Raw genomic sequence first — 144,179 nt, forward strand, 5'->3', positions numbered from 1 at the left:
TTTGGAATAGTGAAGTATATAACCTGTGATGTTGGAGGTATGTGATGTGTGTTTTGATTGTGACTTTATAGGGGATTACAGCTAAGCAATTGGATGAATCTCAGAAGAGACTTTGGATATTGGACTTTTAAACTTTGATGAGACTGTGATAGACTATGGGACTTTTGCAGTTGGACTAAATGTATTTTTCATTATACTATGTCTAGGAATGGTCCCCATAGACTTGCGTGTTTGAATAAGCCTGTGTGGGCTAGGGGGTAGAATGTGGTAATTTCAATATGCTTGGCCCAGGGAGTGGCACTATTAGGAGGTGCAGCCTTGATGGAGGAAGTATGTCAGTTTGAGGGTGGACTTTGAGGGCCTCCTCCTAGCTGCATGAAGCCTTAATGGATTGAAAAGTTGAACCTGTAAGCCAGCCCCAGTTAAATGCTGTCTTTTAGAAGAGTTGTCTTGGTCACGGTGTCTGTTCGCAGTAGTAAAACCCTAAGACACGCCACTATGCTTGCAGAGGGGAGCCTAGCATGACTGTCCTGTGAAACGTTCCACCCAACAGCTGACTAAAACAGATGCAGAGGTCCACAGTCAAACATTGGATGGAGCTCAGGGAGTCTTGTGGAAGAGTTGGGGGAATGATTGAGGGACTCAAAGGGGATAGAGACTCTACAGAAAGACTGCCAACCAGAGTCATCTAACATGGACCCTTGGAGCCTCTAAGAAACTGAACCACCAATCAAAGAACTAGCATGGGCTGGTCCTAGGACCCCCACACATATGTAGCATGTTTGCAGCTTGATCTTCATGTAGGTCCCCTAACAACTGAAGTGGGGTTGTCCCTGATTCTGTTGTCTGCCTATGGACACTGTTCCCCTAACTGAACAATGCTTTTTCTGGTCTCTGTCGGAGAGAATGTGCCTAGTTCTGCAGTGACTTGATGTGTCAGAGTATGTTGGTACCCAGAGGGAGTCTCTCCCCTCATCATAGGAGAAGATGAGGGGGATAGGAGGAAGGCTGTGTGAGGAAGGCATTGGGAGGACAGGAGGGAGGCTGTGTGAGGAAGGCATTGGGAGGACAGGAGGGAGGCTGCGCCTGATTGAGATGTAAAATGAATAAGTAAATTAGTGAAAAAAATTCATGTATACAGTCATCAGACATTAGATATCTAGAGTAACTTTCTCATCCCCCTTAATTGAAATTTTAACTCATTTCCTCCAACATTTCAGCTTCAGAAACCACCACTCCGACACCATTAAGAACCACTTAATTTTTTCCAACTTCACACAACCTAAAGTCACCTGGGGAAAGGGACTCTCAGTTGAAGAATTATCTCGATCAGGTTGGCCTGTGGACATGTCTGTGAGAGATTGTCTTGACTGATGATTGATGTGGGAGAGCCTGGCTCACTGAGAACAGTGCCATCCCTAGGGAGGAGGACTTGAGATATTTAGAGAGCTACCTGGGCATGAGCCAGTCAGTGATCGAGCTAGCAAACAGAATCCCTTCATGGTTTCTACCTCAAGCTCCTGCCCTGCGTAAGCCCTTGCTTTGGTATCCCTCAGTGTTGGACGATGACCTGGAAGATTAAAGACAACCTTCCCTCCCTTAAGTTTGCTGCTTTCAGTCACAGAGGATTAAACACAGCAATAAAATGAAATAGGCTAACATATATCGTCTCATGCAGTATGTGTCCTGTGCCTCAGTTATCTCCTTTAGAACTGTGTCTTCCAGTATGGCCTGTATTGTCACGGATGAGATTATTTTCCAAGGCTGAGTGACATTCTGCTGTGTATGAATTATACTGCATATACACACACTTCCTCTTCCTTTAATGTCAGTGGGCAAAGGTTGGTTTCTCTATCTTGGCTATTATCAGAGTACAGCTAGCTCCTCAACGCACACATTTCATTTCTTTAGGGTACACTCGCAGGAGTTCTATGGCTGGATCACACGGCAGCTCCTTTAACAGTCTTGAAACACTGCGCTACTCTTCATGATCGGTGTACCCATTTGTATCTGCCAACAACTGTACTGCTGTTCCTTGTCCCTTACCAACAAGTACCTTTAATAGTTTTAATAACAGGTTTGAGGGTGATATCTCATAGTGGTTTCCATTCTAATTTCCATAGTGATTCAAGTTGTTAGCAATTTATATATTAGCCACTTGTATTCTTCCTTTTCCTGTGTCTTCCCTTCTCTACCTTCTGCTTCATTGATTGGGACTCGAAAATGCAAACTATGTCCTCCACTGCTAAGACACATCCCTAGACATCCTTCTCTTCCTCCATCTCTTTTCCACCGTGTTTTTTTTTTAATGTCCACTTAAAGTTTTTATACAGTATGAGAAGAGTCCAATTTTGTTTTTCTACGTATGGATATCAAACTTCCCCAGTAAAATTTACTAAAGAAAATATCTCCCCACTAACCCTGATCAGTTGCTTACTTAAAATTTAGTTGACTATAGACCACATGTTAATTCCAGCACGTGGGAGGCAGAGGCAGGCAGATCCCTATGAATTTGAGGCGATCCTGATCTGCACAGTAAGTTCCAAGCCACCCAGGCCTACATAGTAAGACCTGGTTTGAAAAAAAGGAAGAAAACAAAGTTTAATAATGACTGCTTCAGGGGCTTGAGAGCTGGTTCAGTGGTTAAGAGCACTTATTGTTCTCACACAGGACCTAGGGTCAATTCCCAGCACACATATGGAGGCTCCCAGTCTCCTCAGGCAGCAGACATGCATGTGTACACAGGTATGCACTCAGGAAAAGCACTCATACACACGGGATAATGAAATAATAATTTCAAAAAATGATTTTGAATATGTGGATCCTTTTGGGTAGTATAGATTTATTCCGATTCCAACAGATTCATAAATGTTCATTTATGACTTCTTGAATGTCTGTCTTCGGGTTGTAAGTTTCCTATCTAGCTTTTTTCTGGGCTGGTGATATAGCCCACTTGTGTGGCAGAGCCCTGGTCTCTGTTGGATCAACCCCCAAACACTAGGAATGAAATTCTCTTTTGTTTTCTTGCTTAAATTGTTTCTAAGATGTTGCTTTTATGTATTATTGCGAATGGAACTTTTTCTTGATTTCTAATACTTCGTTGTTGTGCGAGGATTAAATTAATTTGAGGATGTTTATTTTGTTTGCTGTAACTGTAGAGAATTCAGTTGTTCACTCTAACAGGTTTGGGAAGAGCATGCTGCATGCAAAATCTTGTTGCCACCAATTACGGGCAGTGGCTCAGTGACAATGATGGAGTCCACGTGGTAGAATAGAGATACTTAAACAATTATTACAGTAACTTCAACCCAAAAATACCTTTCAAGAACAAAACCAAAATAAAAATATTTCTAGGCAAAGCCTGACAGTTTACTGGCAGATCCTCTGTGGACAAGTGTCTAAAGACAGAAAAAGGTATGAGTACAATTTGATTAAAAACTTAGTGGCACACACCTATAATCCCAGCATTTAGAAGGTAGAGGCAGGAGGACCTCTGTAAATTTGAGACCAGCACAGTTTACATAGTGAGTTCCGGGACAGCCAGGGCTATGTAGAAAGGGACCTCTGCCCCCTGTCCCAGAGAGAGAGAGAGAGAGAGAGAGAGAGAGAGAGAGAGAGAGAGAGAGAGAGAGAGAGAGAGAGAGAGAGAGAGAAGAAACTGGAATGGAAATACCAGAAAATACCATGGACAGAAAACAGAATCAAAAGAGTGTCAGTGTAGAGGTGGACTTTGAAACCCTCCTCCTGGCTGCCTGGAAGCCAGTTTTCTATTCACCCTTAGAACAAGATGTAGAACTCTCATCTCCTTCAACGTTGTGTCTGCCTGGATGCTGCCATGCTCCTGCCTTGATGATAATGGACTAAACCTCCAAACCTATAAGCCAGCCCCAGTTAAATGTTGTCCTTTGTAAGAGTTGCCTTGGTCATGGTGTCTCTTCCCAGCAATGGAAACACTAAGACATCTTCCCCCATTTATATTTATGTGATAAATTAAAGCTTTAATATGAAAGACAAAATTTTGAAACATTAAATAAGGATATTGTTCATAACTTTGAGGTTTAGGAAATGTTTTTCAAAATAAGACACAAAGACTGTGATGGACAAGTCACTTAGCCATACCTCTGAGGCATGGTATAGACTAAGGTTAGCCTATGAGAACACCTAAGAGGGGTTATCTTTGAGATCACTGATGTATGAAGATCCATCTTAACTTTGACTGGGACCATTCCTGGGAGAGAGCTTGTGTTGGTAGGTGGAGAAAATCAGATGAGAGCCAGTATGCATACACACTCATTGTCCTCTTCTGTCTAAGAGAGTGTGACCGATTTACCACCACCACCCACCATCCAGCTCTTGACACTCTTGACTTCCACACCACTGATCCCCTCCCTCCTGCCAGCTAACTCCTCTTCTAATCCTCCCTCCCTCCCTGTACTAGCTGGTTTTGTGTGTCAACTTGACACAAGCTGGAGTTATCACAGAGAAGGGAGCCTCCCTTGAGGAAATGCCTTAATGAGACACAGCTGTAAGGCATTTTCTCAATTAGTGATCAAGAGGGGAGGGCCCAGCCCATTGTGGGTGGTGCTGTCCCTAGCCTGGTGGTCCTGGGTTCTACGAGAGAGCAAGCTGAGCAAGCCAGGGGGAGCAAGCCAGTAAATAACATCCCTCCATCAGCTCCCACTTCTTGACCTGCTTGAGTTCTAGTTCTGACTTCCTTTGGTGATGAACAGCAATGGAGAAAGTGTAAGCTGAATAAACCTTTTCCTCCCCAGCTTGCTTCTTGGTCATGATGTTTTGTGCAGGAATAGAAACCCTGACTAAGACACTCCTTCCCTCCTTTCCTCTCTCCATCCCCACTCCCTCCCTCCCTGCCCTTCCTTTATGATCTACTGAGTATTGTCAATATTGTTTACATGAGCATAGATAAAAGGTTATTTCCTGCAGCATGGGTATCTCACCAGAAGCTACACCAATAAAGACTATTCTCTCCTTTCCCCAACCATTAGCTTCAGATCCTCAGAGAAGGGTGAGGCCTTATGTGCCCCTCCCAGGCAACTGCTAACTGCCTAATCATTAGGGAGAGGTGGGAACTCATCCCCTTGCTCCCTCCATGACAGAATGTAATAGACCCAGTCTCGTGCAGGTCTTCGACAGATGATCAACTGCTGTGAGTTCATGTGGACAGCAGCATGCTCTGCCAGATAGAGAGCACTCCACACACATACATGTACTGTGACGTACACATATATGTACACACACATAGTGAGATGTGTACATAAATATACATAAATGCTTTTTTACATTTTTACTAACAGTTTTTAAATCTAAAAATAGTACAAATGTTCTTCAATAGTAAAAATACAAATAATACTAAAGTATTCAAATGGTGCTATCCTATAACAATCTATCTGTACTCGTCAACACAATAAAATCTCATTAATCCTTTGTTCAGAAAAAAGCTGGTGCTAGAGTACACACAGTAATAGTATGTTCTGTTAAGTGAGCTAAAAATGTGTAGTTTGTGGGATGGTATGCAAATCTAGAGAAACATTTAGGGAGGCATGGAAAGGTTTGTCACACTAAGTTTAGAAGTGAATTTAACTGTGGAACACAAGCAAAGATATCAGTCACAAATGTGGCACATGGGAATTTTAAGATGCCAACATCCCTGTGTTTTTGACATGACTTTGTTACAATTTAGACCTCCAAATGCTCATGTGTTGAAACGTTGGCACCCTGTTTGTGGCGCTCTTGGGAGGGAGATGGCGGAAATTCTGGGAAGTAGGGCCTCCTGGGAGGAAATGCATCACATGGGGTATGCATGTAAAGGGATACTGGAGCCAGATACGATGTTCTATGAGACAACGGTCAGTAGCTCTAGCTGGGGTTGGACAATACTGGACAGATGTTGATGTTGCTGTTCCTTTCTGGGTCAGTGCATGGTCCACGGGCTAAGGTTGCCGTGGGACAGAGCAGAGGCACCTGCCTACCTCTGTGTTGTCTACTGGAATGTACCCTATGGTTCTTCCTACTCACAGATTTCGTAAGAGCTTCTGCCTTGTTAGGAGTTACTCTTGTTAGGGAAAGAGTGAGCAAATAAAGAAAATTCTTGGAAAGAGTTTATCCTCTACAAGATCGTCTCCTGAAGCACATACCACTGATAGCCCACAAAGCCCTTCCCAGCTTGTCTGGTCTTTTGTTGAGAATGCCCATGGTGCATGTATCAAGTGTGTCTGCCATCTACACACTATTTCACACTCTTTACAGGTAAAGTGCAAGTGGGTTTCACTGGATTTGTTGAACACACCTTGCATAGTCATTAATGGTGCCAAAACTCACATTTAACCCAGTATATTAAGCAGATCCCTCATTTAGGCTGTTTGGTGTTGATGATATTTATGATCTTTTAGTGTTTATGAAGATCTAGTAAGCCAAAAGTACAACCCATATGTTTCTCCACTTACTTCGCTGGGGCAAATTTCTAAAAGATAGTTTGCTGAGTTAAAGATGTGCATTTTTAAAACCTGCTGGTGTCTTTGCCAGTTGCCCAGCACAAGCTTCACTTTCCAGCCCGCTGCCTGCAAATGTGTTCACTCGGCTCTGACTTTAGCCATGTTGGGTGCTGCCTTTGTAGTTTTACCCTGCCTTCTGTTGATTTGCATGTCTTAACACTAGTGAGACAAAATACATTTTTAATTATTCTGATCTGAGTATTCAATATGGAAGAAGTGAAATCAGTAAACCCTGGTGAGTGGCAACGGGAGATAGAAAGGAAGAGGTTGGGTTTACAAGCTGGGGTGTGTAGGTCTCTGGTAATGGGCATCTATCTCAGGAGACAGTAATCAGCTATAATGGACTCTTAGACAGTAATCGGCTGGATATGGTGGCTTATACCTGTGTAACTGTGTCACGTTGGAGACTGTGGTTGGATTACCCTCTGCTCCTGGTCAGCCCGGGCTACAGTTTAAGACAGAGGTGTGCAGGAAAGAGTGAGGACAGGAGGGAATGAATTTAGTGATGGGAAATGCACACGAGGGTTATAGAGGAACTGGCAACAACACTCTGGGCAAGGTGAGCTTGGGGCACTCGGAGGGATATGGTGGGGATGATCAGGGAACAGTTTCATACCCAGGGCTGGGAAGTCAGCCAGGAGTGAATTCAGATCTGTAGGCAGATCTGTGTCAGTCAGTACATGGGCATTGTTAAAGAACCTGGTAAGGAGGACACTGAGGGGCCATGAGTGGAGGAGCAGTGGACCTCACAGTCCACAGAGTAGGAAGATTAGGAAGAAATTAGCCTTCAGAGCCAAATACCTACCGGCCATTAGAGTTGGCAGGATCAATCCTCTACCCTGAAGTACAAATAACGGTGGCTGGCTTCTCTGACTTAATTACTTTTGACTATGATGGATAAATTTAAGCACAAAAAATGAACTAAAACAAAAGATTTTGATGCTTTAAGTATGACTCAATTTCCTGAATGTCGCTGTCCCCATGGTACTGTCCTCAGTGATAAATGCCATCAGTAAGGATATGTGGGTCAAGGAACACAGCTGCCCTCAACAGCCTCGCTTGTGAGTCCACTCAATCTTAACTCAAGAGCTGACTTTCGCGTTTATTATGTGATAAGCTAGGGAAGCAGCTAAGGAAACTTACAAAGAACCGTGAGTAAGTGGCAGTCATTAGAAGAACATAAAGTGGATGCTACATTCCAAAGGAAGCTAATAAGCAAAATCTAATGAATAGGGAACTAGGTAAGCCCAGGAAATTGCTCTTACACTGCACCGAGCTATAAAACATGGGGTCGTGGGATTACCTGTGTTTCCTTCCCCTCCATAACTGTCTCTTTAGAAAATTTCCTTCCCGGAAAAGGAAAACAGGGTGGCCTAGTAGCACACACCTTTAATCTGCTTACTAGGAAGGCAGAGGCAAATGGATCTTTATGAGCTAGTCTACACGCTGAGTTCCAGGCCAGCCAAGGCCGCGTAGTGAGACCTGGCTCAAAACCAAAGAAATTCAAAAACCAAACCCGGAACACTGGTGTACTCTATCAAGTAGCTAGACTTCCAAAGCAATCTGCTGTTACAACCCAGGACATTTTAGCTCAGACATTTACTCCTGTTTAGTTCCATGGACTAGAAACCTGAGAACAAAATGTAAGCAAGTCTAGTCCGTCTCAGTCCTCTGTCCATTCTTGGCTCACAGGCAGCTACTAGACAACTTCTCTGTCCTTCCCTGGTCATCTGCCTGTGTAGACCTGTGTCCAACTCTCCTCATAGGAATGCAATCATACCAGATTAGGGCTCATCCACGGGACCTTATTTGGCCTTGCTCCTTTAGGGACATTTTGTCCAAATACAGTCACGTTCACGAGCTCAGAGGATCTCAACATATGAATTTGGGCAAGACATCATTCAGGCCCACCGTATGTGCTACAAATCCAAAGAAAACTTCTAAAATCAGTAACTATGAACTACACAAGTGTCCATTAGAGAGCTTGGTGGGAACCCTGGAATCAAAGGAGCTTGAATGGGTCAGGCTTCTTCTGTCGGAAAGGGCATGGATCAAAGAGGCAGAGATGTAACCCTTAAACAGTGAGATCAAAGCTCACAGAAGCCCACCCAAGGTGGAAGAGCGGCCAGAGAGAAGCCATTCCTAGCCTCAGTCTGACAGGAGCAGGGCAGCAGGCACTTGCCGTGCTGTACCTGCAGTTGAGGGTTAGTGACATAGATGTGGCGTGTGGAGTATGAGGCAGGACTACCAGCTCCTCTCCTCTGTGGGTGCCTTCCTGGAATAAGCCCTGCTGCTGCTACAAGACAGGAGAGCTACAGTAGACACAGTAGAGGTCAGGCTGGGTCCTGCAGGAGAGCAACGGTTAACATAGATTCTATTGGCCCCTGTTGCCCATGCAGTATAATTAAGGAGAGCTTCTGCGGGGTTGGGCCTCTCACCCTGTGCCATCAGATCTTGCCAGGAGCATCCCTAGAGGCAAAAGAAGAGCACTGGGGAAGTGGGTCTGTTTAGCCTTAGTGTGCAGGCTCATAAGAACAGTCGGGGGGGAGGGGGGCGTGATACTTCCTTTTTCAGTAAGGCACACAGAAAGTTGAAGATCAGATTTTCCCAGAAGCCTCGCCTGAAGCTTCTGTGGCTGTTCTATCAAAGTCATATGAACATAGCAGCAGCGATAACATACTCTATGTAGCCCTAGAGGCCTGAAGTTCACAGTTCAGGAACTGGTAGGGGGGTCACTGGCTGCCTCAGAAGGGCTCAGGGAACAGCTGTAATTTCAAATGGGTAAATCTCACTCTGCCTCTTGCTGTTTTGGTCATCAAGAGAATCTGAGAAACAGTGTCGTTCAAGTTACCAATCTCGGGTGGAGAGATGGCTCGGGGGTTAAGAGCACTGGCTGCTCTTCTGAAGGTCCTGAGTTCAATTCCCAACAACCACATGCTGGCTCACAGCCATCTGTAATAGGATCTAATGCCCTCTTCTGGTGTGTCTGAAGACAGTTACAGTGTACTCATAATCAATCAATCAACTAATAAATAAAGTTACCAATCTTAACTAATACCAGTCATGTGGCAATGAAGAATTTAACTAAGAAGTTGAAACTGCAAAAAGGTGCCTCATATTGTGCTACCTTTTCCTCTGGTTTTAGAAAACAAACTTGAAACATTAACAACTCAATGGGTTATTAACATATCTAAATAAGACACTGTCTCCATGGTGTTAAATATTAAACACACTATTTAGTTTAAGGGAAACTTGGTCCCAAGTTTCTTTTTTTTTCTCAGAACTTTCACCTATTTTAACTTCAAAAAATTGTTTTATATCCACTTTGTAGAAAAAAAAACAAACAATTACTATTACTATACTGAGACAGCCTTGTTATTTCCACTTGAAACTACTAGTCCAATTTCAGTATAGGAACTAGACAATATTTCAACTACAGGCAACTTTAAAGTCAATACCAGCAAGGAAAGAGGGTGCAACCAATTTATAGGAGGAAATTATTCCATTTTGAAATACAACAGAAATAATACCTAAATTCAATGACTATGAGAAATGCCAAGAGTGTGAACAATCCTTAAAGCCTAAAGGGTCGTAAACAGAGAAAATACATCTGAATACATTGTAAGGTTTTGATTGAACATCAATTGTCACATGACTTTCTGATGGAAAGAAAAGGGTAAGTATCTATCATACAACCCTGACCAGGTCGAATTGTATCAAAAGAGGAGTGGGAAGAGAGGTTTCTACCAACTACAGCAAGCTTTAAATTAGAAAAAGCCTTAACCAAGAGTAACTAAAACCTAAAACCAAACTACAAACACACCAAAAGGCTAACATGGGTAAAGCGACAGCTGGTCCTCCTCAGCTCTAGTTATGTTGACCTCGTGCAAAGTGGCAGGCAAAGTCATACTTGTTCTCACAGTTGAATCCACATATGTTACACTGGAAGGGATTGTCATACCCGTGGCATCCCATATGAATAGTGTAAAGGACATTGTCTGCAAAGTATGTGTCACAGTGCTGGCAGAAGTAAAGAAGCTGAGGGCCCTGCACCTTCAAGGTTGGGGCTGGACTGCTTGGCTGGCTGTTTCCAAGGATGGGAGTACTGGGGTAGCCACTTGGCTGCCTGCTGGGCCCTGCCAGTGGACTGCAGTCCCTCTGACTCAACGACGACGACGACGACGGTGGAGAAAGCCTGAAGAGTATGAGAGAGCTCTGAGGGACACTCCCTTGGGCAGAGGGCTGTTGCATCACGAAAGGCTTCCACTCTTCTAGGATGGAGTCTACATCAGCAGAGATGGAGTTTTGGTTTTCGGGTGGCAAGGTGGACCAGTGTCCTGCTAGGTCAGACAGCTGATTCAAAGGATCATCCACAAACAAGAGTCCTTGTGGGTCCCTCGGCAGTCTGCAAACTGAAGTTTGATCCGTACTGTCACAGAAGCCATTCTGAACATTTGGGATCGTGTGTGTGGAATCACTCAGGTGATCTGGTTTCTGAACCACAGAAGGCGGAGTTAAGGCGATGAGCACCCCTTGCTTGCCATCCTCCACGTTGCTCTTACTCTGTAAGGTGCCCCACATTTTCACGCTGCTTAAGGAGGCCCTGGGACCTGTCAGCGGTAACAAATTGTGCTTGCGCCTACGGTGGTGGGACAGGTTGCTTCCGTAATTGCAGCGATAGGCGCACAATTCACACTTGTATGGCTTTTCTCCGGTGTGGGAACGCATGTGGGCTTCGAGGTACCGCTCGTACGCCGAGGCAAAGGGGCACAGGCGACACCTGTGCGGCTTCTCGCCCGTGTGGATTCTCGTATGTTCCAGCAGCCGAGCTGTTCTCTGGCTGGAATAGCCACAGTATGAGCACTGCAGCTTCCCGTCCACGGTCCTTTCGAAGTCGTCCAGCATCAGCACCCGGCTCTTGTCCAGGGCATCCCCGGGGGCTCCGGGACCTTGGGCCTGAGTAAGGTCCCCAGCCAGCATGTTCTCTCTACAGTGGGTCTGCTGGCTCAGGAACTCCCTGAAGCTCTTCAGGAAGTCCTGTGGCTCCACCTTCTCCTCCATCTCCACCTTACACCCCTCCAGTCCTTAAGCCACTTACTCCCTGGCCTACTTCCGTCTCCCTGAGGCTGGCCCTACCGGAAGTCCTCCCGTCGCTCCGCCTTTCTTGACACCCCAGTGCTGATGAAGTCAGGAGCCTGGAAAATCTTTCTGAGACACACAGTCTAAAAACAAAGGCCCACAAGATCAGCCTTGTTCACCTCAGCCTTCAACCCGCCTTGCTTGTTGGCCATGTCTCTTCTTGTCTGAGGTTTACCCAAGACTCGCGAGAGTGAGGCTAGAGGGGCAGACCGAGACGAACGCTGCGGAGGAAGAGCCACGTGCAGCACACACCTACACATACCACAGGCCACGTGCAAGACGCATGCAGGGGCGACAGATGGCTCCATGGGAAAACGTTACAGATGGCAGACTACCTTTGGTTATACTTTAACTTTATCCATATTTCCATCCCAGAACACTTAACCTTCTCTCCTTCTACTGTTCCTGCTATCCCAGGGTCAGGATTCTTTGTTCCAAGCAAAGTATTACCCTAGTGGACATCTGTGGGGCTGGGCCAACTGGTCATTGATGGAGAGAGATGAAATCGAGGTGGAACATGCTGCACGCAAATGGTTACCCATTCCTACGGCCCATGCCTGTCTGCTGCCTTCTCCCATCCCTGAAGATCCACGGAACATTTTCTTGACTCTCCACCTAGAAATGTTCAGACTTCCGAGTCCCCTCTCTACCTTTCTAACTCAGCTTTCTAACTCCCGTTTCGCTTTCAGCCTCTAAGATTGCCCTGAATTTGTCTGATGTTGTCCCTTCCCCTGTTTTATTTTTCCCCCATGTTCTTTACACCACCTTTTGTCAAAATTGCTTTCCACCATTCCATCATTTTCTTGAGGGTTGTTAAGGGTATGGAAACTGTTAATTACGTGGTTGTGCCTTTTATGTTTAAATGGAAGTCCCTATAATAATATAATAGGCTTTAGTTGTGGGAGAATGGGGACGAGATCTGAAAAACAATAATGATTAAACCTTATTCCCTCTCATCTGAGAGAAAGGTTTGTTTTTAATCCAGTCATTAAGTTTTGCTAAATAAAAGTACTCAATCAAGAGCGTTCATGACCACAGTCAAAGCACATCCACCCACGTACATTCAGAGACTGCGAAACCCAGCATAAAATAAAATGAGCCCTGACTCCTAGCATCTGACGCCCAGTAGGGCATGTAGTCTGGTTAGGCACAAATGTTAACCACTTTAGACAGACGAAAACTGACAGGACAGATGTGTGACCCTCAGCTCCAACCCATCACTGGGAGCGTGACCACCTTTTTTGAAGCAAATTAAACAGTCAGATACTCTAAAATGCATCAAAGTCTCTATTCATCTAAGCAGATAAAACTGTAGGCTTGATTTTCTAGCTCTTGCCTGGTTTTCTTCAGGCCTCAGACAACATGCAAGTGAATCTCAGGATTATTGCCTAGTAGGCCAAGCATTCAGTGAATGAGAGGATCATCAGTTCTCAAAGGCTGGGCACCTGTTGCTGGGGTGGTGCTTTGGGCTCCATTCCTTACCTCCAGTTCTCCCTCACTGGGTTCTGCTGCAATGCCATTACCAGCTTATGGAGCAGAGAAATGTGTGTGAGCCCTTGTCTGCTTCTGCACAGCACCGACGTAAGTGTTTGAGGTGATTTGAACAAAATTGTTCCCCATAGGTTCATGGGGAGTGGCACCATAGGAGGTGTGGCCTTGTTGGAGTAGATGTGGCCTTGTTGGAGAATGTGTGTCACTAGGGGTGAGCTTTGAGGTTTCAAGAGCCCAATATATTTACAGTAATAGTCTCTCGTCCAGTGCAAGTTTCCCTGGAACACTAAGCTGGCCAAATGTTCTTTTCTCTCGAAACTGTGTGTGTGTGTGTGTGTGTGTGTGTGTGTGTGTGTGTGTGTGTGTGTGTTTATATACCCTATTTGTTCTTTTTCATTGTAGTCCCAGATATGAGTGACTACGAATAAACATGTGACAAAACCACTGTCAGGGCATCTGAAAATCTCTTCTGCCAGAGAACTTAGCCCATTGCTTTTAATTTTTAAGATATGTTTATTTTACTCTGTGTATATGGGTATTTTGTGCATGTTTATATGCACACCATGTATATGCCTGGTGCCAGTGGAGGTCAGAGGAGGACAGCTGAGACCCTTAGAACTGGAATTACAGATTGCCTCGAGCCACTATGTAGGTGCTGGGAACTAAATGCAGTTTCGAATCTCTGCAGGGACAAGTGCTATTAAGGGCTGGACCAATTCCTAATCCGTAGTACTTTATACTTAAATTTAGCCTCAGGCAAGATCTTAGGACATTAGTAGAAAAGCACCCACAATCTTTGTCAAAAAAATCATAGGAAGGGTCTCTAACCTGGGTGCTAATACTGTGCCTTTCTGAAACCTCTCGAGCTGAGTCGCCACAGTTTCAATTGTTCTGGGCAGTATCTCCCAGTCTTGCAGATGTCCCAGTAAGCCCTGTTTTTCTACTCTAGCTACCAAAACTCAGCCACATTCCTCAACCAAAATCAACACAGTTCGAACTGTAACGGCAATAGTACAATCCCCACTACCAACTTCTCTATTAGTTTCTTCCTGTTCCTACGATTAAAAACACCACGTCAACACATATAAGGAAGGAGTTATTTGGGATACAGCTGCAGAGGATTGGTGTCTATGATGTCGGGACAGGAAGTGTCATTGGAAGAGGAAGCTGAGGTCTCACACCTTGAACCACAGGCACAAAGCAGAGAGTGAACTGGGAAAGATAACAAGTCTTGAAACCCTCAAGGCCCATCTCCATTGATACAACACTTCCTCCCGCAAAGCCACACCTAAGACTTCCCAAGCAAGACGGCCAACTATGGACCAAGTGTTCACATGCACAAGACTATCTTATTTAAACTACCATGAGTCCTTAAACAGATTTTTAAAAAAATGTTCAACTTGACCCTCAGCAAGAAAATATATTAGCTAGGTTGAGATATAAGAGTGTCCCATTCATCTGCTACAAAATAAAAATCAAGTTGGACAGCCTTCTGCTGCTCAGATTAGTGGCAGGGAAGGTGGGTATGGTCTTGGGCTGGTCAGAGTATTCAACGGTGTTCCAGAGTAAAGTTACCATATTGTGCATCCACAAGATCTTCCACAGCTATGTGGTCTGGGAGGCACTGTCAACAGGTCCTAGCCACTCATGTGTTCTGCAAGAACTTCTGACAGGAAAGCAAGGGTGTTAACATTGGGAGATTCAGCAAAGGGAAGGGCAGGATTCCTAGCTTCTTTGAATTTCCGTAAATAACACAATGTTTTGGTGTAAATATGTCTCATAAATTGTATACGTGCAATACAGCATTTATGACACGCTTACTCAAGAAATAAATTATTGTTAGTCTGGAGTTGAAATTAACAGTGTTCTGTAGCTTACCTGCAAAGTTTGTAAATGTCCAGAATCGCCAAGAAGCATGAAGTCACGCAGCAGAGCATTCCCATCCCGGCAGCTTGCTGTCAGGAACCCATCGTTTAGCAACTGCATGCTTTTTGGTGTTTTTTTTTTAAATGGGACACTGTGCACTGCACTTGGAAAGCCCAGCTGTTAAATTGTAGATATGTTCCTTCCTGATAAGTGGGTGTGTCTGCACTCACAGGTTCTCAGATGGCTTGTCAGGTGACTTCCTTATAACCAAGTCTCGGGTCAGTGAAAGCCAGTGGAATAACAGACATTGTTTGCTCTGCCTGGTGAGATCCTTGCTCATTGTCACCTGGATCCAGAAAGAAAGAGCTTTGACGGAATCAAGAGCCCCGCCCCTTCCCTTCAGCTCCTTCCAAACCAATGGAGCAGGTTATGTTAAACCATGTGTTAAGAGGATGAACAGTGGTGGCTTTCAGCCAAAAGTAGGCTCTGCCTTTGTTGTTTTTGTGGTCCTCTTCATTTCCTTTGTCTATTCTGTCACATGTAGTCCTTGTGACTTGTCTCAGCCCTGGCTCATAGTCTCAGGAACTGTAGTGTACACTGAGCACAGCCTGTCTGTTCCGTGTTGGGTTCTAATATGTTATACATCTATTGAAAGGAAAAGAGTAAGGTGGGCATTCTCATAGCATTGTGATGGGTGTAGGGACTCCGGGTGGTGGGGTTTGCAACAAGGAGAGAGGTAGGGCTCAACTTCAAGGGCAGCAAGGAAAAGCAGGGGGCCTTGACTAAAGACGGTATGGTATGGGGGAGAATGTGGGAGACACTGTGGCAAAACTTTCTAATCATGGAGGGCAGTATGAGCAAGATACATCAGGGGCACCCCTTTGCCACATGAGGACACAGCCTGAAATCCACACTTTTGTTCGATGCACGGAGCATGTTCTCAACAAACACCGCACCTGCTGGCCTTTGACCTTGGACTTCCCAGCCACCAGGAACAGTGAAGCAAAACACTTAGAGCACCGATAATTCCTTTTTGAGGCAAGGTCTCACAGTGTAGCCCTGGCTAGCCTAGATCTCACTGTAGAGACCTCATCTGCCTCAAACTCCTAGAGATCTGTCTTCCTTCACCTCACAAGTTCCTGGAGTAAAGGTGTAGACCACCACACTTGGCAGATACATAAAGCTAAGGGACTTATAGCTAAGGAGCAGAGTAGAGGTCAGTAGGGAGAAATGATCAAGTGGAGGCTTGAGAGGCAGGGGGGGTGCAGCTATGTAACAGAGCTCTTCTTGCTGAACACAGGCTGATACTTCCTGGGCTACAGTCTACAGGAGGACTTTATCTCCTCAGATACTGTCTCAGTTAGGGTTTCTATTGCTGTGAAGAAACGCCATGACTATGGTAAGTCTTATGAAGAGAAACATTTAATCGGGCTGGCTACAGTTGAGAATGGTTTATTCCATGTTCTTCATGGCAGGTAACATGGAGGCAGGCAGGCAGGCAGAAATGGCGCTGGAGAGGTAGCTGAGAGTTCAACTGAATCCTCAGGCAGCAGGAAGAGAGAGTGACACTGATCCTAGTTTGAGCATCTGAAACTTCAAAGCCAGTCTTAATTGACAAACTTCCTCCAACAAGGCCACGCCCACTCCAACAAGGCCACGCCCACTCCAACAAGGTCATGCCCACTCCAATGAGGTTATCAGATAATGAAGGGTGGGGTTACTGGGACTCAGTTGTTTTGTCAACATTGGACAATGCAGAAAGTAACACAAAGGCCACCAAATCAAGTCCCCAGTGTGAAAGAAAGGAAGTTGGTTGAAGTTGTCTGTGACCAGGAAAGGATCTTCATTCACACATGGATCTGGTTAACAGTTGCGTACAAAGGCAGATCTTCCTTGTGTTTAGTGTTTGATTGCCTGAGACAGCAGCGCCTTAGGTAGCCCAGACTGGTTTCTGACTTGCCCTTCTCCCAACTCATGTGTGTCCATGTTGAGATTATGCCACCCACATCCGCTGCGTAGAGCACGTTTGAACTTAGTCACGAAGTGCATAAATACACAAAACAAGGCCAGAAGACTCGGCTTCAGCGGTAAGCTGTTTAGAAGTGTGGTAGGGAAATGGAACATGGAAATGGAAGAGAGAACAGACAGTAGAGGCAACTTCCCAAACCACTACCTCTGTGGGTGGCTGAGCCCTCATACAGCCAGAGAGACTGGGAAGTAAAAGCGCTTACTTGGGCATCGCCTCTCCTGGGCATCAAGGCTGGCGCTTACCATGCTTGTAGGACAGGGCTCTTCCTAAGGTAAGGAGGTCATTCTGGCAGGATAGTGGAGTGTGGACGGGAATGCAGATTTCAAACGTAGAGAACACAGGGCTCAGTGGAAAACCTCGGATTAAAAGAACGGGGCTGCCCTTTCCTGAGGGCTTCGTGAATAAGGGGAATAATGTCCTGAGTTGGATGGAAAGCAAGATCACGGGAGAGATATCAATAAGAAAAATCAGTTTGAAGAAGGCAAGTAGGCTGAAGGTCACCTGTGAGTACAGATTTTGCCTGAAAGTACGAAAGACGGCTCAAAACGTTTCATATTACGTGTGCGTGTGCACTCGCACTGGTAATCAGATCTCAGGGTTATCAGCACTTGTGTTCACACAGTGGTTGAACCAGTGGTTCAGCGATGCCTTCAGAGACACAGGGGCGGGGTGAGTGCGGGCAGGGGCAGGCCCATGGAACCCTGCGTCTACATGGCCAGCGCTTGTCTTAAAGCGCTTGTGCTCATCCAGGCCATGTGGCACACTCCTTTAATCACAGCATTCAGGAGGCAGAGTCAGGTGGATCCCGGTGAATTCAACATAGTGAATTCCAGGCCAGCCAAGGCTGCATAGTGTGTAGACTGTCTCAAGCAAACACACACACACACACACACACACACACACACACACACACACTGTATATATTCCCCTCCTGACAATGTTCTTTTCACTCAGGAAGGGGTGTGTTGTGGTATCAGTGAAGGGAGGCTCAAGACAGGGTTTCTCTGTGGAGCCCTGGCTTTTCTGGAATTTCTTTTGTAGAACATGCTGACCTTGGACTGGGATCCCACCCCTGCCTTCTGCAATTAAAGGCATGTGTCACCACGCTCTGGCACTGTCCTTAATCTGTGAATGTGTATCTTGTTAGGGAGGTATGATGACTTGGACCTCAGCTCCCAACAGAGCCACACCTTCAGCTACTCCCCTGACCCCCTCATTTTAGCAAAGCGTGTACCTACGGTAATAGTCAAGCCCCCTTCCAGACGCCTAGCTGGATCCCAGAGAGAAGCTACACCTAGATCACCTGCCTGACTGGGCCACCTCCTCTCTGCCAAGTTCAGAGTCCCAGGCAGGGAGTCCCTAGTACCTCAGAATGTCTGTGCTTGTCTGGGAGTACCTGCCTGCCAAAGGAAATGTCGTAGTATTGAAATCGGTCTAGGAGACTAGGCCTAAGAACTCGGAAAGTCCAGGCAAGTCAGTTAAAAAAAAAACCTTCAGGCAGCTAGTCAGAAACTAGAAAGTTCCCAGCCAGGTAGCCTGAAGCAAGGACAATGGGTCAGCAAGTTTCCATACCTCCTGGGTAACAGGTTCCGGCCCTCACACCCAGGTAATGAAACGTCCCTAGAGATGGAGTAAGATAGAGACCACCTACCCTGGACTTCCTCAGTAAGATTTCCGGCCTCCACGCCCTGGTAATGGAATGTCCTTAGAGATAAAGGTCACCTATCCTGGAATTCCCTAACCTGCTTTAAATCAGGCCTTCAAACTCATTGGGTTGTCTCTCTATCTTGGTAATGGGGAGACTCCAGCATGCTGGACTTCTGCAGAATAAGCACTCTGTGTTTTATACATACTTTACATACCATTTGAGTCTGGGGTTTCATCCACGAATCGTGGACGCTTTAAGCATTCAGTTAGCAAACCAACTCTGACTTCCGGCTAAGGGAGCGCCCGCTGAAGAAAGGAAAAGTTCTAAATGTTAGTGTCTCCAACAGGACTTCTGTTGTTGCAACAAGAGCCCCACATTTTCATTTCACAGTGGGCTCTGTACACAGTGTGGCTGGCCCAGGGCATCAGTGGTCACTAAAGCAGGGGGCAGTGTTACGATCAAAGATGGCACCAAGGCTTCTGTGCTGAATGGCTATAAAGAAAACATGAAAAACCTATGTGTTTATGGCCAGTGGATGGGTATGGGCTCAGGGGTCAGTGTCCTGGGTTCAAGCAGCAAATTCTGTGATTTAGCAGTGGACCATCCAAGACAAGAGGCGGAAAGTTACCAGCAGCCTGTCTTTGCCTTGTAAATTAAAGGAGACGAATAAGACAGTGCGTCTAACATATATGTCTAATATACATTAGATAGTTGCCATGAGGACTCAGGGGAAATGCTGAGTTTTGTTTCTAGCCGGTAGCAGATTAGTGGTGTCATGGGCCACACCAAGGATGTCATTGCAACTGGAGACAGAGCCTTTTCCTTCAAGGGTCCAAAGGAGCCTGGTTAGACCCTTCTGGATATATTCTTTACATAAAGGTCTAGACAAGACATGCCCACCCATCATGCCCAACCACATTCAGTTTGAACACCACTCCAATTTTGCTTTTTGAAAAAAGGTTGAAACAGGATCTCCTTATATAGTCAGATTGGCCTCTGTCTTAGGTAGGATTCCCATTCTGTGAACAGACACCATGACCAGGGCAATTCTTATAAAGGACGTTTAATTGGATCTGGCTTACAGGTTCAGAGGTTCAGTCCATTGTCATCAAGGTGCGAGTATGGCAGCATCCAGGCAGGCATGGTGCAGGAGGAGCTGAGAGTTCTACATCTTGTTCTGAGGGTAAACAGAAGACTGCTCCCACTTGGCTAGGAGGGCCTCAAAGCTCACCCCCACCCCCACAGTAACACACTTCCTCCAGCAAGATCACATCTACTCCAACAAGGCCATAACTCCTAACAGTGCCACTCCTTGTGCCAAGAACATTCAAACCGTCATAGCCTCCCAAGCGTTGGAACTGTAAGTGTGCATCCCATTGATGCCTGGGCCTGCTAACCACACCAACTTTGCTCCAGTGCCTTAAACCCTTGTATCCTGAGCCTTTCTCCTTTGCTCTGTGTTTGTTTGTTTTGAGACGAGATTTTATTATAGCTCAGGCTGGGCTTAAATACTTCGTCTTCTTAACTCAGCCTCCCAAATGTTAGGATTACATATAAGAACCATCATGCTTGATGCTATGGTGTTGTAGTGGGTACAGAAGGAGGCCTTTGTCACAGAGGGCTAAATGAACTGTCAATGTCTCTGTACTGACTGGTTTTGTATCAACTAGACGCAAGCTAAAGTCATCAGAGAGGAATGAGCCTCAGTTGAGAAAATGCCTTCATGAGATCCAGGTATAAGGCATTCTCTTAATTATTGATAAATGGGGGAGGACCCGGCCCATTGTGGGTGGTGCTGCCCCTGGGCTGGTGGTCCTGGGCTTTATAAGAAAGCAAGCTGAGCAAGCCAGGGGAAGCAAGCCAGTATGAAACACCCCTCTATGGCCTCTGCATCCCTCCCTGCCTCTAGGTTCTGACCTTGTTTGAGTTCTTGTCCTGACATCTTTCCATAAGGAACAGCAATATGGAAGTGTAAGCCAAATGAATCATTTTCTCCCCAACTTCCTTTTTGACTATGGTGTTTTGTCATAGCAATAAAAACCCTTACTAAGGGCTGTTCATGACCAGCCAGGATCACAATAGTAAGAGGTCAGAATACCACCGCCATGCAAGGTGAGCACTGTATGGACCGTCAAGGAGACCAAGAACAGCAGCAGTGCTCTGGTAAAAGACAGTTTCAGGGGTTGGGGATTAAGCTCAGTGGTAGAGCACTTGCCTAGCAAGCACAAGGCCCTGGGTTCAGTCCCCAGCTCTGAAAGAAAAGAAAAGAAAAAAAACTAGTTTCAATACTAATGAGATGGAATAGAATTGAAGGATCGAGGCAGCACGTGTGTCTACTTCACTCTGTCCTGATAGCTGTGTGTGCTGCAAAAAAAAAAAAAGTCTTCTCAGATAAAAGCCTGTTGTAAATTCAAATTCAGTCTGGAACCCCTCACGTTTTGATTCGCATGCTTGCAAACCAAACCACAGTTCTGGGAAAGACATGGGGATCCCACCCGGCACAAACCCTCATCTTGCAGTTGAGGAAATTAAGGGCTACAAGAGGTGTAACATCTCACTCAAAATCACAGAATGGACACCCCAGTGCTTGTCTGCCACCTTAACTAAAGTCCCTGCCTGCCACGTGCTGGGGAGGCAAATGCAGGGCAATCTCACTGTCTTAGTTAGGGTCTTACTGCTGTGATCAGACACCATGATCGATGCACGTTATATAAAGGACAGCATTTAATTGGGGCTAGCTTATGGATTCGGAGGCTCAGTCCATTATCACGAAGGCAGGAGCATGACAGAATCCAGGCAGGCTGGCGAAGGACGAGCTGAGTGTTCTACGTCTTCACCGGAAGGAAGCCAGGAACAGACTAGCATCCTCAGGCGGCTAGGAGGAGGGTCTCCAAGCCCACCCCCACCTCCAACAAGGCCACAACTCCTCATAGTGTCACTCCCTAGGCCAAGCATATGCAAACCATCACACTCACTTTTGAGGGCAGCCTACAAAGTAAGTTTGAGTCCAGTCTGGGTGCCATCCAGGGCTCCACAGTGACATCGTGTCTCAAAACCATAAGTAGATGGATGGATGGACGGATGGATGGATGGATGGATGGATGGATGGATGGGTGGATGGATGGGTGGATGGACAGACAGACAGATAGATGGTGGAGAGGCAGCTCAGCTGTTAAGAGCACTGGTTACTCCAGAACCCACATGGTACCTCACAACTCTTACTACGGTTCCAGGGGATCTGATACCTTTGTCTGGCCTCTCAGAGTACACACGTACAAACAAGGAGACACTCATACCCATCAATCAGTAAAAGCCACATGTAGGTACAGCTGGTAGACACAGCTAAGAGTGTAGACAGTGGACTGCCGGACATATGACTGAAGAACCGCTCAGCAAGCATCACCAGCTGACCGTGCAGGCACACTGCCTCTTCTGGCTTCTGCCATCTCCCCTCTGATCTTCTCAGCTGAACCCCCACACACTGCAGGGCAGAGGCCAGCCCCTTGAACTGTGACCTGTCTGCGTACCTGGTCCACTTCACGTGTAAGGAAATGGCTGCTCTCTGCCAGTCAGCTTCACGGTGACTTTCAGTTCAGAAGTTGGAACAGGAAGTGGTTTGTATTACTTCCTATTACAGACTTTTGGATGGTAAGCAAGGACGAGAAAAGAAAATCCACTCCCAGTCTATTTTATCCTCGCGCGAGGCTGAGGAGTGCCAAAGTACTCTGATTTAAAAAGAGGAATGAAATAAAACCTGGTTCTGAGTTTTAAATGGCTGCAGCGCAGACTTTTTTTGAGGGGTGATCACTTGGCGAGCTCAGGAGGATGTGTTACATGTCATACAATTTCAGAGGACGACATTGGGTAGTAATGAAGTTGCCCAATGAGAATCTAGATACTTGATCACGCCCATCTCTTCTTCCTGCCCCATGCACATTTTGTCATCAGGGGACGAACTTTTTTGTTGTTGTTGTTGTTGTTAAAAGCACAAATATGACAAGAAATGTTATGTATAAAAATTTGACTATTTTAAGGTGTTTCTTTTTAAATAAAAGTAAGTAAAGTGTTTCCCTGATCTAAAGACCAACACATCAGACTCACTTAGTGCAACACCCCTGCCTCATGGTATAGATGTAGAATGTCCTCTAAGGGTTCTTGGGCTGACGGCTTGCTCTCCAGGTTGATGCACCTGAACGATGGTGGAAGCATTGGGAGATGGGGAGAAGCCTTAAGACCATGGGGTGTACCTCAGGGTGAGGGAGGTTCCTGCACCCGCACTCCTCACCTTCACTTCATGGTCCTACGTTGAGCTGTTTCTCCATCATGTGCCCTGCATCTTATCCGAGCAAAGGGACTAATGAATCGTGGCTGCCACCGCTAACATAAACATTTTTCTCTGTAAATCGATTATCCCAGGTACTCGCTATAGTGATAAATAGCTCACTGTCCTAGTTAGGGTGACTACTGCTATGAAGAGACACTGTGGGGTTGGGGATTTAGCTCAGCGGTAGAGCGCTTGCCTAGCGAGCGCAAGGCCCTGGGTTCGGTCCCCAGCTCTGAAAAAAAAAAAAAAAAAAGAAAAGAAAAGAAAAGAGACACTGTGACCAAAAGCAACATTTTGGGGAGGAAAAGGTATACTTCTTTGTTTGTTTAAATGTGAAACAAACAATAAAACTCGCAGGGACCTTAGAATGGCTCTCCGCAACACGATAAGAACAGGCTGAAGAAATGGAAAATCAATGACTTTTCTTAGATCTGTCACAGGACCGTGGTCACTGGATAAACCAACACCTTGAAAATAGAAGAGACCCTTCAATATAACAGCCACTTCATATCTACAAGGACTCATGCACGCCCAATGCTCCAATGGATTCATGAAACCAGACAACAGCCCCCTATATGTGACAGGCTTTACTATGTACAAAGCACATACCTCTGAGAGGGTTTAACCAAGATGGCTACTTAGCAGTTAAGGGGAAGGCAGCTTATACTGTATGGATACACTGTGCATCCCAGGCAGGGTAAAGCACAACACTTTATCCTGCTACTCAGAGCCCTGTGCTGGTTAAAACCTGAGAACCGTTTGCTTCTGAATTTTCTGTGTAATGTGCTCAGACTAGGTAGGCCTTGAGATAACTGAAGCCATGGATGTTGGAGGAATTAGGTAGAGAATGCAGATTACTTTACTTGAGGCCAAAGCCAGGGGTAGGTTGGAAGACTTTGATGAGCCCTTCCAGTTAGGTGCAAACTAAATTGAGTTAAAAACTCCTGAGGACCTTGCTGGTAAGGAGAAGATTTGCCTGTCTTTCCTTCTGGGACTCCCACTGTTTCTCACTGTGAAGGCAGAAGAAAAGTCCTCTCACGGTTGTCTGGGCCTGAGAAACACTTGTGAAGGACTTAGCCCAGGGGTGCAGGCTCATGCAGACCTGACCACAGCACACACTTCCACATCACCCGGTGACATAATGGGACTACAGGAGAAAGACATGCCTAGGCCAGGAGCTACGGAAGGAGGAGTTTCCACAGAAACCGAGATCCCGAGAGAGACTAAAGCAGAGTCCAGAAGGAAGGCAGGATAGGAAGGAAAAATCAGTGGAGACTGTGAAGAAGCTTGGTTGAAGCTGAGAAAGTGAATTCTGGCAAGGGCCAGCCTAGCAGGACGGCTCAGTGGGCAAAGGTGCCACATAACCTGGGCTCTATTTCACACAGTGGATGAAGAGAAGTGACTCCCACAAGTTGTTCTCTGACTCCGATACATACACGTAGCATGGCACACATGAGTGTGTGTGCATGTGCATACACACCTGTACATGCCAAATAAAAATAATAAAAGAGAGGAGTTGGGTGAGTCAACTTTTTCATGAGGTCCAGCTACAAACCTATAGTTTCCTAGGAAGCTATGTACAGTAAGACACACTCGAAACTCTTCATTGTAGCTCTCCTTATATCTTACCAGATTGCAACCCCATCCAAGTTACTTCTGCAGCCACCCCATAGTCTCACTTACCAAAGAGAAGAGAGGGGGAAAGGCTTCTTAGCAACCCTTTGAAATGTAACTCAAGAGCCACCCGAAGAGTATAAATATATAGTATATACATATGTGTATATATTTATATATAAATATACATGATGAGCTGCTGGCATTAGGAGTATGTGTGTATATGTATACACATATACTTATATATATATGTCTATACTTACATATATACACAGATATATATACATATATTATACATATATATGTGTGTATACACACACACACACACACACACACACACACATATGGCTAATGCTAGGACAAGTAGCTGTGACTCTCCGTTATGACGCCCACACCTACATTTGAACATGCCTTATTCTTTCCCATAGCTTCTCTCCTTTATTTCCCTGAGCTTAAAAATCTATTGTCAATAATGTCTTTAAGTAAATGTTGATATTTACTGAAATGTTTAATGTAAACTTAATATGTCTTTAAGCAACTCTTCTTTGAGAAGCCCACATCTGTGCTCTGAAAATTTGCTTTATTCTTTCTAAGCACTGTTCTTTCTATTTTTTAATAGTAAAAACCCATCTTTACTTACCACTGCCTAGTTCTTAAACTACTCACTGCACAGAAGCTATAAGCCCTGATTTGGCCCTAGTCGAGTTTCCTAAAAGATCTAAAGGACCCCTCAGCCTGCCGTGAGCAGCGTGGTGTTGTGCCTCCATTCCTTCAAAGGGACATTGCAACTGCTGAGAACTGGGTACAGCCAGTTTTAGACGCAGCCTGACAGCTCCTTACTAAGCATGACACATTATGTCAAAGACTGAGCTTCTCAGCTCCTATTGCCAGATTCCTTACTTCTGTCTTTCAACAAGGAATTGTAAGCCATGTGATAGGACAAGAAGGAAACATCTAACGAGACAAAGCAAGGCTCAGAATCAGGCTCACTGGAACAGAGACTTTAGAGTTTCCAGTTCAGGAATTCCAAGTATCTATGATTCATATGTGCATGACTGAGAGGGAAAAGGTGAGCAGACAGACAGACAGAGAGACAGACAGACAGGACTTGAAAGCAGAGAAGAAACACTGCTAAGAAAAAATTCACAGGAAACTTTAGAATTTTTTTTTGTTTGTTTGTTTTTAAAGATGCAGGAGGAACGAGAAAGAAGTCTAGTGCAAGCTAGTCAGAATGGTGTGGGGACACACACCTTTAACTCTGGTTCTGAAGAGAGATGCAAATGGATCTCTGGGAGGAGTTCAAGATCTGACTGGGTTACAGCGTGAGACTTTATCTTAAAAAGAAAAATGAGAATTTTTTTTTTAAAGAACGGAAACATGAGGGTGGTATTTGCATCAGATTCCCCAGCACTGTGGGTAGCTGTCAATCACTTCAGTAATATCCCCCTCTCTTGCTGAGAACTTGACAGAGGGACAGCCCCGGTATCTGCCCTTTACTGGGAAACCCGTCAGACCTACTGCCTGGGACACTGGAAGCACTCATCTAACGTGAATCAGTGGGCATATTCTAAATTGCAGAACAGCAAAAAGAGACACTTGGAGGAGCTTAGGGTGGGGACACTTTGCCCATTGAGCAAGAAGACAAGGCCAGCACAGGGGACTGCTGGTCAGCCAGAAACCAAGACGGGTGGAGGGAAACATACAAAGTTTTGAAATGGGAAAACTCCATAATCGAGAATTTTGCATCCAGCCAGGTGACTGTCCACATGCACTGGAGAAATAAAGGCTCCCTTAGTAAAACCAACACAGGAGAGTTTCTAAGGAAGTGACTTGGCAAAGAATTGTGAAAGGAGGTTTCCAGAGGGAAGGAAAATATCTCTATAGAGAGGGCTAGAAAAGGGAGAAGTAAAGGCTATTGAGCTGTCTATCCTTCGAGAGCCTTTCTGTTAGCAGAGTGGACTTAGACTCAAACCAGGTGCCCCTGAGCCACAGGGGAGGGTCCAGAAATGTCCTATCTTTTGTGTTCAGGATATGGCTGCTTACAGAGACAACCCCTTCCTTATGTGCTTCAAATAAGGTTCTCTGAAGCACTCTTGACTCCTGTGATGAGACCACACATTGACCCTTTGTGGTCTTTTCCTTTCCTCATCCGTGAGCTGAGCTCCTTTGAATACAAGGAGGAGTGAGAATGTGTTTGCTCTCAGACTTTTCGTTAAGTTCACCTCTCTTCCTGGTGTCCGTAGCGCTGGCCAGCCTCCTACTCCAACCTTCTCATATTTGCTATCCCAACTCTCCTTCTTCTTGGCACCCAGGGCTTCAAGACATACTGTCTTGGGAAGGACCTCTTTTTCCCTAACTGGTGGAATTGGTGCATATGACCTGGCCAGGGCTTCTCAGTGCTGCAGTGGTCTTTCGTGTACCTTCACTCTACTCCCAGGTAGCTGCTGAAAACAATCCATTAAACAAACAAAAGCCCTCTCTTATTAAGTTTACATTTTCTGATGCTCTAGATTTGGCCTTGACTTTAGACAGGTTACTTGTCCCAGCTCTCAGAGATCAACCCATGCTACCATATTGTCACTGTCTTGTGATCCTGTGCAATTCAAACGAGCTTTTGGGAAGGAAGTCCTGTGCCTTTCAACCTGGTAGTGTCAACAGCTTTTACTGGCCTTTTTTCTCTGCCATTTGAACAGCATGGTCCCAGATCCCTGTGTCTCATACCTGTGTGTGCTTTTTGCCTTTTCCTTAGTAAAAGATTTTCTGTTAGTTTCTTCCTGCGGGCACAGGAGAGCTTTCTTTTGTCTTGAATAATTAACCTCGGATCATATTGGCCCCTCCCAACCTTAGTTTCAGACGAAGAATGATGGCCGTTTGTCTTTAAGGAAAGGCTGTTTGTATTGTTCAGAAAAGATCGGTTTTAGACTGAATCAAAAGGTAGTTTTTGGAAGTTAGAGTTCTCCAGATTCGATGGCCAGAGCTGTGATGAAAGTGGCTTACTCTGGGTTGAAAGTGTGCAAAGTTCTGTCATTTTAAATTTTCTAGAAAGCTGTTTTATGTTCCTATGGAGGCCAAACAAAATTGTTGTATTTATTTACTGACTCATGATGTTAGCCAAATGCTCCCCGAGTACCAGGTACTAGGCCTGACATGGGTTCACTAGCTGAAAGGCAGATCAGGAGGCTCTGCCTCTCTCAAGGAGCAATTTTTGGCAAGACAGAATATTACTAAGGTGACTGGCAGACTGCTAAGGTACTGCAAGTCTGATGGGGGATGGGGGTGTTACCCTCAAACTCCTATCTAGCTTGAAACACAGGATGGGATGTCTGCAGATGTCATGAAGACCAGGGCACACTGGAGCATGGAGGAAAACAATACCCGATTCTCATAAGAAGGTGTCCTGTGGCTGGGATGTAGTACAGAAGCAAGGCACTTGCCTACGGTGCTCAAGACCTTGGGTTATATCCCCAGCACTACACACACATAAAAAGAAAAAAAGAGGCTAGGGTGGTGAAGGTGCATGTCTTTAATCCCAGCATTTGGGAGGCAGAGGCAGGCAGATCTCTGAGTTCCAGGTCAGACTGGACTACAGAGCTAATTCCATGATAGCCACAGAGCTGTCCAGAGCTGCAGAGAGAACTGTTGTCTCAAAAAACAAAACAAAAACAACAACAAAAAACCTACACACACACACACACACACACACACACACACACACACACACAAGGCAGAGTGGAATCCATGCTGCTTCAGGCTGCCTTGGAACCTCCGGAAGAACCCTTCCTCCAAAATTCTTGAATTGGACCTAATATGCAATGTGTCAGCATTAAAAAAATGGGGCCCTTTGGGGGAGGAGAGTAAACCCTGGGGCTTTGGTTTAAAAAAAAAATGGGTCTAGTGTGTGTGTGTGTGTGTGATTTTTGTTTGGTTGGGGCTTTTTGGCCTAGTGTTCTTAAGATGTTTAAAAGGGAGCCCTTATGCATTCTTGTATTCTTTCTCCCCTCCTAAGGCCTCCTGCTACAAGCTCAGACAGAACCCTTAGCACAAACAGACCCCCCACTACTTAATAGATTTCTCAGCCCCCAGAACTGTGGGAAACAACTCTCTCTTGGGTATAAAATAATGAGTTATTAGTATTTTGTTATAGCAGCTCAAAAGCTAAAAGACTCAACGAGATAGGCCGTAACCCATTTTTCATTTCAATGTCTTTAAAGAGAGCCATTGCTCTCTGAGACTAGGCTCTGAGCTCATTGTGTAGCCCAGGCTGGCCTTGAATTTCTTGAAAATCCAAAATTATGGAAACTTTCAAACAAATCTTTATTAAAAGTATTTAACATTGGCTCTGTCATATACATTCCTAAGATAACTTGGGACTCCGCTGGGAATTGTTCTAATTTAGTGGTTGGTATGCGTGTTGGTGTGTATGTATGTATGTATGTATCTATGTATGTATCTATGTATGTATCTATGTATGTATCCCCATGTGGCCTCCAACTTACTAATAGCCAAGGCTGACCATGAACAACTGATCTTCCTGTCTCGGTCTTCTAAGAGCTAGGATTATGGGCATAGCCGGCTCACAATTGATATATTCTTAATGCTGGCTAAGTAAACAACACGACTTTACCAATTACTCGGACCGTATTGTCTTTCAGCCAAGGTTCATCATTAATATCTTCTAACTCCTAAGGTTTTTGTGGGTCTTGTGGGGGTAGTAGCGAAAGGCCAGGACTCTTGGCTTTAGTTTCCACGCGGTGGCGGAAAGAGCCGAGCGTGTTCGGTCACATTCGCCGACCCGCCTAGGCGACGTCGCCGGGGGCGGGGCTCGTGCCGGCACGCTCGGCGCGGGGCATTGTGGGAAGGGCGGCCGGTGCTGCCACAGCTGCCATCTTAGGGACTCCGGGCCAGGCCTGCTAGGCCTTCGCGGCGGAGGCGGCCGTGTGCGTGGCGGGTGCGCTTGGGGCGAGGCGGAGGGTCCGCGGGCTGGGGGCCGCGCTTCCCAGCGGCGAGGGGCGGCCTGCGGCGGGCAGCGGGCGACAGGCGGCGGGCGCCGCACGGCGCGAGGATGGGCCGGTCGCGGAGCCGGAGCTCGTCCCGCTCTAAGCACACCAAGAGCTCCAAGCACAACAAGAAGCGCAGCCGCTCGCGCTCGCGCTCGCGGGACAAGGAGCGGGTGCGGAAGCGCTCCAAGTCCCGGGAGAGCAAACGGAACCGGCGGCGGGAGTCGCGCTCCCGCTCGCGCTCCACCAACGCGGCGGCATCCCGGCGCGAGCGGGAGCGCGCCTCGTCCCCGCCCGACCGCATCGACATCTTCGGGCGCACGGTGAGCAAGCGCAGCAGCCTGGACGAGAAGCAGAAACGGGAGGAGGAGGAGAAGAAGGCGGAGTTCGAGCGACAGCGAAAAATGTGAGGGGCGCGCGACTGGAGGCGCGAGGGTGCGCTTGGGGCTGGTGGGGCGGGAGCGCCGGCCCGGAAGTCGGAGTTGAGGGCGCGAGGCGGGAGGTTGGCGGGGCTGCGCATCTCTGGGCCTGGGGCGTTGGAGTGGAGGGTACCTGTGAGGGTGTCCGCAGGGTTGTGCGCCTTGCTTCAGTGTGGGCTCTTCCTGAACCTCCTTTTATTCAGTCGTACAAAGACAGATGCACAACTTCCAGTGGACACCTGGGGTGCCTTCGACCCCGCTTTTTGTCTTAGCCTCAGTCTCGGTAGTGAGCATACTTGATCCTGCTGTTGCCTGCATAAATGCTTCTAGTTTCGGAGTACCCAAAACCGAAATTTTCACATTGGGCAAAACCAGTTACCGTCAGGGGACTTAACTTGAAATTTGGGTAAAGATCACGTGGTTTTGACTGAGGAGTCTTTCCATGTAAAAGTAGGTGTTGATGACCCAACCAGAGTCAACTTGTACGTTGTGAAGTACCTTTTCCTTTTAGATGTGCTCATTGCCCCCGCCACGTGGAGCAATAATACTAAACATGTGTTCCCTGTTAAGCCAGCCATCTTTTCCGGAGTTCTCAACTGACTTGAGTAAGTGGTTATGAAGCAGGAACTGGGTAGTCCGGGTATATGACTTGTGTAGGGGGTTTCTATTTTCTGTAAAAAGTAGATGGCAGATTTTGTGGTAGGCAGGTTTTCCAGAAGTCCCTAGGAGTAAGGGATTGAGCACAGCTAATTCTGTAAGTAGAACTGGAGCTTTGACTTGTACCGTTACCAGATTATTTCTCAGTACACCTTGGCCACACAGAATCCTGTTAGGGTCTGGAACAAGTCTGTAGTCTGGTAGAACATAGAAAAAGATGTGGGTGACAGTTGAGACAATTCTCCACGTGGAAACAAAGGAAACTTGATGTACTCATTAGAATCATCACGCTGCACATGGGCAGCATAGGATGAAATGATGCCACTAGGGAAAGGAAATTCTGGCAGCAATGTTAGTACTAGATTCTGAGTGCCCATTAGACACTGCTCCAATGTGGTGTTAGTACTAGATTCTGCGTGTCCATTAGACACTGCTCCAATGTGGTCTGATGTCCTGCAGAGAATACACTGAGAACACAATGATCTTGGAGCCTTGGGAATGAGGGCAAGTAGTTTGTCTGTTTACAGATACTTGTTGGCTTGTTCGTTCAGCTAGTTGCTAGTATTTACTGAGCCTTTAATAAGTTCCAGGAGCTATAGTAGGTGTAGTTGATAGATGATTGATTTGCTCCTTCTGACATTGTGGTCTAGTTCAGTCATTTGATAGGTAATAATACAGTAGTAAATTTAGTTGTGAGGAACTTGCCAAGAATGAAGGGTAGGAGATGGTGAGGCTGTCAGACCTGTAGTGTATATGTGGACCAAAGGAGTAAGCTGTCTTCCTGAGTCTCTCAGAGAACAGAATGGAAGGAAGGTAAGTAGAGGGAATGGTCAAGAGCAGTTGTTGGAATGGAAAAGGAGCTGACTGAAAAAGTATTTGGGGTCCATACAGTTGAGTGTAGGTCACAGGCAAAGCATCGGAGTTAGCTGTCATGTTTGTAGTGTTGTTGCTGCAACTTACCATTCTTTGCTTTCTGTTGCCTAAAATGAGGCCAGCCTGCCAAGCAGTGTAGTTGAGAGGGAAAAGCAGAGTCTGCCCTTGGCACACCTAGGTTCTGGTTCTGTATATAAAAACGTTGAGCTGACTGAGGTGGTGACAGGGCTTTACTTGGATGATGTACCTGGGGAATAGATAGAAGCTGTGGGGACTATGTAAAGAGGGAAGAGCAGGTGGTTCCAGGACTGAACCTGGGGAATGTGTGTTTGCAGTGAAAAGCCCAGGGTGGAACATGGCAACACTAATGGCATATGTATATGAGTGCCTGGGACGGTTTCATGGAGTCTGGGGCTAGATTGAAGACAAAGTAAAACAAGAATCATCTGTTGGGTTGAACTAGTTAATTGCCTTGATAATTGGAGACTAGTATAATCCCGAGGCCTTAAGTAAATCATCTGAGTTTGTCTGAAATGGAGTCCCATTTTATCATGAAGATTGGAGATGCTATCAAGTACTTAGTGCTTGGCGTGAGAGTGGGTCAGTCAGTGTTACTGAGTATAACTGACCATGCTTGCAGGCATAGCCTGCTGAATAATTCAAGAAGGAATCCAGTAATTATAATCTTAGTTCATTAAAGTAATTCAATAACATAATTAAAAGGCAGACCTTTACATTTATTCACATTTTTGAGCTAATTCGCATGGCTTAAAATTGAATCAGATCTTCCTCTTGTCCTAGGGTCTTGGCCAAGTGTCGTGATCCCTCATCCAAGTACTATACCAATATTAACATTTCTTAGGTATTCTTTTAAGTCGTATTAATTGCTGGAAAAAATAGGTAGCAAACAACCTGTTCAAAACATACCATTGGCCTAGGAATTTCCTCCAGTTAGTGGCGTGTGAGTTTTCAATTCTTAATGTTATCTCAATTACAAATCAGGAGCCTGAGTGAGTATCCCAGATGAACTGGAACTCATGATTCTTAGGAAAATAAGCAGAGCTCGTTTTACTCTATGAATCTGTATTTTTGGAACTTAGAGCTTTTAAGACAATGATGGAGCAAGCACAAAGACCTCTTTCACTCACTGTGGTATTGGTTCTCTTTCCATCCTTGCCTCATCTTTGTCCTGGAAGAAACTGCTGGGCAGCAAAAGATTGAAGCCCATTGGCTTTAGGGTCTGTTAAGGTTCATTATGTCACCGCAACATTCATCTTGTTCATTAAAGTGACTAACTTACCTCAGAATCAGGAGTTTTAAATAATGGGATGCTACATGAACACCAGGTAGGCCCAGTGTTTAGTACCTTGTTAGGTATGAAGTAATTAGTGTTTACTAGTAATTACTGCAAGTCTTGGATGTTCCAAGAGCTGAGTTCCCTTGTTTTAAGGATGCCTTAAAATACAGCATCAGTTCTGCATAGCAAGCCATGGCCTCACTTAGCATTACCAAAGAACTGTGCCATCCCTGGTTTGGTTTATTTAATCAGTTACCATCTTTGAAATACGTGAGGAAATGAGGACCTGGTGCCACTTGATAAAACCTTGATCTTGATTCAGTAACTTGTCCTAGGAGATTCTCAGCAAAGCTCTGTGCTCATCAGATGAGTCGAGACAAAGATTAGAGAAAGGCAAGGAAGAGCAACCTCCCCTCCCCTTTCCCAAGGAACCAGTGAACAGGGCATCCTGGCACTGAGAGCAGCAGCTCCTGAGGATAGGCTTCAGAGAATCCTTGTGAATCTTTCTGTAAGGTCACGACCAGAATTGCTTTGGCTCCCTTTTGGAGAAAGATTGTTGGTTTAATGGAAGGGTTGGCCTGATGGTGGTGGTATTGTTAGTTTCCCGTTAACTTTGGCCAGCAGTGAAGATGCACTAGTACTTAAATTGATAGTCTATGTGCCTGCTTGTTTTCTGAACTTTATGTAGAAAGGGAATAAGATAATATGGACTTTACCTTTTTTTTTTTTTTTGCCACAGATTCTTGAAAGAGATTCAGTATTTATCTCTGGATCCTGAAGATGCTTTTTTAATCTTATTGAGAATAACAATCAAAGTTATGTTCTGTGAGGCTTGTAGCAGTGCTGAGAAGCCCTGACCTTTCCCACTCCTCATTTAGGGTGCATAAATGAGGCTATCAGAGGCATGCTGGGGTGCCTTGCAATTCCCCCAGGAACAAAGGGAGACCAGCAGCCCTATTGAAAAAGGGGGCTGCCAGTTCCTATCCTGCACTGCTGTAGACTAAAGTCTCTGAGCTGCAGTTAGATAACCTTGACACCTTCGTTCAGAAACTCATGCCAGTCATCTGCCCTCTGGTTGGTGTGATCACTGGGAATGAAGACTGCCAGAGCTGACAGTTAAAGCTGCTTTGGCTCTTGCTGTATTGCTTAGGGATGGCTTGACTGCCCCAAGAAGGAGTGAGTCTTTTGCACTTTCACCAATTCTTGTTAAAGTGAGTGAGAGCTTTGTGTCTTGCTGATGAGCTCTCCTAGGGCTTTTATTTGCTCCCTGGCTCCCTCTTCTAGCCTCTCTCTCACCTGAATCTTGATGGAAGCTGCATTATTCCCTCTGTACTTTGCACTCTGCTCCACCTCACCCTGATGAGTTGAGTTTTTGAAGATATGAAGCTGAGTTCCTTAGGCTTTACTACATTTAACTGATGTTATAGAAGTAACTGAAAGTTTGTGTGTACGCAGTGGTGTGTCTTTGTTACTATCCTTGTGTAGCCCATAGTGCAGTCTAAGGTCTCATTTCATCTTCTTTTTCCCTTTCGGTAGACAGAACTATTCTGTATTGATTGCCACTGAGTAGAGATCTCTAGTCACTGTCCTTTAGAGGATATCTGCTGATTCTTACCACGTGGCTATTGACAAAAGGCTTATGCTAATTAGTTCTTTATCCCATAGGAAGTGGGGGGGGGTTAAACCTTAGGTTTTCATATTCTGTTGGAAAATTGTAGTTGGGAAGGAAATATTAAAGATACAAATAAGTCCTCACAGTGTTGGAAATAACTAGGACCTTGAGGAAAACCAGACTTAGATGTTCTGTCTTTTTTTTCTCTCTGGTAAAGAGAGAGAGGAAAGTGTAGAGACTGAAATGATGGGTTGAGCTGAAAGCCCTTGGGTAGGAATTGAGTCACAATGTATCAGAGTGCTTAAGGGTCACAAAGTTGAATGATTCTCCTACATATTTATGTCAGATAGATTCTAAAGGTGAAAGTTGTAAGTTATTTTTGTTTTGTTAATTTGATAGTTTGGGGGGAAGTGTTAGTAAATTGGCCTCTTTTGGTTTTAGATGTATCGTTAAGAACCTTTAAATTTGTTCATTCTGTACAAAATACTGGTTAGCCCAGTGCTAGGTAGAAACATGATATGATCAAAATGGTATCTTAATATTTGCTAGTAGCTATATTTAAAAGATCAGTGTAGCATTAACATGCTTCCAGTTATATAGTATCCAAAATACTATCATTTAACATCTAACCAAATAAAAATGGAAAATCATTTCAGGTTTTTCCTCTTACCAACCTCAAAATAGATGTATGGGACCAAATCAAAATGTGCAATTTTTCCATGATAGTCTTTTGATAGATGTTTTTAGAGAAAATTTTATTTCCAGTCTATAAGCACACTATTTGAGTGGGATTAAAATAATGAGAATAGTAATATACTTTATTTAGCTTTGATAATATATTTTTACCTTTCTATTCTGGCCTCTAGAACAACTTAAAAAACATGTTCAAGGAGGTAAAGGCCACAGTGCTGTTGACTGGGTAGTCTCTCTGTTGTCTGCCCTTTATGTAAGGAGTAGGGAAAGTGAATGCGTCTTTCTACAGCTCAACCTTGGATAGAGTGACTTAAGATCATCATTGACTCTAGCAGAAGCTGATTGCTGTTTCAGGTTTATGGTTCCTAAATCTAATAATTCAGGTTCTTGTTTTGTGCTAACTACGCTATTTAGAATGTCTGGATCCCACCCCCAAGATTTTTATCTTCATTTGAATTTCTGTATTATCCTGGCTTCTGTTTTTTTTTTTTTTTTTAATGTGATGTGAAAATAAGCTGTATAATTATTAAGGATATAAGAAATGAGACACTTTGATTTAGTAGGCTTAAAGTTAGTTTTAATTCTTATGTTCTTTAAAATATTAAGTTGTCTTTTCTACTTTTATTTGCTAGTCGGCAGCAGGAAATAGAAGAAAAACTCATTGAGGAAGAAACAGCACGAAGAGTAGAAGAATTGGTAGCAAAAAGGGTAGAAGAAGAATTGGAGAAAAGGAAGGATGAAATTGAGCGAGAAGTTCTCCGAAGGGTTGAAGAAGCCAAACGCATCATGGAAAAGCAGTTGCTCGAAGAACTCGAGCGACAGAGACAAGCTGAGCTTGCAGCACAAAAAGCTAGAGAGGTAACGCTCGGTCGTTTGGAAAGTAGAGACAGTCCATGGCAAAACTTTCAGTGTAGCTGCGCCCTGCTCAGTGCAGAGCGAGATGGAATGCAACTACCTAATTCCTTTCTCACCTAAACTTACGTGGCTGCTGCGAAAGATAATTTTAGCCAGAAGTGCTGACTGGTACTTAAAAGTTACTCTCTTAAAACTTATTCAAGGATATTTTTGATCAATGGAACTGGCTTACGTATTTGAGAAGTGTTTGAAACTTTTGCCATGGCTGCAGGACTACATTCTTTTTTGGGAGGGTGGGGGACCAGGGCGTGGTAAAGGGAAAAGGCTACAGATCCTCCTGCGGTTGCACTTTCTTCTCTGTTATCACTGCTACCTAGACTGTGAGAGGCTTTTGCCCTCAGTCAGATTACAGAGAGCAGGGCCCGACACTGAGTGACAGCACCTGCTTTTGTACGTAGGTTTTCTCACTATTCCTTTCCTTCTGTTATCCTTCATCCCCTCCCTTGATCCTTTCAACACAGTGGACTAATTCTAGCATTCTGATTATAAGGCCCTCCATTCTCCTAATGTGTTTCAAGGAATCTTTTAAGGAAAAATGTCCAGATTGTTCATCTTTTTTTATTTATTTTTATTTTTTTAAAGTACCTACTAACAACTCCTTTTTTTCTCTAGAGAGTTTTGAAGGAACAGGTTGTCCTTGTCTGGAGTCAAGCTAAACACATGATTTGTTTTATCAGCAGCTGGAGCAGAAGTTGAAAATGTCTTTCTGTGAGACAGTAATTTGCTACTGAAGCTTTATGGCTTGTTTGCACTGATTACTCCAGGATCGTAAAGTGTGGCGAAAGTCACAGAAGCATTCAGGGCTGATCGCTTCCCAGCCCTGAGTGTCCATTCACAGTTTGTTAATAAATACACAGATCCCATTTGTGTGACACAGGGAATCTGTAGTTAATGTTTTCTTGGACATAAATTTGTAAATATTCGGCTTAAACACATGACTTACTGTCATTTTTCATCCTGGCGTTACTGTGGACAAGTTGACATTGTGTTAAGTCTCTGCTTTCTAGTAAGCTTTGCTTGTACAGTGCATTTCCCTTGTCCTGTCTTAACTACATAGACCTGTCTGTAGTTGGTTTCACAGACTAAAATTCAGTGTATGGTATTTTTATTTATATCAATGCCCTTAATAATGGAGATATTTTTGGAGTAATTGTGCTATCTTGTAGCGAGTTATTAATCATAGCAAGATTTTTTTCTCTTCATTTGCTTTTTGTTTCATATTAACATTTTTTTTAACACGGACACAATCCTCTGATAAGTCTTTCCAAATACTAAAATCATTTGAGTATGTCTGCTGTGATCTGAACACTGCCCAAACCATCAAGCAATCTTCATATAGCTTGCATTATAAAACTTCATTAAATTCTCCAAGAAAAGAAATGACAGAGTTTTATTTCCTGACTGTGCATCCCCCGGATTCCTGAATTTCAGTGCAGATTGTAGATGAACAGTATAAGCTGCCTTTAGTGATTGTCAACATCTGATGTTCAGTCCATGCCCCATGGAAGCAGTCCTTAGTACGGATTACCATTTGTATTTTCCACTAACAGTAAATGTATTTTTCTTATTAATTGTTTGCCTTAGGAATGATGAATTACATTTTTTGTTCCTTCTTACCATAAACCTCTGCATTCCTCAGCTCAGCCTTCCTTGTATGTTGTTTCTTTATAAATGGTTGAGCTGCGGATGCAGGTATTGCCAAGCTAACAGTACAAATCATTTAAAGAGGAAGCTGGCGCGTATGGCAGCCGAGGAGCACACTCTGCAGGACACTGGACAAGACAGTAAATACTCAACTTTTAATGCTGATTAAAGGAGTATAGGTAAAGAATACGTAGGTATCCATAATTGGTGAGACAAATATTCACTTTATTTATATTTTATATATATTTTTAATTTGGTAAATACTATCCAGTTTTGTAGTTGTCCTTGTTGATTTGTGTGATATTAAAGTATTAGTAATAATTGCCCGGAGACTACTAGGGAGGGTTTAGTCGGTTGCTGTTTTGGACTGGGAGGGATGATTTAAATCTAGTGTTAGAAACCAACTGTTTAGTGGCTGCACAGTTTATCATTTGTCAGACAGAAAGGTAGCTGTAAAGCTACCCTGTAAGTCAGATCAACAGAATTGAGAGGAGGATTAGTAAATATTTGCTGTAGAGGGAAACACTTTATTTTTCTAACATTGTAACATGTCCTCCCCTTTAGGAGGAAGAGAGAGCAAAGCGTGAGGAACTGGAGCGGATATTAGAAGAAAATAACCGGAAAATCGCAGAAGCACAGGCCAAACTGGTGAGTCCTGTGCTTTTGGGAGGTGTCATGTGGGGTCTTCCAGACTGATTGGATTTGTACTGAGTCATCAGGCAAACTTGAGGAGGCTACTTTAAGGACTTTGAGGTTGAGTTTTGGAGAGAGTTATGACATTTTCAGTGCTTTAAAACATTTCCTGGAGGGAGATATACTACTCTGTTCCTAGTATCTCACTCAGTCTTAACCTTATTAACCTTTCTTAGGCCTGGAAACCATCAGGGGGAAAAAAGCAAAACACCCAGGTTCTTTTGATAGCTGACACAGAAGCACTCCATCATTAGACAGAAGGAAGACTGTACATTTGATCAAAGAACAGTCCATCATCCCCCACCCCACCCCCCGCCCCCAACCTTAGGTCTTATATATCTTGGGCTGACCTTGAATTCCTGATCCTTCTGCTCTACTTCCTATGTGCTAGAATTCCAGGTATGCTAATACCAACTCACATATTTTACTTCTTCTGAATTTATAATCTAAACAGAAGTACAGAGAATAATTTACTATTTCATAGTGTAAAATGTAGATCAATTAAAAACTAAAACCGGCCAATACAAGGAGAGCCTGAATGTAAGTAGTTCAAAACCCCAAGAAAGATAACAAGCCTGTGAGTGTACGAACAACCCAAGAGAGATTCTAGAGAAGTCTGAATTGAATGCAGTAGAAATAACAAGATCAAGAGACATATTTGCTGCTGAGACATACGTTTAGGGGGAAGAGCAGGTTGATTCTCCGTAAACACTGACTGTTCAGAAGGGTATTTAGTACTAGAGCATGCATGGAGTGTCCTACTGCAGGTGGAAGAAAGGGGACATTTTATTTCAGATTTGGGAGGTTGAACTTTGAAAGGGTAAATAAGTCTGGTTTGTGACGAAAAGACATTTCAGAAAAGAAATATGATTGTGAACTATTTCTATGAGGACTGCTTTAGGTTCGGCTTGTGAATGGGTTTAGATAGTCTCACCTTGGTGTGGGTCTACCCTTGTTAGTCATCCATATGAGGAATATGTTTCCTCTAGTTTCTTTGTTGTCGGTAGTGGGGGTAGGGTGGGGAGAGGGGGTGTGTGTGAGAGAGTTTTCATTTTTTAAGTCTGTTCATGAAGTCAGGTTTCTGTAGACCTTCTAATGCCTTGTTTTCTCTTTGTGGGTCGATGTGCAGTTATAGATGTCTGCTCATAGACTGTAGGGAGTGACATCATTCTTATGACATGATGACAGTAAAGTCAGTGGAAGAATACCTGGACTTCTGGTGACTTTGGTGAAAACTTTAGATATATCTAGCCCATTTATGGTCAGTGTGATAATGTTAGAAATGGCTGGTGAGGAAAATTTTGTTTGTAGAAAGTGGACTGTCCTTCATGGGAGAGTCAAAGATGAACTGTACATGATGATGAGGGCAGGGGCAAGTTAAAGCTTTTTCAACATTGACCCTTTATGTGCTTTGTGCTTTGATGCTCTTTGTTTACTGGAATGTCTGATACAAGGCACTGAAGCTATTAAATTAAGCACCTGAGAAGGGAAGGGGAAGCAATAGGTCCTTGCAAACACAGGAATGTCCTCAGCTGCATCAACTATGGTGCTTGTCTGGTTGAAGCAGCAGCTGTACCTGCTGGAATATGTAGTGAATATGCTTGTTTATATGCTGTAAGAAAAAGAAATAGGAACTAATGTAGCTGAGGAGGTGACCATGCACTAAAACCTATAAAACCTATGTTGGCAAAAGTCGCTTGGAAAGAAGATAAGGAATCATGTTCTTGTAAGTCATTTAACATATTTATTGAGGCGACAGCTGATTGAAAGAAAAGTTAACAACCAGGAATCTTTAAGTGGTGTGGATAATAGGATATAATTGACCTAATTGTGGTGGGGTGGTGTCCAGGAGCCTCCCACGAGATATCTCTTCTCAGTTAGGCATTGGATAGAAGGCACATAAGAGGGTAAAGAAGTAAAACAGCCAAGGCATTGAGGTAAGTCAGGGATGTGGAATCTGAGAATAGTTATAGACCGGAGGTGGGGTGTGTGTGTGTGTGTGTGTGTGTGTGTGTGTGTGTGTGTGTGTGTGTGTCTGTGTGTCTGTGTGTCTGTGTGTCTGTGTGTCTGTGCGTGTGTCTCTGTGTGTGTGTGTCTGTCTGTGTGTGTCTGTGTGTCTATGTGTCTATGTGTCTGTGTGTGTAAGTCAGCCTGCCAAGAAGGATGTGTGTGAGAACAAGAGGCAGGCCAGGAAAGAAAGTGCTCTGAGGAGACAGTGGACCTTGAACTTACAGTTCTGGAAGGGTAACCAATTTTGAAAATTGAAAAGACCAGCTTCCTGATAAGAACTTAGAAACATTCATATAACTACATATGATATGATAAATTAACTACTGTAGTTTCTAGAAAATAGATCTACATCTGTAGAAAAGAAATCTTTTTTCCTCTTGGTGAGGTCCAGTTCCAAATTAAATGAGTTTTTATGGTTTGGGGATTTTTTGTTTGTTTACTTGCTTGTTTGTTTTTCCCTTTCAGACAGGGTTTCTCTGTGTGGCCCTGGCTGTCTGTGAACCTTATCTGTAGACTAGGCTGGCCTTGAACTTAAAGATCTTCTGGCCTCTGCCTCCAGAATGTCGGGATTAAAGGCGTGAGCCCACCGCCTGGCTAAATTTTTTATTCTTTAGGAAATATTCTGTATTGATTGTTATTGATTACTTATTGTAAGATATAGAATGATGGAAACATTTACATGGTGATGCTGTGGGTTTATTTTGGGAATATGCAAGGTTCAAAAAATGCTTAAATGCGTAGGTATATACCACAAACCTTAAATTCTGCTTCCAGAAATGTATTTTGTAAATTTTATATGAGTAAACTGCATTTGTACACAGTACTTTCTCTTAAGAGTGAAAGACACAGATAAGCAGGTACACTCCTAGTTTTTGATCTTGAATTGACAACCAGCTGTCTTAAAATAGTTTGAGTTATTAATGCAGAATTTTGTTTCTATTGTGTGTTTGAATGTGCATGCACTAGTGGAAACCAAAGGATGTACTACATGTTTTCCTCAGTCACTTTCACTTTTTGTTTTTTTCTTACTCTGTGAGTTTATCACAGTGTGAGAAGTTGGAAATCCCATGTTTGAAAGTCAAAAGATGTTTGCACTCAAATAGAAATTATCGGTCACTTTGCAATGGATACCTATGAAAAGACTTCTGAGGAAAATGTAGGGTTTTGTTGTTTTACTTCTGAGTGCACATGACCCCATACCTAGTTCTTAGAATGTTTAGATGTTGCTTTCTATGGCCAGAATAGCGAGGAGTGCTTTTTGCTGGTGTGATTGAGTTATCATAACAACGAGACAGCTCTCAGTTATTTCTTATATATCATCACGTGTGGTTGAGTTATCATAAGAACAAGACGGCTCTCAGTTATTTCTTATATATCATCACATGTGTCCTTTTAAGTGTAAGGTAGAGGGAGGTTTGTCTTTGACTTCATGACATATATCAGAGAAGCTGAAGTAAGGACATAGCAGAATGAGATTTCAAAATGTTTTTACCTGCCCATGGTGATGCATAGCAATTCCAAGATAGCCAGAACTATATATTAGGGAGATCTTATCTCCATTAGAAAAAGAGGATTTAAAGATTTATGTGGTTAGAAGATGTCCCTGGAGGCAATGAAGCAAGAAGCATTCAAGGGCCTCCTGGCACTTCCAAGAGAACCCATTTCTGATAACATGCTGGGATGGTTTGTATATGTTTAATCTAGGGCACCATTAGGAGACCTAGTCTGAGTACGTGTGCACTGTGGGCATGGACTTTTAAGACCCTCTTCCTAGCTGCCTTCAGATGAAGATGTAGACCTCTCAGCTCCTCCTTCACTATACTTGTCTGGATGCTGCCATGCTCCCACCTTGATGATACTGGACTGAATCTCTGAACCTGCAAGCCAGCCCCAAATATATGTTATCCTTATAAGAGCTGCCTTGGTTGTGGGGTCTGCTCACAGCAGTACAACCCTAAAACACAAATGTACCAGGGACTGGGGCATTGTTGTGATAGGCCTGACCATGCTTTTATTTGGAAGAATGTGGATTTTGAGACTTTGGATTTGGAAAGTCATGGAATGCTTTAAGTGGGGCTTGATGGGCCATCCTAGTAGGAATATGGAAGATATTGTTTCTGCGGGTGATTTGAAGTGTGGAAGACTGGTTCTAGAGGTTTCAGAGGAGAAAAAATTTAATATGTGAACCAGAGACTGTTTTTGTGATATTTTGGTGAAGAATGGCTGCTTTTGCCCTTGTCTGAAGAGTCTACCTGAGGCTAAGGTAAAGAGATTTATATGCCTTAACAAAGAAAGTTTCAAAAAAGCCCAACAGACTTTGTTCTCTGGACAAGTCTCAAGAAGAGAATTTTGAACAAGTATATCAAGCTTAGAAAGGAAAAATATTAAACATATGGTTTGAGTATTAAAAGGGGCACTAGGAACTGAAATGTAGCTAAATCCTATATTCAAGGGTATTAAATTGAATTAAGGGAGTACCTTGGGGCAAGATCCTGCCCAGCAAAGTTTAGGTGTAGGCATAGTAGAACAAGCCTTTAATTTCAGGAGGCAAAGCCAAGCAGATTTTTGAGTTCAAGGCCAGCATAGAACAGAGCAAGTTCTAGGTGAAGAAAAACTGCAAGTATGGGCTTGGTGGATCACACCTTTAATCCCAGTGCTTAGGAGACAGGCATGCAGATCTCATGAGTTCAAAGTCAGTCTACAGAGCAATTTCCCGGACAGACAAGCTTAGGCAGTAAAGGAGCTGGAAAACAGAAAGCTGGTAATAATGTAGTAGAACAAAGGGGCCATGTTCCAGCCCCAGCAAGCAGCAGAATTCAGTAGCTTTGGCCATGTGGCTCTGGCCTTAGAGTCAAGAATAGAAGGGACTACTGGGACAATTCATGCTGGTTAGCTGGAGCTAAGAAATTAGCAGTGATTAAAGCATAACTGAGGTGAATGAAATCTTCTGGGAGGTATTTCCTGAGAGCACAAAGAAGCTGTGTTCCAGATGTAGCCAAGGTTGTACCTCCTGCTGCAGATAAACTTGGTAATGTGTAAGAGTCACCCTGGAGAACTGGTTTTGAAGGCATAAATGGGTCATGGAGAGCAGCTGAGGATGGCACTCTGAGAGGTCAGGGAAAGCTTTTGGTGAAAGTGCAACATCAGTTGGAGTTGACGGCCCAGGACTGAAGGGGTCATGCAAAGGATTTGAGGCTTGGCACCATGAAAAGAGGCAGTAAGAGGGTGAAGCCTAGTTGCAATGAAAGACCCCAGTGTATTGGAGATGCCAGTGTCATAGAATGATCACCAAGAACAGCAGCAGTAGCGGAGAGTGGATCAACCTGAGCTTGAGTACTACAAAGGGCAGGACTGGAGAAGTGATGCCAGCCCTTTGGAGGAGCCCAGAAGATCATGTGTAGATCCCAGACATTAGAACATCAAAGTTGCCTTTGAGACCCCAAGAATTTTGAGATGCCAGAGCTGTGGGCTATCTGCTGAGGAAAGCTGCTAACAAGGAGTGGAACCAGCCCAGGAGAAAGCAGTTTGTTTCAGTCAACACAGATGAAAAAGGAGTTGAAACTGCTTTGACATCAGCCTTGGAGATGCAGAGTTTGCACTTTGCCCAGCTGGTTTCCTCCTGTCTTGCTTTGGGGATTACAGTTAAGTGATTGGTTGACACTCAGTAGAGACCTGAACTTTGGTTCTAACACATTGCTGAGACTGCTGTAGACGAGACTACGGGGGCTTTGGAAATTGGACTAAGTCTATTATTTATTATGCTGTGGGTAGGTATGACCTACATAAAGATTCTTGGGGTCAACGAGTATGGAGTATGATGGTTTTGTATATGCTTGGCCCAGGGAGTGCCAATATTAGAGGGTGGGGACCTGTTGGAGTAGATGGGTCACTGTGAGTGGACCTGTTAAGAGTAGATGGGTTACTGCGAGCATGGGCTTTAATACCCTCAACCTAGCTGCCTGGAAGACCTCTTCTCCCATTTGCCTTTGGAAAAGATGTAGAACTTTCAGCTACTCCTGTAAATGTTGTCCTTAAAAGAGTTGCCTTGGTCATGGTATCTGTTCAGAGCAGTAAAACCCTAAAACACATTTTGACTTAGACTCTAGAATAAAGTTTTGCATCAAGCTTCCTTTGGAATTGTGCAGAAATTGGAAGATTTTGAGGCATATAATAGGAAATACATAGTTGTTGGTGGGTTTTTTTCCTTTCCTTTCTTTTTTTTTTTTTTTTTTTTTCTTTTTTTCGGAGCTGGGGACCGAACCCAGGGCCTTGTGCTTGCTAGGCAAGCGTTCTACCTCTGAGCTAAATCCCCAACCCAGTTGTTGGTGTTTTTTAAGACTATAGAAATGTGAATTATTTACAGGTGCTTCTTTAGTGCTCAGAAGTGTTAAAAATGTGTTATTTGAAACTAGAGGGAAGACCTTAGCTAGCTAAGTTGTGTCCTACAGCTGTGTGAAAGGTAGAACTCACAGGGATTCTAAACCAAGTGTAGGAGGTAAGGCTTCTCAGCCCTCATAGGAAATAGCAAAAAAAGAGGCTGAAGAATAAAATGACTTTAAAAGGAACTAGCACGCTTGGTTATTTAGGAGAATCTCAGGCTACCCTGATTGCAAAAGGTAATCACAGAAGGGGAAGGGCTGGATAGTTGTACAGTGGGCAAGAACAGTTTTGTACTTGGAAGAGGATCTAGGTTCAACTCCTGACCATTTAAAGTTCTCTGTAACTTCAGACCTAAGGGATTCACTACCTTCTCTGACCTCTGTGGGTACTGAGTACTTACAATGCACACACATGCCTGCAAAGCCAAACACGAAAACCAAAGTATTGCATTTTGCAAAGTCACAGAAGAACTTGCGGTAGAAAGGTTTTACCTCTAGACAGCTTTTTGCATGTGTTGCATAGGTCCCAGACCATCTCAGTGATGCTTAGGAATGAAAGGAGTGGTGGGGAAGGGGGTTCCAGTGTGGCGACTTAGTTAGAAACTGCTGTTGTTTGAATGCTTGTTTCTTTGAAGCACTTTATAAAGTGTAATTTACTTAGGTCTTGAGGCTGTGAGTCCGCCTTACTCTCTCTTAGTCAATGCTCATCTGTCATGTAGTGTGATGTAGTCATAGGCTCCTCACTGGATAGCCAGCATCTTGAATACTGACCTCTGGAACCGAGAAATAAAATCCTTTTTTACGTTTACCCAGTCTTCATTGTTTTGGTATAGCTGCAAGAGGGGGCTAGGACACTTAGTTCCTGAGTCCATTAAGTTAACAGGAAAGTCAGGTCGGTGCGGCTGAGAACAGACAGCAGACTGTGTCCACTGGGACTGTTAATGGGAGGTGAACAGACATTTGGTGATAGTGGCCTTACAGGTAAGTGTTGGATGGAACAGATTCTTACTCTAGCCAGAGGCTGGAGAGTTGACTTTGCTCCAAAGATGCTGGCTGAGAACCTGCTGCTCTCATTTTATACAGTAGACACAGGAAATCACACAATTAGAGGGCACCTTTAAGGTGTGAGAATATAGGCTAAAATGTCACTTAGCCATTTTAGAGTAGGTAATAATAGTTAGGGTACATAATAGTGCTGTGTACATTCCTCTCAGGAGATGACACCAGCTGTGTAATTTAGCATGAAATGAAGTGACTAAGAAATCAGGATGAGGGGTGGGTTTTCTATATGAGAGTTCAGGGAAGAAAACACAGATTAACCATCTGTTAATATAGTTGGAAACATAGTATAAAAAGCAGGTGTTCAGATCTCGGTGCGTGTGTTGACATTGCACAGAGTGACTTGAAGAGAAACAAAGTGAGAAGATGGTCTTCTGTCCACACAGTAGCAGTTAGATGCTTTAGAGAGAATTGATAAATGGGCAAACTTGCCAAGTGGTGCCTAGAGGGAACAAGATGGAAAAGACCTTCTGAATATGAGTGTGTGGGGAGTTCTAGGCCTTGAAGGAAGCCTGCAGGCATTTAGAAGGAAATGAATAAATGTTTATTTGATTTATTCACTTTTATATGCATGTATATGTGTGCACTGCATGTATGCTTGGTGCCTGGGGTCAGAAGAGGGTTTTATTTAGATCGAAGGAACTGAATTGATAAGGTTGTGAACTATCCTATGGTCACTGGGATTTGAACCTGAGTCCTCTGCAAGAGTAACACACAAGTACTCTTCACTACTGAGCCATCTCTCCAGCCCTTAATGTGAAATGTTAGCACATAAAGTCAAAAGAAAACCCTGAAGACATCATTTTTCTTGTCAGTGTTATAGAACAAAGTCTTTGAAGCTGTGAGAGAATGTTCAGATCCCACATTAAACCCTTATTTTAGGCAATCCAAAATCTACTAAAGTATCTAGAATTGAAGTTTCAAACTGATTTAGGAGAAAAGGTTGTAGAAGCAGTGAGCATGGGTTCACTTAGATGGTATGACTAATGCTCTAGAGGAGAGGGGAACATTTTCCTCAGGAAGATCAGGGTCAGCATAATTGAGGTGCTTGTGTCTTAGCCTGTGTATAGGCTTGGCGCCCCACACCCACCTGTGTTTTGTTTTTTTTTTTAGTCTTGTATATGAAAACTTAGAGAAAAGTGTATAAAAGTTTGACCAACAGATCACATTTTAAACAGTTTTAGTTTATATGTGTTGAGGCAGGGTCTTGTAGCTGAAGGTGACCTTGAATTCAAGATCCATTTGTCTTGACCCCTTAAAGGCTGGATGTGCCTTTCTATGCATAGTACTAATTTCTTTTTTAAACATTCCCTTGTTAAAAAACCAGATTTACATATTATATATTCCAGTGGGGGAAAAGAATTAGAAGTACAAGTAGCAGAGCCAACCAAGTTGTATGCTTTAGAGGGTTTAAAATCTAGAAGACATGGTGCCTATTGGTGCAGTTTTCAGTCCTTGTCCCTTTAATCATTACGAATAATAAGTATTTCTTCCTTTAGATTGTTAGAGTTTGGTCAGTCCAAGAAAGAGAATGTTGATTATGTCGTGTGGTCAGCTCTGATAAACTGGATGGTACAGAAGAGCAGCCAGGACCTGCACTAAGACAGGTGCTTTTAGCTCTGTGACTTCTTTTCACCAGCTACTGTAAGGCAGTGGGGTGCAGAGGTCTAGGCATACTAACTAGACACAGTGGTCATAATGACTGCACTGTAGGCCCTAATCTTGGCCTCACAGGATGTCCACAGAATAATCCTCTGTGGGTAAGGTGGGTATTGTGCTTTTTTCTTCCCCATTCAAACACTCTTTCTCATCATACAGGGAACAAGAAGGGGAGAAGATGAGTTGTGTCAGCTGGGCTGGGAAGTTAATTAGAGGAAGTCAGGGCTTGGGAAAATACATAGCAAGTAAAGGTATTGGTGTGGCTCACAGATAGACTAGATAGCAAACTAACTTTCCATCACTGGGGAGCCTGGTATTAAGAAAGGTGAGCTCGCCTAATTTGTGTTTAAGGATCCCATTTGCCAAGGAATGTGAAGAAGCTAGCTGCTTATGTGTTAATTCACTGAAAAAGGAAAGGCTTCTAATTGTGCTTCTAGTGCTGGAGATTAATCCCCTTGCTAGGTTATCCCAAGATGAGGTAGTTCATAAGGGCATCTTAGACTGGGAACTAGTTGAAGCGAAGACTTGAGCTCAGTGCAGTATGATTCTCTAAAGCAAAATTTTTGCTCCTGAGTTTTTGCTTGTGTAATGTGATCACACACATTCAAAGTCTTTGTGTGTGTGTATGTGTGTGTGTGTGTGTGTGTGTTTGTGGTTTTTTGTTTTTTTTTTTTTTTTTTTTTTTTTAGTTTGTTACTAAGCACAGTTAAGTTCCTCCTTCTAAACCTTATGTATCCACTTCCCATCCTCTACCTTCAAAGGAGACATTCAAATTGTGAGTTTGTTTTTCCAGCGTTCTTGAAATACATGTTCAAGCATATATAAATATATTATGGTTTTATTTTCCCCTGATCACACAAAAATAAGACACAAAAATGAGAGAGAGAGAGAGACTGACTGACTGACTGACTGACTGACTGACTCTCTGTATTTTAAGTGTATGTGCATGAGTGCATACACACAGGCACAGACACGAGGAGACCAGAAGTAGACAGTGTCTTATGGCTGCCCAGTGAGCCTCAGAGATCTTCTTACTCCACTCCTACTGAACCCAACGTCTCACACAGGTGCTGGAGATCTGGGCTCAGCTTCTCATATTTGCAAAGCAAGCACTTTACCCCAGAACAGTCTCTCTCTAGTTCTTTGTTGTTGTTGTTGTTGTTGCTTTTAAATAATATTCTATTTATGTCTTTGAGTACTTCTCTGATTCTCTGGGACTAGAGTTAAAGGTGGTTGTGGGCTTTCATGTAGGTACTGGGAACTAAACCGGGTCCTCTGGAAAAGTAGTCACCACTCTTAACTGCTGAGCCATCTCTCCACCACCACTTTCATCCCTGTTCTGTTTTTCCATAAGTATTCAATATTGTTTTACAGGTGTTTTATAAATTATTTAGCCTTCATGGTTTTTTTTTTCCCCAAACTATAAGTAGATACCTTTGTACAATTATGAATCTGGGGGTCAAGGAACATGGCCCAGTCAGCAGAGAGCTTGCTGTTGAAGTGAAGATCCGAGCTGAGCCCCAGCACTATCCTTCAGCGCAGGCTTGTAGTCCCAGCCTGGGTAGGTAGGACAAGGAATATCCTTGGCCTGTTAGCTTGCTATGGTAGCCCAGCCTTCCAGGCCTAACCAGGCCCATTGAGAGGTGGCCCCAAAGGCAGAGCAAAGAAGTCATTGAGAACAGCATCAAGTCTGACCTGGCTTGTATACACATAATATTTATAAATTTTGCACATTTACAGATACATTTATTAAAAAAAATCCCAGAAATTGAAGTAGTTGAGTAAATTTTAATAAAGTAGCTTTGAATCTAGCTGCTCTTCATTTAGTCAGCATATCAGTCACACATTGATGGAATTAAAAATTGTATCTGTGATTTTAAAGGGTTTTCATGGAATAATGCTGTTCTTTTCAACTCATTCACAAGATCCTAATGGTTATTAGGCTCAACTCAAGTAGGATTGAGTCTGGGTGTTAACTGCTGGAGGTTTCACAAGTGCATACAAACACACATGGGGGGAAAGGCTTTACTACATACACCTTGGCTCAGTCTCTAGCGCTGGCACCCCCAATAGGTGCTTTATTTGATGTGGATAGTTAGCATGAAGGTTTCAGGTCTGAAGTTAACATGGATGTCGTCTATTTAACCTGATGAACTAGGAGCTCACCCTTTGTCAGCTAGGCAGCTTGTTGGCAGGTATTGCTGCAACACCTGTTTGACATTTATGTGTGGTTTCTGAGAATCTGCACTGTAGTTTTCCTCAGCGGTTTTATCCATAGTTCCATCTCCCCTCCACCTCCCTTTTTATATTGTGATCATTGGTGAATCTAGGGAAGATAGCAAGCAACTTGAATGACTTGGTGTAGGTAGGTTTTTAGTGGCTTTCTTACCACTCACAGGGCGTGGTAATTTTGAAAGTTCGGCTGTATTGTCTTTCCCATGGAGATCACTGGGGAATTGAAGGCAGAGGGGTGTCTTAGTACGGTGTACAGGGTGAACAGCCTCAGCATCTTAGGTGCATAGACATTGTGTGTGCCCTTTAACCAGTGTGGGGACAGTGGGGATGAAAATACCTCTACAAAGAGTGAGAGGGTGGTCATGAGCCAGCTGATGGGTTGTTTCAGGGCACAGCAGGCAGGACAAAGCCTAGGAGTCATTAACAGTGCTCCCATCCAATTCCATGAGTTTGAGGTCAGCCTGGCCTACAGCATGAGACCCTGTCTCAAGTAAATGAGAGGAAGTGGCCAGAAGATGGGTAAAGGAGCCTGATGGCCTGAGTTTGTTAGATGTTCAGAACCCTTGTGATGGGAAGAAAGCACTGACTTCTGTAAACATATAGGACTCTTCTGACTTCAACCGTGCTGTGGTGTCCCCTATGTACTAAATAAATAAATGTGATCTTAAAAATTAGAAAAGGGGAGAAAAGAACTTGACCCTCAAAGGATGGGCTTAAGAAAGGGTGGAATACTCCTTCTTTAAAAGGGGAACAAGAATACCCTTGGCAGGGAATAGAAAGGCAAAGATTAAAACAGACACAGAAGGAACACCCATTCAGAGCCTGCCCCACATGTGGCCCATACATATACAGCCACCCAATTAGACAAGATGGATGAAGCAAAGAAGTGCAGACCGACAGGAGCCGGATGTAGATCTCTCCTGAGAGACACAGCCAGAATACAGCAAATACAGAGGCGAATGCCAGCAGCAAACCACTGAACTGAGAATAGGACCCCCGTTGAAGGAATCAGAAAAAGAACTGGAAGAGCTTGAAGGGACTCGAGACCCCATATGAACAACAATGCCAAGCAACCAGAGCTTCCAGGGACTAAGCCACTACCTAAAGACTATACATGGACTGACCCTGGACTCTAACCTCATAGGTAGCAATGAATATCCTAGTAAGAGCACCACTGGAAGGGGAAGCCCTGGGTCCTGCTAAGACTGAACCCCCAGTGAACTAGACTGTTGGGGGGAGGGCGGCAATGGGGGGAGGATGGGGAGGGGAGCACCCATAAAGAAGGGGAGGAGGGAGGGGGATGTTTGCCCGGAAACGGGGAAAGGGAATAACACTCGAAATGTATACAAGAAATACTCAAGTTAATTAAAAAAAGAAAAAAAAGGAAAAAAAAAAGGAAAAAAAGAAAGGGTGGAATAGTTTAAATACTAAGTCTGTAGAGTTTGGGAGCTGCTGGTCTCTTCAGTGCGTGCGTGGTTTGCCAGGCTACTGCAGCAGTTGCCTAGAAGGACGGAGAATGCAGTGGCCATCATTGCTCTGGAGTTTGCATCTGGCCTACCCTGAGTGCTGCTACGTTCCTCCCATTTTCATCTTGTAGCTATGCTTACGGGCCCACACTTCAACACTACTGCCATTTTGATAGCCACAGGACATAATTTCACGTTTTGTGTTCCATAACAGCAATAGTCATTTCCATCCTTTGCCGACGACTTCTAGCTACACTGCATTTTACTTGAAAAAGTACTGTTAGGCCAGAGGAGTGATAATGAACAGAGAATTCTGATTTGTATGACACTGTGGATGAGGGGTTTCTATCTTTAAAACAGCTTTAAGTAAAATAAGGCAGACGCAATGACTGCACATGTAACTTTGAAAGGAGATGGAAGGGGTTAAAGGACAACACTGCATGCTTAGGTCAGAGTCAGGAAAAAATGGAGCATGTGCTGGTAACTGATGGAGACATTCAAGGGTTAAAACAGCCTATCTTTCTAATCTTTCCAACAACACTGTTATGATTCCGGGTGCGGATTCTTTGTTGTGCAGGCTGTCATGGCATTATCCTTGTCCTCTACCCTTTGCGTGTCATTCCCACCATAATATTCAGAATTACCAGCTAAATGCTGCCTAATGTCCTCTAGGAGAAGGGTAAAGTTAGACTCACGAGAAGCCAGGAGATGGAAGGGTTGGTTCTTGGGAAGGTTTTATTTAGTAGGAGAGTGGTGAGAAGAGTAGCTTGACTTTCCATGGTGATGGCGGGAATGCTGTATAGAGCCGTGCAGGTGGTGAGTCACCTGCTTGAGATTGAAGGTGCTATTAACTCTGCTGCTGATTTGAAATTAGGTAGCATTTTATAATCAGCTAGGTCAAAACCTTTGCTAATTTTATTTCTCTCCAAGAAAACAGGTCTTAGAACAATTCATTTTATCTTTTCAGACAGGATTTTTCTGTGTTGCCCTGGCTGTCCTGGAACTCTCTGTAGACTGCTGGCCTTGAATTCAAGAGATCCACTGCTGCCTAGCTAAATTCTTGGTCACTGTTGACTTAATATAGAAGCACAGTGGGAATTTTTAGCTATAATTCTTGTATATGTCTGATTATAAGTATAGTAATTGAGTAGATACCATACCTGGGACTGAGTCTGTGTCATGGCTTTACGTAACTGTTAATCTTCATGGTATATCAAGACAGAATCCAGTTTGATCAAGGCATGACGTCTGTAAAATATTTTTAATAAATGAAATAGAGGAAATATGTAGTATTAATTAAATAATTCTTCCCTCAGTTATTGTTCCTCTCCTGGTCTCTGCATGTTTAGATAGATTTTTAGGTTATTACCTGCTAGCGAGAGATACTGAGAGACAGGACTGACGGATCTTGTCTGTACTTTAACTTTCAGGCTGAAGAACAATTGAGAATTGTTGAAGAACAAAGAAAGATTCATGAGGAAAGGATGAAACTAGAACAAGAACGACAGCGTCAACAAAAAGAAGAACAAAAAATTATCCTGGGCAAGGGGAAGTCCAGGCCAAAACTGTCCTTCTCACTAAAAACCCAGGATTGAATGGCAAACTCTGAACTTTTTGCAAAGAAAAATGAAAAAACTTCGTATTGTAGCTTCATGTTGAAGTGGTTTTTTTGTTTTTATTTTTTTTTGTTTTTGTTTTTTTGTTTTTGTTTTGTTTTTTTTTTTTTTTAATTTGGAAAATCTGGAAAGTTAGCTTGTTCTAATAGGGGCTATGCTCTGCAAATCCCTTTATTTTTCCCTCTTTTCCTCCATTAAGTCAAGTCCTTATCAGATCATTGCTATCTTCTAGAAGTGGTGTACTTTGCACCTGTTGGGATTCTGTACTGGTTGGGTCTGCTGAAGAGCAGGTCATTTGGTGACTAGCTGGTCTGGTAAGGTGTTCACTGACCACTGACTTCGGAGTTATACTCTGTTTACTACGTCATAATGCTGGTTTTGCTGACTTTTTGTTTTTTTATGCATTTATAAAAAAAGAAAAAGTTGGTAATTGCATTGCAAAATTGCCAGGGTTTTACTGGACCTGTGGTGTGTTGTTAGAGCAGTGTCCTTGTGATGCTGTGGCTCTGACGTTCCTGACAACAGGTAAGGAAACAGTTGGTCACCTGCTACAGAAGCACCTGCAGTGCGGTACTGTCTGTCGGACTTTTGTTCCTTTCATTGACACAATCAAACCAGCATTCCCCACTGTAAATAAATGATTTTGCTGAATAAAGTAAAGTCTTAAATTCATATGTTTAAGCAATTTTTTTTTTAAGTTCTGTCAAATCCGAAGGGTGGTTTACTTTTAGAAGCCTTAGAGCTGTACTGTATCTCCTCTGGTTTATACTTTTCACAGGGTTTCTATGTACATCACATACACTTGTGAATTAGTACTCACTGGCTATTTTTACAGACACTACTTTATGCTGATAAAAGAATTATAACATCAAGTATTATCTTTGGAAAATACCAAACCTGTGCCTCTGTTATAGAAATTATATAAATTATACTTAATAAACACTAGAAAGTATGTTTTAAAACTATGGAATATTGTTACTTTCAGAGAGGGTGGACCATCAGCTAGAACTTGGCTTTGGACTTTCAAAATGACTAAAATAGTCTTCACCCTAGCATGTTGTGGGGGGTGATAAAACCATTTAAATTCACTAGGTTTAGGGGCTTGGGCTTTGTTTGGGTATTTTTGCATGTGGAAACTCACATATAACCCAATAGAATCTGCCTCATTTGGTCTTTGGTTTGAAGTTTACTAATGTTAAGACACTCCAGGAAAGGCTATAAAATGCTATCTGAGATGTGTGGGGATGGCTTAGTGGAGTACAAGGGTCCCGGAGACAGGTCGTCCTGTTCATTGAAAATGTTGCTTGCGATGAATTGGTGCGTTATTTTGTGTTTGCATGCTTTGGAAACCGCTGTTGCTTTAGTTTCAACTCTTCACTGTGGTAAAGAAGAATGAAATCATTTTAAATATCTTTAAAGATAAGCATGAGGTATATAGTGTGAAGGTTTTAGTGAACAGGATACCTTAGTACTCGTACATGTCTGCTTCATTTACCTGAATAGATTATAAAACTAAATCTCTTGCCATAACTTAGCTCAAATTATTTCCTGATTCCTATACTCTATTATCTTAACGTGACTCTTCAATCCAGTCACTGTTGCTCTCAGTTGCATGTTCGTGGTTTGGACGTGTTATTTAAAAGTTGCTTTTGCTTTGCCAGCGTTCTAAGCACTATCTGAAGAGTAGCCTGGGCTCCGGATACTTGAGATCAGCCTTTTCGTGCATTTACCCTGTCACTCAGTTTCTTCTGCCACACGTGAAAAGAAATCAGTTGCTAGGTGACGGAGTGTCTGCTGTTGGAGACTCCACGAGATATACTGGGTTGTTCCTGTGCTTAGTAACTGATTGCTGTTGGGCCCAGGCTACAGGGAAGAGGGTGTCATTGTCAGTAAATGCAGCCACCTTTTACTGTGCTATAGCAGTGTGGTAGTTTGTTTCTTCATCTGTCCCACTGCCCTTCTCCACATATTATAAAAGCTAATTTTCCCCACTCTCTGAGCAGTTCAGATGTTCCCTAACTTACTAAATATAAGTACACCTTTAATTCAGTCTTGTTTTCTTGAGTTACTTGAAATTCTTTGCATTATAGAATTATTGACTTTATTTTTATCATAATATTTAAAATTTGTAGTTATTGCCATTAATATTGTGGAGTCTGCAGAAATCTCAACTGTATAAACTAAACCTTTAAATTAGCTTGGTGTGAGGACTCTTTAATGCTTCAAATAGGGAAAGGGAAGCCTATGTGATTACATGAGGACTACAGTTTCGCTTAGGATGCAGTAAGTGAGCTTGCTGCGTTCTGAGTAATGACTAGGTCAGTTAATCACTGCGTGCAGGCTTGCGTGCGGGCATGTGTGTCAGTTTAAGTAAAGTAAACACAGAGTCTAGTACCATTCCAGTTAGTGTGTGCAAATCATGCTTGCTTTATGAGCCTCCTTGTTACTGGACATTTCCCATCCTGCTTTTAGCCCAAGCCTCTGGTATCACAGTTGTCCTCAGTTGCCTCTCACCTAGAGTGGTCGGTGCACCTTGCATTACTGGCCATGAGAGGTGCTGAAGACAGGACTAACCACCAGCTCCAGAAGTATGGTAAATGCTTGCTATTCGGTTTAAAGGCAAGACATGCAGATAGTGTTTCCCTGGCAGTAACCCTTTTACCTGTCCATTGGTTGGACTGCCATTCAGCTGGCCTAGATTCCTTTGCCATCATAAGTGTATGCCGATGGTTTTAGAGTTGAGTCGTCCTGACGAAGGACACAGTCACCTTAATGTAGGTTTGCACTGGCTAATGCGTAGCACCATACACGTGTAGCTAGTTGCCATTTATCATGATTGGGCTGCTCTCCTTGCACTGCAGCAGAGCAGGTCAGAGTCGCAGGATTCCAGTGTGCTGAGAGCCCTTCAGCCCCATCTGTTAAAGCAAACCACAGTGCTTGTTTTTGTACTAGAGTGCTCTGCAAAATATGTAGAGGTACAACTTTTACACTCAGTCGTTGGATTGACAAGTACTGTTTGAAAAGAACGTGGTTCCCCTTTCAATCCTCAGATTATTGAGTGGAGGATGTGAGGATGATTGCATTTTTCATACTTAAACTTCGTTTGAAACCAGTAAATTAAAGAACTGCATGTTGATGACTCAGAAGGTTCACACAGTCATATTTTGTTAAATATCTCATAACTATGGGATTAAAATGAAAGTGCTTCTTCACTATACATGTGGGTGGCTCTTGGGTCTCCTAGGGCAAAATGGCTGTTCCCTTTGAATTGGCAGATAAAGAATTAAGCATGGGACTGGTTGACTCTAAGTCCCTCTTGGGCCATTTGTAACATGGCCCTATTACCTAGGTATTGCCGTCAGTGGTTCCATTTGTAGGTTACAAGCAGTGACATTTGACTTTTCATGTTCCTTATCAATTACCTAATCGGTTCATAAAGCAGAGACCTTGTTTATGGTAAGGTCAGTTACACACTGGCGCTTTGTCTACCACAATACCTAACCCAGTTTGCAGGGTGGGCCTTCATGGACCTTTAGACCCCTCAGTTCACATTAGGAAACGCTTCGTTTCCTACTGCCTACACTGCTTACAGTATACAAATAGCACTACCATTACTGCAGTTGAAGCATACTATTTTTTCCATTAATACATAAAAGAAAAGGTTGAACTAGAGCCAGTTGACTGCAACCCTTTCCTAAGGAATGTGATCACACTTTCCCCTCCAAATCAAAGATTGGGAGCCTTTGATGTGGTCAAGTTGAAGAACAGTCTGAAGACCAGAGTGGTTAGCATTGGCTTTAAGGTGTGGTGTATGGTACATTTTTACTGGCTAGTGAATTGTTCTTTCTGAAACTCAGCTTTGCTTCCTCTCTGTAAGAAATCATTTATATTTTGTAATAACTTGTACTTTTAAAATTCCAAAGTCTACTGACTGAGAAACATCCTTAGCTTTAGAATTCAGTGACTTCGTCTGCTGAAGTACTTTGTTGTCCTTTGGCAAAGAGTTGTGTCCTGTTTTCAAAACAAACCCAAGAATGTATTTGTAAAATGAAGTTCCAGTCGGAGACATTGCAGTGTGGTGTGGCCAGGCTCTAGAATTTCTGCTGGTCGCCATCTGTGTAAAACACAATGGCATTTTTGCCTAGGATGATGACAAATGTAATATTAAATATGAGTGGTTTGAGGTTGTGTTTTAGTTTCCCAAATTACTGGATAAACAGTTGACCAGAATGTTGTGTGCAGTCACTGGCCCCTTGTGCCCACAGGTATCTGCTTACTACAGGTATATCTGAAATTAGCTCCATGTCCCCTTGTAAAGTCACACAGTAGGAATATTATGTGTGTGTTTTTTAAAAAGTGCATTTACACTGACCCCAAAGTAAAAATGCTTTGGGTGTTAGAATATCTGGCTTACTGAAAATGGTATTTTTAGAAGCTGGGTTATTTTCAGACCTTACAAAATTCCTCCTTTAGTTTACCAGAGAGAGGATGTATGGGGAGCTAAGAGGTCACAACTTAAATTTCATAACACATACTGAGTCAGACCATGACTTAAAAACCCTTTAATTTCACACTAGATTTCTATGAATTTCTTAAGTGAGATCTTAAAAAAAAAAAAAAAGTGCCCTTTTATTCTTCTTCCCCCAGTAAAGGTCAAATAGCAGTGCCTGTCAGTTTTTCAGTCAGGAAGTTCAAAAAACATTCCTGGTGTGCGTGTAGCCCTTCCTTAGCCTAGCGTGAATCCCATCTCAATACCCCACCCCCAATCGTATTGCAGGCATACTTAAAAATAGTAATTACAGAAAAGCTTTTCTCAAAGCTGTATTTTGGTGAGTGTGCTCAATACTTTGGATGTTTTAGTGTTTTGGTTTAAGACGAGTTTTTCCAAATCAACTCTTAGCACACACTAACTTACAGTTTTTGAAAGCCAACACTTTTAGAGCTCGAAATTTGCTTTAAAGAAGGGGGGGGGGTCATAGTAACTAAATCCGGTGTTCATACAGCCACGTGGGAGTTGTGTTTAAAGATACTGGTGTGGAAACTGCTTAGTTCCATATGAAGAAACTCTGGTATTGATGGATAGCATTTTAAGAACAGACGTGGTTAATTTTTGTTGGGCCATGGGCTATACATGAGACTGTGCCTTCCACCTACTGTGCTCTCCTTGCTACCGGGCCTCTTAAGTGTTTTTCAACTTGGGAGTATTTGGATCCTTAAGATCTGTTTCGGTAGCTGGTAGGCTTGTTCTGAAGTACAGAGGGTAAAAGTGGGCGCTAGTGGGCGCTGTGGATCCGTAGAAGTCACAGCCGTGGTGCAGTTCTCAAAATCGGTCTTGGGCAAGCAACCGAGAACCACAACTGCCACTTCTCTGACTGATAGTCGTCCGGGTCAGCCCTAACTTCCCGGCCACTGTGGGGTCGCGGGGTCTCTCGGGAGCTAGTGAAGAAAAATCCACTCAGACTTTGGCAGTGGAGCTTTGGAGGCGCTGTTCTTGCGGAGAGAGGACCGGAAAGGGAGCGGGCGCACGGAGATAGGCCCGGGGCGCACGGAGTTGGAGCGCGGGGTCGGGATGGGCGGCAGACGGGCTCTCACTGCCTGTGGGCAGCTAAGGCTCGCAGCCTCGCGGGAGTCTTTTTTGACTTGCGTCAGGCCGGGCTGGATCACTTGGTGCCAGAATCAAGCTAGAAGACCCTCAACTGGAGGCGCAAAGGAATCCGCGAAGGACTAGGGCGCCGTACGCGCGGGGGGCGGCGGGGAGCGAGCGCCGCACGGCGGAACGCTGCGTTCGCCAGGTCTCGCTCTGTCTTAACGAGGGCACTCGCCAGCCCAGGCACTTGCAGGTCGAGGCCACCCTGCCGTCGCGAGTGGCTAAGAGGCGGCCAACCCTGTGCCCTGCGCCTCACGGGGCCACTAGTGCGAGGTCCCCGGCGCCCTACGTGGCTGGTCCCGGGGGCGGGGCTCACCTGTCAGGGGCGCCGTACCTCTGGGCGCCCAGTGTCGGATAGGGGCGGCAGACGGACGGGAGTGCTGTCCAATCAGCGCGTGCTCGCGGCGCGGCGAGCCAATGGACTGCATGCGACTGGGCGGGGCCCCGCGTTTATAGTGCTCTGACAGCGCGCTGGGCGCGCTGACTCTCCGCGGCGGGGACTGAGGCACCGGTCGGATCGCGGAGCTGCGCGCTGAGCGGGTCCTGGCGCCCTCCCCGCACACAAAGGCCCGCGCGCGTCAGACGCCTGCGGGGGTCCCAGTGCTCTCCTGACTGCTTAGCGGCGGCGAGTTGCGAGGATTCAGGAGGCGCCCTTTCTCTCTGCGCTCCAGGACATGGAACCGCGCCGACGAGGCGCTCGCTTGCCCGGGCCGCTGCCCGCTGTCCTGGATCTATAGTCAGGCGGCCCCTCTCGGGGAGCAGCACCCGCCACCTCACACCGACTGGTCTCTCCGCTGCGGGCCTTTGTCCCGGCCCAGTGCCCTCGCCGCGCCCGCCCTCCGCGGCTGGCCCGGCACCCTGGAGCCGCACGGGAGCCGGCTGTCCCAGCTGCGTCCGGCGCGGCGCCCCGGAGCCCCGAGTCCGCCGAGCCGCCGCGCCCCGCGCGTTCGACCCCACCCCGCGCGCTGAGGGCAGCGCAGGGTGAGCGCACCTGGCCTCGGCGACCGCGGGAGCGGCGCGTCCGCCGGGGAGGATTGGTGGTCGCGACCGGCGGCCGGTCCCATCGCGCCCCGGAGTACGCAGAACTGGGAGCGGTTTGGCCATGGCCATGGCCCGGTCCAGGAGGGACTCTGTGTGGAAGTACTGTTGGGGACTTTTGATGGTTTTGTGCAGAACTGCGATCTCCAGATCGATAGTTTTAGAGCCTATCTACTGGAATTCCTCGAACTCCAAGTAAGTGGCGTCCATGATCCTTCCCTCTTCCGCGGTGCCCTCGGCCGGCGCCCCGTGGGTACGCCGTATGGTCGGGGCGGGAGGAGGCCCTGGAGCCTGTTTCTAGAACCTGGGGCTCCTGTCCCCCACCCCCCACCCTTCCACATTTCTCTAGGTGAGGACCGGCTGAGCTAGAGAGCGCGGGTTCCAAGGGTACTCTTTTTGGGGCTCCAACCTCAAGTGCTCTAGGGGTTCCAAAGCCCTGGCGACTCGGTGGCATGTCCGGAAAGGTGTCTGATGGCGTTACCCGGCCCTCCCTTCTTTTTCGAGGACGGAGAACGTTGCCACTAACCGGGCTACAGACACACACTGGCGGGCTACAGGGACTGGAGAGATGCTGCGCTTGCGAGGAGCGCGGGAGCCACGGGTCGGGGCCCAGCGAGAAGGCGACAAGAACTGAGGGTCTGGGGTAGTGGAGAGTCCCTTTGAAGTAGGGACGCTGGGCCCGGGGCGTCCCTGAGCCCGGGTGCCTCGGCGCCCTTTCCCTAGCCCAAATGTGTGCGGGGAGCTCGATGGCTCGGCCGTAAACTCCGGCGGCGAGCCCTCTGCATGTCGGCCTCTCTTTTCGCGTCCCAACTGGTGGTCTAGCTCCCGTGCGGCGCGGTCCGCTTGGGTGGCTTAATTTTAACGACGCCTTCAGGGCCCTACCCAGTCAACGCTGCAGCCTTTGCACTTGGGGGATCGGGAGTCCCTTGTTCATACTTGCTTTTAGCAAAGCTCACAGTCGGGAGAAAACCAGGCCTGAGTAACTTTCAGGTCTGGGCTCCCAGGGTGCGCTCCGCGTTTCGAAAATGCTAGCCATCCCTTGGTATATGCAGCCATGGCCCCAGTAACCGCGCCTGGGTGCTGCCTCTTATCTCATTTTCCAACCATCGCCAGAAAGTGCTGTGCGGAATTCTGGACTCAGCCCTAGGAGAGCGTGGAGACCCGGCTGTCTCCTAGCCGGACTCAGACCTTTCAGATTAGAAGCAAAATCAATGGCCTAATTGAAGTTGAGCGTGTGGTGCACGGCTTCAGAGTAGAGGTGAACGAATTGTTTTTTTCTTTTTCTTTTTCTTTTTTTTTTTTTAATTACCCCATAAGCAAAGAATTGTACCTACTCTCTTGAAAGTGGTAAATTTTAAATTCACCAACATAACTGACCAAACATGTTTCCCCAAGAAGGAGCAAAAAATAATCTACAGTTGTAAATGACCCAAAACGTTTTTTTGCGTGCTGCCAGGAGGCCCTTGTTTTAAAGTTACTGAGGCCCCCTCTAGTGTAGTCTTCATCTGTTAAATAATTTTGTTTTGTTTTGTTTTGTTTTTTAAAGCGAGGTGTTTGCATTTGCTCTCCTGGCGTGGTATCTTTGCAGCCACACGGGATCTACAGGCACCTGGTGGTGCCAGAAGGCGCCTGGCTGGGATCTGAGCGCTGCAGCCTTCTTCACTCAGACTGGGGCCCTGGTGGTGGCTGCTGCTGACGCTCGCCGTGCCTACAGAGGTCACCCTTCCCTGCCGAATGTTAGCTGTGGGCGCGCCCATCCCCCCCCCCTCCCTTCCCCGGGCTGCCTGTTTTCTCCACTTTGCACTTTCACTCACAGCCTCTTTTGGAGAGGCTGAGTCTTTCCCCCCCCCCTCCGGTTCGGATTTAATATTTATATTTAAATCTAGTTTAAAGAAGTTCCACTGAAGCCCTTCCGAGCAACATAACCGTCTTTTGCGCTCCTAGTGACCACTATACTTGGGTGTGCCGCCGGAAGGATTAGAAATAACGAGTTGTTTAAACCCCACCACCGAGCACACCTAGCACCTGGAGAATAATGTCTTCGATTTGAAACGTGTTAAGGGAGGGAGTGGTGACTTAATTTACATTTACTATTTGATCTTCAACAGTATAGTTTTCCGAGCTGTGGCCACAGATGTATAGAGAGCTGCTAGGGCCCTGGGTATTGGAGGGGCAGGACCGTGCAATTGGTGTGATTACTCCCTGGCCTCCACAATAAAGTGTCTTGGAATTTTCCTGAGGATGGCTGGAAGTCTTTGGAAAGCCTGTGTGGCTGAATGCTGTCTGTGAGATCAGAAAGACGTCTTCCTAGGAAGAGTAATACAAAAGGGCCTTTTAGTATTTAGTGCCTGGCATGGCCTCCCTAGTTCACTTTTCCAGAGGAAAGTTTCTGTAGATAAAATGCGGCGGGTAGGTGGGTAATCGGATGCTTGAAAGCTTCACTTCACTTTTCCTGAACTGTGGGACAAGTGGCTTGTCATGAAGCAGGCATTGGTAATTAGATTTGTTTCATTCTGGGGTCAGCCTTTTTAGCAGGTGGTGGACACAGGGAGCACGCAGCAGCTGTGTGCATGTAGAGCCCAGGAAAATCCTTTGTAAACTGGAGTCTCCATAACTACTTTAATCACATTGCCTGCCATCCCGTCCTGGAGAGTTTATGTAATAATCAGAAGTTCTGTGTACTCAAAGATTATGCGGCTGCCCTGTCAGATTAGTCACATTGTATCTGAAGATGCTGGTGCCGCTTAGGTCAGTTTTCAACTGTTTTTAAGTTCTGGAAAGAGGAGCAACGCCTGGTAACCATTTCTAATTAACATTTCGGTAGAATACCCTCTCCAGAGTGGTGCCTGCCTGTTGTTGTTTTGGTGAGTAATAGTTTCACTTAGGATTAGCAACTCTACACTGACATAGTATTCTGAAATAAGTTACACCCTGGAAGACTTCCTTCCAGTATAAATTTATGTCTGGGGTTTTTATTCTATAGGCATTACATACGAGTTAATTTACAAAGCACCCTGCTTTTCCCTTGTAATGTTTTTCCACACATAATACTGAATTCCTGAAATTGACTGAGTTGATACAAAAGAATGGCTGGATAGTATCCAGATAACCTAAAACACAGGCCTCTCCCTAGTCAGGCTCTGAATAAATACGGGCCTGTCAGGTTGATAAACTAAACTACAATGGATAGCACTGTTTGAATAACCGGTCAATAACATATATATGCCAGCCTACCTTCCATTGTGTCTGAAATTTCTATTTTTGTAGATAAACAAATGCAGATTCAGCCTTGATTGAATAGCCCCTTGAACCGTGCTCCACAGTTTGCATTTGGGCCAGTCTTGCTGGTTTTAATAGAGAGGGGGGTTGGGGGAGAAGCAAACCACAAGGCACCGGGGTTGGAATGGCTACCGCTCACATGCACAGTCCTCACGCTTTGTCAGGATGATAGACTGTAGGTTGTGCGTTGCCCTTGTTCCACAGCAGAGGCAGGCAGAACACAAAGACAAACGTGGGTGCCTTTTCTGATGAGAATCTGAGAGCCATGCGTCCCGGGACTGAACTTCTTAACCTCCCGCAATTACAGCTTCCAGCCCCAAAAGGAGGGTTGAGGCTAAGATGATTTGCTGGGCCCTTGGTTCTAAATGGTTGACAAAGCCTAGCTCTTGACACTTGTCCTACTAATGCAAAGAAATGCAAATGACCCCAGTGGTTCTGACTCTGCAGCTAGAGCCTGAAGACAGGTGAATTAACCATCCCCAGGGACCACCTAAAAAGACCTTGTGTTGGAATGGGTTCCAGTCTGCTGGAGAACTGGCGGGCTTATTAGCTTTTCCCAGAACCTCTTCCCACTTACTAAGACGAATCCTGTTGGCAGGTCCACAGGATAACCTCCTTCAGACCTGCAGTGTGGGCACCGGAGTAACTAAATCCTTGTTATCTAATCTTCGACTGAAATATTTTGGGTCGCTCCGGGGAGCTTAGTCTGTTGAAGCCGCATTTCAGAAGGCATTCACGGAATGGGAGACTATTCCAGATCCAAGCATGACTGAAGGACATCGTCATAGAAGTGGGAGTGGCGGGGAACAGCAGACCCCCCTGGGGAAAAGAATTGCTTTAAGGAATGATATTTCTTTGACATTCTAATGAAAACTTTATTCTTAAGATATATAATTACAGATTGGACATTTAAGAAGCCCCCATCTCCAAAAGAGATGATTGAAATGTCTCTAGTGACTGCCTTCCTTTGCTGAGTAAAGAATCCTGTTTTTCAGGTCACTTACACTTCTGCATAGAGAGAAGTGTTGGGTTGTTTAAAATATTTTGGTTAAAATATGCAGATCCCGTAGAACTATAAGCTTCTGGAGAGGAGTGAGCTCTTTCTCTAGGTAGGTTCCCCTCCCACCCCACCCCCTATAAAGGGGTGGATTAGAAGGGGGCTGAAGCCAGGAATAAGAACAGCCCAAAAGGAAGGATAGCAAAGGAGACGTGTTCCGAACCGCCTGGAAGAAAACTCCTGTGGCTTCATTGTCTCTGCAGTGCTGAAGAATACAAAAGCAGGCAGTCAGCCCTTCTCCCATGATGGGAGATGCAAGCCGTTGACGTGGCTCCCCTGTTTAACTTGTTTAATTCTCATTTTAAATTCAGCACTATACTGGGGCCCCGTGTGAACTCTGAAGATTTCTTTAGTAATCCATTTTGTAGTTCGGAATCAAAAAAAAAAAAAAAAAAAAAAAAAACAAAGTGAAAGGGTCTGACACAATTTGCTTTTATTTTTAGGCAAATCAACCCTGGTCATAGTTAATAAGGGGATTACAACCCCGGCTACGTCTTTACAGATGTAAAGTAAATCAAGGGCAGAGCATAAAGAAACTGATCCCTTTTGATTGAAGTACGGTAAAAAGGCATAGAGAAGCTAGCGGCAGTAATCTGATTGTATGGCAATAAAACCACCATTTTCTGTCTTTCAGATAAAAATAATGTGGTAAATCCACGCAGTTCATGAGATGTAAAGGCAGATAAAGGGGAAGCCATGGCAACATATAGATTAGCTTGATGTTGGAAATGACACGTCCCTGAAAAGGGTGTGGGGCGAAGGCCCTTGCTCCAGGCTGTTTGGTATTATGTGAGAGCCACACAGACTTGGGAACTGGGATTAAGAATCATGAAAGCTCCACTTGTGGTCTGGGATGGCTGAAGCCGAGAAGGGGAGCTGTACAGTTCTTGTTCATTGGTGGAAGATAATATGGCCAAGGTAGCTTTCATTGACGGCCTTTTCATAGACCCGAGATGGAGGCTGATTAAAACTCACAGCTCGCTGCAGTCCTTAGGGTCTGGAAGCTTTTCCTGCTTAACTCTTGGCCTGACAGAGCCAGCCATTCTGTAGGATTAACTGCCCTTCACCACCCTTGCCTTCATCTATTTGGGCTTCGGGTAGAGGCCTGCTGGGCAGCAACAGAGACCAGAAGGAGGATAGGTAGGCCTTGAATGATCTGAAAAGAAAACAGAGGCCTTTTGATTTCAGGGCACCCCCTCCCCCGCTCTGGGGCGGGGGTGTATCTTTGCATTGCCAAGGCAAAGACAAGCTTGAGCTGCTGGCCCTTACCTGGGCCTCTATCTCTTCTGTGAGGTTGGTCGTTTCTTCCCTGGGGAAATTTAAGAAAAAAAAAAAAATAAATAACAGGTTACAATCTTGAAAACGGTAAGATTTGGTTAGTTCAAATATCCATCTATTATATCAAAGCTTGGATTCCAAAGGTTCCGGGCTTTCTTGACCACTGTGATCGGTAATCTGCGAGTTGGCTGGGACAGGCTCCCTGGTGGAAATGACGCCATTATAAAATAATGGCGCCAACCCACACTAAAGGCAAGAACAGGAGCTCTTGGTGGTGTTGACTGTGACTGCCCTCTGTCCCCAACAGCTTGTAAGGGAACTGGACTTTAGTGCTGGTCTTCTACACTACCCATTTTAGTCAGTAGACAAAGTGAGCCATTGACTCCTTGCTGGGTTAGGTGCAGAGTGACACCCAGAACTGGTTCAAGCCACCAGAAAGGAAATATTTGCTTTATCGTCATCTTTTGGCATTTTAAGAAAGTCTTACTATTTCTTCAGGACAAGGGCTTTCTTCATGGAGTGGGTCTTGGAGGTTAATTTACACACGGAATCTGGGAGCTGTCTAACAGGAGCATGAGGGTTGAAAGCCTCTTCTAAACCTGCCTCCATACAGATGATAAAGATTGTTATTAAATATTCTCTCTAGATCCATTTTATTAACTTTCTCCCTGGTTCTCACACTGGACCATAGTTTGGGGGTGTGGATAGGTCCCCTTGGGATCTGCTTTTCTCACTACTCTGAGAATTATGAGAGACTTCCACTGTAGTATATCGAAACACCTGCTAGTTTGCACCTTCCTCTCTATCTTAATTCTGAATCTATACCAAAAAGGGCCATTGGATTTGCTGAGATTCATCAAAAGGGAGGGACACCCCTAATTTACAAGCTGGTCACATCCCAGCACCTTTCATTCTCCATTTGACAATGATTGCTAATGGCCCATTCAACTAAAGTATTTGCTTGTTAGCGGGGAACAGAGAATGATAAATGTCCAGCAAGCTTGCCGCCTCCTTCAGCTTTTCACACACAGACTGGTGCATATTTATGGCGGGCAACCCGACAAAAGGAGAAGCTGAATCGCCTTGGCCTCCAGCTTTCCGTGAGGCACAGGGTTAAAGTGATTAAAGAGCTGTGCAGGAGAGCCCTGCATCTGTTTACTGACCGTGCTTTCCAGGGCCCTCCATTCTCCAGAGCGTACCTGCACGATCCATGTAGAAGTGTCCTCCTCTATCAGAATGGAGGGCTCAGACAAGTTGTATGGAAGTGGAGCTGGGTTCCCAGTGTGGCAGCATTTCAAGGGTTGCAGCATTGGGGTTAGCAAGGGACTCATTCAAATGTTTTCCATGTCCAAAGTCAGACATATAATTCTAGTGCGGAGCTCTCTGGGTCTGGGATGCATACTTGGCTGATTTCAAATTTTAAAACCACAGTGGGGAAAAAGCTCTCTCACAGAAAGCAGGACCCTTCTGCCCAGTTCTCTCCACAGAACAGGAAGAACAAATAGTCTCTGAGTGAAGAAGGTAGAATTCATACCTTCCCTCCTCCCCTGCCTGCATGGGGGAAGATTGGAAGTGCCCAGGTGGAGCGCTTTCCTAGTGCAGTGGACGAGCCACTGGTGAGCTACACACTCAGAAGACATCCCTTTCATCGGCATTGTAAATAGATCCTACACAGAATGGTTTTAAAAAATCCAGCTCACTTTCTCTGTTGAAATTCAGTCATGTCAAATTTTAATCACAGTATTTATAGCACTCCCCTAATGGTGGGGCGCAGACAGCCACCGAGACATTTATCTGTACTTCTCATGGACACTCATCTTGAACCTCCCTAGAATTTGTGTGAGTGATGCTCCTAAGTTCCTGTACAGGGAGTGATGAGGTACGTGACTTGTGGGGCAGCTTGCTGGCTGGGCTGTTCCCTTGCCTCTGTGTATCTCATGGAGTTTCTATCCTTCGAGACAAAGTTGCCTTTGAGATGACCTCTTCCATCTACTCACCGGATGGCAGATGATCCCCAGGCACAGCATGGTTGGTCACACCACTCGATGAAAACCCTTTGGCCCTTGCCTTTTCCTAGCTTGTGTTACCTTCCTGAGTTCCTAGCACATCCAACCTCAGTTAGAATCCTCTAATGATTGAACCGAGTGGGCTAAATCAGGTAAATCTCCAACTCAACAATGTATCTAATTGAAGGAGTTACATTTTCCATGTAACTGGTCATCTGGATACTTTTAGGTTTCAAACAAGCTCTTGTAGGTCTTGAATCTCCTCTTTGTGTGAGAAAACAGATCGTGAGGGAAGACTAGAGTTCCTCTAGAAGCATCCTGTTCTGTATGATCTACATCAAACAGTCTCTTTCCAGCCCTCCTTTGCAATCCTGTAGGCTTGACAGCTAACCCCAGGTCTCTATGTACAGGGCGGCTTCCACGCATGCTCAGGTGCTTACCACCTGCTCTATCTGCAAGGCAGGGGCGGACTCTGCTTCATTTCGGCAGTTCATTCACCTCTGACCCTTGTGGGCATCCAGTAAGTATTCGTGGGATGGGCAGGCACAACCCAGATTTATGTTGTTGGTTGCCTGTGTTTTTATCACCTGCTGTCAGAGATCCAAGATCCACCCTCCAGAATCAGGGCCCCTGAACTCAAGGGTACCAAAGTCAGTTGCCTTTGGGGATTGTGAAAACTGGTTTCTGGACCCAACCCTGAGTTTCTGATTCCTGAGGGCTAAGGTGGGGCTGGAAGATAAACACTTTTATTGCAAGTTCCCAGATGCTACTACCAACTACTGGTGGTGATGGGAAACCATTTGGGAGAACAGTCTTGGGTCAGCCTTTTCTGGAAGAGAATCTAGCAGTCTTCCTACTTTCAAAGGCTGTTTAGGACCCAGGAGGAAATCTGGCCTTTACCCTGCCTCTGTTCTTCCTTATAGAGGTTACAAGGGCCCAAGACAATTGGCAGTGGTAACTTGATTAATTAATTCAGTAAGGCCCTACGCCAAGAATAAAGTCAAAGCAGAAACATCTCTTTACTTGCTATTTTTGCTTTGGTTTGGTTTTTGTTTTGTTTTGTTTTGTTTAAAATTTCTCGGTGTAGCCCTGGCTGTCCTCTGTAGACCAGGATGGCCTTGAACTCAGAGATCTGCCTGTCTCTTCCTCCCTGGTTCTGGGATTAAAGTCATGTACCACCATCCCCTGGCTCACTCCTTGGGATCTGAAAGCCAAGTGAAAACAGAAATATTCCATTCTGGGATATCATGGTGTTATATGTAGAGAGAGAGGACAGAAGAGGGGGGAGGGGAAGGTAGCCAGGCCAGGGGAGCAGTCCAGGCGAGAAGGAACTTGAGTTTTTAATGAGAGCAGTACCTTTAAGCAAAGTCACACTAGACTGCTGGAAAACGGCAGTGCACAAGCTAGGACGGTTTGGCCTAGAGCAGTGTCTATAATGTGTTGCGCCTCTGAATATCCACAGCACAGAGTCAAATCCCATGCGTGGAAAAAACAGATCCTGTGAGACAGCAACTCATTGATCTCAACAGTCTTTTTGATGTGGGGATTATCAGTACCCATTGTTTTAAAAGTGAGTGTCATCATGGGCAAGTCTGGCCATTGATTTCACCAGGACGGTGGCTGATCAAGGGCTTCACCTGTGTGAGCCAATCCTTGCTTAGCCATTGATTGGCTGTGCAGTTTAGAACAATATGCTCTGTGTTGCTCATCCGTCTACCATTAGATTAGAGACAATCACATAGTGACGAGAGAGAGAGAGAGAGAGAGAGAGAGAGAGAGAGAGAGAGAGAGAGAGAGAGAGAGAGATAAAACTGTGGTCAGGATTAAATGTGTAAAGGGCCTGGCTCTGAGCTTGGCACCCGAAACCAGGAGACATCAGCTACTGTTAATCACGTTTACTGATGTCTCCTGAATACCATCCCCATGCAAGGAAAAAAAAATGAAAACACACTTTGCTAATGAAGACCAACACTAGTATTTTAAGCTCTCTAGTTGTTTAGTTTTGTTTGTTTGTTATTCCTACTGACTCTTTAAGACTTTCTGTTCTATGAAGCACCTTTTAATTCTCTTTTCTATTACCAGGCTGGACCCTCTTGCTTTGCTCCCCCCCCCCGCCCCCCACCAGTGCTGTCTTAGAACACAAGTGCATGTACAAGCCTTAGACACTCTTGTTCAACTGTTCTTTGTAAAAACCATTTTGTGTATTCTGATAAAAGATGTCTGTCCTTGAATGAGTATATGAATCCAACCTGGGTTCTGGGATGGGCAGTGTGGCTTCCCCCACCCCCACCCCCACCCCCATGTTTAGAACCCTAGCTTCCTGTAGATCCCTATTTTACATAACAACAATTGAATCCCGCACTCTCCAAATACCAAGGTGCTACCGGTCCAAGGGCTGGATACATACGTCCTCCGTACTCTTTAAACTTTCTTGGAGCCACCAATGGGAAACAGTGTTAGCCACTTAATACTAGTTGGTGAAACTGGGACCAAAGCTGGTTAACCAAGTTTTCCAAGGTCATAGGAAGCTAAGAAGTAGATCTGGCTGAAGTGCTCTGGTGTCTGGCTATTCAAGTCTCTTACGTGGTGCAAGAAATTGGCTGTGGGTAGGTTGAGTGTGTAGTTACTCAAAGCAATCCACACAAGGTAGAGAAAAGACAGTGAATGTGGTCTTCTACTCTTCATGTGAAGAGTAACTCTGCTTTATCCTGGGGGACAGTTCCAAAGGGACCCTTTGAAGCTCACATCTAAGAAGGTCCGACTGCTGGAAACAGAGTCATTGTCAGCCCAACTAAAGGATGACTAGGCAGTTTTTTTTATGCCATATCATATTAATGCATTTATTGCTTATGACACCTTTGACTATCAACTGTTTTCCTTTTAAGAATTTAAGTGATTGGTCAGTTCCCCCTGGGAGAAAGTCTGGCTTCCAGAGTCATCTCCAGTTTGCTGCTGAGTGTGTGTCAAACTAAGGAGATAGTATGACATCTTTTTTAGAGTCTAGTCACAATTAAATGCCATTTTATTTTGGATTTTGGGAACCGTGCCAGCTTCCAGCTTGTCAGAGCTGAGAAGACTCAAATCAAGTCCAGGCCTATTTCTACAGCAAACGGGGAGTCTGGCTTCTTGCCTGTGGATTCATTCAGTTCAGCCCATCTGGCTTTTGATGTTCTGCAAGTTTGGAGCAGTTTGTTTAAGGAAGCCAGGCGGTGAATATTGGTGGGCCTGGGGTTCTCTGGACTCCACCGTGGCGCCTCTGGATTTGCATTTTCTTCACTCCCAATCTGCCTACCACCAGAACAAACTGCCTGTCTGACAAAGCAGCTGAATCTTCACTTCTGAGGCTCTGAAGTGCCTCAGCCTGGCTTCCTCTCAGCTCCTCCCTGACCCGTTCTCTTGTTCAGTGGGAGCCTGCTGGAGTGACTCTAGAGTGTCCTGTGTTTGGGCCATGGAAGAGAGTTATCGAAAAACCCCATTTGTTCATGTTTCCACCATGTGACACAGTGCTGGGTGATCTGTATCAGTCAGTAACCGATTCCCACTCCTCATTTCTGTCACATACAGGGTTTCTCTTCCTCTTCTTCCTCTTCTCCACTCTCAGTGACCGGAGGAAGATAATTCCTGCCACACCCAAGGGGACCTATGCCTGACCCCTCTCCTGGAGCCTGGGAAGCTGCCATTTAGGGGCCTGTAAAGCTATTGCACACAACCTTGTAAACTGTTGTTGCTGACTTACGAGGCTTGCCTGTCAAAGAGGTTACCTCTCAGACCCACAGAGCTAAGTACCATGGTCCCTTCTGTCCTTCTCAAGACTTACTCCTGCAGCCGCAGAAGGCACCATCTGAGAAGGCACTGTAGGGGAAGGCATGAGGGGCAGGCACAGAGTAGGGAAGGGTTTCTTTTTGCTGGACACCTCACAAAAGGGATGGGCTTCCTTAGATCAGAGTGAATCGATTTCCCCAAAGGCAGAGAAGGCTTCAAAATGAGGGAAGAACCGTACGTACGCTGGCAGGGATGGGGCAGGTAGAGGGAAGCGACGTTGTGCCCAGCCAGCGCTACTCCTAGATGCCTGGTCTTGGAGTGTCAAACCACTCGCTCCTTGTTAAATTTACCGGTGGCTTTCATCCCTGTGACTTCACCATTGAGGTAAATGAGCAAATGGCTCTGAAACAACAGAGAGCCAGCTGGAGGTGCCCTTTGGACCTTTCCTCCATGAGACCCATCTTTCCCTCTAGGGCCTGGCCTATAAATAACATGGGGTCCACCTTCCTTTATAGACTCTTGCTGAAAGCACGGCTGGAAACATGACCGTACAGGTGCTAACAAATTACAGTTGGGAAAGAAGGCCGCAATGCCTCTTGTCACTGGGGTTATGAAATCCCAGTTTCAATCATGGAGCCGGCCGGGCTGGCTTACCAGCAGAGCGGTCTGGCACGTACCATTACCTCTCTTGCTTTTTCAACGCACAACCCCAGCACTCCAGCACCGTGCTTTGGCCCTCAAGTCTTGCCTTGGCTGGCCACAGAATTTTTTGTGAGTATTTTTTTTTTCTTTTTCTAATTGAAGGGAGGTAGTATAGAATAGGCCCGGAATATCCTTTGGCCAATTACGTAAATGGAGACCTGGTTTTGTTCTTCATTCCATAGCAGATTTAAATAGTGTCTGTTAACTTGTGAAAGGGGGTGGGGGGACCAGCTGTGGTGTCTGCGTCACCCAGCTGAAGGCTGACTTGGAGATAATCAGCAGAAAATACAACCTCAGCCTGTTACAGGTATGTCCCTCTGGGGAATGAAGGTGTTTAGACAGTACAGACCATTGCATAGGTAGAAGGGAAGCAGATACCTGTACTGTGTTCCCAGGAGAGGAAAAGAGACTGTTTAAATGGTGAGGATATCATCTCTGAATGTTTCAAGATCAAATTTACTCTAGTGACTAGTATTTTGTTTAGCATCATATCACAAACAGGAGGTTAACATAAGAATGTGTTCATTTTCATGCAGTTGTTACAGCACTGTAAGCTGTGAGATTTCACTGTGACTCATTGGTATATGTTTGGAGGGAACTATCCCCCCTGGTATGACTCTGGGATGCAGTGTGAGGTCATCAGGCCGGGAGAAGGAAAGCCCTTACTAGTGCCTGATAACTAGCTTGGTCCCTTCTTCAGTCAGCTCCCCGCTGCTGGGGCTGCGGAACTGGTTCTGGGTCTGTGTGCTCACTCCCCTGGGTGCTTGGATTTCTTCTCTTCTCATCTTTCGGCTCCTGAAAAGGTTTGGCTTGTGGTTGGTGTGAAGTTTGAAATGCACACCCCACCCACCCCTCACCGTCTCCCATTTAGAACACTCTAATGGTCCCCCCCCAATTGTACAGCCTGCTTTCAGGCCCCTGTTCTTATCCTTGAATAAATCGGGCTCAAGTTGCACAGAGCATTTGTTTTAGAACACCGAAAGAAAAGGGGCACCTGTGAAAACAGGCCACCGTTCCAACTACCCATGCACGTTCGAATTAAAGCAGAAAATGTCAGTTAAAGCCTCCAATTACTACCTACTTCTTGACGGTTTGAAGCCACTAGCATAGGGGTGTGCTTGCTGGAAGTTTCAGGGTAATTACTCGTTACTCTAAGCATGGTATCTGGTAACCTAGTTCTGTGTGAACCTGACACCTCAGAGCTCGCTAGCTACACCCCTCTATTCTCTGGTTTCAGAATAAGTCTGTGTAGAAACTTGTTCTGATGTTAAAGTGCCAAAGGGGGCAGTAAAGTGCTGTTCACTAAAAAGGGGGAGAAAAAAAAAAAAAACACGTCTCCCAGGACTTTCTTCTGGAAGCTATTGCAGTGTCTTTCTTGGGCGCTGCTTCTTTACTTATTCATCTTATAACAAACCCTTCTGTTCAGGGCGTTTCTAGAACAGACGATTAATCTACAGCAGAGCTCTAGCAGTAACCAGAACTAACACAAGACTGAATATTCTGCCTGTCTGCATCAGGTTCACACACTCACGACGAGGAGCCATTCTTGGGGAGTATTTATATTCCCCGCTGCACGGAACGTTCCAGAGAGGAATCTTTATCTGCTGCGTCATGCTGGCCTAACTGCGTATGGACACCACGGGCATTGCAGAGTTGAGGCAAGAGACTAGGTTGATCCTGAAAGGCTCTAGAATCCATACTGGGTAGAGGATGAGCCAGCTTACACGCGGCTGTCTCTTTCCTGTAGCCTTTACCACTGAGTTAAAAAGCAACACAAGCATTATTTATATATATATATTTGCCAAAATGTGACAAATTCTAAGTATCCTTGATATACAGTGCTGGCTTAGGAATAATCTAATGTATTAATAATGTGTTTTTGGGGTTTTCTTCTTTCTAGGATAACCCAGTTTGTAAAACTGGCTCCTTAAAAATGTCAGCCCAGTTCCTGATTTTACCAGTAGTGAAATCTAATTGTATTAATCTCTTATTTTTTCATTTGTCCGGATAAACGTCTGCTCTGAATTTCTGGGCCAGAGGGCTGTCTAACACGTAGGCCACAGTGTCAGGTTGTGCTTTTGAAGGCATCGCCTCAGAAAGTCAAAATATCCATAAGCATTTTAAACAACTAAAACGCTTTCCGAAGCCAGAGCTGAGAAAGCTAGTTCAAAAGTATACTTCAGGTTTTCACGTTTGTTTATTGTTTGAAGTTTTTGGGTCCTGAGGGTTAAACTTTCTTCTCAGCTCTTTCTCTGCCTTCTCTTTTGAGACATGGTCTCACTGAGCTGCCCTGTAAGCAACAGTCTGTAGTGTAAACAGACCTCAGGATCGTGACCCTCTTGCCCTAGCCTCCTTGAGTAGCTGGGATTACAGACCTATGTCTCTAGGCCCAGCAAGTTTAGTTTTTGAAGTTGTCTAGTCTGTTCGTGAAACCACTGTTAGCTGAGGAGAAGTTTGAAACCCACAGAAACCTAAAAGTCACCAGAGCCACAAATGGTCACAGGTAACTATCAGTGGTGCAGCTGTCTGTGTATGTCAGTCTCTATGATCAGTCCAGCGCAGGCCACATGGTTTACAGATGTGCCTTTCTGCAGTTGGAGTAAGTCACCTGTGTCAGTGGTCATACACAGTCCTGGGTTGCCTAACAGTGGGGTATCTTCAAGGAATATCTCTGTAGGGGAATCTGATGTTCAGACTAAGATAATTGTGGTATGAACCTTTCCATACGCAGTCCATGACTGACCAAGATGATGTTGCAAACTGTATGGTTATACTAGATGTCATTTCAGATGAAAAGAAGGCTAAAATGTTTTAATAGGAGGTACTGCATATTGGTTTATGAATCTGACTTTGCAATATTCTGCATGTAAGTGAGGAAAGCTTACAGTTTTCTGTGGCTATAACCCGTTGGCTGCATCATCTGCTCTGTGAACTCTGGGGCCAGACTTCATAGATGCTTGTACCTGGCCTAATGGTGCAGAAATAGGAAGCAGTTAAATCATTTTTTCTTTTCTGGTGAATCCATCGTGTTAGGTACCGACTGACATCTTGTCATCAGAAGCCGTTGCTTAGCGTTTCTGAGACACGTTGCCCTGTCTGGAGGAGTCCCACCTGGCCTGATTCAACAGACATGGAGACTGCCTGTTTCTCTGTATCGCCTGTCATTTCACCTGCGCAGCCACAGGCAGCATCGGCACTGAGCAGCGGCGTTGTAACTTCTTCCTTAGCCTTTGTGAGGATTGGCCAGTGTGAGGAAACCCATGTGAAGTCATGAGGTGTCTGCCCTGAGAATCCCTACTGTGGACACTAAAGGACGAGTAAGGGAAATTGGGGTTTTCCCGGTGAGAGAGGTGGAGAAAAACTTCAGGTCCTCGGCTCAGGTGACCCCCAGGATCTCATGCGCTATGGCACAGGGTAAAGGTCAGAGGCCAAGCTAGCAGTTGACACCTCCATCTGACCCCGGGCTCCTGGTGACAGGATTTGTTAAGCCCACAGAAGTCGCATACCTCAGCCTTCCATCTCCTCAGCCTTCTGTCTCCATCCTTGACTATGTTTTCTGTGCGTTATCCCAGCATTTGAAACCAGTCTGGCTCACATGCAGGCAAGCTAGGGCTTTCTCCTCTACCGCTCATTAATTCCGCCACGTTCTTCACTGTGAACATTGAGGAATATTAAGTTGTGTGATGTGAATCGAGGTTTTTTTTTTTTTTATACAATGAAAAGTATGAGGTTGAGATGTCTAATTTAAATTATTAGAGATCTAATTTAGATCACTAAATATTAATGTTTAATGCAGGTCATTAGAGTTGCTCAAAGTATTCGGCGTAGAATACTTTGTTTGGCTCTAAGTTTGGCAGAGCACTTTTTTTCAAACTTGAGTTAAGTCAACAGGGCAACCCACAGGTAAAAATAGACTGTGGCATCGTATCACGCTACACCAGGCTTCTGACTTTGGAAACCGTACTTCAGAGTTGCCTACTCTAACCCAGTTCTCTTCTCTCCCCTTTTGGAGACAAAGTCGTGGAGTCTATTGTCTTGACTGGAAATGATTCACTGGGGAAAACCATGGGAGTGACCTGTTTCTGCCCAGTGTTCCCCATGAGCCCCAGGGACTCCCCAGGGAAAGTGAATGGGATTGAGAGTCAGGGCGGAAGTTGCCCTGGGGTGGTGTGTGCTCCCCGGTCGGCTGGCAGCTCAGTGTTCATGCTCAGTAACCAATACAGAGAGGGAAGGCCTGGCTCTGTTCTCCTAGCTAGGCCAGCAACATCGCCCTGGTCCTTAAACCCGCACCCCTCTGTACAAGTGGTGTAGGTGACGACTGGTTTTGGTTACAAAATGACCCTTACCCCAGTTTGCCAAAATAAGTCATTGTGTGACTCCCGCTGTGGAGAGGGTTGAGTTCTGTCGACTGACTTGGTGACTGACTTGGTTTTATGGCCGTGTGTTTAAGCACGATTGAGGAGCGAATAGTATCTGCCTGAATTGTGTGGAGTCCATTGTAAGTTTACATCTAAAACACAGATTCTAGGTGGTTGGCTCACTTCTTCACCTTACGAGCTCTTGGCAAGGGACACATGCCAGGTGGCCACCTCAGAAAGTGCCTCGTGTTCCAGCCATTGGATTCGGGGCAGGCAGCTAGATGTCCATAGTTCTCTGTGGCATTCTCGAAGGCTTCAGTGCATACTGAGTGTCCCTCCATTCCCCTTGACTTCATAGCTCATCAATGAATAGCTTGATTTAGAAAAACATGTATTCACAAAACCAGACTCAGACACTCCTGTGAACACAATGGGAAGTGAGAGGGACAGGGAAGGGGCTTTTCTTGTTGGATTTCTTCTCTCGCCCCTGAGGGTTTTACCTCTTATACAAGGTATACACTTGTGACTTAGACACTGGGGTAACGGGGGCAGGGAGCAAGGCTCAGCTGTGCTTCAGGCTGGCCATGGTTTTGTGATTTGCAGCCCCAGATGCAAGTGGTAGCCGCTTGTACTTTCAACAAAGCAGGATTGTTGAAAGCTGGGGAGACCCAGAGAGCTAGAGCAAGAAACTACCTGGGGGGACAATCAGTGGAATGGCACCTTGGCTTGACCCTTCCGTGTATTTGCCCTGGTGAGATAACCTGACTTCAGAGCACCAGCCTTATCTGTGACCTACCTTCTCTTTGGGGCACTTTGACTTCAGCATGTGTCGCTGTTAGCTTCTGTTTATCCACTCATGTTTTTTCCACGAGGACATCATTTTATTTAGCCTTATGGTACGATCACCGCTTGGACCCTCACTGTGAAATCAATCGCACACTATGGGAGTGGTTCAACTTCAGGGAGCTGAGTTGTCAGCCCCTAAAAGCTCAATTGTCGTCTGTTAAAGTCCCTCAGAGCATCTGGGACAATATGTAGCTTGCTGGGCATGCTGGTGCACATTTTGTAATCCCAGCACCCGGCTGTCGAGGCAGGACTATCAGGCTAGCCTCATGTACATAGTAAGTCCACCAGCCTGGGTGGACTCTTTCCTTGAGAAGATGTGAGCAAATGCCCCCTTCTCATAGGACACCAGCGAACCAAAGTATGATTTTTATCAAAGCCCAACTTGGGGAACCAATGAGGTTTTTGGGGCTCGTTTACAGACCAGGGTAAGGGATTGTCTGTGTGAGGATTGATGACCCCAAAGTAGATACCACCACAGAATTGTCTCAGTCCAGAGTGGATGGCTACTTCTCCATGGCTGCATGAATGGCATGTGCCTTCGGTAACCGTTCGCAGTTTATGAACACTAACTAGCACCCCTAGGGAATACAAGGCCATGGGACAGAATTACAGGCACCTAGCTGGTCAGTGAAGGAGCACCCAGAGTCCAAAGGTGCATTGGCCCTCCTCACCCCTTCTTTCCAAAAGGGGAATAGCAACAGGTAACAGTCCTGATCAAGAGACTTTTGGAAGTAGTCATAGCTGTCCTGATGAAAATGCTGGTCATGATTGGAAGACAATGCTCTACAACACCCTGCCTCACACCAAAAGCCCCAGTTTGGTCATTTAAGTTGTATCGCTCTAGCTCTGGGAAGGTGACGGTTCTCCAGAGGTCTGTGTTGGGAGATCTGTGATAGCATTTTTTTCTGCCCAGCTGTGCTCCCTGTCTTACCAATTGAACTGATGGTGTTCTGACCCTCCACAGATAGACTTCAGATACAGTTGTCCAGCACTACAGTGCTGGGTCCTTTTCTGTGGGTTGCCACGCAGACCCTTCCCCCCTTAATGAATACTTGGAATAGCAACTTGTTAGAGGCAACAGATCAAATTCTGTTTCAATGTTCAATACGGTAGTATTATATATATCTTCCTTAAAGCTTTAGGAAGAGTAGGCCTGGCCTGAACCACATCGTATATGTGTACTAAATCCGTCAGGTCCTGCCCTTCCACTTGTCCATTCACAGGTTACCTTGATGCCCCCATCATCAAACTGTGCACACCGAATCGAAACTAAACACTGAGGCTGATTTGCAAGATGAATCAAAAACTCATTAAACTATTTATGTGATTTGTTCCTGCTGAAAACATCATCAGAAGCACAACAATTTGTGAAAGCCACACTGACTGATGTGCTCGCGCCCTCAGCTCATCGGGACCAGGGTTGGGTGCAGGAGCCTTGTGTCCTGGTGATGAAAGAGACTTATCTGAGTAGGGGGAGCCAGCCACCTGTGATGCCTTAGTTAAGCAGTGAGAGAGCTAGGTAGGTAGGTAGGTAGATAGATAGATAGATAGATAGATAGATAGATAGATAGATAGATATGGTAGGTAGGTAGGTAGATAGATAGATAGATAGATAGATAGATAGATAGATAGATAGATAGATAGATAGATAGGTAGATAGATAGGTAGATAGATAGATAGATAGATATGGTAGATAGATATGGTAGATAGATAGATAGATAGATAGATAGATAGATAGATAGATAGATAGATAGATAGATGGATGGATAGATCCTCCCAGAGACCTAGGAGAAATTTGAATGAAGAGAGACCTTAATGAGCCAGACTTCAGACATAAGGAATGCTGTGGCAAGGGTAGGGGAGTATCCCCAAGGCTCTCACAGATACACTGGTCAGTAGGGCATGGCCAACCACTCACAAAGACCTGAATGAGTAGATGGGATACACCTCGGTTACAAAGACCCCTGATTGTGGGAACCTGGAAACTACTCCCTCTCTCTAAGATGGTGGAAGGACTAGCCTGTAGTTCAGACCTGTTTTTATATAGGAGACATGTACCAAGCCTAGCTAGCACTTCCATGGTTTTTATATAGGAGACATGTACCAAGCCTAGCTAGCACTTACATGGTTTCCCACCGTGTCAGCTATACCAACTACAAGGGGAGCTGTTTCAGGGAAGGGAACATGTGACTCAGATAGGAATTGACCCTTGTGCTTGCCCGTTAGTTTGTGTAAGTCTTAAGGGTTTCCTTTAAAGGTCGAGGAATAGGCATAAGGATCAGGAAGGAGAGCAATTTAACGTTCCTGGAATTAGTGTCATACCTATCGACACTCCCCTCAACCCCCTCACCCCTGTCTGCTCCTGCTAAAGCCACAGGACACTTTAGAATCACTTTGGGGAGAAGGAGGACTGCGTCATGTTCAGGCCTGGCAGAACGGAGTTGAATTTCATCTAGCAAGAAGAACCTACCTAGAGAGAATGGACTTTAGAATTCCCTGGGGAAGCTCTTGAGACCCTGGGGTTGTAGTTTTACAAAGTCCCCTGAGAACCGTGGAAAATGCCAGGTCCTCAGTAATCACCTGGGTTTGCCAAAAGTCCTAGAGAATTCTTCGGCAAAATACACACGGATGTTTTAAATTTGTCACAATTTTATAAGTTCATTTTGAGTTCTGTTAAATGGAAAGATTTCATTATAAATGGATCCTGTTCCTCACTCAAAGTTTTTCCCTCATGACTCCAGAGGAGGGCAAGTGCACATGGCAGTGTACTCTAAAGTCAGAGCATGGCTTGGAGGGGTTGCCTTTCTTCTACCACGTGGGCCCCAGGTTTGGTCTCAAGCACCTTTACCCACCGAGCCGTTTTGCCTGCTACACTGTTGTTTTTAAGTGAGTGAACAGTAAATCTGTTCTTGCTAAAGGGACTAATTTAGTTAAACAAACAACAATAAGACACTGATGTCAGTAGACCACACTCTTTTTGCCATTGTACAATAACACCCAAGGAAGTAACAAGCAATTTTGTGTGCATGCATTTGTGTGTGTGTGTGTGTGTGTGTGTGTGTGTGTTCACCTTTAAAGAGTTTCAGCGAGAGATCGTCATCATCCTTATCGTCCACCACCACCACCACCACCGCCACCGCCACCGCCACCGCCACCGCCACCACCATCATTAGTAGTCTTACTAGTGGTTTTGGGAGATAGAGTTTCTCTGTGTAGTCCTGGTTGTGCCACCGCTGTATTTTGTTTGTTTCTTTGCTTTGCTTTTAAGATACGAAGTTGGGAGGGAAAAGGAACTTATGTTGGCCAGAGGGGAATACAGTGGGACCTGGAAGGAGGGAGTAGAACATGGGTAAGACCAAGATATATTGTACACATGTACAAAATTAAAAACAAAATTTAAAGTAATCAGTTTTGAGTATGAGCCTACAGTGTGAGCTGGGCTACTTTGTAACCACAAAATACCCTGGCTGAGAATTGGTGGCTTGGTTACATAAATCACCTTAGTTGATGTGGATTTGAACTTTGGGAGCCCCATCATCCTTTTCTCATCTGTTGCTGCATCCTGGCCCCAAGGGTCATCATGGCTGGTGGGCCTCTCTGGCTAAATAATGCCAGAGCCCAGGCTGGAAGCACTGGGAGGCCGTGCTTTGTTCCGGAGCTTTAATATTTTAATGAGCCTGCAGGCTTGGCGGCTCTCTCCGAGTGTGTTGTTAGTGTTAGCACTCGCAGAAGGATGTTCATTAGGAAGCTCTTGTTTCGGTGGCTCAGAGAAACTCCCCATTAGGGAAGATCTTTCAGCAACATGGCCAGCAAGAGAGGAAAGGAGGAGAAGCTTTTAGCTGGGAACATCCAAGGGATTTTGTATCGGTAGTCTTAGTTCTAAAGATTTGCTTCGAAGAATTAATTGGAGCAAATACGTCTCAAGGGAGGGGGAAAGGGGAGATCTGTAGAGCAAGGAGGGTACTTGTCGTCCTCGAAAGGAGAGGGCTCTTCTTCATCTTGCAGCTGAATCAATAGACACTAATTATTTCTGGTTATCTTTTATGGGTTTGTAAGACATTTCTTTTGTTCTGTGTAATAAAAAAAACCCATTGTTTGATCAGTGACTGACTAATTATGATAAGTAATTTGAAACATTCTTGATGAAACTTGTCTGTTAATTAACATCAACAGCACATGGAAACGACCAGGACAACAAAGGGCTCCGTGCATGCTCTGTTCCTGGAATTGATGGGATCTCTCTGGCATGCCCAATAAACCAGATGCCAATGGTTAAAAAAATAACAAACAGGTGGGACGGTCTGACTCACCACCGGGGGAAGAGTTGTAAAATCCGCACAAAAGAGTACTGGAGTATTGCAAGGGCAAGGTGAGACCCTGGTTCATCAGGCAGCCCACTGGTCCCGATGCCTCAAAGGAAGACAAGTTCATGCTTTTGTTTCTTGGGTTAATCCTAAGGGCCCCAGGAAGGCTCTTTGCCCCAGGAAGACACCTTCGCCCCAGGAAGACACCTTCGATGAATCAGGGCACAGCGCTGAGCTGTCCTGCCTGGGGTGATTGGTAACACCTGGTTCTTTGATGACCCGTTCTTAAGATGTTCACTTGTATCAACTCAGTGGCTTTTCTTTTATGCTTTTTAGATTTCTACCCGGACAAGGCCTGGTACTATACCCACAGATAGGAGACAAATTGGATATTATTTGCCCCAAAGTGGACTCTAAAACTGTTGGCCAGTATGAATATTATAAAGTTTATATGGTTGATAAAGAGCAAGCCGACAGATGCACTATTAAGAAGGAAAATACCCCACTGCTCAACTGTGCCAGACCAGACCAAGATGTGAAATTCACCATCAAGTTCCAAGAATTCAGCCCTAACCTCTGGGGTCTAGAGTTTCAGAAGAACAAAGATTACTACATTATATGTAAGTATAGCTCTCTCTCTTTATTTCGTAGGAATTAGGATAAGCTAAGTGGGTTTGTATTCATTTCTGTTTCCTTTAAATCACCATGGTAAATGATTTGTCAAGAAGCCTTTTTTTCATTTGTTTTTTTCTAAGATAATTTTAATTTGGGACCCTGTAGTAACAGTATTAATTAAATATAACTACTCAGCAGGGGCGAACCTGCCAGGATTCTTATGGTGTTAAAATAAGTAAATTACATGAAGGGACTTAGCATCTCCACTAATAAAAACCATCTTTAAGGACCTCGGGTGAGGTTTTTGATAGGTAAATCTGTGTAATGCTTTTTCTCGCCAACCATCCATCTGTCCATCCATCCATCCGCTCATTCATCGCTGTGCATTCTGTTCTAAGAATCGAGTTTCAGAGCCAGGACTTGAGAGAGCAAAGAGTAACAGTAGGGGTAACAAAAGGGGTACAGTTTGCCATGACAGCATCGGCCCAGATAGGCAGAGCTTAGATGCTTGGGGACCGAAGAGAAGCATCAGTAGAAGAGGTGGCATTGACAGGAAGGACTAAAGCAAGGACATGCGGCCTGAATAACACCCCCAAGTCTGTCCTAACTGGCATTATCAGGAGTGGAGAGCAGGTATCAGTGGGGGTAATCTGGAGTGCATTTGTGAGCCGTGCCCATGGCGACACATGCCCACTGTGCGTCCATTACAGCTAGCACCAAGCAGGCTTGCTCCCAGAGTCTTGGCACAGTGGAATCTAGTACACAGAGACAGCTACTCACCGGATTTAAACAATGGATTCTGGTTAACTTGTTTCAGTTCAAGGAATAGTCTTATGTGGGTCTTTTTTTTTTTTTTTTTTTTTTTTTTTTTGGGCTGTTGTTTTAAATTGCAGTGTTTAGGATGAAATTCCTGATCCTTGCTGGCACGTACTTGACCACTAAACTACGCCCATAGCCCTCCAGTTACACTCTGTGCTCTCTCCTGGGCCTTCAGTTCCTTGGGGTGCAGTTGGGCCCAGGTTGGCTGCCTTACCAGTACCCTTAGGTTGGAGGTCCGCCTTTCTCCTGTTTCATCTGCTCCTTATACCGCAGAAGCAGCAGTTCACCGTACAAGTGTTCCTTCGTGTGATTAGTGATTAAAGCAAAAGGTGGTCTCGGGCAGTGATTATCTTGTCTGTTGCTTCAGATGCCACATAGACTAAGAAATAATTTTTTGAAGCTGACATGATACATAGAGAATAGATTTCTAAGAATAACAAAAAAAGAGGAGAAAGTGGTAAGTTAGATATTTAATGGAATAATTACCATTAAATGAAAATGAAAGCATTCTGAGATGAAACGAAGCAGACGGGATGGTAAGATAATAGGGCCATCTTTGAGGATACAAAGTAGTTACAAAGTAAAATAAGTGGAAGATGAACTTTTGGAAACGAGAAGACTTTTAACGGGTGCCATGATCTTGCATTACTTTTATAGAGAATGAAACTGCCCCCTTCAGAATCTTTGAATCTTATCTGCTCCAGGTGAGTGGAAAAAGAAAGGCTTAAAGGGATCAGCATTTCCCAAGATGGGAATGCCTGACCCTGGAGCTGAATGCAGCCAAAGGAACTCTGAGGGCTCCCACGTTCAGAATGATGGCGTTGAAAATCCCAGCTTCCTACCTAGGACAAGTGGAAGCTTGGTGAACATTAAAGGTTTAACCTTCCGTTTGAGATAATGTACACAAAATGCAGCTAAATGAGTGGTTTACCGGCATCTCTTAGTGCATCATGGTGCGTCTGAGCCTGTCACAACTGCTCTACATCACTGTGCAGGAGATTTAAAGTTGCCCATACAGTTTAATTTGTAGTTAAAATTTCCATCTACCCAACACTGGCACCTATCTATGGGTTTTGTTTGTTTGTTTTTGGAGGACTCATTAGGCCACATTAACAGGTTTTTAATATGCTTCTCGCTACTCTGGCCCTCAGAACTGTCCTTAGAGTTGGGATTTTCTATGTCAAAGCATGGGATGACTTGTAATTCAAGAGGCTGAAGCAAGATGATGTCAATGGGAAAGTCGTTCTACTCTACACACAAGTTTCCTCTGTGCATTAGATAACTAGAAACTTTAAGTATCTTTAAATACATGTTGACTGCCCTAGTGCAAGCAGTAAAGCACTGTGAGAATGTTTCTCCTAATAAGATATTCCCAGGCCTGTGAGTGGCTCAGGACTTTTCAGGAAGCCCAGTGCTGCTTGTAGCAGAGTTGAAAGGCTTCCCCTACGTAACAGGCAGAAGAGAGCATTCAAATACTTAGCAGTTTCTCACCCACACCGTAACAGTGTCCATTGCTGAACAAGTTCCCTTGAAAGGAGGGAAATGATAAGATTTAAAATAGTAACAAAACAACCAGAGGACTTGAAAAAGTCACCAGTTTTCCTGTCAAACAGATGTGTACAGGATGCGCGCGCAAACACACACACACACACACACACACACACACACACACACACACACACACAGTCACAGTCACAGTCGCATTCTTTTTTTTTTCTCCAGAAGGAAAGTGTGTGCCGGCAACAATCTTTATACCAGTCTGTTCATAAAGAGGTCTGGGTAGCACAACAGGAAAAGCTCAGATTCGCAAGTCTAGTGTTAATACTGCAAAGGATTGATTGACCTTGAGATAGGAAATAATACCAGTATTGAGTTTCTGACTCCAGTCTTAGCAACTGGCCAGTTGGCACTTTGACCCCAGGCAGTGTCAGGACATCATAAGGTGGTTTCCATTCTGATGAGGTGGGAGATGGGGGGTGGGAGGAGCAGCTGTGGTTGGAGAAGTGCTTGACGTGCCCCTGTGGGGAAGTACACAGGTCTCTGCTGCTCTTGGGTTGTCTCCCAGGAGTGCAGAGCCTCATGTCTGTTGCCTGAGCTTGATGGAAGTCACTTCTCTACTTCTCTTTCCCTCTCTAGAACAGTCTTTTATCACTGTTGTGCAAACTTTGATGGTCAGACCTATAGACCGTCGGCCCGGTCACCAATACTTTTATAGCTGACAGGATCTGGTCCCAGTTTTTTTTTTTTTTTTTTTTTTTTTTTTTTTTTTGGTTCTTTTTTTTGCGGAGCTGGGAACCGAACCCAGGGCCTTGCGCTTCCTAGGCAAGCGCTCTACCACTGAGCTAAATCCCCAACCCCCCTGGTCCCAGTTTTTTAACAAGGATTTTTCATTTGACTTGTAGTGTTACCCAACTTAAAGTTCCTGCATCTTTGGGTTTTATGATAACCATGAGTGTGTAATTGGAGTGTATTCTATATCCACTGTCTCTCCCCTGGGTTCCCTTAAGAAAGGACATGATGGGACTCTAGGCCTCCTCATTAACCCTCCTGCACACAATTGTTTGCTTTGACAAGTGGCAGAGTGACATATATGGAGTCGCTTCGTGTTTAGAATTGACTTCTCAGGCGACCTATTTCAATAATCAGCCTCGGGCTTAATTTGCATAATAAACTCCTCTAATCATACATGAGCCAAAGATGGGGATGTTATGACCGCGCAGTCTGAAACCCCCTGCTCTTTATTGCATTTAGATCCTTGATGGCCTTAAAAGCAGAGCTTGGGTTCATGTAACCTGTAGTTATTTTTATCACGCCTTTAGCGTAATTGTTTATGAAGTAGCAGCATCTTCTGATGTTATCCACTTGCAATAAATATTCACGGCTGGATATATCATTTTAAACAATCCGGCCCGGTCTTTATCAGGAGAGTGTCTACTGTCTGGGTGCCCAGCCTTCACCACTGAAGTTTTCGTAGAGGAACTGTCCAAGCTTCTTCAGGGCTAGTTAGCTGAGTCAGCAAGGTCTTTTTGTTGGCCTTGAAGGCAGGTGCTGTCTTACCTTGGGTTCTATGTGGTTTGAATGTCGTTTGACTGTATACCCATAGTCAGATCACAGTCCCTTAGCATCATCTAGAAGTCACTGTTTCTGACTTAACTGAAGTCACTGAGTGCCTTCTTAAAGTCCACTCTCCATGTCCAGTCTGCCTTGCTGAGCCATCAAGTCTGGGGGACCCTCCATTTCTTAGACCTCTTTACTGAAAGGGTGCAAACCTGGAAGGATCCACGTGCACTGTTGTTCTTTTCAAGCATACATCCCATTTTAGAGGGGGAAAAAAAATCACAAAATAAAGAGAAATATTTGCACAAAATAAAACCAAGTAACAATATTAAATAAAGAGCCAACATAATAGTTTGCCCCTCATGTTGGTGGAGCGTATGTCGCACATCTTCTTTCCTGGCTTTGATTTGCTCATTTAGGGTGATGGGTATAGCAGGTTACACTAACATACTGAGTTCCCTATACTGTCTCTCTGAAAAACGTACTAAATCCCAGAGCAGCTTTCTGATGCTTTTAGAACACGTAAGAGCACATGGTGGCCGTAAAGAGATCATGGAGTTTATTCAGTGGGTTATTTATGTATGGGAGATGTCCGGCAGGCACGCTCCTTCATTGGATGCTGGATAGCTTTGGTGACACAGAACGGCATCCTGTCTTCCTGTCCCCTGGCTTAGGGGCGAAAATTGGCATTTGATAATGTCATTGCACCCACTCGCTGAGCGGAGGCACGGTTCCTCCATAACTGCTCTTCTTGTGATGGAACTTTGCCAGAGGCCACACTATAGAAGGAACGTAAGAAGGATACATGCCACGTTTAGAGACACGGTTGGCACAGGAGCTGTGAGCCTGAGTCTGGCCACCCCGGGCTTTATGTGCCAAGATGTCTTCTCATCCTTAAAATCCTTGCTCATGAGCTAAAGCACTTCCCACGAGGACAGATTGCTGGTGTCCGTGTGTGATACCAATCAAGAGCAAATCAACAGTGGAACTGAGAGGTGATAAGAGGCTGGAGGTTGAAGGCAAAAGTGGGCTTCACGGAGAGAGGGGGAGCCTGGGAAGGATGGGTACAGAAAGTATCCTTGGTTTGTAGTCTGGGCATAAACAAAGCCACAGAGGGTTGCCCAGCCTCAGTCTCTCTGGGCATTTCTACTCATCAGCAATTCCCACTTTGTCTTCTTTGACTGTCACTCAAGTCCTTTTGTTTCTGTGGACCAAGAAGCACACATTAATGTATGGTTTGCTCTGGAATCACCTGAGCTTGCTACTCGCAGGTTCTTTGACAGACCCTGAAGACTCAGACAGGGAGAAGTGTCACACACCTACAGTTGGGGCTCTAACTTTCCAGTTCACCGGCCTCTCGCACGTTCTGGTTCCCTAGGACACAGGAAATATCGGTCGTCATGCCAAAGTGAGTTTCATCTGTAGGAAGCCGCTCCCAAGGATCAGCAGGGTCCGTGTGGAATTTAATATAAAGAAAACTCAGTTTTGCATCCGCCTATCTTGAGACTGCACCAAGATACTCGGGGCTCCCAAGTCTAGCAGAGTCATGGCCGCTGGGGTGCTGGCCTGAGCGGTACAGAGGATATGGCTTGCCTGGGTGGGAGAGTCTGTTCACAGTCATTGGCATCTCCTGGAAAAGGGAGCAACACACCCATGTAAACCAGACACATAACAGGCCTGCCATTACCACACCCTGCAATGAAAGTAACCAAGGAAAGAGAGGGGCAACCACTGATCCCAGCTTGAGAAGCAAAGATCAAGTAAGAATAAACACCATGAATGCAAACTAAGGAAGATGAGAAATAAAGGGCTTCACATAACCAAGAAGTTATTCAGGAATTATTCAGAATAAAACTGTCTTTATTATTTCATAGCACTCATCTTTATATCTCTACCCTCGTATTTATAGCTTGTTAACAGTTCACATAGATTTATAAATAATTGAACAATGCTAGAGACCCAGTGCATAAAAGAGGACACGTTTCTTTCTTAACAGCCCTTAAATATTCATCACGAAGATAAAATTTTCAAGCAAATAAAACACTTAAAAAAATAGCCGAGAGGCATAGACAGACATTTTGGAGGAAAAAAAAATAGATTACTTTGAGAAAAACTGATTTATATAGTTCTTAAGAGGCTCAAATTTATTCCTAAAGCGCTAACTCTGAGTCTGGATGCATTTGATCCTTGGGGGAGCGCTGTGGCCTTCATGCCCGCCTCACTTTCAAGTCTAGCAGCACAGGAAATAGGAAGTTTTTACTGTTGGAAGAAACACAAACAGTTTTAGTGGCTTAGAACACTTTACATGCCATGAAATATCAGGGCCCAAGCCCAATGCCAGGCCTTCAAACCCTTAGGTCTCCATTGCAAGTGTGTAACTGTGGCTCCTGGGCCATGTGTGCACGGCCATGAGAACATGCAGACATGGGTGATATACGTGCATGGGTAGCAAGAAAAGTATGCCTGGAAAATAATAGTGATGATGGTGTGCAGACACGCAAAGCACATGCATGACCGTGCAGCGGATCAGACACACTGGCGCATGCATGCATACTTACACATACATGAAGAGGTTAAAGACAAGAGACAGTACACGTGGAGCTGTGTTATAAGCTCCTATAATATAAACAACAAACACTGTTTCTATCAAACATGTTGGCAGTGGTGCCCTGTCATACATGATATAATGTATAGCTGACTGAGTCATGCATTCTGAGCTGAACTAAGACAATCCTATGAGAGTATAGGTAGGCTGGGTGCTAGGGCATGTGCTTAGTCCCAGCTACTCAGAAGACCAAGGGGAGGGGCTGAACACTAACTGGGCAACATAGCAATGCCTACAGGGGAGAAAGATGGGAGAAACACCCTTATACACACTTCAAATTTTCTTTCTTTTTTTAGACCTACTAATAAAAGTCTAAACTCTCTGTGTTTTTTTTTTTATTCCCCCAACAAGGTTATACTCGATTGACTTTATAGCATTTGCAAGTACTTTGAGCCCATCGACAGAAGTTGCTAAGTAATAATGTAATTAAAATCAAGTTAGTTCAGTATAGGACAAGAACGGTAAGAGACATTAGGCTTCCTTTGCTAAATGCAAGTGCTGCCTCTGTGTGTGTGTGTGTGTGTGTGTGTGTGTGTGTGTGTGTGTGTGTGTACATGTGAGTGTTTGTGTGTGTGTGCGCGCGTGCGTGTGTGCGTGTAGGCGGTGAGTGAACAGATGGGTGGATATGTGGATGGTAGATAAGTAGACTGTTGGATATATGAATGGTGGGTGGTGGATGAGGAGATGGGTGGATGGTGGGTGTATGTGTGGATGGGTGGCTGGATAGCAGGATGGACTGATAGATCCGTCCAGTCTTGGGCAAGAGCATAATGGATCTCATATGGAGAAACCAGACTATGTGTTGCTGAGTGATAATAACTCGGCTTAAAAGTTACTTTGCATTAGTGAATCAACCCAGCTTTCCTCTTTCTACTGGTAAACTACGGGATGAAGCTAATTCTTACATTGAAATAAAAGTCTGAGAAACTGCTCCAGATTCTTGGATAGAGAGCATGTCTCCTGCCTGTATGAGTAAGGCTCACACATAGGACAGATTCAAACAGGGACACTTTATCAGGGTTACTGCTGGCCTCTCAATGGTCAAAGCAAATAATGCCGTGGCCATCTAAACTGTTAGGCCACAGAGTAACGCTTGCCTCTTCTGAAGCGTCCCATCCTAAGCTGTCAGCAGGCATCAGTTCAGCCACTGTAGAAGTTGCTACGATGTAGCCATGAACTGTCCTCGGATGGACGTTTTCTACTCCAGTGCTGCTCTTTCTGTAATTACTGGGTCATTAATATCATTGCCTGCAATTAGTGACAGTCGGGCAAGCAAGAGGATTGTGGGATGTCCTTCCCCATCCCCATTGCCCATGGACATTCTACCCTGACCTGTTCCTAGCTAGGTATCTCCATATTGCGGCAAAGAGATTTTAAAAATCGAGGATGTTAAAAAATAAATAAATAAAGCAAAACTGGAGGGCAGAGAATGGGTCGTGTGCTACAAATAATCCTTTCAGCTGCGTATGGCTCAGGTTCAGGGTATTTTCCTGAGATGTTATCTCCGTCTTGAACAGGAAGTTTGCGTTTTAAAAATCTGAGGTTTTAAGTTAATGGACAATAGAGAATTATGTCTTATCTTTAGAACTATTATATCATTCTTTTTTTTTTTAATATGACTTTAGTCATTACTATCGAAACAGTCATCTGGCACCTATTTTTAAAACACAATTCTCTTAGTAGTTTTAGTTCAGGTCGATGGTGACTCCTTGCTTTGCTATTGGTTATACTGTCTCAGTGGATGGCTGTCTCTGGATTGTAGCAATAACAAAACACCCCAGAGTATGTAAATAAGAAGAGTACTTCTTAAATGGAGCTATTTTAAAATTTTATTATTGTTATTAATTTTTATCTAATGAGAAGTCCTGCCTGTGCTAGTTGCTGCCGTGTTAACAGTGAAGTTTTACACTAGAAAGCAATATTTTTTTCAACAGAAATCATTTTAAAAAAAATCAAGAGACTGAATTAACAGGGGCAGTATCTTGAGGAAAAATACATAGCTTCAGAAATAATCTTTCATGCTTAGGCATCTCTCGAGTTAAAACAGGACCAGGGATAGTTTATGGCCTGCCCTGCTTTCGCTTTTCTCAGGATAGTGTCAGGGGCCTGGACTGAGCCCAGAGGGTACAGGCTTAACAGCCCTGACATCATACTCTAAAGTCCAGAACCCAAAACTTTTGGTGCTAACAACTCTGTACAAATATCCAAGATTCCAAAAGATTCCACAGTCTGCAAAGTTTTGGGTACTGAGCCTTGAGACTTCTTTCCCAGCCTGTAGCACAGACTAGCCTAAAAGTTACTTCGTAGGCCAGGCTAACTCACAGAGATCCAACTGTTTCTGCCTCCTGAGTGCTGGGATTAAAGGCATGCACCACCATACCTGGCCCTCAACCTGTTTTCTTGATGTCCTCTCATATATGTATGCACGCACATGCACATGTGTGCGTACACACACATTCTCACAAGTACTGTATAGACATGTGGTGCACAAACGCGTATGTCTGCCATGTATTCCTGTCCCCTCTTTTGTGAGCCGTTCTCTTTTGAGGACTACTTATCAGAGGTAACTGACTCATCTAGGACAGGCGCATACTTAATCTTCATAGAGTTCTCCGTGGTTGAGAGGTTTTAGGAGTAGCCCATGATAAATCTTAGTTTCAGCTATGGCGCTCATAATTAAATATTGCAGCTGTTCTCCCAAGTGATTGCTGTCCCTTGGGGTCCAAGCCTTGTTTACCATGCTGACTCTTGAACACACAGTGATCAAGTAGCTGATGCCATTAAAGTCTTCCCAGTGCATAACCACGTAAGAACGGCTTGCTGGAAGACACGTCCAAGTGGGTACATTTTTAAAGACTTCTGTTTCTGAGCTATCAGTGAACGATTCCTTTGTGGTTCATATAGAGTGCTTGAGCTCAGGAAATAAAATTAAGACACCCCTCCTAACACCCACACAGGAGAAACCTATCCATTTGCTCTGAATCCAGGGCTTCCGTCGATCCTTAATGCTGGAAGAGAAGAGGGGATGTCTAAGTTCTTATTTTTCAGATTGGCTTTTTCCAAGTCATTTGCCCGGTACAGAAGCCAAGAGCTTCTGTGATGTGGGAGCTGCTGGGGCCAGGTATTCTCCATGCGTGATTGTCTACTTGGAGATTTTGAGATTCAGTAACAGTGCACAGTTTTGATGGGAGTGATTCTTCCCGTGAGTCGGGCCTGTGTTCCCTTGGATGAGGAACACACATGTCCTCCATCCCGTCTGGTTTATGACGTTTAAGTCTGGACAGTCTCCTACCTGCCAAGAAAGTTCATCAAATGGGAGTGGGAGCCAGGCACGGAGCCAAGCTGGGTGCTTTCTTGTTGTGTCTGTGTTTTGTTGAACGAACGTTCTTGCTGTGTACGTGTTTTGTGTTTTGCCGAATGAGTGTTTCTCTTTGAGAATGCCTTACTTTGCATTCTTGTTCCCTCGTGGGACACTGTGAGGGACTGTGCCATGGTGCCTTTGCTGACGGACAAGGCAAGCTTTGGTATTAGGGAGTGAGACACTCTGAGACAAGGAAGGCTGAACTCCTACTGTTCAGCCAGATTCCTGTTATCTCATTGGAAATCCAGGAGATACATTCCACTGTTTCCCTCAGCAGCCACAGTGAAAACACATAGTAAAAAAAAAAGTTTCCCTCTTTTTCCCAGTGCTTTGAACTGATGTTTGTTTCAGACATTGTCTCATTGTCCTTTTGAAAAACAGGCATTGATTTTTTTGGCTTTTCCTGGACATTATTATTTCTGTGTTTAGGACTTTTTCTCCTTCTGTGTCAGTTATCTTGGAAAATGACCTTGCTAACCGAGTCATGAAGATGCATTAACTTGGGCTCTAGAGACTGAATCCTGTCTCTGTGGTATATACCCTGAATCTGAATTGTATTTTTCCGGAATTTAAACTGATACTGGACTAAGTAAAAAGATCTTAGCTCCCCAGCTGGTACGTTGACATTAAATAACTTGCATCTTGTCCAGTGTCCTTGTTTCTCAATGTATATGTCAATCCCTTTTTGTTTTATTTTGTTGACACTCAGAGATGCAGCCCTGGTGGGAGGACACAGCGGTCTGGTTCTGTGTGTTGGGGTGACATTAAAGTCATCTCTCTCTCTCTCTCTGGATGATGCCTTTCAGTTTGCCATTTAGGTCCCTGCTAGTTTTTTTTCAGATGCCTGTGCTGAGCTTGGGGGAGGCATGTGTAGAAAATCTCACCCAACAAAATGGAGTTAGCATGGCCACTGTGTGGTATAGAGTGAACAGGCAAGGGCGGTACAGGTAAAATTTGGCACTGACAGAGATTATTATAAAAACACTGACTGTTAACTAATCAAAGAGACTCCCTCAAGGTCAGCCCTATGTAAGGACAGAGCTTCTGTTGCTTTCCTGAATGTATGAGTGCCGTGTGTTCTCTTTGGTGAGCCTGCTTTGATTAGTCTTTATATTTACTTCCAAATGACTGTCAATGTACAATTCCCTCATGGCCACTTAAAATAGTGTGGCCAATCCTCCATAGTGTGACCATACGTCACAGGACCCAAAGATGTGTCCTTTGGCGGGATGGTACTGAATCGTAGAATGTCTCTTGGGGAACAAGGCCCACATGTGGGCTGTTTCACCTTCCACCTGATGAGCCTGCTCTTCTCCATTGGACTCAGGACAGCCAGCAGCCATAGCTTGGCCTTGGAGCAGAGCAGATACAGCCACACAATGACACATTGAGCGGCTCGTGTCTGTGGGGATTCCCTAACCCATCTGTGTGGTCTGTTTAGCAGCTCCCACCTCTCTAGCTCTCTTGGTGCTCATATAGCCAGTACCATATAGATCAGATAGATCACTACCCAGAAGATCTGCAGATAATTGCAAACTCAGGCACCTCAGACTCCATTTAGTTGCTTTGTTGTTTTTGTCTTTTCGTGTTTTGAGACTGAGTCTTCTTGTGTTTCCTGCACTGGCCTCAAATCCTCAATCCTCATGGCTTAGGCTTCTGGTGGCCAAGATTGCAGACATGGATACCACACCCAATTCAGGGCGCCCTTCTGCTGGGCAGCCATCTTTGCTCCCTCCAGAGGAGACAGGAAGGTGTAGTAATGCTCTGAGTTACGCCCAAGAAGCAAGAGTTTTGGAAAGTCAACTATAAAATGCCCAAATATCTCTATTAAGCCTATCTCTCCACTGGATGGAGAAAGTTCTCAAGTAATTTTTAATCTTATAAAGTCTATTTCCCTCCCAACCAGGCCAGGGGAGAAAAGTGTCTGGACACTAAGTAAAACCTTTAGCACAGCAATGCTATTTCCCCTGTCTCTTGGTGATTAAATGAGATTTTATCCATTTGGTGACACAACGTTCATGGCCGCATTAGAGAATGCTGGTGGGTTGATACAAAGGCAAACTGAGCATAACGAAGTAATGTATACTTTTACTCTTTAAGTTAAAAAAAAAATTCCCTGGGATGTCCAAGTGAAAGTTATAAATAGTTGTAAAAAAATCTAATGAAATGGAAATGGATTTTATCCCCAGGTATTAGCAATTTTCTTGTTATGTTTCAAAAATCAGTGCTGAGCCTTTTAAAGCTTCTAGGTTCCAGGTTGATGGGGTGAGGATGGGGGACACCGGAATACTAATCTTGTGATCTGTTTCAGTAGCTCATGGCCAGGAAACAGGCACAATCAAGACAGAACACAAGGGTTCCAGGAGGGACAGGTCCTCTAGACTTAGAATTATCCTAACTTTTGAGGGCATGTAGAAAACCACACTTCTATCAGATTCAAGGCTTGTATCTCATATAAGGCCTTTATTGCTGGTTACACTCCTAAAGGTTTCTGTCGGTAAGAACATCTGAAAATGGGTTTTTCCATGACAATTTGTCAGATAGCAGTGCTAGAAATATTAGTTACTTCTGTTGCAGGGGCAAACACAGCTTAAAGGAGGAAGGGTTCCTTTCGGCTTGCAGTGTAAGGGGATACGAGCAGTCTCCTCTAGAGGGTCTGGAAGCAGAGAGAGGGCCTAGCCTCGGCTGCCTTTCTCATTTTGCCCATCATCCTGTCAGGGACCCCACTGGATGATTCCACTCACACGAGTGTAGGACAGATCCGACCACCTCAGTGGTCTCCGTGTAGGAAGAGACTCTGACACACTCAAAGACACGAGAGGCACAAGTGCCCTCCCTACAAAGTTCCTGACCCAATCAAGTTGATGTCAGATTAGACCTCACATTTCAGTGACCGGTACCTTTTGTCGGGGCACGTGTAATGGTGCCACACAGTTCAGTCATTTTTAATAACAGTTGGTCATGAGTTCCTCCCAGGTTCTACTTCTGACTTTCACAACTCCCAAGTAGCTTAAAAGGAACAGCAACTGAGGATGTGTGTGTGTGTGTATCATCTGTGGTCAGAATGCTTGTTTCCCCAGTCTTTTCCACCCTCCCCCCTTAATGTCACACCACCCCTCCCCTACTCCTTTGTTTGTTCATTTTAGTTAATCAAGGGGGAAAAAGTTAAGAGCATTTAGAGCTCTGAAATGGTTCCCATTTTATACAATTCCTCTCCCTCTCACAATTCTGTGGTCTGTAGGTGCTAAAGCACAGATTGAAATTTGATTTGAGTTTCTTTCGAGATCTTTACAACTGTGGGGTGGCTTCTACATCTTTTGCAGTAAACTGGGGAACTCAGCCCAGATGTTCTGGTATAGAAGAGGCACTGACCTGCAAATTTTGTTTTTTAAAAAAGTATTTATCCTTCCGTGCTTAGAATTCATCAGTGGCCCTGCAAGTACAGGCACTTGCAGGTGGTGGAACTTCCCTTCCTGCCTACTTTTTGGTATCCAGTCTTTTTCTCAATCTGAAGCTGATTTTTCCCTTCAAGATTAAACCAAAGAGCTCTGTAATACTTCCTGCCCCCTCTAGCCCAACCCTCCCCACCACATACCCCTACACCCCACTTCCATTTCTCCTTGACTGCTTGTATTTCTTCCTCTCTGTACTCCTTCCATTTTGTAGTCCTCCCTGCCACCTGTAGTCCTCCCCCTCTGTAGTCCTCCCTGCCACCTGTAGTCCTCCCCTCTGTAGTCCTCCCTCTCTGTAGTCCTCTCTGCTTCCTGTAGTCCTCCCTCTCTGTAGTCCTCTCTGCTTCCTGTAGTCCTCCCTCTCTGTAGTCCTCCCTCTCTGTAGTCCTCTCTGCTTCCTGTAGTCCTCCCTCTCTGTAGTCCTCTCTGCTTCCTGTAGTCCTCCCTCTCTGTAGTCCTCTCTGCTTCCTGTAGTCCTCTCTGCTTCCTGTAGTCCTCCCTCTCTGTAGTCCTCTCTGCTTCCTGTAGTCCTCCCTCTCTGTAGTCCTCTCTGCTTCCTATACTCCTCCCCCTCTGTAGTCCTCCCCCTCTGTAGTCTTCTCTGCCACCTGTATTCTTCCCCACCTGTACTCCTCCCCTCTGTAGTCCTCCCTGCTCCCTGTACTCCTCCCTCCCCCTGCTTAGTTTTTACTCTGTCCTTTGTCAGATGAGTGTTGAGAATTTTAGCAAGAAAAGTTGTTTCTTTAACTTTCAATGGGATGCACTTAAACATTGAATTGCCTTATGTATCTGTGAGTCTAAAACTTGGCCTTCTCTTCAAATTAAGAAAACTAGGTGATTTAACAAACCAGATCACTTTTTCTATTTTTTTTTTCCTCTATGGAGACTTATCCTGACTCCCAAGAAAAGGTGTGAGAGAACTCTAAACAATAATTAAAGATTCAGCATTGCCCTAGATCACTCTAGAAACAGCGCTCAGAGGAACCCACTCTGTGAGAAGCCGCCTTAGGAGAGAGGCTCTGAGGCTGAGCTACTGTTTTTGCAGAAGGGAAAGAGAAAGATGAGGAAAATACTAACAATAACAACAAAGGCCTTTTTAGGTGCCCAGAAGTAATCTCTCTAGACCATTATTTTGACTTCTCTGGCAACTGTTTTCTCCAGTGTGTGAGTGGATACTGTGTAACTTACTGCAACTCTGCAACAAAGTTCTTATGGCAACTATTAGGTGTTTTCCCAGGAAAAACTTCAGCGTCAGTAACAGTGTCTTCTGAATGAGTTGCGATTATGAGAGCCAACTTAGGCAAGCTCTCAGTTAGGCCCAAGAGATCTATACGCAGACGAGGCATCCTCTGCTTTTAGGGAAAATAGGAGCATAGAAGTTGACGATTCTAGAACACAGAAGGAAATTTGTGTGCACTTATTTTCAATTATCCAGTGAGTGCGAACTTTTGCTCTGAAGGCATTTAGAAGTGTTTGGTGATGGTGGTAGGCTTGGAAAAGGAAACACCCAAATCAAGAGGAGTTGCGAGCACACCTGTCCAGTCCTCGTTCTCTTCTGAGTGTAGTGTTTGTAGACAGGACTTTGATAGCCAAAGTGGAAGGTGATAGAAGTTACAGACGTGTATATGAAACACTTCTGCTCCTTGCCCCTTGAACTCAAGGGGAGGCAGTGTCCAACACATTCCACCCTCTCTTCCTACTCAAACTGGAGCTGTTATTGAAAGCCTGCTCCTCATTACACAGATTGACAGCCCATCTCCTTACGGCTTGAGCTACAAAGCCATTTAGAGATTTCACCGGCCTAAGGACTAACAGCTACGTGTGGAGATAGAACATGGCTGCTTTAAAAAATAGAAAGACGTTGGTAGAAGGGATGTCTTTGCTATGGTCCTTCATTAAGGTGGAAAGGATCCACTTGGCAAATGTGGGACAAGGTGGTTCCCCCGCCTGGTATCCGAGTTGTCACTGAGGGAAGGGAGTGTGCTAAACCTCTGTCCAGCTGGAGGTTTCCCCTGCAGAAAGCCTGGCTGAGGAGGCTCGTGTGGGTTGCTGATAATGCTTGCTTGCTGGCATTTACACAGTGAGCAGAAGGCAGACTGGGAAGACCTGAATTCTAGGATGCTTCTTCAGTGCATTTCAGGCTGGAGAAAGGAGCTAGGGGGTGTGAGAATGCTTCCCTGCCGGTGTTTGCAGAGCTTGGACGCTTGACAAGCAGAGCATCAAGTTAATTGTTCTTGAAGCAGGAAGTCTGGAGTGGAGGAAGCAGGTGTTGGGAGATGATTGCCGAGTTTTGAAATTACCGGGTTCACTCTTGTGCTTTCTAGTTTGGCCCTCTCTCAGTCTGTGGGCATTTTGGAGGATGCTGTCCCCTTTACCTATAGAGCCATGCTAAATCAGATGTGTCCGGGAGGGAGTGTGTAAGCACATTTAGAAGCAGGTAGCTCACGTGCAGCAATGTTTCCAGGATCCATTTCTCTTTGTTTCCGTTTCTGTTTCTTTTTGGCTTTCAGCATCCCATACATTCAGAGAACCTGTGACAAAGAGTGAATTCTTATTTTTCAAATTGGTTTCAGACATTTCATGTTCATGTAATCTTGCCTATTGATTTCCTGATTTTTTCTTTATTTTTTTGTTTTGTCCATTTTATTTTTGATCAGCTACATCAAATGGGTCTTTGGAGGGCCTGGATAACCAGGAGGGAGGGGTGTGCCAGACAAGAGCCATGAAGATCCTCATGAAAGTTGGACAAGGTAAAGATCATCTGCTTCTTTGTGAAGCCACTGTGACCTGGTGTATCCCCAGCTAGTGGCACCAGGTGACGATCACTGTCACCCCTCTTCTTAGTTTTGAAGGCAGACCCTTCTCTGCACTTTGAACCACTGGCAGAGTGTCCCCCAAGGTAATATATATACATGCATATGTATATATGTATGTATGTATATTCAGCTTTTCTTATTGGAGATCTCTCTAAAAGTTCAGGCCAGCAAGACAGAGTATCTGTGCATTGCCACAGATATGCATGTTTCTCTTTAAAATGCAGAACACCTCTTTGATTGAAAAAAAAAAGTATCCAGTATGTAAACAGTGGTTCTGCAGCTCTACTTCATTTTCAAATCTGGACAACCAAAGAGCCACATTTTCATGTAGAATAACCTATTGTGCAGAAAGAGAGAATTATCCTTCTAATTAGAAGCCGGTACAGTAGTCAATCAACTTGCTCAGTTAAATTGAAATGTCATCTGCAATGCTTTGACTGCCAAATGCAAGAATCCCTATAGTTTCCACAGATGGCCTCCCAATCTAAACCTCCGAGATAACTAGGATAACCGTTCTGATTAAAAAGGAAGATTATATTCTTGTATTTCACAGTGCTTTGCATAAACAGTCTTATGTTCGTTGCTATTCATGCCTCTTGAGATATCTGTGCAGCTCTGAAGCTAGCTCTAGTCAGATGTCTGTGCCGTGATTAATCCCTTGTTCTTCATATAGATGCAAGTTCTGCTGGATCAACCAGGAATAATGATCCAACAAGACGTCCAGAGCTAGAAGCTGGTACGAATGGGAGAAGTTCAACAACAAGTCCCTTTGTGAAGCCAAATCCAGGTACGGTGGCGTGGCGTATGTGTGTGTGAGTCTGTGGGGTGCATCTGTGAGACACCCCCCCCAGAGGTTGAGAATCCTCAGAGTACTTCTGCACTGATGGGGTTCACTACAGCCGTGGTGCCTGTGCGCTGGGCTCAGTGAGCTGGTATTAACTTGGCCAATAAGACAGACTATCTCATTCCCAGCGAAGTCCTACAGTTACAATAGCAGAGCTCACCAGATGTGTCAGTTACCAGTGATGCTCCACCAGACAGGTTTTCATTGGCTGATGCTGGCTCCCGATCACCGCTGACACCATCCCAAAGCTGATTTAATGTATATATAATTTGTGCCTTAATCCCTGTCTAATTACATCTAATCCACAAAGAGCCTCAACGATCCTTTTCTGAATCTCAGAAAACACCGCCTAATGGCATACCTTCCAGGTGGCTGTTCTTAATGGTTTTCACATTGTGTGTGTGAAAATAAAAAAAATATCAAAGGGCCGACTGGCCGAAGTACAGTATGCTGTATAAAACAGGCTCATTTTCTCCACAGTCCTGCTTCATTGTATGGAATAGCTGGGGTGCGCACGTACACACACACACACACACACACACACACACACACACACACACACACACACACCAGCACTACTTTTGTATTAGATTCCTTGTGCTGGTTTGGAGGTCATGAGAATTTGGATATTCTGTTTCTTTCCAAGAGTCAAGAAAGGAAGGTTTTTTTTTTTTTCCCCTTCTCTCTCTAACTTTCAATGACAAGATGTGTCAAATTCTTGTGACAAACTGATAAATGGATAGGATAATGGTGCCAGGCAATTCTTTAGCGCTAACATTTGGGTTAGCAGCCTGCTTCGTGCCAGAGCGTCTGCTGCCTTCCAAATATATTTTAAGTGTAAATCAAATGATACAACCGAGTTACGAGTTGAAGCCTTTCCCGGGTCCCATCACTCCTTTCTCTCTGGTGCTTCTTTGCTGGGTGGGCAGGGCTGGCTGAGGAAGGCAGGGCTCTCTGAGAAGGCGGGCCTTTGAAGAGGTACATAAAGACCTGGTTTCTAGCTTGAGGGAAAAGCAGGCCAGGGCAGGAGCAGCACCGCGCTCTGGAGTAGCGGCATGTGCCTTCCTTCCAGCTGGGCCTGGTACATCACCGTGAAGTATGGAGGCTAGGGGGGCCCAGGGCCGTCTGTCCGAATGTCTCGCCATTCTGCTGCGGTTGGGGATTGTGTGAGCATTGGACCTTGAGGCTCCTTTGCCCTGTCTGTCAAGTTCGTCTTGTGGGTTGAACGTTGGACAGGCATAATTATTACATTTCGAGGGATTTGCAAGCCACAGGGCAAACCCAGGACTCTGGTAACCGGCTCTTCTTGCTCCTGTGCAGGTTCTAGCACCGATGGCAACAGCGCGGGGCATTCCGGGAACAATCTCCTGGGTTCCGAAGTGGCCTTATTCGCAGGGATTGCATCAGGATGCATCATCTTCATCGTCATCATCATCACTTTGGTGGTGCTGCTGCTCAAGTACCGCAGGAGACACCGCAAACACTCTCCACAGCACACGACCACGCTGTCTCTCAGCACACTGGCCACGCCCAAGCGAGGTGGCAACAACAATGGCTCGGAGCCCAGTGACGTTATCATACCGCTAAGGACTGCAGACAGTGTCTTCTGCCCACACTACGAGAAGGTCAGCGGGGACTATGGGCACCCGGTGTACATCGTGCAGGAGATGCCCCCACAGAGTCCTGCCAACATTTACTACAAGGTCTGAGGCCTGAGACCTGCGCCTCCCAAGGGAACTCGCACCTTGTTCTTGGGCACGCAGGGACTGCCTGAGCCTGGCTGTTGGGGGCAGGATGCCTCCCGGAAGAGCCCGGATCTGGACAGTTTTGTAGTCTGTAGCTTTTCGACCCTGGGGACCACAGACCCTCCCCGGAAGCTGGAAGACTGCTAGGAGATCCCCACTTGGACTGCCGCGTTCCCACGCGGACCTCCAAGCCATGCACCCAGCCACTCAGGCCTCTGCAGAGCCCGGGGGGTGGGGGGGACGACACGGCAGGCTATGGATAGTGCAGCCACATCTTAGGAGAAGGTTGCGCACCAGGCCGGCCTCTGCCTCCACGTTTCCTGCCGTGCACACTGGACTTATCACTCGGACCTCGGGTTCAGTATGGTTTTCAAAGATCTCTAGTGTTTAGTCCTCACTCACTCCTTCTCGTACCAGGGCTCTGCAGCACCTCCCCAGACCCCTCACTCCACGTCCTGCATCATCACGGGATGCTCACCACAGAGAGTCCCAGCTCCACCGTTTTACACCAAGATCACATTAGATGGGTATTAGGTACAGCACCCTGCTTGCCTGGAGGCTGGGTCAGCGGGAAAGCACGGAGGTGTGGAGGAGTGAGAAGGTGCTGGCTGCTGCCCCTGGAGCACAGTAGGGAAGCGAGGAGGAACCAATATAGATAGTGCTTTGGCTTTTCTGAGAGGTCGGAGACAGGTGGGAGGTGACTGGTGAGTGGTGGGGAGCTGCTCACCATCACACAGCTATGCAGCAGGGAATCAAAGTCCCTCTCCTGCAGGGGAACAAAGGGGCCATTGTTGTGAAAGGACCGGCTAGAGCACAGAGGGAGCAGGAGAGGGCAGGCCGTACTGGAGCAGGACTGTTGAGGTACTGGCAATAAAAAGTGCAGCCGTGGAGCTGTGGGAGAGTCCGTCTGCTTTGGGAGATGTTTTAAGCAGACTCAGCTGCTATATTACCACATTTTATTAAACACAGGGAAAGCATTTAGGAGAAGAGCAGAGAGCCAAATCTGACCTAGAAGTTGAAAAGCCAAAGGTCAAACAGGCTGTAAGTCCATCACCACTGAGGTTATTGGAGACTTCTCATTAGGAAAGGCAGGTCAGATCCCCAGTCCCCGTAAGTGCCCCTTCCCCCTCCCTAATTGAGCCTTACACTTTGGGTTTTGGTTTATGGCCGTGCTGTCCGGGCTCCAAGGCTGTACCCGGGCTCCATGTCAAAGCAAAGCACACATGGCCCACCTCTTAGAGTCCTGAAGACGGAAGTAAGTTATGACGTGGACGGGAAGGAGGAAGATAGGACATATTTATAATAGGTGTATAGAACACAAGGGATATAAAATGAAAGATTTTTACTAATATATATTTTAAGATTACACACAATACACACCAGAAGATGTGGAGTTCATTGGTGGTGGTGATTAAAGTGATCCCAGCGATTAGTGCTTTAAAAAGTGAAAGATTGGATAGCTACTCCCCAAAATTACGAGGAAAACACCAATAGTGAGAGCAAACAGCAAAAACAACAAGGTCCTGTGGAAATCTCGAAGAACTGTAGACTAAGAAAGCCAGCCCCTGAACACCAGGAAATCGATGTGACCTAGCCCCGGGTTAGACAGCGACAAGACGTGCTGGCCTTTATTTTCTGTGTTGGATTTTTCCCTTGCCTTATGGGCTGAAGTGTTCTCTAGGATTTAGCAGGTCACACTGAGGGGGTAACAGTTGAACGGTTAGCTGTGGGTCTCTCCTCCTCTCCTGCCCCATCCCTGCCCTTCCAGAAGAATAAACAGGAAGCAGGAAGCCTTCCCTTTTTTTTTTTTTTAAGTGCTATGCAAAATAGACATCTTTAACAGAGTCCTGTTACTATGGTAACATTTTGCTTTCTGAATTGGGAGGAAAAAAAAAATTCTAATGACAGCATTTGAAGGTTCTCAGACCTCCAGTGAGTACCTGCAAAAAAGAGTTGTCACAGAAATTATCCCCCTACTTCCCAAACCTGAAGATGATGTTGGTTCGATGTGTGTGTGTGTGTGTGTGTGTGTGTGTGTGTGTGTGTGAGTGGGTGTGTGGTACATGTGTGTACATATATGTATAATATATATCTCCAATATATATTATATATATCTATATCATATTTCTGTGGAGTGTTGCCACGGCGACCAGCCACAGTACATATGTAATTCTTTCCATCACCCCAACCTCTCCTGTGCATTCATACAAGATTTTCTTGTAAGCCATCAAAAGTTAATTCTAGGAAGGGGGAGAGGGACGAGGAGGGGGAGACATGGGAAACCGTCTGATTTTTTTAATGAAATCAAATGTCTGTGTCATCGGTTGGCTACGTTTTGGTTCTATGCTAAACTGTGAAGAATCAGATGAATTGATGAAGAGTTGAGTTACCTGCAACCCATTGAGAAGTGTCCTGTGCGTCTGTTTTGTGTCTGGTGCAGAAAATGACAATCTTACCAACTGTCCCCTTACTTGGAGTTGGTTCAGCTTTGGAAAGTTACTGTAAATGCCTTGCTTGTTTTATCATCCCTAGTCGCCTAGTCGCCTGGCTAGGATGGAGCTTGCACCATCTTGTTTTAAGTGAAGACGCTGTAAATAGGTTCAGATCTTACCGTCTATGGATTCGGGTGTTACAGTAGCCTTATTCACCTTTTTAATAAAAATACACATGAAAACAAGACAGTAATGGCTTTTCTTACCCAGATTGTGTACATAGAGCAATGTTGGTTTTTTATAAAGTCTAAGCAAGATGTTTTGTATAAAAATCTGAATTTTGCAATGTATTTAGCTACAGCTTGTTTAACGGCAGTGTCATCCCCTTTGCACTGTAATGAGGGAAAAAAAAAGGTATAAAAGGTTGCCAAATTGCTGCATATTTGTGCCGTAATTATGTACCATGAATATTTATTTAATTTCGTTGTCCAATTTGTAAGTAACACAGTATTATGCCTGAGTTATAAATATTTTTTCTTTGTTTTATTTTAATAGCCTGTCATAGGTTTTTTTAATCTGCTTTAGTCCCACATGACAGTTAAGCCCCAGAAATGGGATCCGAGCAGTCACATTCCACATCTGTTTCAAAATGAATTTGTTCTTAAAAAAATAAAATATTTTTTTCCTATGGAAAAAGCGCCTTCAAAGTATTTTCCTTTCCTTTTTATTTTTTCTTTTGATTTTATTTCTTTTTTCTGTTTTGTATTATGATTTCCTTCCTTTTGTTATTTCCAAAGTCACCATTACCCAGAGACTTCTGCTCCTGGATCCTTTTATGCCCACCTCTCGAGACAAATCGTGCGTGTGTTACAAATAAAGTTTGATTAAAGCCCTGGCTTCCATGTAGGAAATGCCTCTGGTTGCACCTGTGTTGCACAAGGAGAGCCGTCATCCTATCAGTGAACCCTGAAAGAGGAGGGAAATAACGCACTTGGATTACATGTCTGTGTCAGTCAACCTCTTCGGCAGATTAACCCCAAGGTACCGGAGGAAGTCACATGTTCTTCATAAAATTTTACCTTGAGGAAAACTCGTTGTAAAACTTGATTAAGGCAAGCCAGGGTCCAGCAAACAGATTGAAAACGTGAGGCTAGGGAGATGCCTCACCCGGTGACGTACCTGTTATGCAAGCATGAAATCTGATATCCTGTACCCTAGTTCCCCATGTAAAAGCTGCCTGTGTTGTCCTGGACCCTTCTGGGGAAAGACTGGACAATCAGTTTAAAATGAGGTCTGTTGGAGAGTCAGGAAAGGGAAACAGCTGATGTCACCTTGCATGGGCTTCAACCCAGTAAACGTATGCCCACGTCTGTGCTTATAAGGGTATGCAACACACTTTAGAAAATGAAACAGTTCTAACATGCCCCTTTGACTGACCTGACGGTTGGGAGTATTTTCTGGGCTTATTGTGGACTTTGGGGTCTTGATCTTTGTACTCCATGGAAAATTTTGTAAACAGCAGGCGTCCAACCCACAGGGGTTAGCATCATTGCTAAAATCAGTTGATAACCAACTAACTTCAATTAATCCTTGGACCCTGGAGTGATAGAACTTGGTGGGAATTTTTTTTTTTTAAATGGGAAAAAATATGGCACCTGAGGTCAATAAACCAGGCAGAGGATTTCCCAGACCTGACTGCTGTGCCCCAGCAGGTGAAAAAGCCCAGGGCTCTGAAAGCCCCTGCAAGATGTAACAATGAAACCCCTGTGTGGAAATCTGAAGCTTCCCTCTAGCCAGTACTGGCAGCCAGTGAGTGTTTGGTGTGTAAATGCTCTCAGTTACAGACCAGCAGAAAGCCCTGGGAGGCACATGGTCTTAGTCAATTCTTCAAAGTTTTATCTCCAGCATTTTTCCTGTGGCTCCAGGAGTTGCAGTTGGTTGCAAGTTTCATGACACCTTTTATAGCTATGTTACTAACTGGGACCCTCAATCCTGCATACCAAGCTTAGTTTGGCTTAATGTGGGCAAAGGCACCATGGAACTCTGGCTTGTATGCTCGTGTAAAAGTCTTCACAACTATTGCTTCCCACCTTTCTTCTGAGACAACTCTCTGCACTGAGTTAGCCAGAGTCAGTGATGAGAGAACTAAGATGTGTCCGTGTGGTTTTGCTCTTCTGCTTGGGAGAAAGATTTGCACTAAGAAGCATCTTGGCTGAATGGTATAAGCAAGTGTTCTCCATCCTGTCTGAAAACCCCTAACTCCATCAGCCAACTCCAGGCCCATGGCTTCCTTCAGAGTAACTCTTAGTATTATCAACTCTGTTTTTCCTTCTTTTAACCTGAGAGTTTCTCATTCAAACACTGGTGAGATTTGCAATAGAAAGGAGAAAGGTTCTTGAGAGGATGATGCCCACTGAGGAAATGCTGGCTAGCTCTGTCAGATTCCAGAACCAGCTGAGAGAAGCTGGCTGAGAAGCTAGGAGAAGAGTTAGCAATGGAAAAAATGATGATGACTTTCAGAGTTGTCACTTCAACTGTGTAAAAATGGACAACTGGCTTACTTGTTGGTTAGCAAAAAAAAAAAGTATTCAGGTGGCTCACAAGAGATAAGACTTCCTCTATTGACACAAAACTTGAGAATTTGCGGGAGCTTGGAGATGCACTACCTTTAACCTACATCTCTATCTCTTGGCCGCTCTTCAACCCAATTGTTTGATGGGTAAGTGGTGGTGGGCTTGCTTCCACCAGCTCTCATGGCCCAACTCCTCCTTGCCTTCTTTGCAGACTTGAAGTTAACTCACTCTGGATCTGAAACACATTTTATACCTCTGGTTATTTATACTTGTGAGTCTTCAGTCTGCAAGGGAAAAGTGTCACTGAAAATGTAGTCGCTAGTTTGAGCTATTACTGTCTACATACCATTCATTCTGAATGAGGAGATTAGAAGGTCTGGAAACATGTGCTATTATTGTTAGAGGCATAGGGATTTTGATTTTGTTTTTTAAGTCCAAGAATAATAAAGGAGTTAGATGTCTTCAATGAAAATTGCTTCAAACCAACCGGGATCTTTAAGCTCCACAAATTTCCTCTTCAGGCATGACCTGGCTTTATTAAGACACCATGAAAGGAAGTTAAAAAGTTGGAATTAATTTGTAACTCTAGGATCCATAGAGTGGAAAAAGAAGGATCAAGGTAGAGCTTCGAAGCTCTGCGTGTGCGCATCCTATCTGGGGCCTGAGGTACGATGTTTGGTCTCCTCAGTTTTCAACTTTTAATCTGTGCGTTCATTGGAGATTACAGAGATGAGACGGCCCATCGGGAAAAGGTACTTGCCAAATTGAGGACCCGAGGATGATCCCCACAACCCACGTGGTGGAAGAAAAGTGACTCCTGCAAATTGTCTTCTGACTTCCACACACATATGCAATGTGGCATGTGCACACACACACACACACACACACACACACACACACACACACACACACAATCATAATAGGATTGTAATAATGTTTTGAGATTTCTATGACCATAGCCCCATATTCCTCTGATTCACACAGGTCATGCTTAGATGAAGCCTAGCTTGACACTGAAGAGGGAAAACTTTCTGAGGCTGGAGCACCAATGATGTCTGCAGCCACTGCCCTGTCATGTGACCTGGGCTATGGCTGCTCTTACATTTAGGCTGGGCTACCTCTATCATAAGTTCTCAGCACACTGATCCTCCCTGGGGAGGCCCTAGTTTGAAGGGTAGTTGTTGAACCAACAAGCCAATGCAGCCTTTCTAGCTCAGGTAGAAGCACCTGTAGGTCAGTAGAGAGCATGGGCTTTGGCCATCCTCAGAGGAGGACTTGCTAGAGTGGCTCGAGACACGGGAAATTAACCTACCCACGTAAGAGGACTTTTGCTTATCTACAAGTCTAGAAGCCCCTGCATGGTGTTCTCTCTCTCTCTCTCTCTCTCTCTCTCTCTCTCTCTCTCTCTCTCTCTCTCACACACACACACACCAATCTGTTCACTTATACAACATGCATCATTCATTATCTCTTATTATATGCTAGGCAGTGTGCACAATATTGGCCATTGCAACATGAAAGACAGGCATCCCCTATTAGGCAATTCGGAGTTCAGTCAGCAATTCAGAAACTTCCGTGAGTAACAATTAGGCATCTCAGATGCTGGTGAGGAAGGAAACGATAAGGCTGGTAAGCACTCTGTTTACATTCCCCCAGCACCTTTTAAAAATGTATTTGTCTATTAGTACTCCTCTTGTCATCCATCACTGCCTTCTCTGTCTGTGACTGAGTCTCTTCCCTTTTAAATCTTTCATTACATATATGCCAACTGGCTGCTGGGATGCTAAATTTAGTCCAACTGTTCTGTTCTTTCGAGCGTCTTAGAAGTATGCCTGAAGAGCCCGCCTCTGGCCTTAAAGGGCAAATAGGAAAGTTTGCAGTTGGTTTCCAGCCCACGTTAAATGTGGATTATGTATCTGAAAGAGTATTTCTTGGCTACACTTGATGGTTTCCTTGATTCTAGGGAAAGAACTACAGAGAGTGTCCTGTCTGCTACCAATAGTACAGAGCTCAAAAAGGAGTCGGGGCAGGGAGAAAAAAATAAGTGAATAGATAGATGATAGATAATAGATAAGTGCATGATGATAGATACATAGATACGTGGATGATAGATAATAAATAGATGATACATACATAGATATATACATACATACACACACATACATATATAAACACATACATACATACATACATACATACATACATACATACATAGATGGATATGGAATTCACGCCAGTGATACTGGTCTGTACTGCCCAGCCTCTCAGCCTGGCAACTGGGTGCCTCCTAGCAGAGCCCCATTCTGTGCTACCTTCCTCCTGGTAAACAGGGCCGGAAAGACCAGGGTTTCCTACCAATTCCTAAAATAGAAACAATTCAGATGCAATAATGACTGTGTTAATCACACCTTCACTCACACATTGCTGGCTTTGTGTGAGGAAAAGACAAGCTCAAACCCTTTTCCAAGGGGCACATAGTCAGGGGCTGGAGGTGTTTATTATAGTTATTATACAGTGAATTTATAGTGGATTTGTATAGATTGTCTCCTGGATGAGAGAGAAGCCCTGACCACCACCTCCGAAGAGGAAGGTGAACCAGATTCTGGAAGACAGAGCTTCCTGGTGTTTTGTTTTACCCATCTCTTACCGCATACTCCAGGAACAGAGCCTCCCCCTAGGACTTTCTGAAAGAATGGGAGACTTTAAGAGTTGTGTACAACCCAGTGTGCAGCCCCAGCCTTGATCTCAAAGCGAGTGAGCTTTGTTCCCTGGAGGGTCTTCTGGGAGGAGAGCAACTGGCAGAAACATACTTTAACCTTGAATCACCCACCTCCTCAAGGGCCCAGAGAGAGTGGATAAGTCACGGAGAGTAATGCTTCCAAGACTCTTTTTTGCACTAAGAACATTGATACCACAATAGGTCTGCTTACATGGCACCTCTAGCAATGCAGATACGGTGATGACCATGGAGATAGAACTGTGCGAGAAGCCCGCCCTCGGTCAGGCCTCCTACCTACCTTTGCTCATACTTTTATGAGTTCTTTGAGAATTACGTACATACAGTGTATTCTGATCCACTATCATCCCCTCCCCCCAATGTAGTATCTCTCATTCTCTTTTTAAAAAAAATAGTAACCCACTGAGTTCAATTTGTGCTCCAGATACACCTGTTGGTGCTGAGGGTGGGGGTGGGGGAGCATCCATTGGAATGTAGTTGATTTCCTGCCCCAAAGTCATCAACTGTCAACAGCTCCTCGATTAAGGGGTCAGGACAAGAGGCCCTGTCCTGCTAGGGTGCTGACTGGCTTCATCCTGTGCACATCTCGTGTAGGCAATTACAGCTGCTTCAAGGTCATGAATGGGAAGGTCCTGTCATGGTAACCAGAAGTCACTGGTTAGCCTCAGTCTATCCTGACCTCTGGCTCTTGTCCTCTTTCCACCCCATCTTCACGATACTTGTGAATCATGAGACTTGTGGATACTGATGTTCCATTTGTGGCTGAGATGACAAGGATTCTCTGCACGTTGACCAGTTGTCCCACCTTCTTTAAGCAAAGAGCAGACACCCTCCTCAAAGACTTCTGCAGCAACCCTGTCACCAGGGTATGCTGAGATATTTGTGGGTTTCAGACGTGGATTTCTGAATGCTGTCATTGGAATATAGCTGTTTCTGAACTCTTCCCCATAGCACGGTGGAAAGACACCATCTGTGCCCCCAATTTTGTGATCTTTTATCCTTTGTTCCTTCTCCAGTCTTTTACTTTGAAAACTTTCAAATAAAACGAAAGTAAAAATAAAAAAGGTCTGCAATGCAACTTACTGTGTTTTAATCACAAGTGTATAGCCTGTGTTCTAGCACACTTAGGTAGGTGTGTGTGTGTGTGTGTGTGTGTGCGCGCGTGTGCCCACACACATGCATGCATTCTTATGCACTTTTACATGTAAAGTTTGACTCTTCCCTTATCCTATCATCGCAGGAGGAGGAATGCACCCACGTGACCACAAAGTCACTTATACCTGGAAGACATCCAAAAGCACTTCATTATAGGACCAACTACTGAGTCTTTGTAGAAAAAAAAATTTTTTTTTTCAGTAAAAAATCTGCTGTGAGATCATGTTTTCTAGAAATGACAGGGAAGCTACACCAATATACCTCGCCAACATGGCTGCCGAAACAAGACCTGAGCAATGACAGCACCAATAGACAGGTAACATGGAAGGAGCCTCTCACTGGGTCCTACTCCTAGATAAAGATTCCAGGCAACCAAGTTCTGCTAAGGGAGGGAGAACCAGTCTTTGCCAGGGATAATCTAATACCAAATGGTCAGTCCTGAAATCTATATGCACAAGCAACATTAAATACTCAGTACCATCCTCTTTGTGGGAACTCTATCCTTGTGGACCCAAATCTGGAACTAAGAAAGAAGAGGTTAAAATAATGGCTAGACACATACACCTAGAGGCACATGCAAGGTCATATGGTTCTACTATGTCTTCACTGCGTGTGTCTCTCCATGTCTCACTGCCACATATACAGGGTCATACGGTTCTTCTGTGTCTTCACTTCATGTATGTGTCTCTCTGCGACATACTTCGGGAAGCATAGAAAAAGTTTCAGGGACACAGAGTTGACCTGTAAGCAGGAATCATGCAGTACACTGTGAGGGAGATTTTCTGAAAGGAACATGCATCTAAAATCATTCTGCCATTTGGATTTAGAAATAGTGCTCCGTGCATTGAATGAAGCCCAGGATGACTTAGAACTTACTGTGTAGCCCAGGCTGATCTTGAACTTGTGCGATCCCCCTGCCTCAGCTTCCTGAGGCCTGAGATTATAGGTACAAGCCATCAAGCCGAGCAATAGATTTTCTTTATTAGGGAAAATTAAATTTTAGGAGAATAGATGACTGAGAATTGTAACTGAGAACCATAAAAAGCAGTTCTATTAACCTGAGACAGACGATAGAGACAGAGAGACGGAGAGACAGACATTCCTGTACTTGAAGCCAGGCCCTGGTTCAGTAGGTCTGGGAGTGGCACAGCACTTTTCCCCCAGCAACCATATAAACCACCCATAACAGTCTGGAGATTTTTCTCCCATGAGAGTTCCCTTTTTTAATAAGGCTCAATCTCTTCAATTAAAGGATTAAAGGGCTAGCATAATTTCACTTAGCAGCTAGGAGGATGAGCAGGGCTAAGGACACATGTGTTTGTACATTCCTTCACAGTCTTCCCAAGTAATTCGCGGCGGATCTGAGGGCTGAACTTGAATTTTACCCAATTTAGACCCTGCTCTGCATACACCTACCCACTCTCAGGGAAAAACAGGGCTAGTCTCAAAAGCCATTGCACACGCACATACTCTGTCCTCACACATTCAGACTTCAAACAGCCTGAGAAGAGAGATCAAGACGTAAACAAGACTTCAGCAGGCGGACCAGCAGAGACACTGCTGGAGGAAGCATGGTGCTGGCTTCCTTCTTCCTCCAAGCCTTGCAGCATTTGGGGTGGAGGGGCGGCCTAAACATCCAGGAACCTCTATTCCTCCCACCTCCTCATTACCACACCACGTTTCACTTTGGTGTGGAGCACAGGCCCTAGTTGAAACCTCAGGTCCTCTGTCTCTGAATTTTAATTGTCTGCAAAGGTGACTCAGGAAACTGGTGGCCTACTGGAGTTCAGTACTCCATTTTTTCCCGTTCCTTCCAAGCTGGCTAGCTTATAGCAAGTCAGTACAGAAATATGCCTTTTGGCCTGGAAAACATCTCTAACATTCGAGCTGTGCCTCATCTGTCCAGATGTTAGACTGGCTTTGGTCATGGCTCCCAATGACAGAAAATAGAAGCTGTTATTATTATTATTATTATTATTATTATTATTATTATTGTCCATATTATGAACATCCCCCTCCACTTCTCTTTCATTTATAGGAATTGAGAAGGTGGGAGCAGCTTTCGAGTATTTTGCCAAACACAGGCCATCAACAGCTCGTGATAAGGGAGGAGACACCAGAGCGGCTGTTTGCTATCAGATTCTCTCCCTTTCTTTCCTGCCGGTTTGCACCAGTGGGGAGACAGCTCCACAGGGCTGGCTCTCTGTGGTGTGAGCTACAGGAGGTTTCTACAAGGCGCTGTGCAAACACAGTAGGGGAAAGTCCCGCGGTGAGGAAGAGCAGCCTTGGCCGGTCAGCTCCATCTCCCCCAGTGTTAGGCATGTAGAGGTATGCAGCCCCCTGAAGGGCTACACATCCCCACCCCTCTCAGGCATCCCTCACAGACGTCTCTAAACCAGTGCATCTGGCATAGGAAGAGCTTCTTTAAAGAACGCAGTGCCACCCAGAGCCAGCTTCCATGACAGGCACACAAGATGATTGTGTCTGTGTTTGTGTTTGTGTGTGTGTGTGTGTGTGTGTGTGTGTGTGTTCACATGTCTTTAGATGTGTCTGTACATGTGTGTGAAGGACTCAGGTCTCCATAAGTGATCTATCATCTGTCTTCCATTTCTCTTTATTTTTTGAGACAGGTCTCTCACTAAATGTGGAGCTCACTGATTGGTTAGGCTGGACGACTAATGTGCTCCAGGAATCTGCCTGTTGAGGCCTCCCTGGTACTAGGATGACAGGTACATACATTCTGCCACATGTGGCTTTTACATGGGTCCTGGGAATCTAAACTCAAGCCTTCATTCTAATAGGATATCACTTTACCCACAGATCCACCACCTCGGTCTCTCAAGGTCGTTTTCTGTTGATGGTGATTCAAGGAGAAGCTCTGTCTTGAGGAAGCCATTTTACCTATTGAAACTTTGCTTTCTTCGTAGCAGAAAATAGTTCTACTAGTACCCTCCTCGAAGAACTATTGGCAGGGGGGTGGGGGTTCGGGGGTTCAGTATAAAGAGCGTGTGCAAACTGCAAGGCAGTACATACCCCATGAGGACCTCTGACTGGAGGCAAACTCCTAGGCCAGGCTTTCCAAAGGGCCTTACCCATGAGCACCATTTATTGCCAATGGGTTCTTACAGCTGCAAGTCTCTAGTGGACAGGTAGACATTGCTGATAACATTACAATTCCCACACAGAATCTCCTGACGTCTCTAAATGACAAGGACACTGTTCCCACTTTTCTTTCCCAGGGTGGAAAGGACAAGTGTGTTATACTTCTGGCTGCTGGTGCCAATATACCCTTCACACTAATAGGCCTCTGACTCATACCCAAGCCGAGATCTGGTTTTTCCTGGTTTTGTACAATAAACCGATAGGCACAGTCGCTATGACGATGTAAAAACATACACCTGTGTATGCAGGTACCTCTGGGGAACACAGCAGCCAGGTCAGCAAGAGAACAGGACTTCTGCAAGGTTTGTAAGGGCTAAGGGTAGGGCTTGTGTTGTCTACCAACCGCTCGTTGCTTCCGGTCTTAGAGAATGTCAACGTGTCTGTTTTGGTTCACAGCCTCAAAAGCGCAGTCCTGAAGGAGAGTTAATAGTGGAGCACCTTCACAGACTATTCGATGAGCGTGCAAATCTACCCGTATCAAAGCTGAGATGAAATGAAGCTTCTAGAGTAGACTGTGACACAGTATGACTGAGCCAGGGCACAGAAAGGCAGACAGGAAGTGGCAGGAGATGGCTCCTGCTTATAATTCTAACACGGTAGGAGGGAGACATCTAAACTTTTGGCTCCTCTGGACCATATTAGATGAAAAGGAATGTCTCAGGCGATATGTTGAGACCTAGGTAGGAGGACTGTTACAGATTTGACATCTATCTGTGGCTATCCAGTGAGTTCCAAACTTGAGTTGCAGAATGTATAGATACAGAATGGTAACAAAAAATGAAACACAAAGATGGCAGAAAAGGTCTTGTATAAGCCAGGGAGAGGCTCACCTTTAACTCTATGCAAAGAAACCTTGACCTTTGTCCTCCAAGGCTGTGCCCTGTGAGAGAGGAGGCCCCTGTTATTAAGCCGATCTGATAGCTGGGAACATGGCAAGCTACTGTTCTCAACATCCCCTCCATTAAGTATTCTAAAAGCTCAGAATACCCAAGATACAATCCACAGACCACATGAAGCTCAAGAAGAAGAAAGACCAAAGTGTGGGTGCCTCAGACCTTCTTAGAAGGATAAATAAAAATATTCACAGGAGGAAATACGGAGACAAAGTGTGGAACAGAGACTGAAAGGCCATCCAGAGACTGCCCCACATGGGGATCCATCCCATATACATCCACCAAGCCCAGACACTATTGTGGATGCCAAGAAGTGCATGTTGACAGGAGTCTGATATAGCTGTCTCCTGAGAGGCTCTGCCAGAGCATGACAAATACAGAGGCAGATGCTTGCAGCCAACCATTGAACAAAGAACAGGGTCCCCAGTGGAGGAGTTAGAGGAAGGACTGAAGGAGCTGAAGGGGTTTGCAACTCCATAAGAAGAACATAATTCCAACTAACCACACCCCCTCCCCCAGCGCTCCCAGGGACTAAACCACCATCCCAAGGGAGCACAGGGATGGACCTATGGCTCCATCCGCATATGTAGCAGAGGATGATGCCTTGTCGGGCATCAATGGGAGGAGAGGCTGTTTGTTTTGTCAAGGCTTGATGCACCAGTGTTGAGGAATGTCAGGGTGGGGAGGTGGGAGGGAGTGGATGGGTGGGTGAGGGAGCACCCTTATAGAAACAAGGGTGGAGTGGTGGGACAGGGAGTTTCTGGAGAGGAAACCAGGAAAGGGGATAACATTTGAAACGTAAATTTAAAAAAATGCAATTAAAAAAATCTAAAAAATGAAGTATTCTAGAAGGGATCCCTCCGTGTTCAGCCTCTGTTTGCTCAACACACAGGATAACTCCAAGCAGTTATCCTGGTATAAAGAGGATTCTGTGCTTCCACAGAAAGTTGGACACGCTTAAAGGAATGACGAAGATCTTCATCGAGGGCCAAGTGGGATGTGGGTCAAGCCTTGTGATCCACAAGTCCCTAGTGATGACTCTGCCTTGGCCTCACTGGGAGGAGTGAGAAGGGGATGGGGCAGGCTGACAAAGGCCACAAGGAAGTGGCTGGGATCAAGGTCCCACACAAAGGGGCCATGCTGGTAAATCCCAGACCCATATCTTCCCGGTAAAATGACTCATATATTCTATGATTTTTTGATTGAGAAATCTAAAATCTATGAGCCCCCGAGAGCAATATCAGAAGATAGCATTGAGGGGCTGGGGATTTAGCTCAGTGGTAGAGCGCTTACCTAGGAAGCGCAAGGCCCTGGGTTCGGTCCCCAGCTCCGGAAAAAAAGAACCAAAAAAAAAAAAAAAAGAAGATAGCATTGAGCATTTGGCGGACTTAGCAGCCATTGTGGATGAAGCTGGGTGTTCCCACTTTTCATTTTCATATTCCTAGTATAACTATATGCCTGGCTTCCATTATTTGTTTATTTGTTTGTTTGTTTGACCTCAAATCACAGCAATCCTTCTGCTTCAGCCTCCTGAATGCCAGGATTAGGGGCATCTACCTGGTTGTATCTTCCTTTAAACCGGTTGTTACATTTAACTAGTTCCCTCACTGAAGAGTTAGATAGGGCTGGAGGTCCTCTACCTCTAGAGTTCAGAGATCGAGTCATTTCCTAGGGTGCACAGAGGGCCCTAGGTTCAATCTCCAAGACCACAAACTAAAGACAGTTAAGTAAGTTCTATAGCATGTGTTCATTTTCTCATTGACATGACAGTCACAATTTGTCCTGTTTGGGGGAAAGATACATTAGAACTGCCCAAACGAATAATGCCATGAGCAGAATAAAGCAGTGGCCGGCGTGCCACGTACAAACATTAGAAGCTCGTGCGTGAGGCTGGGGACAGTCTGCTCTGAAGTGGGGCAGACAGCCAGTGTCTTTGCTTTGGATTTCTGGGTGATCCTGGTGCTTACCCAGCCAGAGAGTTCGGAGGCAAGGGCCTCAGATTAAACAGCTTTTGATTTGCATTTCTGACCTGACCATCCTGCTCCCTGACCTTGGGCTTTCTCCTAAACTGTGGAGCCTAAATATTTTCTGTGCAAAGTGGGATTGGTGGTAGCTTCTGCCTCCTGAGATAGAAGTCAAGAGTAACTGTGCCGTGGATGTGCCATGGTGCACTCACCACTCCCAGAGCACTGGCTGATTAAATGAGAGTGGTTATTCATATGAGGGCAAGACTGAAAGCAGAGATTTGGTGAGAGAGCTTGACACAGCAAAGAGAAGGTAATCGTCCACGGGGACTGTTGCATTGTGTCAGCAATTTGGTTTTAGAGAGAAGCAGTCAGTAACCAGGAGTGAAACTTGTATCTCCCAGCTTCATAATACTGGGACGTTTCCTTGAACATTTTTTGCCAATGTTTCATGATTCCAAACTGTATGATAAATAGGTAACAAAACCACACAGTCATAAAGCTATTTGCACAGAGGGTTGGGGTTGGAGATCGGTCAAGCACCTGCTGGGTCCAGCACAGCCTGAGAAATTTCTGGATCCAGACAAAGTATCAGGGTCACATTGCAACATGAGGCTGAGAGGAGGCTTGAAAGGCAGGCTTCTCTCTCCCGCAGGACTGAGTCTGTGCTCACTGGGTCTTAAAGTATGAATGTACCAACACCTAGTACATTTCTGTGAAGAAACTGTTACAGAATTTTGTTTTTATGTGTCTGTTCAAACTATGTTTTATTCAAAATCCCCCCAGTACGTTTCCTGTTAATAATATACAATGTATGACTGTATCTAACTGTCTAAATGTCCTGTTGCCTCATAAACCTGCACAGTTTTGATGCGTTTATGTATCTGTCCGAATATATATATGTAAAATGCAATTCATGTGACAATGTCTGTACCCACCAAAACAATGTCCCTCCAAATGTCACAAACGTTTATTGATCTGCAACTGGTCATGAAAGACACAAAGACAGGGAGGTGGTCAGCCCTCTAGGTGTCTGAATTCTAACCGAGGAGAATCCGTATTCACCAGCCTGTGTGCCTCCTGGCTGGGATACTGTAAGTTACTCCTGGCCAGATGCCTGAATATCCTTGTGGGAGGGGTACTGAAGCAGGAGGACAAGGAGGTCTGCTGGCTTCCTCCTTCCTGTTGACAGTGGAGGTGAGGGCTCATTCCATTTTCCCTTGTCTGTGCTTTAGTCTGGCTAGGAAGATAATGTACCATACGGGAACCTGGCTGAGGGCTGTCACTGTGCTCAAAAGCCAAGTGATAAGATTTATTCTAGATAAGGTTAAGGGACCAGTTCCTCATTCTCTGGTGGGGTCAGTTAAGTCAAGCCCAAAGCCATGTAACCCAGTCCAATAGGAATGGGGAGGTGTTTACTAAATTCTTATGATTACAGCCCGATTATGTGTTACAGTGTGCATTTGCGCGCGCGCGCGCGCGCGCGCACACACGCACACACACACACACACACCACACACACACACACACACACACACACACACACACCATGCAATTGAAACCAAGACTCAATGATGAAACATTGTTATATGCAGTGGCATCATCTGACACTTTGTGTAGATTTTCATTTCACCGTGTGTGTGTGTGTGTGTGTGTGTGTGTGTGTGTGTGTGTGTGTGTGTGTGTTAAGTAATTCATTGTATTTACTTCATAATGATCTCCTTTTCTCAGTGGGTTGAACCCCACACTCTTAGACCCTACAGAGCAGCTGTAGAAGTCTCAACTGGAGCCAGTTATCAAATGTCACAAAGCAGTAGAAAACATACTATTACCTTCATTTGCTGACGTCTTGTAAGCTAACCTAGGACCTAAGGGTGGCTTTTAACTTGTGGATATCCTCCAGGCTCAGTCCCTCAAGTGCTGAGATTGCAGGTGTGTGTGACCATGCCTCGCTCCTGTGAAAATCTGTTTTGTTTTGTTTTCTACTTAGAATCTTTTTTGTCTTATTAAAAATCAGATCACATGGGCCAGCCGGGTGGTTCAATCAGAAAAGGCATTTGCCTCCAAGCCTGATGCCCTGAATTTGTTTCCACCCATGTGCTGGAAGGGTAAACTCTCATAAGTCGTCCTCCGACTTCCATGCTCTGACAAGCACAAATTAAATAAGTAAATGTAATAACTCTTCACTTATAGCACATTCCAGCTTCTGACCCAGTGCCCCAGTGTCCTCGTCTGTAAAGTATTCCAGTCTTATTCAGTTGTCTCAGTGGGGTGTGGCAAAGTCCACAGCTGCCTGTGGTTGGTTTCTGTGCCTGCCATTGTTGTAGCGTTTTCCATGTAGCTGATCTAGTGAGTGGATAAGCGCAGAGCTTTAAAACATGATTGTTTAAGTTTAAGAACCACACCCAAAGATAGATGCCGTCTCTCACTGCCCTTTCATAGCAGGATGAAGAGTTATGATTAAAACACACAAGAGTACATTATCAGCTCTTGTGGCATTTAGCTTAATGGTCACCAAGTCACAGGTGACAACACTTTGAATTTCTTGCTAGTATAATCTACCAATGCAAAGAAGGTTGGAAGCAGCCTAGGTCAACCTGGGCAACGGCTGCAGTAATGCCACAGTTATAAGGATGCCTCGGGTGGGGACCCAACTGGTCCTTTAAGTCCCCAGACATAGCAATCTGAGCTTCAGGCCCCTATAGCCAAGAAGAGAATGGAACTCAGCTGTGGTCCTGAGAATACCCCACTGGTGAAACCTTTGCTGTTGCTGCAGGAAATTGTCATTTACAGAGTTCACACTCAAGAGCTAATCGAAGGGTTGAATTTTTTTTTTTTAACTGCAAACAATGTACTAATCTTATCGGTAACCACAGATTAGGTGGGCTGTGTTCATGTCTACCATTGGCCGTGTGTAGCCCTAGACTGAGAGTTGAGGGAGCCTGGAAGGCAGGGCTCCTGGAGGAATATTGTAGGAGCCAATTTCAGCTGGGAGCAGTGTGCAGGCAAGGAAATGAGATGTCCCTCCCCTCTTATACACAGCAAAGACCTGGCATCTGATAGCTTTGTGACTCACATTCAGGTCTGTGAACCCAGACAAGAAGCACAAGCAAAACCCCAAAGCTCCCTCTTCATCTGCACCCCCTTGCTCAGCTTCTCACCTTCTGATGCCATTGTGAATAGAAGCAAGGTTGCTTCAGCTGCTTCAAAGGAACCCACATTGGGTCCACATGACTCTGGAAGGATGCAATTCTGTCAAGTCAAGATCCTGGTTAGTGGGGACAAGTGGGTTTGGTCATCCAGAGCCTGGGGTGTGCGTGGTTACCCCAGGAAGCTGAGTCAGAGCTGGGATGAAAGTCCTGGGTGAGAAGGTGAGACAGGCCTGGAGCCTACACAGTGCACTAGATAAGCAGAGACGAGGGAGTCTGGAGTTTGTAAAGTGGAGTCTGCCTGCCCCACCTGCTCCTTCCAGTTCCTGGGGCACAGATGACTCACAGCTTGGCAAGGCTGCCTGCCTGGTGAACCCAAGCTGCCCCAGGAACTGCTGGACCCCACCCTCAGCCTCAAGAACTCCTGTCTGCTCAGGGAGGCAACTCTCCTTCAGGAAGTGGCACTCGCTACTTTTATGAAAAGTGTGTCACAGTGAGGCAGCCAAGAAGGAACGCTTGATCAATTTGGTGGTCAAGGACACTTTTAGCAGTTCGGGTAAGTCGTAGGTCCTTTTCTCCCGATGGTAATATTTTAAAATCCTTAAACCAACGTGCACACAGCACATCACAAAACCAACTTCGTTGAAACTGCTCTCGAAGGAAACCAAGTATCCTGAACATGTTTATCAAATGTTATATTTGCAACAATGTAAAACATTTTCCTCTTTCCCACACACTGAGTACCCAGATAACCTCAGTGTAGTAGCCACGAGTGCAGTGGCCTGGTTTTATGCTTGCTGGTTTTCTCTTTTATTGTGCTGGTAGACGTGGAACCCAGGGCCTTGTGGATGCTAAGCAGGTGGTACACTGCAGAGCTACAGCCCCACCCTGCAGGGGCATTTCAAAATTTCGCTAACAATCTTGACCTGTTGAGACTAAGAGGTATCTATGTTAGAAACAAATGTAACACCTCCCATGACCCAGTCAGGAAATAGTATCATGCTCATACCTTCGGAGGGTGGGCGAGATGCTCACTAAAAGAAAACACTCTTTGATGCCTCTAACTTATCAATCAAGGCCACGAGGTCAGTTTTTCAAATTGCAATCCAGGATGGGGAAGCCGGTTAAATAGTGGAACATAAGCTTTGGCCACTGTGGCTCCCTTCCCCTGCCTTCCTCTCTTTCCAGAAGAGCTAAATGCTTTGCCCTTCGCTGATCTCTTCCTACTCTGTCTGGACTGTCCCTTCAGCACACGAGGCCATGATCTAGGGCTGGGGCCCGCTGTGGACCTCAAGCTGCACACCTGAAAGTCGTCACTATTTCATTCACTGTGGCTAGGTGCACAGGGCTGGCTGAACAAAACCGAAGGGGTTGTGACTTGCTTTGAAATGTTTGTGTCACTAGGCCTGGTGGTGCCAACCTGTCATCTCAGCGATATGGGAGGATGTGGTAAGAGGATCCTTGGGTTACAAAATTTAAGTGTATGGGAAGCCTGGGTGACTTAGCAAAATCCTGTCTTATAGCACATTGTGAAAAAAAGTCTGGGAAGTAGGTCAGCGGTAGAATGCTTCCCTGGTATGAATGAGTGTGTTCAATTTCCACTACCAAAAAAAGAGATAGATGATCAACTCTTATATGAAGCTTACGTCAATGCATATATAACCACATTGTTAAAATGTCCATAGATAGGAAGGAGAACACAGGAGCCTTAGTTAGTTTGAGAGACAAGCCAGGAGGTTCCCTTGTTAAATCTCAGAGGACCAAGGAGTCACTTTAATACACAACCTGGAAAAGTGATGGGTTGTTTGGGGCCTACACACGAAGAAGTCAACCAGAGACTCAGCAGCCCTGTCAGCACCAGAAGGGAAGCTGTTCTCTGAGGGTATTTTCTCTGACAGGACGAGGGTGCTTGTGAAGGTGATGTGGTCATGGCTTCTTTTATTCTTCACCTCGATAGACTCAAAAAATAAAGGCGTTTGTCCTCAAGTGTCTTCAAAGTATTGCAGATTAAAAATGGCTGAATGCCCACAATGGGGATAAATCAGGTCAACTTATACTCTGTGCTTTTTCTGTCTGAGGAGTAGCATTGGGATACAGAGAAGTACCCAGGAGCCAAGGGACATGTTGTCATCTTTTTAAAAAAAATGTTTTGTGGTAGATAGGATTTTTTTTTTAAAGTTGTAGCCCTGGTTGGCCTGGAACTTACTATGTAGATCAGGCTACCCTCAAGCTCACAGAAATCTGCCTGCTTCTGCCTTCCAAATGCTGGAATCAGAAGAATGTGCTGCCACACCAGCCTTAGATTGGATTTTTTTTAACTGGACTGAACAAACCATCAAACAATAAAGACACGTGACTTAAAATATACCCTTGAAGACAGAACTTCCTCCTTTCTTCATCCCACCACCACACAGAATATTCCTTTCATGGTCTCCCTGTGTCTCTCAAAACCTCATGGTGAAATGCTGGAGAGCTTGCCTCTCTATCTTACAGAGACCGGGCCCTTTGCTTTCATTGGATTTCAGTTCTCGAGTCTAGAAGCAAAATAAAACTCCCACACCATGGCAACCAGAACCCATACAGAGCACAGCTCAGTTATTCATCCAGTTTTAACCCACCACTTCCACTCTGCCAATGGCCTTGCCTGTCAGCAGGTACTTGGAGAACTGACAAGACAGCTTCAGGACTGTAGATGCCATCTCTGGGCCAGGCTCCCACGATGCTTTGTGGCTCAGCAATCGTGATTTATCCCATGTCCTGTCTGTGAGAATCTATGGATGGCATAGAGTGTTCCACTCCTTCTTCTGGGTGGGGCTCAGTGAAGAGCTGGCATCCTTCATGCATCAACAAGGACAAATCCTGGTATTTGGATTAGAGGCCCAGAGACACCTGGGAATGCTGCCTGCACTGTGTGGGAAATGCTCTTTCTGTGGATTGAATCTGGAAGGTTTTTTTCTTCTTCTTCAATCCGAGTACATGAATAGCATCCAGAGAGCTTTTACCAAGGTTGTAGCTGGAGAATGCAGAGTTGTAGCAAGTACATTAGGGTATTTTAAATGTTTTAATGAGCATATATTAATTAGTGAGTGTATATTAATTATATATTAATGAATTAATAAACAGTAACAGGATTTGTTATGACATTTTAATACATTTAATGTATTTTTATCATAATCATTCCCACCCCATCTTTTTTCTTTCTTTCAAAAAGATTTTATTTATTGCATGTATGTGTATATTCATATGTGCATTTGTGCTTTCATATGTTTATGTGTGTGTATGTGTTTATATGCATATTTGTGTATATGTGTGTATACATGTATGTTTGTGTACATGTGTACATATATATGTGTTCGTGTATATGTGTATATGTGTATATATGTAAACATGTGTGTCTATGTGTACATATGTATGTGTATATGCATGTGCATACATGTGTGTATGCGTTTATATATGTGTGTATATGTGTATACATGTGTGTGTTTGATATATGTGCACATATTTATATACATTTACATACATGTGTGTATGCGCATATGTGTGTTCTTATATGTGTGTACATGTGTATATGTGTGTGCATACATGTATGCATGTGTTGGTTGATTTTTTTTTTTTTGTTCTTTTTTTTTCGGAGCTGGGGACCGAACCCAGGGCCTTGCACTTCCTAGGCAAGTGCTCTACCACTGAGCTAAATCCCCAACCCCTACATGTATGCATGTGTATAAGTACATGTGTGTTGTATGTATGTGCGTGTGCATGTGCTGTCACGTGCACATGGAGGTCAGAGAACAACTTTGGCAGTCTCTTCATAGTCTACCTTCGGCGGCAGGTCTGTTGTTTACTGTTAACCTGCTTCCAGCCAACTCTCCTGTCTTCACCTCAAGTTCAGCTTTTTTGTATGAGTTCTGGACATCAAATTCAGGCAGTCGGGCTCTCAAAGCAAATACTTTTATGTACTGAGACATCTCCCGCCCCACCAATTATCTTTCTCTACCCCTCCCCACACATACTGTGTGCGTATTCCAGTGAGTTTAGTGAGACTTTCTTACAGGAGCATATCTCCTTACTAGTGGCTATAGCACTGTTCCTCCAGCAACCAGATACCACCAACGGATTCCCACGGAACGCTTAGGCCTGTTAGCCATTCCACAGATCTCAGGATAATTTCATGAACAATTTGGTCTTTTTTTTTTTTTTTTAAGCCAAAAATGTAGCCCTTCTTGGGTTCCAAGCTATAAAGGTTTGCACACAGTGACCTGAGTCTGAACAGACAAGGAAGCTCTAGGCTCAGCTTGTAAGGCAGAGACGTCCCTCTCAGGAAGGTCAGGTCTGAACTCCTCCTCAGAGGTTCCTGCCACATTCCACCTGTCCCCTGAGGCAGCGGCTTTGGGGATGGTTGGCCCAGCAGAGCCCTCACCTAACCTGTCTCCGGGTTCCTGATGTGATGTGCTTTTTGTCCCCTGACTTCGTTAACTGCGGTCTCTTTTTCACATAGTTACCTCAGACTTCATCTGAAGCAGCTAATTGCGGTCTCTGTGCAAACCAGCAAGTCCAGGTAGATTGGCAGATCAATGTGCTAATTGAAAAGCACCCCCCTAGCCTGCTGCCTTGCTCTGTCTCCTGAGAGTTGAAGGATGGTGTTTCTAAAATTAGTATCAGCCAGAATGGAGGAGGGATGGCATTGCCCATCGTTATAAGGGAGGCCTGGCATTTGCTTTGAAGCCATCAGACTAGCATGTGCCCATGGTTTTCCTTTACCATATTCTGGGCTAGCTGCCCTTCAAGGAAAACACTGGGACCTCTCGCACAGCGCTTTAAACCATCGAGCAATTGAGGTAGGACTCTGGGTAGGTCATTCGGTGGACATTAAGAGTTCTCTGTGAAGCCCTTGTTGGCTCACACTCATGTCGGACATCTAAAAGAGCAGCTCTCAAAGGCCCTGAACGAAAGGGCTTAAGGTGGCCTCCCCCACAGAGGGGAGATGGCAGCAAGGCAAAGGGCAGGTCAGAAGGGTGGCCGGAGATAATGCGATGTCACTCACTCTGCTCGGGAGCTGTCAGGCCCGGACACGCTGCAGGGGAGACAGCCACAGCTCCTAACAATCCGATGTCCATGGATAATGAAACGATGGGTCTATTTCACACAATAGGCCTGTCAAGAGAAAAGAGTGGAAAGCCGTTCTTACTGGTCTTCAAAGTATCCATTTCCAGGTGCTAAGTGGTAATTAAAGTCACCAAGTCAAGTAGTAGCATTCAGTAAAATGAGATTGTGTCAGAGACAGCACAGAGACCCAGGATTAGCCTCACTCCCAGGGAAAGAACATTCCAGCCAAGAAGTTAACACCATGTCCGGGACTCTTGTACTCTCAGAAGGGAAATTCATTTTATATTCAATCAAAATTACAATCAAGATAAACAGAGAAGGGTCTGTTTATCTTTAATATGCAAAAACAAATAAATTAATTAATTAAAAAAATGGTGCCTAGCCCTAAAGACAGTTCCTGGTGAACCTTTCTTCTTTGCCCTTCATAGTGCGTGTTTTTGCTCGGCTGGCAGTTTTGCCTCAGACATAAGCGAGCTGACTTGCAGGCACATCACCCTTTTGCTGTGTTTGCCAGGACGCTCAGGAAAGTTTGATGCAGCAGTGAAATTACTACGGTTTAATTTTCTTGGCTACTATCTTTTAAAGTTAGCATACGGAGGTAACGAGTTAGATGGTGACATTTTCACACACGTGTGTCACTTTGCCCTGTCCGTATCTTCTCTCCTCCCTACTCCTTCCCCCTTTTGAATCTTTCCCTCACCCCTGAACCATACTGGAATTTCCCTCAGATTGATGCCTAAATCTGAGATTCTCATAGGAAGGACCACATGTGATATTTTGTTGCGATTTACCTCAGTGTCCTCTCATACTTCCTTCCCTTTCTTTAGGCTCATCCCGTTCCTCAGTGGCCCTCTTTTTAAAATATACAACCTCTCCCGCCTTTTTCTTTGCTCTGTCTATACTCTGTTTTAACCACGTTATGCATCTGTGCATTTCTCCCAGTTAACTGCTTAAGAAGGACAACAGGACTAAGCCAATCCACAAAATGAGGGTTAGGCTGACAGACGCAGCACTTCAGCAACAGAGCTGCAGCAGCTGCTCCTACTAGGTGGCCCCTCTGAGAACCTGTTGAGGGGAGGGAGGGTCATGGAGCCAGTGGACCAGGCTACGGCTGCAGGGAGGGTGTTTGTTTTATGAAAGACCCAAAGAGAGTGAGCGATGAAAGCCAGAGAAGCGGGCGAGGAGCCGAGGTCGTCTTCTAAGAGAGGTGACCTATGCATCAAGCTGGAGTGACAGGGGGAGGCATAAACAGAGATTAAAATAGGAGTTCAGTAGCATGGAAAGCTGCAGAAACAGAGCAAGGACCCAGGTGCAGGGTTAGGGACACTTGGCAGGTGGTAATATAATGTCACAACTGTAAGCAACCAATGGCATTTCTTTAATGTGAACTATTGTTTATCTCCCGGGTCCGAGAGGGGTTAGCTTCTTAGAGGAGTCAAAGCAGGGCAGGGAACATTTGTTGAACATCTTTATCATAACCCTGTCAGAGGCAAGGCTGCCTGAGGGATCAGTGCAGGGCTGCACTGGCCACATGGCTCTTCATGGGTGGATGGAGCCTGGCTCCATCAATTAAGTTCAGCCTGCAGGTGCCTGAAGAAAGGCACATTGGCAGTGGGGACACAAGAAAGAGAACATTCTAAACTGTGTTTCTGTGAACTCCATGAGACAAAGCAAAGCAAACAAGAACAACACACACACACACACACATACACACATACACACACACTTACACAAAGACAGACATACACAAACACACACACATATACACACAGACACAGACACACAACACACACACACAAGCACACACATACACACACAAACACATACACACATACACACAGACACACACAAACACATACACACAGAGACACATACACACACACACACACACACACACACACACACACACACACACACACACACATACACACAGGAAAGTCAGTATAAGTAAGCCTGTGCTCTATGTTCAGTCCATTGACCACAAGTTTGTAATTTCTGAAGAAAAAGCAGAGTTAACACAGCTCAAATTCTAGGCTGGTCTTGGCCATCTGCTGGTTGCTGTGTCTTGAATAAGGGTTTGCAGTCAGCTGGTACTCTCTCTCTCCCTCTCTCTCTCCTATCTTCCTCCTCCTCCCCTCCCCCCTTCTCCTTCCCCCTCCTTCTCCCTTTCTCTCTCTCTCTCTCTCTCTCTCTCTCTCTCTCTCTCCACCACTCCTGCAGTTGACTGTATCGGGAGGCACTTTCCCTTTTCTGTAGCTGGTGTACCATTTGCCTGAAGGCTTTCCAAGCTGGAGAATCAAGCGCTGTGTTTTTTTGAGTGTCGCTTTTGTATAATTCGGTGACTCCATACCGAGAGAGCATAATAACTATTTATTGTTGGAGGCATATGAGTAAAATTTCAAGTGTTGGGCTATCCATTCTCATGCTTCTGTATTTTACCTTCTCCCACTCGAGAATACTGAGACACCTAATTTGTGCACAAATGTAATTTCCCATGTTTCCAATTCCTCATGCTCTAATTAAGCTGTTTTCTTAAATAACTCCAAGCCATGCATCCTTGTCATTTTTTATATACTTTTTTAAAAAATGTTTTTAAAAAGCATTTCCAGCTGTTTATTTTTTCAAATACAGCACCAAAATAACTTGTCCAAAATAACTTCACTCTTACTATTTGTGTTATTTTATTAATAAGAGATAATTTAAAAATCAAACATGAAGACTGGAGATGACATAGTTTTGGGGAAAGAACATTCCTTTTCAAATAACATACAACTAAAGAATATAGTTGTGATCACAGGCTTCAGGACTGCCTAAGCCACCCCATATATCACTACAACTCAGTTTCAAAGTTCATTCCTAGAGAGAGCAAGTTAACGCTGAGGATCACAATGGCTTAGAAGTCCCTTGACGTCTTAATTCTTCTTCTTTTAAACAGATATAAATTATATTTGTCTATGCGTGTGCATGTGCACATGTGTGCACATGGGTGTGTGCATGAGTTTGATTATGCCATGGTGTAATATGTGGGGGTCGGAGGACAATTTGTGGTTGTTGATCTTTCTCCTTTTACCATACGGGTCCCAGGGATTGAACACATGCCATTAGCACCCAGTACTTTTCCCCACTGAGCCATCTCCCCAACCTCTAACCCTTTACCGATTCATAGTGAAGAAGTGCTGTCTTAGTGTCGCTGCAATAAAACACCATGGCCAAGAAGCAAGCCGGGAGGAAAGGGTTTATTCAGCTTACCCCTCTAGATCATAGTTCCTCACCAAAGGAAGTCAGGACTGGAGCTCACACAGGGCAGGAACCTGAAGGCAGAACCTGATGCAGAGGCCGTGGAGGGATGCTGCTTGCTGGCTTGCTTCCCATGGTTTGTTCAGTTTGCTTTCTTATAGAACCCAGGATCACAACCCAGGGATGGTATCACCCACCATGGGCTGGGCCCTCTTCCCTTGCTCACTAATGGAGAAAATGCCTTACAGATGGATCTCATGGAGGCATTTCCTTGACTGAGGCTCCTTCCTCTGTGATAACTCCAGTTTGTGTCAAGTGGACACATAAAACCAGACAGTACAAATGCTAAATTATAAAATCCCAGTCTATCTTTAATTACAAAAATAGAAATCAACAAACAGACACAACCAAATACTGTGTGATATTCAGAAAAGAGAGAACAAGTTCATGCTTCTTCTGGAACCTCAGGTTCTAATTCTAGAGTTTTAAGGAGGATGGTTTTACAGAATATACAAATTTTTTCTTGTTTTTTTTTTTTCCTGAATAAGAAGGCTGGGTGTTTCCTGCTCTATTCTGCAGTAACATATAGTATGAGTATGTGTTTAGCATGGTTGGAGACACATGTAGTGTGAGTATGTACATGTGTAACATGGTTGGAGACACATGTAATATTAGCATGTAATATTAGCATGTGTAACAGGGTTGCAGACACATGTAGTATGTGTATACGCAGGTGTAACATGGTTGGAGACACATGTACTGTGAGTATGCCCATGTGTAACATGGCTATAGATACATGTAGTATGTGTAAACACATATGTAGCATGATTGGAGACACATGTAGTGTGAGTATGCACATGTGTAACAGGGTTGGAGACACATGTAGTATGCTTATTCACATGTGTAACATGGTTGGAAACACATGGAGTGTGAGTATGTGTGTAGCATGGCTGGAGATACATCTAACATGATTATATACACATGTAACATGGCTAGAGAAACATGTAGTCACTTCCTACAATGTACAATGGTTGTTTTTAAGCAAAAAAAGGAGGTTCTTGATGATTTTTTTTTTAAGTCACTCACCCTGCACAGCAGAGCTTTGGAAACATGTTCTCTCAGGGTGCACAGAGGTTTGTTCGACTCATCCCATTCAACATCACCGAGGTTGCTGCCGTCCTCTGGCCTTTCCACGTCGAAGCTGTGTGCGAGTTAGGATAAGCAAGGTTGTGCTGCGATGACAAATGGGCGCACCTTCTAAGTGTGTGCCAACAATCGCTTTGCATTTCAGTTCAACTTTGTGTCGCCCTGGGGCTGGCTACATCTCTGGTCCCTGTTAGCTTTCGTACATCGAGTGGCACCACAGTGGACCAAGGTCAGCCACAGATATGGAGATCCACATCGTGGCTTGTGAAACCTCTGTTTTCAAAGCGACACGTCAGTCACATTCCTCAGCAAAAGCACGCAGTAACCCGGCGGCTATACAATCAGCCTCAAGTCCCACAGGCTTTGTGTGAGGTTTCCTCTTATCTAGACCCATCGTACGTAAAAAGGCTTGTCTGAATCGAGAGGCAACCATACAATTTAGCCAAGTGAATGGCCAATTTTGCTTTTGTTGGGGAAAAAAAGCCTCGTATTTTGTTGAAATTATAGATCAGCAAAATAACTTTAGGGAGCCCAGGAGTCATTGTTACGTGCCAGATGTGTGGCTGTAGGCATCGATCCCAGACAAACACAGTGATGCAGGAGGACGTGCGAGCAGAGGCTTTCACGGCAGCATCACGAGTGAACTGAAAATATGATCCATTGACACCGTGCCTGTAAAATGAGGGCGCCATAGTGGTAATGAGGGAGCTAAGTGTGCGTGCGCACAGTGAGGCAGAATGAGTGCACGATGACCGCTGTGTGGCAACCCCTAAGATGTAAGAACTGTCCTCTGGGACCTGAAACAGCAAGATGCAGAATTCTGTGGTGTGGTTCAACATGCTATCTGTGTGCACTTCAGAGGGACTAATGTACAGTCGTGGGTGTTATATGAATGAAGGTCTCATGGAGCTCACTCCCGTGAGCAGGTGTCACGAGACTGGAGGCCAGAAAAAAGGACATTCTACCCTATCGAAACAAGGTTTTTTTTATTTATTTATTTGTTTGTTTGTTTGTTTGTTTGTTTTCTAAACGTTACCCAAAGAAGGCCTGGAGAGATGGTCTGGTGAGTTGACGTGCTTAGTGTATTCCCCCAACCACCTATGTTCTGTCACAGGGAGCCATGTGAAAAGCTAGATGTGGTGCACGTCAATATTCCCAATACGCCTATGGTGAGATGGGACACGGAGACAGGAGAACAGTGGAGTTATCTGAGCCAGCTACCCTGCAGTGCGCTGCCCAACAGTAGAAACAGAGAGACGCAAGGTGGAAGGTGAGATCCTGTTGGCAAAACTTACCCTCTATAGCTCTTGCATACCTATACACACACCACATACACACACACACACTCACACACACACACACACACCACACATACACACATACACCACACATATACACACACCACACATACACATACACCACACATGACACACACACACACCACACATACACATACACCACACATGACACACACACACCACACACACACACACCACACACACATACACCACACATACACACATACACACATACACACACACACTCCACACACACACACCCCACACCACACATACACACATACACACACACCACACACACACACACACACACACACACACAATTTAAACTTTGAGCAGTCATCTTACAAGTCTGTAATTGGTTATTCTGGATGCTTTCAACGTGTAAGTCAATACACCCTCCCTATGTGTAGACAGATATTATAGCGGATTTTTGCTTTCCCATTTGGTCTTCCTGAGAGAGGGTTTCTCTGTGTAACCCTGGTTGTCCTGGACTCACTTTGTAGACCAGGCTGACCTCAAACTCACAGAGATCCACCTGCCTCTGCCTCCCCAGGGCTGGGATTAAAGGCATGGACCACAACGCCCAACTGAGTGTTTCTCCTTTGCTGGACATTTTTTCAAAGCAGACAGCCATGTCTTTCTTCATAATCACTGCTATTCATCTGGGTATCATCAGTGAACTGACTCACATGCATCACACAGAACAGGTGGCCCACATTCCTTTCCACTGCCTGAAACTTGCTTCTACCCATGGTCAGCACTGGCAAACTCTCGTGGCTGTCTCATGTCCTTGACTGATGTCTCCTCTGTGTCAGCCTCAAATTGCAGGCATTCAGCCACAAATACAAGTGTCTTAATCAGGGTTTCTATTCCTGTACAAACATCATGACCAAGAAGCAAGTTGGGGAGGAAAGGGTTTATTCAGCTTACACTTCCACATTGCTGTTCATCACCAAAGGAAGTCAGGACTGGAACTCAAGCAGGTCAGGAAGCAGGAGCTGATGCAGAGGACATGGAGGAATGTTACTGGCTTGCTTCCCCTGGCTTGCTCAGCTTGCTCTCATGTAGAACCCAAGACCACCAGCCTAGGGACCGTACCACCCACAATGGACTGGGTCCTCCCCCCTTAATCACTAATTGAGAAAATGCCTTACAGCTGGGTCTCATGGCGGCATTTGCACAACTGAGGCTCCTTTCTCTGTGATTACTCCAGCTTGTGTCAAGTTGACACAGGAAACCAGCCAGTGCAAAAAGCAAGTCTGTACTTTGGGCCAGAAGGTGACAGACATTGAGAACTGTCAGACATGGGTCAAGTAAAGACGTGTTTTAATCCCCTTTTCACACGATAAGCTTCCACAGTTCCCCTGTCCCAACCTTCTTCCTAACTATTCCTGGTCCAGGCTGACTCTGAAACACGGTGTAAAATAGATAGATAGATAGATAGATAGATAGATAGATAAATAAATAAATAAATAAATAAATAAATAAATAAATAGCAGCCTTTGACCAACAAATCTTCCTCCTCAGCTTTATAGGCAATCCAAGTAGTGTTGGAGGCAAGGAGGAGGCCATCATGTATCGCTTGCTGCTTTAACAAAACTCAATATTTCCTACTTCTCCCGTTAATAGTGGTCTGTCTTTGATCCATCTCTGGGTATTTGCTTTGAGTCCCACTGCACGTGTGACCTGACAAGATTTCTTTGCCCTGTTGGATGACTCTTAGCAGGTTGTCGGTCAACCCATTGAGTCAGATTCTCAATCCTTCGGCTTTAATATTCTGTTGCCATGTTACAGGGGGTAGCTTACTACTGCAGGAGAGCCAGACAGGCAGAAGGCAAGGGAGGGAGGTAAATACCAAGTTACTCCTCCCATCATCATTAGCAGTGGGCAAAACAGTTACAAGCATGAGTTGTTGGCCCATTCAGAATAATTTCCCCCTAACTTTCTTTTTCCTGTCTCCCAATATCATGGTTTGAATATTCTTGGCTCAGGGAGTGGCACTTTTTGGAGCTTTGGCCTTCTTGAAGTGGGTGTGTCACTGTGGGCATGAGCTTTGAGACCTTCATCCTAGCTGCCTGGAAATCAGTATTCTGCTAGCAGCCTTCAGATGAAGATGTAGAACTCTCAGCTCCTCCTGCACCATGCCTGCCTGGATGCTGCCATGTTCCTGCCTTGATGATAATGGACTGAACCTCCGAACTTGTAAGCCAGTCCCAATTAAATGTCATTTATAAGACTGCCAGTGTAGTGGGATGTCTCAGGGGAAGGGAATAACATTTGAAATTTAAATTAAAAAATCCAATAAAAGAAAAAAAATGAAGAAAAAAAAAAGACTTGCCTTGGTCATGGTGTCTATTCACAGCAGTAAAATCCGAATTAAGACACCCAATAAGCCTGGCTGAATTATCAACATTCATTCCACCATGATTGTGTCTTGGACAAATCCCATGCACTTGATGACCTCCAGAAAAACAGCTAGAATCATGAAGAACAACATGAGGTCCTGCTTTGGAAAGCCAGGAGAAAGAAGCCACACGCAGGAAGCAATATGGCTACAAAAGTGTGTGGGACACCCTCTAATGGGGTGGTTTACTTTCTATGTTAGGAAAGTCCAGAAAATAATCAAGTAACATCTGTGGCGTTTCTGGATTCTGGACATCTCCACAGCTATATGTTTTAGTGCATGGTTCTTGGGGATTCTGCCATTCACTGCATGGCACCACACATGGGGCTGAGGTGATGACTTTGGCCAAGTGCCCTGAACTTTAAATGTCTGTGTCAGACTCCCCGGAATATTTCCACCTCACAACCCTACAGATAGCTCTCATCCCCAAGAGCCCCCAACCTCACTTTTAGCAGCTTCCTACCCTGGCAAGAAGCAGCCAAGAAAAACAAGCCAAACTTGGCTCTAAGCTCTCTACTGACTCTGGTCAGTCTCACAGAACAGTGGTTTACTCCCACCCCTCAGTCCCACCTTCAGGCACACACTTGATAATTGTATTTCCTAAAAATATAATGTGCACCCTGGCTCCCTCCCCTCTTGACTACTCATGAAGCAAACCCTGGCTGTCTCCTCAACCTTGCTTCTCAGGTCATCTTGGTGATTTAATTAACACCCTCACATCTGCCCACAGCATGAGACTTTCTCAGGAACCTTATGGAGCAGAGGCTAAAAAGCTTGTGGTTGTTAGCATGTCAAGAAATTCCCAATAACTCTCTCACTCTGAGAGATACCACTTGTCTTAGACAGTCCCCTCAGATCTGTGGCTACATAGGGAGCCCCTTCCTCCTTCTCCCTTTTCTCCTTAAGACTCCAATAGTTATCTCTCATTTCCTTATTTTTCCTTTCGAAGTAAAAGTCATCAAACATTTTCTATCTTCCAACTTGCTCCATCTGTATTAGTACCATTTCTCCCTCATGATATATTCCTAGCATTTCCTAATAACGGTGTACAATCTTCTTGAACTGCAATGGTGTCTGCCATTGTGTTTTTCTCTACCTGCCTTTCCACTCAAACCCCAGGGTTATGTGTGTGTGGATCCTTTGTGCACCTCTCGCTATTGCACAGATATCAGGCTGCATCGACAGCAATCCCAGAGCATCCAAACTGAAGCTGGGCCGGCATTCCTCACACACAATAATTCAAGCGTGGCATAATAATAGGCCAGCCTGAGGGCCTCTGGCCATGGAGGCCTAACTACATCATGAGAGATAATTATCATGTGCTCCGTCTTTCATCTTCTCATATCTTTTGAAAACCCTCCTAAGTTTGGTCTGTAACTTCTTAAAGGCGCAGAGACTGTTTCTGGTAAGATTTGTGGTCAGCTTGATTGGAACAAGTGCTTGCTTTCTCGAAGGTAAGCCTCGCTAAGCCTGGGAGGTCATTTTGCTTCCCTCAGTGCTTGACATATACTGCTGCTGTCACTGACAGCAGTGTCCGTGTTATTTAGGAAGGATTGGAGGCTCATTCAGTTCTGGTAAGAAAAAGCCTCTTGGGGAGCTTTAACTGTGTCCTCCTGTAGGACACACTAAGTCCTTGCTCCTGGAGCAACTTGCTCTGGAAACAGTCTTGCGGAGGTCAACGTGTCAAGACAATGTGATTAAGGTGAGTCCCACTATAATATAACTGGAGTCACTTTTGCAAAGAGTGAAATACCAAGTGAGGATAAAGACACATAGAGAAAGCCACGTGACTACAGACAGAGAAAGCCACGTGACCACAGACAGAGGAAAAGCCACGTGACCACAGACGTAGCTACTGGAGGGACACATCTACAAGTGGGATGAGGTTAGAGGCTTTGAGAAGACACCATCTTCTTTATTCATTTTGTCAATGTGAAAGAATTGCTGAGGGTGGAGGCTGAAGTGAAATAATGAGTCAAATGATTTTTCATTCATTTATTCATTCATTCATTCACTCATTCATCTATCCATTCATTCAACAAACCCTCACTGGGCCCTAAGCTATTAGTAGGCACTTTCTCTGCATCTGTCTCTTCTAGGAATGTAGGTGTCTATGGCCTGGAAACAGTGAGGGAAAAGTCCAAGAAGGTTGCACATGTCAAATGAAGACTCCTACCATGTAGGAAATAACAAGATAAATGCACCAATAGATGAAGTTAGCAGGAAAGCAGGCTCAGAAATACAGTACCACAAGGTATCAAATGCTAAAAAAGAAACGTTACTGGATATACTCTGTTGGGAAAAACGGAGTCCCATCTGCCCCTGCACATGTACACATGTCCTGTAGAAAAATACAAACAGGGGCCGGAATACCTTCAGGTAGAAGGCTTGACTTCTACAATAATCACAATATGTTGAAAGACTTAGTCTTTGCTCAGGATGGAGATGATCAGAAGAAGGGCATCCTCGTACTCTCTGCCTCAACCCACGGCTCCCCAGGATCAAAGCTTCCTACCCATTGCTCTGTACTCCTGATGAACTCACAGGTTCTCTGCTTGAACTTCAGTGGATCAGTGCTGCTTAAGAAGAGGGGTACATGGTTCTTACGCCTCTCCCAGGGAAGGGGTTCAGCAACAGTATTATTTAGTCTTACTGATTTCGGGGTTCCTCACTTTCAATTTTTAGGAAGCTGCATAGATGTTCACCACCTGTAGAGCTATTTCCTAAAAACAAGAATCAAAACTTGAATTTTGGAATAGTTTTGCTACCAAAAAAAAAAAAAAAAAAAAAAGAACGTGGGGGGAATAGAAATATACAAAATAAATACAGACTTTTAGGTTAGCCAAATATAAGAACTGTTGTTCAGGGTGGGGTTAGTGCGATTATCTTTGCAGCAATGTCTCCTTAGCTGAGTAAACAAATAATGATTTGGGTTTTCTGTCTTCCTGATTGCAATGCTGACCTTACAAAAGCAGTAACTTAAATCCTAACAGAACAGAAGTTCTTTACATTCCAAATGTTTACAAGAGCTGGCAAGATTGCTCAGTGGGTAAAGGCTGGCAGCTAAATCCATCAATCAGGTACCCCTGTGGTAGAAGGACAGAACCAAACCTCACAAGTTCCTCTGAACTTTATATTGTGTGTGTGTGTGTGTGTGTGTGTGTGTGAGAGAGAGAGAGAGAGAGAGAGACAGAGACAGAGACAGAGAGACAGAGAGACAGAGAGACAAAGACAGAATCAGAGACAAAGACAGAGAGAGACAGAATCAGGGACAGAGACAAAGATAGAGAGAGACAGAGACAGACAGAGACAGTGCAAGAGAGAACACTCGCTATGCATACAAATAAATAAATATAACAAAAGCTAAGAACAAAAGAACACGTATACATAGTAACATCCAATTTAACTAGACGTGAAATGGCAGGTAAGTTGGTTTTGTTGTGGAAGGAACGTGCTTAGAGCCCAAGTTCTGACTTTATGTTCAGAAGTCTCTGGGCGCAGTCGATCATGTCGACGCCAGTGTGGCAAACTGACATCACTTCCTGTATTTCTCAGTTCATGGTGGAAAGGAAGGCAAGCTAGGGGATTTGTTGGTGTAACGAGTGTTGTTGTTGTCGGGTGTTTGTTTGCTTTCTCTGCCTGCTTGTTTTTGTTCTATTTCAATACAAGGTCTTGTCTTGTGGTCTAGGCTAGGCTTGAATGTGTGGCCGCCATGCATGGCCCAGATGAGCTTTGTTTTAATAATGCTGCTCTTGAACATTACTCCTGTGACATCTCTTCCGGTTTATGTGTCTCCAAATGTGCACATTTGATAGTCTTGGAGCTCGTGAGTGTAAACCATTTGTCACAGATGAACCAAATGCCTGAAAAGCTAAACAAAAGTGCTTTTATGGTAGAGGATGCATTCGACTAAAAACTACTAAAACATTCCCTAATTGTTGCATTTTCCCATCGTCTATTAATGTGTTTAATGGAACATTATCAAATTAGAATGTTATCATAGGGTTTGGCTAAAAAAATAAGTGAAATAATAAACAGCAAAGTATTCAGTCATAAGAATATTTTCCAGCTTTTCAGCTGATAAAATAAGTAAGCTGGAAAGTAGATTAAGAAAATAATCAAGAGTGTAAAGATAACAACGGCCATATGTAAAGAATTAAACATTCCTGGGCCATTACAGACTTTGATTTTAACAGCTATCCAGCATGAAAGAAAAACTCCGGGGCCGATGAGAGATGCGGACCGGCATTTCGTCACTGCAGAGCTCAGCCCCACAAGTCTGCAGCAATGAAATTATTACACCTTGCAAAACAAGCCTGTCATTTCCCAGAGTAAGCCAGCATTTCAGCTTAACCTTGCTCTGTGTGTGTCTAACACTGATGCCCAGGTGCCCCGGGGCAAGACAGCTTAATTATTCTTTAATTATCCCAAGCTCAGAAATTTGGGTAAACCACCACTTCCCAAGCAACTCTGAAAAAAAAAAAAAAAAACCTAATGGCCATTGAAATTATTATGTACAACAACATGCTTTTATACTTAGAAGGAATTTTATAGCTCCTATTATCTTCCCTGGCAGCCCTGGGGCAGCCAGAGAGACTTCCACTTGGTAGAAAAGTTGAGAAAATCAAGCACAAAGGAATTCCCTCATGTGCTCAACAGTCTTGGTTCAGGAGAGATCTGGGTTGTAGAAGGGACCCCACAGCACCAGGCTCTGGCATCCAGGGAGAGGGTGATGGGCCTGAGATAGCTCTCTTCCTCTCTTGGAAGTGAAGGGCACTACCAAGGGATCCAGAATGATTCTAAAGCTGAGGCTACACCAGCCAACCCCACCATATGTGGGAATCTGAGCTTTCCCACCCCATGCAGAGAAGAAGGCTTTGTAGCCAGGAGTCATTTGAAGGGGAGGGCCCAACCCTAGAGTATCTCAGAGCTGTTGGGAGGAGAGAGAAGGGATGCTACATCTTACATTCACCAGCTACTTTGGACAAGACTCTTCCTGTCCACGTCCATGTGCCTGTTGACTTCCGCAAAAAACATCTCCCATCGGTTGAAGTACCACTCACTCTTCCGCTTTGGGAGACAGAGAACAAAACCCCGAAGGACTGGGACACTGGCGTAGAAAGAGAGGTTTTTAGGGTGCATTTAGGTCCAGGGGCAGAATTCCTTTACCTGGAGGTGCTCTCAGAGCATAATATCATGGGGATCTGTCCCTTCCTGCAACTGAAGGCTGGTATAAGAAGACTGAGATACACCAAAACGTCTCATAAACTTCCTCATCTGCTGGTGCTTTGATCTTGGATACTTGGGACTACGAATTGTGAGAGATCTTTTCCTGTTATGTTCAATATCCCCAGTCTGCGGCATCGTGTTAGAGCGACCACAGAGAGACTAAGACAGTGGTTTGGGTGGTTTGGAGAAAGACTCGCTGGGCTGAGTCAACACCCAGGCAGGTTGGCCAGGAGGCTCCCCAGAGTTCTCAGGACAAATCATCTTTGCTTCCTTTGATATCTTGCTCCTTCTGGTTGAGTATAAAAAGCTTGCAGGCTGAGAGCATGGCCAGTCTCGTGCCTGAACACTTCGTCTGCAGACACATAAAAGTCACCCGGAGCATGGTCTTACCTTACTCAAAATGCCTTCATCTCTGCCAACTTTCTTAGCATTCCTTCAACTTTCTCAACTGATTTTCACCAACAGTCTGAGGTAGAGTGTTTCCCTGGGTCTATCTCCTGAGGTGTAAGAGGCTTCAAAAGAAGGATCTTGTCTCTGTGAACTCTCTATCCAATGAGTGAAATGTATAGCTATAAAAGCCGCCAGAAGCAAAATTGTAAAACGTGATATAGTGATCAGAAAACAGTAACACAGACCTGTGGAGTGACTAGATGGGTGGGTGGGTGGTGCAGCATTGGGCAATGTGTCCCTGCAGCAAGCCAGTTTTTGCAGTAGATGATAGCCCTGTCTGTAGAAATCTCATAAAGATCAGACAAAGACAGAGAAAACTTGGCCTTTAGCTCCAATGAGAAACATGAGAAAAATGTATTTTTCCTTCCTGGATTTTTCCTGGTCTGTTCTTCCAAGCCAGAGGGCAGACTTCCCTGCATTCCTACAGGTCAGTGGGGAGACACTTATGCTCTGCTCTGGTGTCTTGGGTGTTAGCATTTTGTCTAAGCTCCTTCTCACAGTTACCTGGCAACAGTCAGGTGTACCTGACTCACTATAAAAGATGCTTCCCCCTCCCCCTTTCTCTGTCTCTACTACCAACTCAACTCCCCTCCCTATGTCCTGGATAAACTCTATTCTATACTATACTGTTGTTGTGTGGCTGGCCTCTCAGGGGGAAGGGATGCCTCAGCATAGGCCTGCAGAGGCACCCCCTTCCCCCATACCTGACTGTACACCCACCCAATATAGTCCTTCTCTCCTAATCTTTTTATAAAAACACAGTATTGGGGGCCCTTCAAATTCAGTGTATTGGAATAACTCTAGTCTCCGCGAATGAAATAAGTGCAGAGTGAATTGCCCACACTGCGTGGTCTCTCCTCCCGATGCTGTCCTCCTCTGACCTGTCCATCACCATCAATCCTGCTGAGCTTAGCATCAGAAACTCTGCCTACCTTTTCCCTTTTCTCCATCATTACCACTGCAGTGCTCCAAGTCCATTCTTCCTCTCTGGATCTCTGCTATTGGCCCCTCGTGGGCTTCCTTGAGGAGGAAGCCTCCTTCACTTCTTCTTTTTTTTTAATTTTTAAATCACTCAACAGCTTCACATGCTTAGAGAATAACGTTTACTTGTTTCCCTTTCTCCCTTTCTTCTCAACAAGTCCCGCCTATTTTCCTGTCTTCTTTTTGTGTGCAGCTCACTGAGTTTGATTAGCATTTCTAGGCAGGGGTGGGTTGGGTTAAGGGTATGTTTAGGAGCAAGGCTAACTTATTGAAGAAAACTGTTACCGTCTCTTGGGAGGAGTGGGGCCTGGTTGGCCCTGCCCAGCCCATGATGTAATGCTGACAGGTCCAATTTTGTGCAGACAACTTCAGTCACACTGAAGTCTTGGTGGCTTGCCACATTGTCCAGAAGACATCTTTGACTCCCCATTCTCTGGCTGTTATATTATTTCTTTCCCCTCTTCCTTGATGTTCTCTGAGCTTTGGAGAAGTAATCTAGATGCCTCAGTTAGGGCTGAGCAGTTGGTCATCAAGGTATTCTCAGTACTTGGGCCAGTTATATGGGTTTCTGAATGAGCTGCCCTGCTGTTGTAAAGAGGCTCCCCTGAGGAAGGCCAGATACAGCACTCAACTGGGGACAATGTCAGGCTGATAACATCACTCGGTTCAGGCCTTTCTGTGGTTTTTCATGGGCCCTGCCTCCGAATTACCTCCCTGGCTTCCTCTTAGCCTCTCCTTTTGTCTCAGTTATTAGATAACACAGCGTTCTTCCTGCTGCAAATGCTGTCTCAGGCAGCACACCCCCTCGCTTTAGTTTCCCCCTTCTATTAGGGAGATTGATATGGTTCCAGGGAAACCTTCTCTTAGACCAACCAGATCAAGACCTCTTCCTGTACAAATGTATTTATATAAGCACATATATTGGTTTATAAGTGTATATGTATAACCATTGATTGAGATCAGTTGACTCACCAAGGTGAGATCTGTTTATCCAGGACCCACAATACAGCTGAACATTCAGGAAACAGCTTTTCTTCCCTTCATCCCTCCGTTCCCACATGTTTTAGAGTTTCTACTGCTTCAAGAAAAACACCATGACCAAAAAAAGCAAGTCGGGGAGGAAAGGGTTTACTCAGCTTACACTTCTAGACCATAGTCCATCATTGGAGGAAGTTAGGGCAGGGACCCAAGCAGTACTGTAACCTGGGGTCAGGAGCTGATGCAGAGGCCATGGAGGGGTGCTGCTTACTGGCTTGCTTCCCATGGCTTGCTCAGCCTGCTTTCATACAGAACCCAGGACTACCAGCCCAGAGACGGCACCTCCCACCATGGGCTGGGCCTTGCCCCACCTATTGAGAAAATGGCTTTCAGCTGGATCTCATGGAGGCATTTCCTCAACGGAGACTCCTTTGTCTCTGAGGACTCCAGTTTATGTCAAGTTGACGCAAAACCAGCCAGAACACCCCCTTTCTCCTGAACTTGTACGGCAACAGGTAGGCTTGGGTGGGATATAAATTGAACATAGAGTTAAAGACAGAGTGATGGTTAGTCTATATTTTAGTCCACCTGTGCTGCTGTAACACAATGCCTGAGCCTGAGTATTTTGTAAACAACACAAATGTATTTCTAGGATCAAGAGGAGGAGGATCAAGAGGTATCGATCGCTTGGTGCCTGTTGAGGACTGTCTCATGTCTGCATGTGGTGGAGAACAGACAGCGCTGAAGTCCTTCCTTTTAGCTATTGGATAAGGTCACAGATTTCATTTGTAAAGATTCTACCCCCACTGGATCCACCTCGAGAGATCATCCTATTAGGGTTTAACTTTGCATGGGAATTTTGAGTGGAACACATTCAGGTTGAAAAGGAATTTAATCGTTTGTTCAACAAACACTGTGGTGGATACTTTGTTGAGAGAACAAAAACGGGATGAGTATGTCTGACCGGTTATTTAGTTGGGAAGGATTGTAAATAAACGTATCTTTAGAATAAAACCTTGGCTCAAAAACAGAAAAGTGTCACAAGGGTTCTGTGCTAGCTTCCTTTGTGGGGCAAAGTGGAGACAGTGCCTTAATATTTAGGGGGGACTGTCAGGGAAAATCACAAGAAAGGAGGTGAAGGTTGAGCTGCTTCCTCAATAGATCAAAACCCACTTAGAGAAAAGGAGTCTGTAGAAACAGAGGCTGATAGGCATCTCCGGAGAGCACTGGTTGTTCCTCTGTCCTGGGAGGAAACATGGAGCAGCAGAACACTCCACCCAGGACCTTGGGCTGCCTCTTCTCAGCCATGCTTCATAAGAGACCCAGCAGTGGATCCCTGCTCTCCTGTATGAAATCACATGAGTGTGCTCAAAACAGATTAAGCTCAAAACAAACTCCCAGTTCAGGGTTGAAGCACCCGGCACTTTATGTTTTCGTAGTTCTGAGAAAGACAAGCATTAGCAAGTTTTGAAGGCTTACATACTATTTGGAAGAGAAAAGCTGACAAAAGACTGTTCTGGACTTTTGTCTCCAAAGCCAGTGATTCACCTTTTTTTTTTTTTTTCTTTAAGGTCTTTTAATTTTATTATTACTGGATTACATGAGGCCAGTTTCATGGAAGTGTAAAACGTACTTTGAGTAATTCCCATCCTGCCCCTCTGTCCCGTCTTTTCTCACCCCATTAATCTCCTTTGTTCCCCGAGAGAGTCTTGAGTCCCTTTCAAGTCATCTGTATGTGTTTGACTTTATGTGTCTATAAAGATTAGGGCCCAAAGCAAGAGAAAGGTGGCATTTGTTTTTCCGAGACTGACTTAATTTGTTTAATATGATTATCCCCAGCTGCAACCATTTTCATACATAAGATGCAACTTCTTTCTTCTTTCCTCTGTGTGTCTGTATTTGTGGGTGTGCATGTGTATGTGTGGGCATGCAGACATATATATGGACATATATACTCACTCATGTGAAGCCAGAGGTTAATGGTGGGCAGCTCCCTTAATTGCTTCTCTTTTTTTTTTTTTTTTTTTTTTTTTTTTTTTTTTTTTTTTGCGGTAGAAGATTCGAACCTAGAACTTTCTGATTAGCTAGCCTGATTGGCCGTCAAGTTCCAGACACCCTCCTGTGTCTGCCCCTCTAGTGCACTACATAGTCATGCCCTGCAACCAGGTTTTTACCTGGATGCTGGGGATCTGAACTCAGGGCCTCCTGCTTGCACAGTAAGCAGTTTACTGACTGAGTCACCCGTCCAGCTCCAACTTCTTTCATCGTTATGGCTGAATTAAATACGGTCCTGCTATATGCTACATTTTCTTTATCAGTTCCTCTGCTGATGGACACCTAGATTCGCTCTGTAACTTAGTTGTTATGAACAGTGATGCAACTCGTTGAGATGTGGGAGTGCCTCTGGAGTGTGCTGACCTCAAGTCCTTTTGGTCAACACCCAGGAGTGATAGAGCTGGGTCACAGAGTAGGTCTAGCTTTAGTTTGTTGAAGACACTCTATACTAACTTCTGTGGTGGCTGGACTAGTCTGCATTTGCACCTATGGTGTATAAAGGTTCCTTTTGGCCCACCTTCTTACATTATTACACTCTTAGGCTGTTACATTGTTACACGCTTATATTGCGAATTGTTTTCTTGCTGTCATTCTGTCTGGGGCGAGATGGAATCTCAATACAGTTTTTATTTGCTTTTCTCTGGTGGCTGCTGGCATTGCACATTTCTGTGTGTTCTACCAGTTTGAAGGGATATGGTCTCTCATGGTGGGCAGGGCAACAGGAGTGCACTTGGGTGAAGGATAAAGCAGACAGAGACCATGGAATACTTCTTCCACAACCTTTTAAAACAACCACTATCTGGGGACCAAACATTCTAACCTTTGGGCTTTTGGGGACATTTCACATCTTAACCGTAATAGCAGTCCAGGACAGGATCTCAGTGTGGTGCCCACTCAGTGGCAAAGGAAGTTTTAGAACAGGGGATCATAGGTCATAGTGAGAGAGAGCAGAGCTTCCTCCACATCAGGAAGCACTAGGTGAACAGAGTTCTGCCCCTGACATGTGCTTTTGAGGGAATGCCTGCCCTGTTGTATGCAGCCATGTATGTTCTCCTCTTACCATTCTAATAGGCTGCAGATTTGTAGGAACAAATGTGAAATCAAAGAGATCAACACTAAGGAGACAATCTTAGTCCATTTGGGCTGTTGGAGTGGAAACACCATGGGCTAAGTGTGTATTAACAGCTGCCACACATTCTCCATTGCTCTGGAAGCTGGGAGTCCTAGGTTGAGGTACTAGCAGATTTAGGGTCCAGTAGAGCTTCTTGGTTCATAGATAGGACCATGCCACAGTATCCTTGTGGCTAGAAAGGGTGAGAGGGATCTCTGTTTAAAAATGTGTGTGTAGCCAATCATGGTGACGCAAGCCTTTACTCTCAGCACTCAGGAGGCAGAGGCAGGTGGATCTCTGTGAGACTGAGGCCAGCCTGGTCTTCAAGTGAGTCCAGGACAGTCAGGGTTCTGCTACACAGAGAAACCCTGTCTCAAAAAACAAGCAAATAATAAAAAAGTGTGTGTGTGTGTGTGTGTGTGTGTGTGTGTGTGTGTGGTGTGTGTGTGGTGTGTGTGTGGTGTGTGTGTGTGTGGTGTGTGTGTATGTGGTGTGTGTGTGTGTGTGTGTGTGTGTGTATGGTGTACTCCTGTTCTTGTCAGCCCTTGCTTTTGATCTAATAAATTCCAAAGGCTCCACCTAGCTCGATCACATTATGTCCCCCAGGCACACAGGTGCAGCCCCCAAGAAAGTGACAAGATGTATATACTGTGCTAAATTAAAGAAAAATGAAATGGGGTCCGGGAGGCCAGTGAGTGGCTGAGATTGGATCCTGTCTTTAGTGTGCACTCCTCCAGAGATGCCCAAACCAGACTTTCTATCGCTCTAACCTTAGTGCTCCCTGTCTTCTCATCCTTCAGGGTCTGGTTTACATTTCTACCACGTCAACCTTCGCTCATGGTTCTGAGAAGGCTCTTTCTCTTTCAGGCCACCTTCTTGTCACAGGTCCTATCCTTTCAAAGCACCTCGAGTCTCCTCTCCCATGGACAATGAGTTTCTTGTCTTCTATGTCTCCCTAGTGGTCCAGACCGGCAACCAAGGATGGAGAGGCTGCTCCAAACACCTGCTTGGGGAAGGAAAGACTAGGCAGGGATGTGCAAGCAAACTTTCTGCTCGCTCGTCCAAAATATGGATAATAATACCCCCCATCTCCTAGTGCCTCTTGGGCATGAAATACTTGCACAAAGGCCTTTGTGATCCCGGAGTAAACAGAGGCAAAGTTATTATTATAGGACAGAGCCCAGCACATTTCATCTTTGAATCGCACAGTCAGAGCTAGCGTTGAATTTCCTTCCCAACCTCTCCGGTTCTTAGTTTTAGCGATGCTTGAAAGGCATTTCTATATTTTTGTGTTTACTCGCTGTGGTGTCAAATTTATATTTTTGTGTTGAATTTCAGCGAGAATTCCATGCATTGTCCCCGGAGAGCTGGCTTTTGTCCACAGCCAGCCTTGTCAACTGTGTCTGGCAGGCTTCTCAATGCCGCAATACCGAGAACATAGAAGGTCGATGGACCGGCGCTCAGGCTCGGATAAGATCACACACCTCAGGGTCGGGACTGTAGGTCTGCGATTCGATTTGTGAATGGGCAATTTTCTCTACTCTTGAGCAGCAATGGCACTTAATGCTCTGAGGGCCGATCTTGTGCGTGTGGGACTGCGGTTGCAAGGTCCTGTCGAGCATCTTTCTTTGTCTTATTGTTTCATTCTCTAGAGCCTTGTGAGTGCTGGGCCTTATTCTCA

General features: G+C 44.9%; 2 protein-coding genes and 1 pseudogene across 4 annotated transcripts; 2 read left to right on the forward strand and 1 right to left on the reverse strand.

The window, feature by feature from the left end:
• Nucleotides 1-9,987: 9,987 nt before the first annotated feature.
• Ikzf5l1 (IKAROS family zinc finger 5 like 1) lies at nt 9,988-11,835 on the reverse strand (annotated as a pseudogene). Its single transcript, XR_015640521.1, has one exon. The product of XR_015640521.1 is annotated as an IKAROS family zinc finger 5 like 1 (transcript).
• A 17,636-nt stretch (nt 11,836-29,471) lies between these two features.
• Arglu1 (arginine and glutamate rich 1) lies at nt 29,472-53,519 on the forward strand. 2 transcript variants are annotated; one of them, XR_015639373.1, is made up of 4 exons: nt 29,472-30,026; nt 35,804-37,870; nt 38,295-38,378; nt 52,662-53,519. XR_015639373.1 is itself a non-coding variant. In NM_001024972.2 (4 exon segments), coding segments are annotated over 4 exon segments (816 nt in total). In that variant the 5' UTR covers nt 29,477-29,685; the 3' UTR covers nt 52,827-53,519.
• Nucleotides 53,520-59,587: 6,068 nt separating this feature from the next.
• Efnb2 (ephrin B2) lies at nt 59,588-100,540 on the forward strand. The gene is given in 5 exon segments (NM_001107328.2): nt 59,588-59,727; nt 81,461-81,744; nt 97,691-97,783; nt 98,523-98,636; nt 100,014-100,540. Coding segments are annotated over 5 exon segments (1,011 nt in total). The 5' UTR covers nt 59,588-59,596; the 3' UTR covers nt 100,403-100,540.
• Nucleotides 100,541-144,179: the final 43,639 nt, after the last annotated feature.

Source organism: Rattus norvegicus, chromosome 16 (genome assembly GCF_021556685.1).
Source record: "Rattus norvegicus strain SHRSP/BbbUtx chromosome 16, alternate assembly SHRSP_T2T, whole genome shotgun sequence".
Lineage (NCBI taxonomy): Eukaryota > Metazoa > Chordata > Mammalia > Rodentia > Muridae > Rattus > Rattus norvegicus.